General features: G+C 40.2%; 1 protein-coding gene across 1 annotated transcript; it reads right to left on the reverse strand.

Annotated features, from left to right (window-relative positions):
- Positions 1–26,785: 26,785 nt before the first annotated feature.
- Positions 26,786–95,631, reverse strand: SLC30A9 (solute carrier family 30 member 9). The gene is made up of 18 exons (XM_067531284.1): positions 95,512–95,631; positions 92,385–92,543; positions 83,664–83,726; positions 79,846–79,945; positions 72,079–72,171; positions 71,544–71,626; positions 70,910–70,968; positions 69,898–69,965; positions 64,173–64,275; positions 59,029–59,084; positions 57,335–57,470; positions 56,806–56,845; positions 55,920–55,991; positions 55,342–55,449; positions 53,158–53,323; positions 45,593–45,722; positions 42,374–42,487; positions 26,786–34,127 (listed from the first exon to the last, which is right to left on the reverse strand). The coding sequence occupies exons 1-18, from the start codon at positions 95,606–95,608 to the stop codon at positions 34,083–34,085; spliced, it is 1,692 nt and encodes a 563-aa protein (XP_067387385.1). The 5' UTR covers positions 95,609–95,631; the 3' UTR covers positions 26,786–34,082.
- Between the last annotated feature and the right edge of the window lie 12,615 nt (positions 95,632–108,246).

The following is a 108,246-nucleotide window of genomic DNA, read 5'->3' on the forward strand; positions in this document are numbered from 1 at the left end:
TGAGCAATGGCTGCAGAGCTGCAAAGCCACCTTCATGGAACACTGTGCGGCACTCACCCCTGCACAAAGACACCAGAATGAGAGCTGCCCTTGTGGTAGAGAAGCATGTGGCAATCACCGTGTGAAGCTGGCAAATCAAGACTGCTACAGGTCAGTCACTAATCAGTTTGGAGTCAGGAAGTCCACCGTTGGTAATATGCTATCGCAAATGTGCAGGGCCATTAATCATATTCTGCTACGAAGGACTGTGAGTCTTGCAAATGTGTGCGAAATAGTGACTGGCTTCACAGCGATGAGATTCCCTAACTATGGCAGGACGATAGATGGCACGTATCCCAATTTTGTACCTGGACCATCTTGCGACGGATTACATCAATAAAAAGGGGTACTGCTCTATAGTACTGCAGGCATTTGTGGATCACCATGAGCATTTCACTGACATCAGTGCGGGTTGGTCAGGGAAGGTGCATGACACACGCATCTTCAGGAACATTGGCCTGAAGCTGCAAGTAAAGACTTTCTTTCCAGACCAAAAGATTCCAGTGGGGGATGTTGAAATGCCCAAAGTGATCCTGGGATACCCAGCCTACCCTTTACTGCCATAGCTCATGACGCCTTATATGGGCAACCGGGATAGCAGCAAGAAATGCTTCAACAACAGATTGAGCAGGTGCCAAATGACCTTTGAATGTGCGTTTGGCAGATTACAGGCCTGTTAGTTTGACCTCAGCAGTATGCAAGGTCTTGGAAAAATTTTTGAAAGAGAAAGTAATTAAGGACATAATGGTAATTGGGACAAAATACACCACCGTTTTACAAAAGGTAGATTGTGCCAGACCAACCTGATCTTCTTTGAGACATCTGATTTCTTAGACAAAGAGAATGCAGTGGATATAATTTAACTAGATTTCCATAAGGCATTTGATACGGTTCCACATGGGGAATTATTAAATTTGTAAAGATAGAGATTAATATGAAAATTGAAAGGTGGATAAGGAACTGGTTAAAGGGGAGACTACAACGGGTTATACTGAAAGGTCAGGCTGGAGGGAGGTTACTAGTGGAGCTCCTCAGGGATCAGTAGTGGGACCAATCTTATTTAACCTTTTATTACTGACTGTGGCACAAAAAGTGGGAGTGTGCTAATAAAGTTTGCAGATGACATGAATTTGGGAGGTATTGCTAATATAGAGAAGGACCAGGATAGCATACAAGAAGATCTGGATGACCTTTTAAAGTGGAGTAATAGAAAGAAATGTAATAGGGGAAAGTGCCAGGTGATGCATTTAGGGACTAATAACAAAAAATTTTGCTATAAACTGGGGAGCATCAGTTGGAAATGACAGAGGAAGAGAAGGACCTGGGCGTATTGGTTGATCACAGGACGACTATGAGCTGACACTGTGATGCGGCCGTGAAAAAAAGCTAATGAAATCCTAGGATGCATCAGGCAAGCTATTTCCAGGAGCGATCGGTAGGTGTTAGTACCAGTATATAAGACGCTGGTGAGACCTCATCTGGAGTACTGTGTGCAGTTCTGGTCGCCCCTGTTTAAGAAAAATGAAATCAAACTGGAACAGGTACAGAGAAGGGCCACTAGGATGATCCAAGGAATGGAAAACATGTCTTAGGAGAGGTGCCTCAAAGAGTTTGGCTTGTTTAGCGTAACCAAAAGAAGGCTGGGAGGGAGATATGATTGCTCTCTATAAATACAGCAGAGGGATAAATACCTGGGAGGGAGAGGAATTATTTAAGTGCAGTGCCAATGTGAACACAAGAACTAATGATTATAAACTGGACATCAGGAAGTTTAGACTTGAAATTAGACAAAGGTTTCTAACCATCAGAGGAGTGAAGTTCTGGAACAGCCTTCCAAGGGGAGCAGTGGGGGCAAAAAACCTAGCTGGCTTTAAGACAGAGCTTGATAAGTTTATGGAAGGTATGGGATGATGGGACAGTGTAGTTTGGCAATTAACTGATCTTTGACTACTAGTGGTAAATATGCCCAGTGGCCTGTGACGGGATATTAGATGGGGTGGGTACAGAGAATTATTTCCAGGTGTCTGGCTGGTAAGTCTTGCCCAGATGCTCAGAGTTTAGCTGATTGCCATATTTGGGATTGGGCAGACTTGTCCCTCAGGGCAGATTGACATAGGCCCTGGGGGTGGGGTTTCGCCTTCCTCTACAGCATGGGGCAAGGGTCACTGGCTGGTGGATACTCTGGTAGATTCTCTGTACCTTGAAGTCTTTAAACCATTATTTGAGGACTTCAGTAACTCAGTCATGGGTTATGGGTCTATTTCAAGAGTGGGTGGGTGAGGCTCTGTGGCCTGTGTTGTGCAGGAGGTGAGACTAGATGATCAAAATGGTCCCTTCTGACCTTAAAATCTATGAGTCTAGATTAAAAGCTCACTGACAATGCCTTTATGGCAAGTTAGATCTAAATGAGGAAAATATTCCCATAGTTATAGCCGCCTGCTGTGTGCTCCATAGTATTTGTGAAGCCAAGGGTGAAAAGCTTACCACTGGGTGGAGCGCAGAGGTGGATCATCTTCTGGATGATAGTGAACAATCAGATGTCAGGGCCTATTACAGGAGCACCACGAGGAGGGAGGGGAGGAACCATTTTGATAATGAGCACCAATAAGGTGTCTTTGTGAACAGCACTGGGCCACGTCATGGCTGCTAGCCCGCTTGCACTGTGTATCAATGTAAGCTGCAGCCACCATGTGCAAGAGACAAAGATTGCTTATCCTTCAGAATATGTCTTTATTAAACAACAATTATTCACAACACACAAAAAGTGGGCTGGAGGGAAGAAAGCAATAAGAAGCAGTGTGGGGGCTATGACAGCTGGATATAAGTTCAACTATCATTCTGGAAGCTGTTTGAAAGGGTGCAATGAATGGGGTACTGAGACAGGCCTGCAGTTTGGTAAGAATGTGTAGGTGGAGTCTGAAGAGGGAATGGAAAGCAGTTCTGTATTGGCTGAAAGGAGGGGGTGAGCATGCATGAATTCAGTCTTCAGCTTTATGAGTGACTTTAGAAGCTCCCTTTGCTCCTCCATGGCTTTTATCATGCACTCATGACCTGCTATAACTTGCTCCTGGTTTTCCCTCCTCTCTTGCCTATCAATTTTTTGATTTTTCAGCCACACACTGTTTCCATGCCCATTTTTCTGGGTTTTTTTTCCACCTCAGAGGACTGGAAAAGTTCTTGGAACATCTCCTCTTTGATCATTTTCTTATCAGCCACAGGCGCTCGGCAGCTGTGGAGGGGTTTCCCCTCAAGGATACATTTGTAGAAGTAAACAGAAGCATGATTGTCAGTGCAGTAAGGGCATTGATTCATTACTGTAAAATACACCTCTTTCTTGCTGTCCCTTGGCAAGCACACAGCTCAGCGACTGCCCAGAGCATGGTGAGTTGTGCCCTGGGGGCGGGGGCACTCAAACTGTGGAAAAGGTTCTGGGTGGTTGTTTGGTGGTATTGATGCAGGTAGATAGGGACAAAATTTCAAATTGTGCCACCATTTTCCACAGGCAGGAGCCATAGAAGCCGATATCTCACTCCTGAGAATAAGCAAGGATGCTAGGGTGCCTCTCCTCCATTGGAGCAGCTTCAAACTGGGTCCCTATGCTGCTCGCCTGTGTGCTGCTTTGATCCCTGCACAAGTGATGGCGATTGGTACAGGAAAGTTTCCTACAATGGGGAAAGAAACAAAGGAACCCTGCTGAACAATCTCTAGCAGAAGCTTGGCAAGTGCATCCAGAAAAGTTTCCTAGAGATCTCTCTGGAGGATTCCCATGAAATCTTGGTGTGCATTAACACACTTTTCTGCCACACTGCCTAGCTGCACAGAGAAATGGGAAGCACATGTGAACACAGCTACTCTTGTGCATTTCTATTTGTTCAACCAGCAGTATAATGCAACAAAACAAAGGACAGCTGTACCTCATCTAACTGAGCAGCATTAGCTCAAAAAAATTATTTATCAGAGCTTTCCTTTCCTGCATCCTGCATGCTAGAGCTGGAGGGCTAGCATTGGCTCAAACCCTCATAAGTTGAGAAGAGTTCCTGGCTCCCCACGTCACCAAATGACCCAGTCCCCTGCTTCGCATCCACCTCCAATTTGACCTCCTCATCCACAACTTCTTCGTTAGGGTTAAGTCCAGTGCCTGTTGTCTCCGCGCCCTCAGATATCGCCAAGGGTCTCTTGGCAGCAGAGGTGGGGTCGCCACTGTCGATGGTTTCCAGTTTCTTATAGACGTGGCAGGTCTTTGGCTCTGCACCCAAGCAACTGTTTGCCTCCCTAGCCTTTGGAACCCCTGCCACAGCTCCTTGATTTTCACACAGCACTGCAGCGTGTCCCGTTCATAGCCCTTCTCTGCCATGCCACGAGAAATCTGACCGTACATATTCAAGTTCCTTCAGCTGGAGTGGAGCTGGGACTGCACAGCCTCCTCTCCCCAAACGCTGATCAGATCCAGAAGCTCTGGTGTGCTCCAAGCAGAAGAGCGGTGGGGCATGGAGCCACCATAGTCCGCTGGGAAGATGCGATGTGAGCTTTGCCCACCAACCAAGCAGGAAGTGGAATTTCAAAAATTTCCAAGATCTTAAAGGGGGAAGGGTGGATAGCTGCAGGACAATGGATTTCAAACTGATGGCTAGAGCGGTCAGGATGGGCATTGTGGGACACCTCCTGGAGGCCATTTACCATGACACAACCAACCACAGTGTCTACACTGATGCTTTTTTCGCTAAAAGTTTAGTGCAAAAAGCTCTATGCCTCTCCTCAAGGTCGTTTTATTTTGTCACAAAATCAGGGGAGTGGGGTCGGCTTGAGGGGCAATTGTAGTATCTACACCACCACTGTTTTGGTGCAAAAAGTTGACTTTGGTTAACAAAAGTCTGTGGTGTATACCAACCTTAAGTGATGCTTGGCACTGCATAATTTTGGACTGCCCCTGGGGTCATGGCAGGAAGTGAGAACTATTTATTTGTCTGCATCCAGAGTGACTGATTTCAGGGAGCCATTTCTAACCTCATTTATTGTCAGCACAATGGAAGATCTGTGAGGGCTAAGAAGAGTGCTTGAGGAATTGAAGGGTTTCCTTTTGATGGGGGTAAAGGAGTGATTATTCCTAAACAAAAGTGGTAGTATTCTGTAGCTATTACTTGTTTGTAATTCTTCCTTCACCAACCAAAAGAAAGATTTTAAGTCACTCTGGGCCCATAATTCTGTGGCACAGAGGACTGTAGCCTTCTGAAGTTAGATGTCACATCCTATATAGTCTCTTCTATAGATGTCCAGTGCAGCTGGTGCTTTTTGAAAGAAATTAATAATTTTGGGTGAAGGAAGTGGACATATCTGCTTGTAGCCCTAGTGAAATAGATTAACATTTTGAAGAGCAAGAATTGAAAAAAACATGTCCTTAAAAAGTTGTCCTTCCTATCAGTGACAACTACTGAAAACTTACATTAACATCTATAAAATTTTAAAATATTTATTTCGAACTATTGAAAGATCTCTGGAACCATGTTTAAGCTTTAAAACAGCCCAGCAGGCCTAAACTGTAGCACTGTTCCTACACACAGTAACCATTATCTCAAGCAACATCCCAGTTTATGAAACCTCATGCAAGCATAACTAGACAGCAGGAATAGTATTGCTTCCACAGATTTACAGGAAGAGAAATTTAAAACAGAAATAGGTACTATTTTTGAAGGCACATTGCTGTAGTAGATAAGCAAAAATCGTATGTCCTAATTTTCCAAAAGTTCAGATAGCTTGCAACTCCTGGTACCAGAATTCGCTGGTCACAGAATGTTGTGACAGAAGTTAACTTTTATACTGCCTGTTGTAACAATAGCTTGTCAGTGTTAAAAAGTGAAACAAAAATGTTTTTTGTGATATTACTGCATTGGGGAAGAACTAATTGTGGAAAAGTCTACTGAATAAGATGTAGTGCATCCAATACATAAAGTACTTCCACTTTTAAAATTATATTTTGTCATTTTAAAGTCTATGTACTTCTGGTTTTGAGGTGTGATTAGCATTAAGAATTAAAAACTGTCAAGGCCACTTCTATAAGTCTTAATCAAATACTTCACATCTATAAAGAAGTAGAAAAAGAATAGTGATTTGGACAATAAGAATGTGACACAAACAGCCATTCAACGTAAGCATTAGCCATTTAAATAGCCGACTTAAACATGGCACAACTTGAGCTTACTTGACTTCTCATGCATGGATAAACCCATTGCTAGGCTGAGAGAGGGCAAGTTAGCTAAAAGAGACAGAAGAGGCTATTTCAATGGCCAATATAGTTTCTAGAACACCAATGTCATATCCAGAAACACACAACATAAGTTTAGAACTTAAAAATGAAGACAACCCAAAAAGGAAAAGGGGGCCAAGCTGAAACAGTGTTTAAAACATAATAAATTGCTGAAATCTGCAGATATTAACGTAGGCAGCAGAGGAAGACCATAAACACCCATGAATGTATGCACAATAAAGTTAAAGTGTATAAGGATGACAGATTTCAGATAAAATACATTTCCTATTTCATACCAACCTTTACATGCATTGCACGCTCTATGTCATAAAAAAACCTCTTAAATTTGTTTTATTTCAGCAAGAAAAAAATTTCTCCATAACTACACACGCACACATTATCTTGCATATGGTGAAATAAGTGTGCATAGAAGTAAAATAGGTTCAACTGGCATTATCATGGCATTTCCCATAAGGTTTTATTCCTGTTTAAGTAGTCTCAATAATGCTCTATTTATTACATGCTACGAGCTCTTGCTAGTTGGGCAATAACAATGTGTGCTACAAAGACAAGCTGTTTCTTATCACTGTCTGTTTTCCACAGAATTCATTAGGATGCATTGTACTTCCAACCCTGATTGGTGGATGCCATCTGAAGAACAAATAAACAAGGTATTCAGTGATGCAGTAGGACATGCTCGTCAAGGACGTGCAGTGGGAACTTTCCTTCATAATGGTAACTCATATTATGAAGCGATAGACCATCAAGGTTCACAAGAAGAAGTCTTCAATAGGGGTATCCAAGATGGATCTGGAGATTGATGTCAATGGAGGAAACCCATACAATAGCAGCCAGTTAATTAGAAGATACTTTACTAGAAATATTTTCCTTGAAGTCATCTAAGAACCCAAAGCATGTTTGAACTCATACTGCAAACATTCCAGCTTTTCCATCCTATCATAGTGCTCCAGTTAAGAGTAATTCATTGTAGGCCTGTTTATAGGATTCCTTGGTACCTATAAATTTCAAGCCTTTCACAGACTCTTCAAAGAAAAATTGCAATTTCATTTCATCTAGTTCTAAAAAAAAGTTAATTTTTTAAAGAAATTGTCAAGTGATTAAAGAAAGGAAAAGTCACTGTCTTGTCTGCCTGCTGATACTGGGCCCAGTTCTGAATTCCTTGGCAGAATTCCTGACTAGTGTTAGTTTTGCCTGAGTAAGGGATTTAGAATCAAATCCATAGGCTTGTGACAAAGGAAGTAGTCTTCTATTCTTTACTAGAAAGTAGTATAGTAAAATTATAAAAGTTACCTTAAAATGTGGAAGATTCCATCTCATGTTATGTACTCAAGTGCTGAACAATACTTCCTTTGTCGAGCTATACCAGGAGACTAAACCTCCCTACTAAAATGGCAGTGCTCACTGGCAACAGAATCCTTCACAGTTAGGAGGTATCAAAATGGTAACAGGTATTTCTAAACTATTAAAAAAATTTCTCTGTATAACTGATAGATACTATGTTTATCTAAAGAATTGAGCTAATCTCTGCAGTTTTCCTAAAAATTAGATTGCTATACCACGAATTGCCATTTCAGGAGACAATTTCTTATTTTGCAGCAGTATTTTATAGCTTTAAAGATTTCAATTTGCATTTGTTTGTGCTATTGTTTGTGTTTTATGCTCATTGCCTGATCTGTTTCAAGGAATGTGCTGGTCCTAATACTCAGATACTCAATGGTGCATGGAGGGAAGAATTCTGTAATAAAAGTCCAATGTAGCCATTTGGTTATTGGGACATAAGTATGGGATCCAGGGCTGATTGAGAGTTGTAAACAGATATTTGTGCTAGAAATGAAGCTAATTCACAATGGAATACAATATTGGAAGCAGATACCAAGGTAAAAAAACTCAATTTGCTGGAGAATTTTAATATCAGGATTAGGTTACATTGTCACTATAGGAAAGTTTTGAAAAACTGATGCACTCTAGAAATATTTAACGCCAAAGAAACAAAACCCTCCCCCTCTCATTGTCAGTGTTTTTCCAATATTCCTGCCTCAGGTGAGTCAGACCTTCCCCATCATTGGATTCTTGAATGAGCTTTTCTTGAGACAGCACTTCCTGTTTGACAGACATGTTGAAATGTTTCTGGGTGGGTGAATCTCCTCCATCTCTGATTGCCTTTATCTCTACCTCATCTTTGCCTGTTTTCCTGATTATTTTCCACTTCATCCCTTACCAGGGGGTGTGGACCTACATGGGATCTACTAACTAATCTCTTCACTTCTCCCCACTATACGGGTGACTAGTGGATGGGGAAAGCTAGACACAATACTCTCCATAACAGCCATGGTGCTCCTATAACTCCTGTTGGACCAAGGGTGAAGTTCTGAGGCACCCTCTCAAATACTAATTTCCCACGCAATAATTTTCTCCTGTTGTCTGTCTCCTCTTTGCCTGCCATTGTGAATGGTTTCTGCTGTATGTGGTGCCCCTTCTGTCAGTCATTGAGAAGAAGCACATTATCAGCACGGTGCATCCATAGAGCAAGATCATGCTGTCCTTGCAGCTACTAACAAGCTGTACCTGGATGGTGTTACAGGAAACAATCTTCTGTACATACCTTTGTAGATACAGTCTAATACAATATAGGCTTTAGGCCCTTCAACATCCAATACCTCTTAATTTTATTTTTTCTAATGTTTTTAAACAGGTTTTTAAATCTTCATTTGACTTAGAATAACAAATTTAATTTCTAAAAATTAAGTAGTAATTGAATCACATTGGGCACTACCATGCCATCGTTTCGAAACAGAATCCTTACCCTAGTCAAAAGGAAGTTCTGCTCAAAGATCAATGGCACAAGATGGTCCCGTTGGGAAGAAGCTCAGCATGTATGTCCTTCCACAGTACAGATATTCTGTTGTAGCTTTTCACAACTGAACTTATACTTTTTGTTTTTTAAAGAAATTGAATAGAAGATAGCACGTTGGTCAGACAGTGCAAGTCTTGCAGGTAATGTCTTTAATGTGGTGACTTTTGCCAGAATTACTTGGTAAAACATGTCAGCGTTATATTGTAAATGAGTATTTACAGCATTATACTGTAAATTTGTCAACAGCACTATGTATCATGATGTATTTTTGTAAACATTGTGATGGCTTTTTTCAAATGTTTAATTGTATGAAATTAAAAATGAAAACATTTCACTTTGAACAACATAGAAGAATATCACTTAATTAACAGGCCTCTCTCAAATAATAATGTAGGGATTTTGTTAAAGCAACCAGTAAGCCTAGCTTTATTTTTGGTGTAAAGGGTAGTCAGTCTTCTACCCTAAAATGCTGGTATAATTCACAACAAAATAACCAAACTTGTGGCTTGATCTATTTATGTATGTAAAGACTATTTATCTATGTAAATGAGTTTTCAGGATCAGACCCATATATGCCAAAATTCTGCCCTCAGCTGCATGTCTGCACCTACTCCTGAAACAAACAGGAGTCTCAGATGTGCATCAGAGGACAGAATTTAATCATGTTTGTTTTAAGTATTAGATTACAAAAGCTGTCCTGGGTTTATTACGTGAACTATGGTCCCTTTGGCTCTTGACCAAACTCATTTCAGTTATAACCTTTCAAAGCTACTTATTCTAACTAGTCCAAGGAATATATTCTCATTGCAATATAAATCCATGTGTATTACTGGGAACACATCTGCAAGAAACTAGGAATAATTTCTAGGGAACACTAGGGACCAGAAGTAACAGAGATAGCATATAAGACATTGCACAACTAGATATCTGTGTTAAAGCACTGTGTTTTGTAAAGTATTGTTTTAATTTACGGTGCTATGTGTACATGGAAAATTTGGAACAGAAGGAAGGCATTATCTGTCACGTCATTCAGAAAATAGTCCTAAAATCCTTCTGAAAGATAGATCCTTGTCTTACATATTCTTTACTCTTGCTGTCATTTATGTATCTACTCTCTCTGAAACTTTGTGTAGCCTGTACTGCATACCCATTAGTGCCAACCTGCCTTTGCTCTATTTTCTATGACAAATAATTGTGGAGAAACTGTGATTAAAAACCCATTAATCCTAATATTTTTATTGTTAAGGTGTAGTTAATTCTATGAATACTTTCTATTGATGGTTGTACTGTGTAGAATAAATACACGTTAGGGATAGCCTATTACCAGATACTGTACAACAAAGTGCATAGTGTAATATAGATGAGTATGTTTTTTGTGACAATTTCTATAGGATGTGTGGATTGTTTTCTATGTGGTAACACACATTTCTTTTAAAAAACTTTAAAATGTTAGACAATTTTTAAAACAATCAATATTTTTAATTATTGAAAACATTTGTTACTAGAGTTTGCTATTTCAGGCGTTATCCCTAATTTGAATATTGGTTTTATTATTACATACCTTCAGTTCCATTTGTTCTGTTGCATAACAATGCACAATAAAAGTTAGTCTCTGATTAATGGTTTGCTCTGTTTTCTGAATATGTCATTGTGTCAAAATAACTATGTTCACTATTTTGTCTAAATATTAATTATATTAATATTTAATATTAATAGGCAAAGGGCTGTATTGCTGTCTTTTGATTAAATATTTTTATAGTTTGAAGGAGGGGGGAGCATGAAAACAATGAAATAGAAAGGGTAAATACAATATAAAGCCAACATTCACCATGACACAAAATGGTTTACATTTGTTCACTGCTGTACGTTGGAAGAAAATGCAGAGAGAATCTGGCTACAATCTGGTTTTTTGATTAAGGCTGCAATTTTCATAGGAAGGAGCCCAAATTCTATTTATATTTAGTGGAATTTGGGTGTCTCACTCCTTATGTGCATTTGAAAATCGCAGCCTAATTTACTTTATATAAGTGAGTTACAGCTTTGATGACGACAAATGGTCACATCTCCGAAACATTTCTATTGAACTTTGGGGGGAAAAAATTGACCTGTGCCATTTTTATAGATGAGGCTGGTAACACTGCTTATTATTAAGATTGCCCAACAACTTCCCATTGTAACACCATATTTTTAATTGCTTATAACTTTGCCAAGCTTTAACTGCTTGGGCTGAAATTTTCCATGCCAAGTGCCTACTTCAGGCTGAATTTGTTTGGCAAATTTAAGCTAAAACAGTTCAGCTATTTCAGAGAATGAGGTTAGGAGAAAATACATTTTGCCCACATTAAAAAAAATCTGGCAACCTTTTCTTTAAACAGCTGTAGCACCCCTATGCTTTGGAGTAAGTGCTTGAAACTTGGCAGGGGATGACCTTTGTATCAGAGATGTCCTTTTGGCTGTCCCCATGAAAATCTGCCCAAATCTGGCTAAACTATAACCATTTTGGCCAAACTATAAACCAGTTTATACATGCCCCATTGAGCCATCAATTTTTAGCAGCTAAAAATCTCCAGATTTTGCCCTTCCCTCCCTTGCTCAAGCTCCTCTGATCTCCTAATGCTGACCAGACTGTACATGCACACACCATCCCCACACAGTAACTGGCATACCATACCCACAATGACCATACCCACAGAGCTACAGGGGTGCAAAGACTTTCCCTGGAATGGCAGCTCCAGGCTAGCATGAGGCTGGCCCTGGAACAGGGAGCCTGTCCCTCCTGTGCACTCAGTGAAGCCCTGCTGGCACCTAGGCAGTATGTGGAGGAGGAAGCCATGTGAGTTGAATACTAAAAGGACAAAAGCTGAATGGGACAGAGAAAAGAGTAGATTGGGACAAGGCATCCGGTAAGAGTAGGACTGGGAGCAGGGGAGAGAAAATGGGACAGGAAGCTATTTGGCTGGTGGAGAGGAAACATCTTGGATGAGGAGCTTTGTGCTGGAGACTGAAACTGGTGGACAAGGAGACTGCACCACACTAATGCACACGAGGGAATTTTTAACATGCACTAGTAGGGTCTACATTGGCCAGTTAGTGCACAACACACTGATGCGCTTTAGAAACCATGCCACTCTCGAGCCCATTCCCACTCTATGCAGAGAAGTCCTGGGACTAGGAACCAGGGGAGAGGGGAGAAGGCAGAGAATTGACAAGGAGTTGGGGTGCTCGAAGAGAACTGGGACTGGCTGGGCAAAGAAGCCAGGGATGGGATTGAGGGGACTGAGATTGGATAAGGAACCCAGAGAGGGAGACGAGGGATTGATCAGAGGAGGAATTGTGAGTAGGGCACTAGTATTGGCTGGGCATTTGGGTAAGGAGACAGATTTGGTGTCGGGAGAAGGAGAAATGGCAGGGGGTGGGAAAGTGGGGTTCAGAGGGGGAGACTCGGACCGGCTAAACAAGGAGATTGGGACTGGGAAAAGATGCCTAAGAAGTGGAGACTGCAACCAGGTGAGCCAGGAGAATGGGATTGGTTGAGGAGCCAGGGATGAGGGAGCGACAGAACTGAGACAGTGATCGGTTGGAGATGATGGGGAAGGAGGGACAAAGGCTTAGGGAAAACCAGCAGAAAAGTCTGTGCCCACTAGAACAGACTGGACACACTACTCCACCTAAGGCCTAACCAGTGCTGAATAGACCTGTATTATCACTTCCCATGACTTGCAAGATATGCCTCTGTTAATTGCATTTGCTTTTTTGTGGGTTTTTTTTTGCAAAAGCATTGTATTGGTGACTGTTGGGCTTGGAAGCAGCACTGCTAAGAAGGATCTGGGAGTTGTGGTGGATCACAACCTCAACATGAGTCAGCAATGCAATGGTTGTATTTTTTACCATCTTTGTGGATCACGGATCCAAATTTTTGTATCCGCGTAGGACTCTAACAATGAGGTAGGGTGCTGGTGCGGTGCAGGTGCAGACACATACAAAAGGTGGACTGCGAATCGTGGGTTGGATACAAGTTAATTATCACGAATGCAGATCAGATGCAGATCCACACTTTGGATCCACGCAGGGTTCTAGTGATAATACCTCTCCACTCGGTGCTGGTTAGGCCTCAGCTGGAGTACTATGTCCAATTTTGGTCACCATTTCCTGTATGAAAAGTTCCAGAGGGGTAGCCGTGTTAGTCTGTATACAGCAAAAACAACAAGAGTCCTGTAGCACCTTAAAGACTAACAAATTTCTGATGAAGTGGGTTGCAGCCCATGAAAGTTTATGCCCGCAGAAATTTGTTAGGCTTTAAGGTGCTACAGGACTCTCGTTGTATTTGCTGTATTCATCCCTTTTGGTTTTTAGATAGCTAAAAAGCTACTTGTGCAGTCACAGGCCTCCTGTGACTCTTCTGATCTTTCCTCTGCATAGGAATAGCTTGATGTTGAGCCTTAAATATTACATCTTTTAGGAACTGCCAGCCCCCTTTGACTCCTTTTCTTTCTAATTGGTCTATCCATGGGATCTTGCCCAGTATTTTTATGAATTGGTTGAAAACTGCCTTTCTAAATTCCAGTGTCCTCCTTTTGCTGTTCTCATGTCTTTCTTTTCTTAGGAACTTGAATTATATCAGATCATGATCACTTCCTCCCATGTTCCCGACCACCTTCACATTCGCAACTAATTCATCCCTGTTGGTCAACACCAGATCTAAAATGGAAGATCCCCTAGTTCTTTCTGATTCAAAAAGCTGAGGAAACCTGTCCCCTACACACGCTAAGAACTTGCAGGACATATTATGTTATGTTGTAACAATCCTCCAATAGATATCCGGGAAGTTAAAATCCCCCATTAATAGTAGCTCATGTGTATTAGCTGATCTTGTCATCTGCTTGTAGAAAGCCTCATCCACTTCCACTTCTTGATTTGGTGGTCTATAATAGACCCCACCATAACATCACTACTACTTTCTTCCCTTTTTATCCTCACCCAGAAACACTAAGTAGGTCTCTGCTGCTCACTTCCTCTTGGACCTCAGAACAAGTGTATACACTCTTGATGTACAGCGCAATGCCTTCTTTTTTCCCATACCTATTCTTCCAGAACAAGATATATCCCTCAGTGCTCATACTCCCATCATGGGAGTTGTCCCACCAAGACTCTGTAATGCTAATGAAGTCATAATTTTCCTCATATACCATGACTTTTAGTTCATCCTGCTTGTTCTCCATACTCTTTGCATTGGTAGACAGGCATTCTTTTGCCTGTCTTCATCTAAACATTTGGGTTGTTTCTAGAAAGAAAAACAAAATATGGACTGAATCACAAATATTTCTATTTTCCGCAGATAGATATTATTTGTATTATAGTAGCACCTAAGATCCCATTGTAGAAGGCACTGTACAAACACTTATGGGAAAGACAGTCCATGCCACAAAGAGCAGACAATTTAGGTTATAATGGAACACAGTAGGTAGACAAAAACAAACGGGGAATGAGGTAATGGTAAAATGATCATTGACCCCCACTTGCCTAACCATGGTTAGCTGAAAGTGTAGACTGTTTCCTTTTGCCTCTCAGGATTTGAAATGGACAGGTGGGTCTTAAAATACTTTAATAAAATAGTGGTTTTGAAAAGCATGGTATGGTCAAAACATACTGTGAGAAGCAGGGGATTGAGGTATCTGGAAAACTGAACCAACAGGCAGATTTATCATTGGCCCTTGGTAAAATACGTAAGTGTAATTTTTATCCCACTTCCTTTATGTACATACCCCCTTTCTTTTCCCTGTTCATAGTCCTTACTTTAAAATGTAGAGCGTGGGTAAAATTTCCATGAGTCCATGACCTAGATGCCTTTGAAAATTTGATGCCTCGTGTCTAAAAATTTCTTGTGGAGGGGAAGTGAAGAAAGTTCATAGTTATAAAGAAACTATACCTGCCTATAGATGAGGGGAATTTCCGTTTCCCAATATTAGAATACAATGCAATGCCTTCCTCCCAGAACAACTCTGTCAGTGGTACCCAAACATATCTCAATGTGCTAACATAGTGCCATCTAAGATGGAAATATTCCCCTTTTGGTGTGAGGTACCACACCTTAGATATGGGGTAGTCAATTATTTTTTGTCCAGGTCCAAATTTCTTGGTCAAGGCACAGTCAAGGTCCAGACTCCAGAGAAGAAGAAAATAAAAAAAACCCAACAACAGCAATAACAAGATTTCAGGGTCTGTTCAAGAGCATCTGGCAGTCCAGATTTAGCCCTTGGGTCCGCCTATTGACTACCCGTGCCTTAGATATCCTCACACAAAAGCCTTTAGGATACCGTTAAGGTTGCAGATGTGTCAGTGTTTGTAGTGCACATTACCTTTCAAGAACTTTTTCCCAATTCTGCCCCTTATGCTTTGAAAGAATTCTCCCTCACAATTTGCAAAATCACCACCCTATTCTCTTCTAAATCTCTCATTAAAATCTACTCTTGCTGGGAGGCGTAGAAATCACCACTATCTGGCATTATTTAGGCTGGCAATCACTACTGAGACAACTGGGTCTCTATTTTTACCTGTCTCTTCTGTTATCTCATCATCCTAATTCCTTACCCTACAATCCTTTCATCTCTTTACTGCTCAATTTGTCAGTTTATTCATCTGTTATATGGTGCCTAATATGTAGAATGTGAGCTCTTGGAGGCAGGAACTAATTTGTGTTATTTGTTTATACATCACCTAGCACAAATTGGCTCTAAATTCCTGTTTGGAGTATGTAGGCAATAGAAATAATCATATTAATTAAAGCCAGGAACATCAAGTCAAATTTAAATTTACAAGAAACCCAAACCTTTAAAGTATGGAAGTGATCTATTAAGCAAGCCAGGCTACTTTAACTCTGTCCCTATAGTGATGCCCTAAGAAAATTAGAAACTTATTAACTTGTCTATTTCAAAACATGATCAATACCACCACAACACACCTTTCAAGTTCCCTGGATCTTACACATATCTATCACAACATGTGATATGCCTCATCCAGTGTTCTAAATGCTCCAACAACCATGTGGATGAAGCCAGACAATCACTATGCTCTTGAATGAACTCACACAGAAAAACGATAAAAGACAAAAACACCGCATCAATCATCATTGAACACTTTTCACAAAATCATCACTGCATGTCTGACCTCTCAGCCCCCATCCTCAAAGGAAACCTGCACAACACTGTAAAAAGATGAGCTTGGAATCTTAAATTCTTAATTTTGCCAACTTCATGGCCTTAACAAAGACATTGGATTTATGGCTTATTACAACAATCTGTAACTCCTAACTATCTGCTAAACTATGTGTTCCACCTTATAACACTGAGTACCTTTCCCAGATACGAAGAACAGCTCTCTGTAGCTCAAAAACTTGTCTCTTTCGCCAACAGAAGTTATCCAATAAAAGATATTACCTCACCCACTTTGTCCATTCAAAAGAGTTTTATTTAATCAAATTTTTAAATAAAAACTAGAATGTGTTAATACTCATCATATCAGAGTTGTGCTGTTTGACAGTCTTCTTCACAGTCACACAAGATCACCATGCTGGTGATGGCAATTGTTTTCTTGTCTAGCTTCCTTTATCTGGTGTGCCATTCAAATGACTAAGGAGGAAAGAACACAGGCACCTACTAAAATATGAAGATAAAACCATCAAATTGGCTAAAAGTGAAAGGACCATTTTAGCTGATTCCTTCACAACCAAGGCACAAAGAGCCCTGTTATGGTTGTGTGTTTTGGAGGGGTCTCAGCAGTGAATGTATTTGTACTAAAATATAAAGAATTTGAAAAAAAGCAATCTGGGATAGACTGTTCCTATTGAGAAGGGGAAGAGAGGGGTGTTAGGGACACACAGGGTAGAAGAGTTTCTTTCAAAGTAGGATGAAGTTATTTATTTTTCAAAAAACAGTCCAACAAAGCCCACTCACCTTGGACACAATGTTTTGGTGGGCAAACAAGGGCCCTAAACCTGCAAACGTGTACTCACATAATCTCAGATTTGTAGGATCATGCCTTAAATGTCTTTTTTCGGTACTTACACAAGTACGTTTTCATGATGATTTTGCAGGTTGGTTTAAAAGAAAAGCAAATAACTATAAGGATTACTCCTTTATCAACAACCGAAGTGTTCTAGGCATTTTGGAAATATGAGGCAGATACATGCATGCTTTTCTGGGCAGGGATTGTAATTTTTACACACACACATGCACGCACGCATACTTGTGTTTGGGTTTAAAACCCAATAGAATTAGTGTGCTTAAATCCCCTAGACTGCTTGGAAAAATCTCACTTCTGAATCCTTACTTAGGTATCTAAATAAACGCTCTGATTTAAGTCAATGGGAGCTGCTGTGTGCTGAGCATTTCTGAAAAAGGGCCCCTTTTTTATGTGCCTAAATATGGATTTAGCCTAACTTTAGGCTCCCATTTTTGAAACTCTTGGCCAACATATTCTCTTCCCTGCAGCTGGCCCCAATAAAAAGGACTTAAGGAAGATCTTGAGAATCAGAAGCCAGTGAGTGTCATCTCAGTACCTGTGAAACTGGTGGAGAGTCTAATTAAAAATAAATTACTACAATCCTCGTGTAAGTATAACTTGATAGGGGTCAAATCAGCATGAATTCTGTGAAGTAAAAAAACCATGCCTCTCTAATGCGTTTTTCGAAAAGTTAATTAAAAGTAGATTAAAAAAAGAGAGTTTACCTGGATTTTCAAAAAGCTTTTGCTAAGGTCCCTCAAAAAATATTAAGGAAAATCGAGGCAACTACTTATCCTGGAATAAAATTGTTAAGTAATAGGAAACAATCAGCAGCTCCTCAGGGTAGTTAAGGTTAAGTCAAGGGTGTTAAAGACCTATCCAGGGACCAGCACTGTTTAATTAAATGGTTTAGGAGTGGTCACCAAATGGAAGTTCACAGATGGCAGTTAAAAACCACAGAACATTTCAAGCCACTTCAGCTGCACTTACACATGCTGAATGAATGGACGCCAATAAATATAATTTGGATAAACTGTGTTGCAGATTGCGACACATGATGGCAAGAGAGGGTCTTAAATTCTCACTTATGCTGACAGCCTCTGAACTCATAGGATCATATGTGAGGGAAAATACTCTTGAATAGGATCTATGGATAGTTCAGAGGGGATCAAATAATATTAATAAAATAACAATGTTCATATTTTCCAAATAAATTATCTGATTTTTTTTTCCATTTGCTCTGCTTACAGAGCTGGGAAAATGTGCACACTGTCAAAGTTTGCAGATCAAATATTTGCTGAATGAACACTCTCTCTCCTATTGATATTACAAGCATGCACACACTGCAGAACCAGCAGACACGTCACTTTGTAAAATGTTCCTGTCCTCCTCTCCCTCCAAACATATAAAAAAACCAAATGGACTTGTTTGGGTGATGTTACTGTCTGGAATGATCTCAGACATCTGCATGGCGTTAGTACTATGTAGTTGATGACAGGGTGGGGAGAAGAACTGTTTAAAGCAGTAAATTTTGAAATTAAATATACTCCTTATTTTTTCCAGGATAGCAACTTAAGTACAGTTAACTAAAACAAGGATTCTTTTAACTTCCCCAACTGCAATTCTGATAATAGAGTTTAAGGACCTATTTCTTGGTTGCCCTGCACTTTGTGCAGTCAATTAAACCAGTGCAAAATGGATGTAAAATGCTATAAAACCGGAATGTTTTTTGTATTCTCATTGCACTGGTGTGACTACACAAGATGCAGGGAATCAGGCCCTAAGATTTAGGTCATGTCTAGGCTACAGGCGCTACATCTTTACAGCTATGCCACCCTACTACTGTAGTGTAGACATCTCCTATAGCAACAGAAGGGGTTTTTACATCACTGTAGGTAATTCACTTCTCTGAGCTGGAGCAGTTAGGATGATGGGGGTTATATCAGCATAGCTATGGCACTCAGGGGTGTGAATTTCACATTCCTGAGCACTGTAGCCATCAGCATAGCTTGTAAGTGTAGGCTAGGCCTGAGCTACAAAGTATCCCTTCTCCTTAGGTTTGTCTGCCAGAAGGTTCACTGTATGAAAGACCACCAAATTTAAACAGCTAGCTTCAAATTTTTGAGTGTTGAAACATACGAGCTCTGAGTTTAGATTAAAACAAATTTCAAGCATTTTTTTCAGGTACTTTGATTCCAGGAAGAGTGAAACAGAGACACACAAAATGGTAACTGTTGTATCAAACAGGGAGCAAGAGAAGGTTACTCACCTTGTGCAGTAACTGAGGTTCTTTGAGATGGGTGTCCCTGTGGGTGCTCCACTTCAAGTGAATGTACGTCCCTGCATCTTTGATCGGAGAATTTCAGTAGCAGTGCTCTTCTGGGTTGCGCATGCACTGTTCCTGTCTCACGTCATTGTCGGTGCCTATCTAGCATACGTGACCAGACTCCCCTCAGTTCTTTCTCTACCACAGAGTCTGGAAATTGAACTCTGAAGTAGAGGGGAGGAGGATGGGTAGTGGAGCACCCACAGGGACACCCATCTCAAAGAACCTCAGTTACTGCACAGGGTGAGTAACCCTCTTCTTCTTCGAGGAGTGTCCCTGTGGGTGTTCCACTTCAGATGACTGTCGAGCAGTGCCCCATGTTGGATGGAAAGGGCTTCAGAGCTGCCTGCTTAATTGATAACACTGGAAGACCTAGTAATGCATCCGACCTTGTACTCTGGTCGATTGGGTAATGTTTTGGGAATGTGTGCATGGAGCCCAAGTGGCTGCTCTACATAGGTCCGTGATTGGTATATTGTTTAGAAAGGCTACTGACGTTGGAAGGGATCTGGTAGAATGAGTTCCAATCCCCAACAGGGGTTGCAGATCCTTCCGTTGGTAGCAGAGGTGGATGCACCCAGAAATCCATTTAGATAGTCTCTGTTTGGAAATAGCGGAAACTTTAGTGTGTTCTGCAATGGAAGTAAAAAGCCTTGTTGATTTTATGAAGAGCTTAGTTCTGTCAAAGTTCTGGAGAACAGGTCGCTGTCCCAAGGCAAACACCCCTAGCAGGACCTCTAATACTTAATTTTCTAACTATTATCTATATACAAAAAATTAATTTACAATCATAAGGCAACTACAAAGCACTTACAACTGCAAAAGACAGAGGGAATTCCAATAACCATTATGGGCAGAAAGGAGGAACTGAAAGGGCAGAGCCGACAGCACCTCATATACTGGTGCATGAATGTAGGACTCCAGAGGGTGCCAGAACTAGCCCTACAGATACCAGTAAGGCAAAAACCTCAGGTAGCCATGTACATGGGTATGCACACAGCTAACATGGAATCGACATGAGCAAGCACTTGAAGAACCCCATATTCATCATTCATATATAGGATTGCAATATTTCAGACAAAGCATGCCATGTGAGATATCTTATGAAAGGTCATGATTTGCTGGAACCCTTTGTTCTGTCCAAATATGTATATTGTTAGTTTATATCAAGTTATGAGATTTTGTTGCATGGTTGTAGTGAAATATATTGTAAATTTGAGAATCTCTTCTACAAGGATGTTGATCCCCACCCAGAAGGATGTTAAATGACTATTATCCAGCAAGGGAGTTGTAATCTAGGGATTACAATTCAATGACAGTTGTGCAAGCACCACACAATGGTGATTGCTCAAATCTATGACTCAGTTACACAGGACCACAGCAGGAGGATTGCTCAATGCTGTGACTCAGCAAGGCTCACCAGGATATATCTGGGCTAGTGTTTTCCAGGCACACAAACTAAGGATATAAAATAGGGGACAGTGGCATTGTGCTTTGGCCTTTCTCCTCCTCCATCTACAATGGAAGCAACAAGGATGCTAAGAAAACAAAGAACTGAGGAGACTGGTCCCAGGCTCGAGCGGGAAGTCTGTGTATTAAGAATGATAACATCCAGTGGGGTGAGGAAACTGCTTGATCTAAATACTGTCTAGTATAATGTGGTTTAAGATTTAGATTGTACATTTATCTTTTATTTTCTTTGGTAACTACTCTGACCTTTTATACCTACCACTTATAACCACTTAAAATCTATCTATCTTTCTGTAGTTAAAAATGTTTTATATTTCACCTAAAACTGTGTTTTGGTTGAAGTGATTGGGAAATCTCAGCTCAGTTCACAAAGGCATGAGTGCGCCCTCTCCACATTGAGGGAGGGGCAGACTGGGTAATGAACTTACACTGGACAGGCTTTTGACCAGTGTAAGATGGTACAGTCTTGGGGTACAAAGCTGGAAGCTGGGGAGAATTGGTGGGTGCCTTTTCCTGTGTGACTTGTGAGTGGTTCAGGGATCATTCATACAATTTAGCGGGGTGTGGGGCTCCACATGCTGTTGTGATAGGTAATAGCGCCCAGAAGGGTTTGCTGCTTGTCACTAAAAGCATTGTGAGAGGCTGGAGAGTTAAGGGGGCACAGCAGTACCCCAGTTCCAGGTTGCACCCTAGGAATCCCGTCATTCTGCCCCTCACCCCAGGCTTATTCTTTTACATAGTATTGTCAGCATACTCGTACCTGTCAACATCAGTGAAAAACTGTCCAAGTTAAAAGAAACAAGGGAGCTAAGGTAATATCTTTTATTGGACCAACTTCTCTTCATGGAAGGTACAAGCTTTTGAGTTTCAAAGAGATGCTTTTCAGGTCTGAGAAGGTAACCAGAGTGTCTAAGCTAAATACAAATTGGGAGATTGTCAAACATAAGGAGTTAATATGCTGTAGGACCACTTAAAATGAAATGGGCAATGGAAGATTAGATTATTCAGCATAATAAATTCACACATACTGTAGGAGTTGGGAGATTAAGGGTTATCAGGTAGTGGGGTGGTGTTACAAATTGTTATAATGAGCCATAGAAGAGACGGTTACTTACCTTGTAACTGTTGCTCTTTGAGATGTATTGCTCATGCCCATTCCATTGTAGGTGTGTGCACGCCCTGTGCATGGTTACAGGAAAACTTTTCCCCTTAGCAGAGCCCGTAGGGCCGGCTTCAGTGACCCCTTGATGGCACGGTATATTAGGTGCTACCAGCCCTACACCCCCTCAGTTCCTTCTTGCCATCAAGTCCAACAGCGGGGACAGGAGGCAGGTCATGGAATGTACATGAGCCACACATCTCAAAGAACAGTTATAAGGTAAGTAACAGTATTTTCTTCAAGTACTTGCTCATGTCCATTCCATTGTAGGTGACTTGCAAGCAGTACCTTGGAGGCGGGTTCGGAGTTCATAGGTTGGTTGACTGCAACACCGCCCCACCAAATCTGGCGTTATCTCTAGCCTGTTGCACAATAGCATAGTGGGACTTAAAGGTATGGACCGATGATCACGTAGCAGCTTTGCATATGTCCTGCATAGGCACCCATGCCAAAAATGCTGCAGAAGACGCCTGTGCTCTGGTGGAATGAGCTGTGACATTGCCTGGTAGTGGAACTTTCGCCTGCTCATAGCAAAAGCATATGCAGGCGGTTATCCAGGAGGAGATTCGTTGTGACAAGACAGGTAAGCCTTTCATCCTTTTTTCGGCTGCCGCAATGAACAGCTGTGTGGACTTACGGAATGGCTTCGTCCTCTCGAAGTAGAAAGCCAAAGCTCTGCATACATCCAGCGTATGCCATCTCTATTCCTCTTCGGAAGTGTGCGGCTTTGGGAAAAACACTGGCAGGAAAATGTTCTGGTTGGTGTGGAATTATGATACCACCTTGGGCAGGAAGGCCGGGTGAGGCCTCAGCTGGACCTTATCCTTATAAAACATCATAAAGGGCAGCTCCGAGGTGAGTGCCCTGATTTCAGACACCCTCCTAGCCAATAAGATAGCTACTAGGAAGGCCACCTTACATGACAGTAGCAGAAGTGAGCAAGTTGCCATAGACTCAAATGGCTCCCCCGTGAGTCTAGCGAGGACCAATTTCAGGTCCCAGGGGGTACGGGATTCCTGACCTGTGGGTAAAGCTTTTCTATGCCCTTCAGAAATCTCACTGCCATGGTATGAGAAAAAACTGATCTCCCGTGAAATGGAGGACGGAAGGCAGAGATGGCAGCCAGATGCACATTTAGCGAGGCAGTAGCTTGACCATGAAGCTTGAGGTGCAATAGGTAGTCTAAAACCATCTGGATTGACATCTGGTGGGGCATAATCTGCTATGCTGCATTCCAGCAAGTGAACCTCTTCCACTTGGCCAAATATGATTACCTCATGGAGGGCTTCCTGCTACTCATCAGGACTTTGCCCTTGCCCCTCAGGTCAGGAAAGCTGGGTAGGGGGAGCCACTGGGTCTTTCCCCTCCCTCCCCCCGGAATTGCCAGACCCTCCTGCTGGTGACCAGTGTCGCCCGGAGCTTGACTGTCTCCCCGTCTCACGGTACCGAGAGGAGGGGAAGCAGTATCTGTGCCTCCTATCCCGGCGCTCCCTTGACCAACATCTTGGGGATGGGGAGTATGAGTCCAGTGACCGGCAGCATCACTGCTTGAACCGACTTGGTGAGGAGGACCGCCTGTGGTAAAAGAAGGAGTGAGAGCGGCGTCTAGGTGACCGGGAGCATCTCGGTATTGAAGCCCACGATCGGCAGGATTCGTCCCTGGGAGAGCGCCGTGATGCTGGCGACCAGGTTCTGTGTCACCCATGCGTGGGCGAACTCATCAGTGCCGGTGACTGAAAACAGTGCTGGGCTCCAGATAGGGAGCATCTGCTTGTTACCGAGTGGGACTTGCATCGACTCATCAAGATCGCTGTCCTCAGTGCCGGCGATCATGAATGATGCTTCAGGCTGTCTGGGCTCCTCCGATACTAGTGCTCCGTCCCCAGAGATCACCTCAGTGCCAGGGAATGCACCCCAGGGGATTGGCCTTTCAGTGGGATTGACCCATTTTGCAGAGAGTGTGTCAGGGGTCCGATGAGGTGTGCAGCCATTGGAGGAGACCCATTGGAAATTTTCCCCTCGATGCAGGCACCCTACCCCTCGCCCTTTCCATCCAGGTCGATGGGGTGCATGGGACAGGCAAGGCCAACAGGTCAGCTGCTGCTTTAAGTGCCTCCAGCATCGACAGCACCACAAGGTGTAGCGGTCCCCTTCCACACACCAGCCCGGGCGAAACCTGCCCCTGTGGGGTTTGCTCAGTGCACTGACTCTGAGCTGCCCTGGAGCTCAACCCCACGTCCTTAGCCTTCTTCTGCGCAGTGGAGCTGTTGTCTGCCAGGCACTGTTTTCTGGGCTTCTTCCTTTGTGGTGAAGAGGAAGCCCAGTGCTGCAATGGAGTCGGTGCCGGTGGACCATTCTGCACCGACCTGGTGCTCAGTGCTGAAAGAGAGCAGGATGGCTCCAATGCCGGTCTCAGGACCACCTCCATTAACAAGGTCTTCACACAGATATCTCAGTCCTTTTGTGTCCTCAGTCTGAACACTTTGCAGATGAAGCACTTGTCCTTTTAGTGAGACTCCACAAGGCACTTTAAACAGTCTTCGTGGGGGTCACTAATTCGGAAGTCCTTCCTGCAGGATTTACAAGGATTAAAGCCTGGAGATCGGGGCATACTCCGATGCCGGGTGGAGGTCCCTAACAAGACTACCTTATCTACTACAACAATAGTAACAAAGAACTATCTAAACAACTACTTAGCAAGTACTTATAAAAACAAATGGCTACAGCTTAGAGGCACTCGCCGAAGCAAGCAAGAATGCAGTTCCAGTAACCATCAGTGGTGGAAAGAAGGAACTGAGGGGGCGTAGGGCCGGTAGCACGTCATATACTGTGCCATGCGCGCAGGACTCCCGGGGGAACCGAAGCTGGCCCTACATTATCTGCTAAGGGGAAAAGCTTTCCGGTAACCATGCACGGGGCGCACACGCACCTACAATGGAATGGACATGAGCTAGCACTCGAAGAAAAACCAGTGTCTGTTGAATCCATGTTTTTTTAGTGTAGCAGTTATGAAAAGTTCCCAGGAAAGTCAGAGAAAAAATTCTAGATGTTGGTTATACTCCTCAATCTTTTTCCTGGTTTATTAATCTGTCCCTTGATCCAATCTCAGGGAGAATGACTAAGTGACTCAATTCCTTGTTCTCTCTAGATTCTCTGATTCAATTTCTAAAATCCAAGCTCTCCTTCCAATTGCAGGTCTAATTTTCCATTTTTTGCCAATTTAACCCTTAAAGACATCTTAATTAAGGAATTTTAGTGTTACGCACTTGCAAGTCCTTTTAAAACATTAAAGTTCTATGACAAAGCTTTTTTCACTAGTACCTCAGCTATTAAACAGATAATGGGGTTAAACACCTTCTTGACTCTTCTCAGCTTCAAGCTGGTCTGTTTACCAGTTTGCTTCGTGGCTTTTCACCAACTAACTCTCAATTGGTTTGTGCAAGTCAGTTAGGTCTCATAGTGACTTCCCTCCCCCAGTATGGCAAGTATTGAAATGAAATGTTAGGGTGGTAACTCTCTCCATGCTCCCAATGCACTGTAGGCCTCCTTCCTTGGATCTTCTGCAAGTCCCACTCTCCCTATGTGGCACTTCAATAATTGTTTTTCCAGCAGCTTGTTGCCCCTGCGGTCAGTCTCTTCATACATTACCATCACAAGGTATCAGAGAGAAAGGGATTAAACAAACAAAGAATGAAAACTTCTTCTTGCTTATCTTGTTACCTAGAGAGGAGAAAGCTATTAAATTCTGGGCTGCCCAAGACCCGTCTTTGCTCCTCAAAGGCAGAATTAAAGAAAAAAGCACTTTACGGAAAATTGATAAATGTCCCATGGCTGCCAACATAACAGATTGAAAGGAGATATTTGTCTGATGAACAGGTTTATTAATCCTTACTAAACTGGCTGATTTTCAGGTGGATAATACCTAGCTTTTTCTTAAGAGTCTGGGACAGCTGTGCTGGGGAATTAGTTTCCAGTCACACGTCAAATAAGGATTATTGTATAGAGACAATTGAGCCTAAACTCTAGGAACCCCCATTCACTTGCATGTATACTAAAGCACAACCTGTCTCCCCTACTAACTATTCTCGACTTAATCCTGAGATGCGGAACCAGGATGTGGATATGGTTCACACTGGAAGTTTATATCAAGGGGGAACCAGCATATATTTGGCCCATGCAGGGAGTCTGAATGCTCCGCTTTGTGGGAGGAACCTCATTGTGTTAGGAGAGGGAGAGGGCCAGGACTAGGGAGTGATCAGAATTGAAGAATTTACTATCTATGAGCTAAAAGCTGCCAAACTGCCATTTTTTTCAAACTACTTTTCAAATGACAACATATTAAATATTGATATTGAGACTCCAGTTATTTCTAGAAGTTGTGTCCAACCATTCATACATTGAGAAACCCAAAATTACTGTAATATGCAAAATGCTATTCTGTATTCATAATAGCTGCAAACCTGTCCAAACCTGCTCAGTCACTGCCTGAAGCCAGTGTTCTCAACTGTTTTATCTTTGAAAAGTAAACATAAATTGCTCTGCTCAAATTAAACCAGAACATAGCTTTTGTCACCTGCAATTTATTTAACATTTTTACTGACGAACAATTACTTTCTAGAGGTTTTTTTTACAAGATACAATATGTACCAATGTTATGCATAAAACATAAAAAACATATGCAGAGATAAATAGTTTATTAATATGCCTATGCCTCTTAGTCAGCATGATTCCCAGACTTAAAGTAACAAATACAGCAAAATGAAAAGCATCACAAAAGAGCATCAGAATAGTGGAGACATACATTTGTTTGAAAGACTGATGTGGTTACATGGAGAAACATCAGACACCAATTTTGAGGTTCTCAATAGAAAAATCTCTTCCAGATACTAAGTGAAGAGGTCCAAAATAATGGCTTTCAGACTTGTTGCAGTGTTGGTAATGATTAAACAGAAATGTATTTTCATATTCAATATAGCACATTTCCACTTCAATAAACCAAAATTTTTTTGCATAATCATCTTTCAAACTATAGTTATCACATTTATTTTCTACCAGACTATAAAAGGATGTTTTTTCTGCTCTAAGATTTGAAACAGTTGCTTTTATCCTAAAAAATAATAAATCCACTTTAAATTTGAGTTAGAAAATCAACCTGGTCTTAGGTCAGATGAGAGCATGGAACTATGTCTCACTATTTTAATCAAGTAGACTCTTTCCCCAACTCTACCTCATAATTTTGTTAATGAATACTAGAAATACAGTATTTTGTGCATACACTTTATCAGAACAATAATTTTAAAAGGGAATAAGAGCCTCTATTGGAATGGTTCTTGGTGGTTTTGAGCAGCGTTAGCGAAAGAAACTGCCCTCAAAAGTGCACAAAATACAGGCTGGAAAACTACTTCTGTACTTGCTACAAATGAAGTTTTTCTCCTCAGCTAGTTTTTTCCTCTCCATGTTATTTAAATAATTGAAGCATCCTTGAACATGATACTTAGTACAAATAAAGGTTTAAAGTGATTTGCAAAAAGTTATGTAACTGGGTACTTTACTTTGTCCACAAAAGTTTAGATAACCTGAAAAGGACTAGAATTTCTTCCAGTCATTCTGTTAAATATTGGTGTGTTCACAATATAATGCAGTAATCTTTGGAACATTATATATTTCTTGCTACCAGGAGATAACTGCTTTTTATGTGTCCACGAGATGGTGCTTCAGTTGTTTTGTTGCTATAAGGTGTACTTTTTTAAAAAAAAAAAAATATATATATATATATATATCCTTCAGTTAATTCCAAACTCCTTCTGCTGGACTGAGTTAGATGATTTAGGTGGCCAAATTACACAATACCAGTATTTTCTTTCAATTTTTGTATCCATAGTGGAGTACTTTTGAGTTTCCTCTCTGCAGTGCCAATACTAAAAGCCCTTCCTACACTTCAGTGTTCTCTCTGTCTTAAACAGCTTGCCAACAGCTTTGAGAGAGGTACATTTCCACACTGAGATTACTCCAACATACTTAGCAGTAGGACCCAGAATTTTCCTTCCCTCGCTGCTAAATAATTAAACATGTATGATAGACCACCTTAGACAATTTCTTGTCTTAGGCTACTCTACTTCAAACTTTTGAAGTAGTGATCTATGCCACCTTCATCTACTCACCTCAGTTCAGAAACAAATGGTTAGTCCTTTAGATTGGTCATCTAGAACAATTTTCACCATATAAAACTTTCCAGTTAGACTGAAAAAAGTATTTGTTTCACTGAACCATTATTTTAAAGAAATAAAAATGTTTCAAAAGTTTTTCTTTGAGCAGATATTAACTATAGTGCATTCTGTATCGTCAGCTTTCTTATCTATTTTTCCATTCAAACTGTAATATTTATCTTATTTCTTACCACATTCTCTATATGATTAACATTGTTCATTTTTTCCACTTCCCAAGTTCCACACATCCTATTTTTTCTTTTTCTTTCTTTTTTTTTTTTTTTTTTTTTGCATGTTACTGCTTACCTTGAAAAGTCTTCCATTCCTTTTCTTCAAACACTGCCTGTTTTACTGCAGTTTCTGCAGTCCAGTAACTGTCCAAAGCTAGAGGCAAACTTTTCTCCAATGGCATGTTTTTTTTAAAAACAAGATTGTTCTGCTTGCAAGTCAAAGCTCATAGTTAAATAATGCTCCTTTTATATTTATTTCAATATATAACAGCCTAAACTATTAAATATTTATTTGCCTCACTAAACAGTGGAAAAATAACCCATTTAAATGATGATGGTGCATTCCATCCTTTCTGGAGAATCTGTCGGTATGCCTCAACATGTCCAATTACATTAATTCTTTATCACTCCAATTCACCCATTGGTTTCTCAACACCCAGAGATTACACACATAGAAAACAGAAAAACATAGTACAGAGCACTAAAGTTACAGAAGGATGTTTTCATTTTATACTCACCTCAGCAATGTAAACTTTGGGGCAATTATAGACCATTTTTAGCTTTACCACAGAGATAAATACTCTCCAAAATTGATCATTCTAGTCTGCTAGGCCTGACTGCCGTAAGAATAAGCTATCACAACAAGAAAGACTTTTTTTTGGCCAAACCCCAAGTCATCCCAATAAGTTTTTGTGGATCATTCTATTGTAAAGTTGCCTCAATCCAAATTTTGAATGAACAAGATAATTTAAATGAGATTTCAAATAAATGGCAAACTTTCCACCATATGCAAAGATAATATCCTCTATTTTCAGAAATTATATGGATTTGATGCACCTATCACAGTATATCTGGGGGCATGTCAACAAGGTTAGATGCATCATATTCTCTCTCAATGACTAGAACAAAACTAGCTAATAGGATAAAATGTCAGGAGATTCAGTTAGCAGAAAGCCTAAATCACATTCCAAATGTGGTTGCAGTCCGGCTCATATTTTTCTGGCATGTGTAAGTAATAAATAAGAGGACACCTCTGAGAACTGCACCCTTGCAACAGAAAAAGCTGAAACGTTTATGCTGAGTATCAGACAACGGAAGCTTACCCTATTCAGGGCTTTTACAGATAGCAACCTGCATCTTGAATTAAATTCCACTGTGAATTTGGAGTCAGGAGTCAATCCAAAATCCAGAGCACAAGTATAACATACTCCTGCCAGTCTGCTCTACTCAAATATCAAGCAGCTGCACACAATCTACACCAGCTGAAGGTTAGCCTAAAGTAGACTTTGTTGGACTAGTCCTTAGCCTTGAGATTACAACCATAGCGAAGATCCCATCTGAGGGGGAAAGGATACAATCTTATGTTCAGTCTCAGAGGACAAAATATTCAGGGAGTCTGTTTAGGAGTCCAAGAAAGGAGGGGGGGGAAAAAAAGGATTCTAATGAGACCTTAAAACTGTGAGCCCTCAGATGGAGTGGTTAGACTTCACTCTTCCTTTAAAATGTATCTTTCCTGTCAATCAGCATTACCTTAGTCTTATCCAGATTGAAGCTAAATCAGGTTGGATTTTATCCAGGTCCCTATCTCTACTAGATTGGGAAGAACAGTCAACAGCTCCTTATCAATAATACTGTCATCCGCTGAAAGATTTATTAGTATCCCAGGTATAATATGCAAGGTGAATATAGTAAAACAAAACAAATATCTAGGTAACAGTGTAAGATGTTTTAAACAGTTATTTCTAGTTGCAATCTGTGGAACAAATGCAAGACAAATTAAATGATTGGGGTGGTGGTGGTGGGAAATATAACCATTAAGTGCTGAACTCCAACTTAGCAAACTCAATTAGTTATACTGGTAAATCATTTAGAGGATGTAGTGCAGATTGCGTGAGAAATTCAACAATTTGATCATTCATAGGAAAAAAGTGCTAATTAGGAAAATATGCTTCACTACTTTCCAACCAACTCTGATCTGAAATACAACATTAAGGGAAAAGCACCACAGTATCAATAAGATGACCAGGGTCCACTGATTTTTGCACTAGTGAAAGTTTACAGAATTATGAAATATCATGCAACTAATGAGAATTTATTACCTGCAAAATAAATTGATGTAGTTGTCTGAATCCAGTTTTGCAAAATAAAGAGAGCAACAGAATGTATAAAAATAAATATATTCTATGGCTTTAAGAGGCAATAAAGATTTATTGAAAATAATCCTAGAATAAACATTTTAATTTTAGTGGAATCCTTGCTCCATTGATTTAACCACTCTTTCAAATCAGAGATCACATTAAGAGAAATGTTAAGATGTCACATCTATGGTATATGACGAAAACACCCAATTCCTCAGATCTTTGCATTTACTTTAATCCAAAATATCTTACCACAGAAACTGATTACCCCAAAAAGTCTCCCTCATAAAAGCTGTAATGAGGCTAAATCAAATCCTGGACTCAGTTCAGCCAGTTCTTCGGACCCATGCAAAATACTGTAGCTTAAATTTGAATAATAGTTTTCACTAAAAAATTTAACTTCAATCTGAATATATTACTTTAAACTGCTACCACCTTGAAGTGTGATTCCCTTCAAAATGTGTCTAAAAATGGGGTACTAGGTTTATTATGCCAATTTCTGTTATCAGTTGTGTCAGTTTAGAAGATGTTTTAACCAAATGCAAGCCAGGAAAACCCATGCTGGGCTCTACGAATCAAGCTGGGGTCTTTCCTCATGCATCATCACCAGTGAAAGTGGCTTTGCAGATCAAATTAGGTTCTTAATAATGCCTGGGCAAACCTACAGCCTCAAATGGGTTTGCAAAACTGTAACCAACTGGAATTTAGTAAATCCCCTTGATGATAGAACCAAAAGAATCCAGGTTACAGCACTGCAAAAACAATAAAAGGCAGCAAAATCTTATTTTTGTCACTATAGTTGGCAGATATAATCAGAATATATGCAAGGAGCAGCTATGTCTGAGAAAATGCCATTTCTATACAAACACTTTTCAGAGGAGTATGCACTTTAAGATTATGTGCTTAAGTATCTCTTTAAACTAGATAAAGGAGCATTTTAGTACATTTCTAATATTTACTAGCCTTTGTGGATGTTTCAGGACCACAGAAAAACTCCCCATATGCATTACTAATGTCCATTCATGATAACCCAGTCTATATGTCATTTATGATGTCACATTCACCACTGAAGAGTAACAACCAGAGACAATGTTCACATTGTTGCTCCTCCCTTTTCAGGTTTTTAAAATTTTTGTTTTTCTTCAGTAATACTTTATAATGCTTTATACTTAAAAATCACATGCATTATAGGAAGAAGTGGGGGGGGGGAGAGGGGGGAAGAGAGAGAAGGGGAGATAAACAGTATTTGCATCACTCAGAGTCAAGTTCCAGTGCTCTTCCAGGATGAGTATGTCATTAGCAGAGTGCATGCTGGGATGTGGAGATGATGACTTGGGGAAAAGGCTCAAAAGTAAACCATTTAGAATGTGCTAAAATGTCCCTCATTAGTTATTTGGAACACCATGCACAAAGTTGTAACATTTTACAAATATGTGCAATTAACTTTAAAATATCACTTTTGATAAACACATTTCTAATTATCAGACTTAAGTACATACTACAGGTCTAATTAGCACAGCAATGGGAGAAAGCCACAAAATCCAACCTTCCCTTAGATTAAGTACGAATAGGCTATAAGCAAATGACTCATGAGGAGGGAAGGAATAGGAATTATGGGCAAGGGTACTAGCAGACCCTTCACTCCCAACTAAGTAACAAAATCATCCATTACACACACTGCAGTACATAAAGCCTCATCTCTAAAAACTAAAATTTGGAATGTCACTTTACTTAAAATTCACAGCATGCCGTGTTTTGCAATTGTCAAAAGGCATGCTATTTTAAATTCTCCTAATTCACTGGCAAATGACATTTTACATTTTAAAAAAAATACTATTACAAAGCATTTAATCAAATCCTGACATTTTGGTCTCCACCATTATTATTTGCTGCAATGCATATGATTTAATCTTAAGAAATTGATTTTGATGACTTGTGTTCCATATCAACATTTCTGCCCTCAGTATGTCAGTCACTAGACTACTCAGCAACAGAATCATCAGGATGCTCTCACCGCCACCTCTCTCCCATGAGCAATTTTCATGTTACTGAAACGTTTTAAAGTGCATAAAGGATTTTTCTTGGAGAAAGATTTATCTGTAATTATTCCATTAATATTTCAATTACTAGATTTGAATGATTTGTACTCACTTAGCCTTTATTAAAAGACTATTTCTTACAGAATCTGCCTATGACTTGGGATACCTATTGCAGAAAGCTTTATTCTAGAAACCCATTCTGTAAAACACCAGAATCCTGCATTTCAAACATGTAAATTCTATGCACTCAGTTTGGGGATTACTAACAGCCACTGACATACTTCAACACAATTGTTTTACCTCCCCCAAGCAAGGGGGTTATTCTGGAAAAAAAACCCAAAAGCAATCTACAATTCAGATTCATATAAGTAGTGCCTGTGTAAATAAATTAATGTATCATCTTCACATCTGTTTAATTATAAACATTTCTAGAGTATGTTAAAACTTCTACACATCTCTTGCTTTTGCTAGCAAAGACCATCTGTGGAATATTGCCTCTTAAAAGTGTAAAAAGCCAAATGAAAAATAACAGAATACTACTAAGTACTATAGTAAATCGTTTCCCATGTTATTTCGTCCATTAGCAAGTTAAAGCAACAAAAAGCTATATGGGTGGAAAAAGGGGAAAAATCTGAAGAGAGGAAACACAAGACACTGATCTAGTTTGCTGAGATTTCTGCATCATGTTCAGTAACTGAACATACACTAGGGTCAAGCACAAAGCCAACTGCATTCAAGAGACTGATCTGATCCTCTGAGATTATGTCAATAATTTGCTTCTGCCAGCATTGCAGTTTCCAAGTCATGAAATTTGAGAAAAGGGCAGTTCTTTTTGGAGGGACTGATCTCTGAGAGAAGAGACCATATAGCTAGAATATAACAACTGGTTCAAGACTGGCTGGTGGAACAAATGGAACAAAGCCTGTTTTAGTATTTAATATCTGTATCTTGCAAATACCTCTAATGGCTTCTAAGAAGGAAGCAGTTAAATGAGTGCAAACTGATCTGAAAGCTGACAAAAAATTGAAAAGGGGAAACTATAATCTGTGTATTTTCAGGTATTGACATTTGTCTTATGCAAAGTAAGGGATCTAGGTTCCAAGTCCCAAATAAATCCATCTCCAACAGTCTTGTGTAGAAATTATTATAAGTAACTTTTGTTGAACTGATCTTCTATGCAAAGTTGTTGACTCTGAGTCTAATGCTTTTCTGGAAACTGAATCAGTAACAACAGTTCAGGAAGCCTACAGCATAAAGTAAATGAGGTATGGTCTTGAGGTCACTGTAGTTTCAATAGCTGTTCCATCTCTGTGCAAACTTGTTTCCAAAAGAGAGTACTCCAAAGGATTCTTCTGTCAAGTCTACAATATCTCCAAATCTACATGTCGAACATCAGGATTGCGTTGCTGAAACAAAAAACAATACATTTTATTAATAAGCATAGTCAATCAAATGTACCACACTGATGCTGATGACAAGACCTGCCATGATGTTGGCAACAGGATAACAAATTCCTACTCATGGTAACACAGCAACTGTTGTAAAATTAAGACTAACTAATACATTTAACCTAACCCATAGACAGGTCTAAAGAATTTGTCCACTGAGAAACACATTTATCAGCATATATTAGGATGGTGACACTTCATAGCTAAATTAGTTCTAATGCTTTAAAAAGTATGAAGCAGCTGCCATGATTTTAAAAAGGTAATTGGTTAAGGGTAAAAATGTCCAAATAAAAAAAATTACATTCTACATCTAAGAGGCACTTTCCTGAATACCAAAAGTGCATGGAAAGAATTGGTCTACGCCATTAAAATGATTTGTAAGACTTAACATACTGACCAAGTTTCTATTAAAGAAATACACAAGTTCAGACACTGTGAAAATATTATGTGGTTTGCATAACAGATGATGTTTGCTTGAAGTAACTTGTTTCACAGACATTTCTACAGGTGACTAATTTAGATAAAGCTTTTTCAATAGCAACATATTTATTGAAATCCCTATATACACTGAAAATAGGATTCATGTTTTGAAAATTATTAGCTTTGAGCCTGCTGTTCAAAAATCACAAAGGGCTGGCCTGCTGATCCAACTACAGTCAAAAGACTGATTTTGATTTTCAATAGCACCTCTTTGGGGTGATAAAATTAAAACTACTTAGAATATTTCTCAAAAATCCCACACACACGAGGCAAGGACATGCTCTTGAATAGTGCCTTCCGATGAAGGGGAAAGGCAGTCACAAGGTACAACATTTATCTGCACACCATGCTTCTGATCATGGCTCTGTGCTCTCCTTGGAAAGTATCATGGAATTTACCTCTGCCTGTGGAAATATTTGTCTGCCCAAATGCCTCATCTTCAGACAACAGAAATGATTGACTACACCAAACGCAGGAAAATAAGTTCTTCAGCACAGACAGGAAAAACATTTAGAAAAAAATCAACTTCATGAGTACCCACCAAAGAAATAGATGGAATGGATATGTTCTGTATTAAAAAGTTTCCTTTGGAGCTTTTCATACGTTTGTAATATAAAAACAAACAGTTTTCCCATTTATTTCATAAAGATTAATATAATTTATTTGTCCATATTATTCCTTCTGCTGGTCAGTCACAGAGGGAATGATACCCTGTCCATCTTTTCACTCTAGAAGGAACAGACAACTGTTCTTCCAAGCATTCGCCCACATTGTGAGAAGTAAAAGAATATAAGTAAGAAAACCAGACTCTTAAGGATACAACAACAAAGCCCCTAATATAAGCAAAAATAGAACTGAATGTTGAACACCTGCTGCTTCCCTGACCTCACCAATCCATGTACACTTTCAGGAATTCTCAGCCTCTGCTCAAAACTAGGTGATCATGCATCAATACATGAAAAAAACAGTTATTCACCTTCTGTAACTGTTGTTCTTCAAGATATGTTGCTCGTGGTTCCAAGTAGGTGTATTTGTGTTATGTGCACAGTTGCCAGAAGGTTTTTCCCCTAGTGGATACGTAGGGTCAGCTCTGGAGCTCCCTGGAGTCATGCCCTCATGGCACCGTATATAGGGCTCTTCAGTTCCTTCTTGCTGGCTGGCTTTGACAGAGGAGTAGGCGGACACGTCTTTGAATGGTCATGAACAACACATCTCGAAGATGTAACAGTTACAGAAGGTTAGTAACCATTTTTTCTTCTTTGAATGGTTGCTCATGTCGATTCCAAGTAGATGACTCACAAAGCAGATCCATAGGAGGACGGGTCAAAGTTCAATGACCTGCAGATTGCAATACTGGTCTACCAAATGCAGCATTGTCTCTGGCTTGCTGTGTAATAGCATGGTGTGCCACAAAGGTATGAATAGATGACCACGTCATAGCTCTACAAATATCTTGGATCGGGATCGGAGTGAGGAACACTGCTGAAGACACCTGTGCCCTTGTGGAGTGAGCTGTCAGAGCTGGGGCTGGTATTTTTGCCAAGTCATAACATGTCCTGATATATGATGTGATCCATGAAGAGATTATTTGTGAAGATACCGGAAAGCCTTTCATCCTGTCTACTATTGCTACAAAGAGCTGGGTTGTTTTCCTACAGGGTTCAGTCCTCTCAGTATAAAAAGCCAAGTCCCATCTAACATCCAGAGAATGCAGCCTCTGCTCTCAGCTATTGGCATGTGGCTTTGGGTAGAACATCTGTAGGAATATGTACTGGTTTGAGTGGAATTGTGACACCACCTTCAGAAGGAAAGCCAGGTGAAGGCACAGCTGAACCTTGCTTAGAAGAAAACCGTATAACGAGGCTTTAGACATGAGGGCCCGGAGTTCTGAGACTCTCCTGGCCCAAATTATGGCCACTAGAAAGGCTACCTTCCAGGACAGATAGAGAAGCATGCATGTCGCTAGAGATCTGAACGGAGGACCCCATCAGTCCTGACAGTATAAGGCTGAGATCCCATTGGAGAGTCAGCTGATGTGTTTGAGGGTATAACCTCTCTAGACCTTTAAAGAAACGCCCCCCCATGTGGTTGGTGAAGACCAAATGGCCTGCAACCCAGGGATGAAATGCCAAGATTGCAGCCAGGTGGACCCAGTTTGACAATACCAACAGCCCTTGCTGTTTGAGATGTAACAGACAGTCCAAGATGAAAGGTATTGACAACAGCACAGGCAGAGTATCCTTCTGCATTGACCAGATGAGAACCTTTTCAACTTAGCTAGGTAAGTGGCCCTGGTGGAACATTTTCTGCTGCCTAGAAGGACATCTCTGACTGGTTCTGAGCAGTCTAGTTCCAGAGAATACAGCCATGAAGCTTCTACACCGTGAGGTGGAAAGACTCTAGACTGGGGTGACAAAGGCGGTGGTCCTGAGTGATCAAGTGCGCAACCAACGGCAGACTGATAGTTTCCACTGAGAGGTTGAGGAGCGTGGTGTACCAGTGTTGGCGTAGCCATGCTGGGGCTACCAGAATTACAGAGGACCTTTCCTTCCTGATTTTCAGCAGGACCTTGTGAATGAGCGGGATTGGCGGAGACATGTAGGACAGATGCCCTGTCCAAGGTATTAGGAATGCATCCGCAATTGATCTGAGAGTCTGGAAAGAGCAGAACTGCATGCACTTCCTGTTGCGTCTCATGGCAAACAAGTCTATGTGGGGAATTCCCCACCGTTGGAAGATGTTGTCCACCGCATCCGGGCGGAGAGACCACTCGCAGTTGGAGAAAGACTTGCTGAGGTGGTCCGCAACTCGGGCAGGTAGAATGCCTCGAGGTGAATCAAGTGGACTATGCAGAAGTCCCACAGTTTGATGGCTTCCTGGGCCAGGGTACAGGAGCGTGCTCCATCCTATCTGTTTTTATAAAACATTGCTGTTGTATTGTCCGTCATGACCAATACAAATTTGCCTTCCAGGTGGGCTTGGAAGGTCTGACAGGCCAAGTATACCGCCCCTCAGTTCTCTCTCATTGATGTGGAGCAAGAGCTCTACCTTGGACCAGAGGCTTTGGGTACTGAGTGCTCCCCAGTGAGGTCCCCAGCCCATCCCTGAGGTGTCGGTGACCAGGGACAGTGAGGGGGAAGGTGTGGAGAAGGGGATTCCTGCACAGACAAACTGTGAATTGAGCCACCAGTGAAGGATTTCTAACACAGAGGGGAGGGAGCGAGACTACCCTGTGTATGTAGTCTTGGGACGGATGATACACAGAGGCTAGCCAAATCTGGTGTGATCTGAGAAGTAGCCTGGCATGCTGAATGATGTAGGTGCATGCTGCTAAGTGCCCCAGGAGTTTCAGGCAGTTTTGAGCCGCGGTGGCGGGATACCGTTTAAACTTTTCTATGTTGGAGCATATAGTCCAGAATTGAGATTCCAGAAGAAAAGCCCTGGCCTGGTTTGAATCTAGCACTGCTCCTATGAACTCTATCCACTGAGTAGGAATCAAGGTCAGCTTCTGCACATTGACCAGGAGACAACTTGGCAAAGCTTGACCTTATCAATTTTACTTCTGCTTCCACCTGCTGCAACCTTTGATCAACCAGTTGTTGAGGTACAGATAGACTTGCACCTTCCACTTCCACAGGAATGCAGCAAAAACCACCATACACTTGGTAAACACTCGAGGTGCCGCAGAAAGGCCAAATGGAAGTACAGAGAACTGGTAGTGGGGCTGGTTGACTATGAATCAGAGAAATCTTTTGTGACTTGGAATGATCAACACACGAAAATACGCATCCTTCAAGTTGAGGGCGGCATACAAATCTCCCGGATCCAAGAAGGAACTAATTGAGGCCAAAGAGACCATGCAGAATCTCAACTTCTTCATGAATCTGTTGAGGCTTCATAAGTCCAGAATGGATCTGAGACCACTTTTGGCTTTCGGGATTAGGAAGTAGTGAGAGTAGAACCACTTGCCACTCAGCTTTTGAAGAACCTCTTCCACCCCGCCTATCTTTAGGAGCGCCTGCATCTCTTGTATTAGAAATTGCTTGTGAGAAGGGTACCTGAAGAGGAATGGTGAGGGCAGGGAGTGAGAGGGAGGGTGGGGAATTGAATTGAAGGGAGTTATCCCAGTTCTACCATGAGTAGCACCCAGCAATTTGATGTGATCTGGGCTCACACATGATAGAAGTGGGATAACTGATGTGAAAAGAATATGGGTAAAGGATCTGAGCCCTGAATTGGTACACCATCCTCTGGCACACCCTCAAAAGTTCTGTTTGGAGCCGTAGGATTGCCTTGCCGGTCCAGGGCATTGGCTGGTAGAAGGCTGAGAGGGTTTCCTCCTGTAATTCCTGCCCCTTTTACAATTATATTCCTGTCTGGGTTGGAATAGGTAGAACCGAGGTAGGAGTTGAGATTTGAAATGCCTCCTCTGCGGCACTGGAGTGTGGAGGCCTAAGAACTTTAAAGTAGCCAGAGAATCCATAAGGCTGTGCAGTTTTGAGACTGTCTGCTCAGAGAACAACAGTAGGCTTTCGAAGGGAAGGTCATGGATTATTTGCTGGACCTTATGGGGGAGGCCTGAGGCTTATAGCCACGAGCTCCAATGCATCGTTACCGCCAATGACATGGTGCAAGCTGAGGCATCCACCACATCCAGTGCCGCCTGAAGTAAGGCCCTTGCAACTGCCTGGCCTTCTTCTATCAGGGCTGTGAACTCCGCCCTGGAGTCTGATGGCATAGACTCAGAGAACTCTGACGCAGACCCCCCCACCCCCAAGAGTTAAATGGTATCTACTCAACAGTACCTGCTGATTTGCAATATGGACTTGGAGCCCGCCCAATTGAATACACCTTTCTCCCAAAGCAGTTCAATTTTTTCACATCTGTCACCTTTGACATGGGGCCTTGCTGACCTGGCCTCTTATGCTCATTGGCCACTGCTACTACAAGCGACCCTGGTGGGGGATGAGTATAGAAGTATTAATGGTCCTTGGAAGGTACAAAATATTTTCTCTCTACCCTCTTTGCAGTTGGAGGCAGGGAAACTGAGGATCTGCCACAGTATCGTTGTTGTGTCATGAATGGTCTTTATTAGTGGCAATGCTACCCTGGATGGGCCCTCAGGGGCTAAAATATCTACTATAGGGTCTGTATTATCGGAGACCTCAATTTGGAGTGCCAAATTCTGCGCCACCCTCCTCAAGAGTTCCTGATGGGCTCTGTTGTCATCTGCAACTGGTGCCATTGAGGACCCCACAACTGCTTCATCTAGGGACAAAGACAATGATGCTCTAATCGGGGAACTCTCTTAACCTTTTCTCCCAGATGGTCCCGCGGTATCAGTTCCTCAAACTTGGTGCCAGGGCCAACACAGAGCTCGATGCCAGGCATGGTGTTGTATTCGGTGCCAGTTTCAGTATCAAGTGGTAGCACGTCCTCCAATAAAGGTGGATGATATCTGCTCTTGGAGGAAAGTGATAGCAGCTGTCCTGATTGTGACCCTTGAGCCTGATGGAACGCCCAACAGTTCCAAAAAGGCCACCGAGCTGGCATTTGCCACTGCAGCAGCCAAGGCATGGAGAAGGGCTAACCAGTCTCAATCCTCCGGTGTCGCCTCGCTGACCAGTGTCGGCATCGCCTAGAGGTGTAGGACTCCGCTTCAGAGTTGAAGCTTGACAATTTACTCCTTGGGGACCAGGGTGGTGTGGCTCCCCATTGGTGCCAGAAAGTAGTGCCAGGGAGATCACGACCACAGCATCATAGCCGGCTTTCCCCTGGATGGCACCGGTGACCTGGTGTCTGGAGCACACTCGCACCTGGGAAGGGACAGCAGTGCTGTGATCCTTATCACCTCCCTGGCCACTTCAAACATCTCCGGTGTGGAGGGGAGCTGTAGGTCCACCTAGCGGGTCTCCCTGGGCAGGGAGTCCAAAGGCACTGGACTCAACAGACCCCTTCCCAGGGCCAGAGTTAACGGTACAGCAACTGAGGGTGCAGCACTTGAGTGGCTCGACATGGGTCGCACTCCGCTTGAGTCCTTACACCCCATTGTTTTGGATGTCAGCAAGCACCCTCATCTGTCTTCCTCTGCTTCTTACAAGGTACAAGGGAATGTGAGTGGTGTCGTGTCCATGAGGTGTCCCTCGGTGCCAGTCCTTCCTTGGCGCAGCCTCTCTTATGGACTCTGGTGCGTTCCGCATTGAAGCCAACTTACTACGTGTCAACTTAGCTATGCTCGGCAAGTGCAGCCAGAGAGCAGCCTCCATTAGGATGAACTTCAAATTCTGGTTCCTCTCCTTCTTTGTCTTAGGGCAGAATCCCTTGCAGATCTTATAACAATCCCTCTGACGGGTCTCCCAGAGACACTTTGGACAAGTAGTATGGGGATCGCTACTAGGCATGGGCTTTTTGCAAGCCACACAAGGTTTAAAGCTGGGGGATCGAGGCATGCCCCCTGCCCTGGGGAAGGGAAAATAGGACTCTGCTTATCGGGGTTATCTAACTAAATTAACTATAACTACAAACTAACTTTAACTATTTGCTTTAGTTTACCAAATAGTTTGATTTACTATTTACAGGTATCAGTTAAGACAACCACTAGGAAGACGCTTGCAAAGCAAAAGAATATGGATGTTCCAGCGACCATCATGGGTGATGAGAAGGAACTGAAGGAGCGGGGCGTTGGCAGGGCCCTAATACAGCACCACGAAGGTGCAACTCCAGGGGGCTCCAGAGCCAACCCTACAGATACCACTGGGGAAAAATCTTCCGGCAACTGTGCACACAGCGTGCAAACACCTACTTGGAATTGACATGAGCAAGCACTCGAAGAAGAACTATTGATACAAAACCAGAGTTACGCCACAACTGTCTGACTAGATCTCTATCTCAGCCCAATAATACCATTCTAGAATTTGAAATTCCAAAGACAAAGAGTGTTAAAGACTTGGGGAAACATTTAACTTACAGGCTCTTGTGATGAATCTATCAATTTATAAAGTTTCAGTTTGGTGTAATGGACAGACCACAAGCTAAATGAAAATAAAAGCACGCCACGCCTACCCACCACAACTTCTCAGGTGAGATTTTAATAGCCACAACGGAACAACAAGGATGACACTCCTTTGCTGTGCTAACTGAAAGATATTTAAATCTTGAATTGAAAAAAGGATGGATGCCTGTTTATGTGTCTATTAAAGTTGTGTCACACAGTAGAGCAATAGTGGCAATGTGGGATACTCTGTTTTGCCAGGCGCAAAACAAAACAAAAAAGGTGAAATAATTGGAGCCCTCTTCATATGCAGTGAAATCACTTTTGACACAATATTAAGTGTATAGTTAAAAAAAACATTTAAAAATTGCTTCTCCTTACAACTGATGTAGGAGTTCAGGGCCCTAATAATGACTTGACATTTGGAGACCACTGTGCCATTTTTCACAGAACACAAACAGGTAATATTCCATAGGAAATGGAATCAATAAGCAGTAATGATCTTAGAACGGTAAATGACTTGGACAGAAACAGAACAAAACACACCATGCAAACTACACATGTCAAACGGACCCAGGGCAAGATAAATGCTTGTTTTCAAGGTTCAATGAAACTTTTAACTAAAGTCTGAAATTTGTCCCTGCTTTTCTTAAGGATATAACAACAAAGCCCCTAATATCAGCAAATTAGGGGCATTCAGATTGACTACTTATTTTTACCAGCTGAATATTACCTTTAGCTCCTTTTCAAGCCGATCTACTTCAGCTCCCAGTGTGTCAATGATATTCTCTCCATGTTTAAGCATGAAGGCTTCTAATTCCTCAAGAGTCTTCACCTGCTGAATTTCCTGTCAAGAAATGCAATTTGAGAAATTGGAAGGGAAAGTAAAAACACAAAGCAAAAACAAGAAACACAAGCAACTGTCAACTGTGTGACTAAATATGAAAAATATCTTCATGTTTCCTAATGAACAGCCATTTTCCAAGGACCTGGGCTTATTTATTATTCATGATTTTTCAGGGCAGTGAAGATGAAGGACACGAGGAATGTAAAAACGTAGATGGGGTGGAAGACAGCTGCCAATAAACCTGCATTATGTACATACACGTTTTCACTTTTTCCTTTATTCACAAACTAGGTTTAGAGAATTGCACTTTGTCTTTCCAAAAAGTCATCTCTTCAAAAAGTTAGTAAATCTCTGTTTCCTCCTAGCAAGACAGAGCAGCTTCTCCTTTCCTATTCTCTCCTCTCATTCTCTCTCAAAAACATAAGGCCAGAATGAACCACCAGGACCATATAGTTTGACCTCTTGCATAACACAGGCTACAGAACTTCCTCAACATCATTCCTGTTTGAACAATAGAACATCGTGTAGAGAAACACCCATCTTGATTTTAAAATTGACACTGATGGAGAATCCACCACAACCCTTGGTAAATTGTTCCAATGATTAATTACCCTCACTGTTAAAAATGTACACCTTACTTCCAGTCTGAATTTGTCTAGCTTCAACTTCCAGCCACTGGATCTTGTGATACTCTTTTCTGCTAGACTGAAGAGGTTGTTATCTGTTCTCTATGTAGGAACTTATAAACTGTGATCAAGACACTGCTTAGCCTTTTTTTTGTTAAGCTAAAATTACTCTAGGAACGCCAACCCAGAAGGTATGTTTTCTAATCCTTTAATCATACTTGTGGCTCTTTTCTGAACCCTCTTCAATTTATCAATATCTCTTCTTGAATTATGCACACCAAAACTTGGCACACATTCCAGCAGTGGTCTCACCAGTGCCAAATATAGACGTAATATTATCTCCCGCCCCTTATTCTGTATTCCCCCGTTTATATATCCAAGGATTGCATTAGCCCTTTTTGGCCACAGCATTGCACTGGGATCTCACATTCAGATTATCCACCATGCCCCCAAGTCTTTTTCAGTCACTGCTTCCCAGAATAAAGTCCCCCATCCTGTAAGTATGGCCTACATTCTTTGTTTCTAGATATATAAGGGCATATTTGACTGTATTAAAATGCATACTTGGTTTGCCTGTTCCCAGTTTATCATGCAATCCAGATCATTCTATATCAGTGACCCATCCTCTTCATTATTTACTATTCCTCCAATCTAAATGTCATCTACAAACTTTAGCAGTGATGATTTTGTTTTCTTCCATATCATTGATAAAAATGTTAAACAGCACAGGGACAAGATCCAATCCACTAGAAATATACCCACTTGAAGATAGTTTTCCATTTACAAATACATTGAGACCTATCAGACAGTTTTTAAACCTTTTAATATATGCCATGTTAATTTTTTATCATTCTAGTTTTTTAATCAAAGTATCAGAGAGCCAACTCAACTGCTAACAGAAATCTAAATAAATTATATCAACACTTTTACCTTTATCAACCAAACTTGTAATCTTACCAAAGAAGTAACAAGTTAGTTTGACAGGATCTGTTTTCCATAAACCCATGTTGATTGGCATTAATTATATTAGCCTCCTTTCATTCTTGATTAATCAAGTCCCATATCAGCTGTTCCATATTTTTGCTTGGAATCGATGTCAGACTGACAGACCTATAATTAGCCAAGTTGTCCCGTTTACCCTTTTTAAATATTGGCACATTAGTTTACTTCGAATCTTCTGGAACTTCCACAGTGTTCCAAGACTTATTGAAAATCAACATTAATGGTCCAACAAATTCCTCGGCAAGCACTTTTAAAACTCTTGGATGCAAGTTATCCAGACCTGCTGATTTAAAAATGTGTAACTTTAGTGGTAGCTGTATACTGTGAGTTTCACAGGTGGCAAAGTAACGTTAGTAATACCTAAAGATGCAGCCTACCGGAAATACATATCCTTGGCCCCCAAAAGATCCAAGTAAAACAGCTGTGAACTGAGGCTAGGAGAAGCCAACAGCATACCAAACAGAAGGAAAGAGATTAAGGAAAACAGGATGTAATGCTCTCTGTAGAAATACTAGGCAGACCTCTTCTATAAAGAAAGGAATTTTCACCAAATAATAAAACCCAAGCTAAAAACACTACATAGGAACTACATATGGTATCCCAGGACTAATATGAGTTTTCCTTGGCTGTCTAACATCCAAGCAGAGCTGGCTAGATAATTTTTAACTTGTAATATCACATCCATAGGCAATAAGGCTGCAGTATATTTAAGACAGAAACATTGCATCACTAATATAGACATAGCACAGTACAAGATAAATTGTACTCCTTGGATATACAGCAAGAAAACTATTTAAATGAAACTAAACATTTCCTGAAACAACTCTAAAAACATTGGTTAGTGTCTAAATATCAAGGAGAGGAATAACGTGTTGTATGATCATAAACCAGACTTGAAACCATGCTACCTCTGGCTCTGATCTAAGCCTGCTTAGTTTGTCAGACCTACAATGATCAGTGTTTGAATGAGAGATCTCCAGAAAAAAATCTCAGGGAGTTGCAGAAGTGATGTGGTATTGTCACAGGGGGAACTGGCCCTACCTCCATCTGTCTGGTCTTCCTCTGATTCAGGGTAGTTCTTAGAAAAAGCACTTCAGAGTAAGGAGCTGGGAATTATACAGGCACATTTAGACAGAATAATAATTTGTGAATGTTGGGCAACATCCTACTTATTTCAAATTAGCCCTATAATTTGAACTTGATATAGCAATAGGAAGTAGAAAAAATAACTGGTTTTACTTCCTGTTATACACTACTGCTGCATTTGAGCCTAGAGGGGGAGGCTGATGGTATGATATCTATGTATACTTTGTATCAGTGTGTTAAATATATAAAGCCATCTGGGATCCTTCAGGATGAGGCACTATATAAATGCAAAGTAATATATCCCATCTACTTGCAAATTTTTCTTTTAATATGCTTGATAATGGGAAAGAAAAAAATGCTGGAAGTAACAATATTGCTTTATTAAACATACTTGTAGCAGCTGTTCAATGTCTTGCTTTTCCAGGTAAGAACGAGTCACAACCCGTCCATCAAAGTCTACTTCTGCCTTGAATCTCACTTTGCTCAATCCCATGTCTGTGGCTTTAACATCATGAATTGCTCTGAAATAGATAATTTTAAAAGCTGTGGAACAGTGTAAAGCAAAACCATTAGCTGATCTGAATTCCGGTGTTCACTACAAAGTGTTACAGTACAAAAGATTTTGTAATTACATAAAAGCGATGTTCCCCCTCTTCCCCCATTAGAGCCTTGGAATATTTTCAATTCAAACCCTCTCTTCATTACTACATATTTAGTACTGGTTTAAATATAGTTTTAATGTATCAAGTTTTACAAATATGACTGCTGAGCCTGCAACAATGCATCAAGTTATTTGTGAGACACACAAGATGGCTGAGAACTGATTACAGGAACATTAGTATCTGACACTGGGGCTAATTTGGGTTTCTCCTCTTTGCAGTTAACAGATAACTGTAGATACCAGAAACTTTCCTATTTGTAACTACTGTTCTCTGATAAGTTAATAGATAACCACTCCCACAACTACACTCAAACTCAAAGTTCTAAGTTATCTGCAGCAGGTGTGTGTTTGCTCCTGCCCTGGAACTTAAGTGAGCCTAGTGGCTCAATCACTAGTTCCTTTAGAGCAGTGCTCTTCATTGCAAGGCCTGGGAGCCAGTGGCGGCTCCCATAAACCCCAAGTGTGGTTCCCTGAGTAATTGTTTATATTCCAATTTATTTTATTTTTAACATTAGAATATGTACTGAGCCCAAGTCCGCCTTTTTTACACATCACATTGACCACATGGTACGATGTGCGCCAATAAGTACATCTAAGTATATCCCTAGTATAATAACTATAATATTACCATAGCAACCAATGTGTTAATTTAGTAGTTTATGTGGCTCTCACACTGAAGGTTTTTTGCCAAAGTGGCCCTCGCTTGAAAAATAGTGAAGATCACTGCTTTAGAGCAAGTTAGAAACTCATACATACAGGTATTTTAAAATTATGACTGGGGGAGGTGAAGGGGGCAGTTGTGATCTATGACAACTTAGGTCTTCAATGAACAGCAATTACAGGTAAGTCACTTCCTCTCCTTGACTGCTACCATTTGAAACATCTTCACTTTTGGAGAATAAGGGACAGATTCTCCCCTGTGCAAAGTTATATTTGATGCAGAGGTAAGGTGGGGGACACTATCGGGACCTGGTTACTACACCATGATTTTCAAGCTACCCCAGCCCTGACATGGCAGCTCTAATTTACCACAGGTAACTAGGATCCCTGTAAGACCATAAACCACCCGAAAGTTGCCATTAGGTGAGCTCTGTCCTGTCCCGTCACCAAGCAAACAGCTACACAGCAAGGGTGAGTGGGAAATTTGTGTAGGAGCAGGCACTATTGAGTTTGTGTGACAGATGAAAAGCCCCAGCTGGAGAAGTGCAACCATACTGCATTACCTTTGCTTCAAAACTAGAACCAAAAATCTGGCTCTAAAGCTCCAGGAACATGAGGATCCAAATATTTAAGGATTTTATTATGTGATATGCATGATTCCAGTGAAAGAAGTTTGTAGTTGAGCTTCCTAGGAATTGCCTAGGCTCTATTCAAGGCATTCTCAAAATTAATTTTAGAAAGTTCTCCTCTGCGCCTATGTTAGAATCATGACACTGACTTTTGTCTGCTTTCTTGATAGGAGCATTGATCCAGGTAGGGAGTATGTTACAACTGGTCACAAGCTTAAAAGTCCCTGGAAAAGTATCCAAAACAATGACTCTGGAATTTTAGAATGGTACAGACACATTGATGAACATGAGGTTTGGAACACACGTGCAGTTGTACTGACATATTAACAATGACCATAATGTACCTACAGTTATGCTACTCTTGTGATAGACCTTGCAACTCAAGTAGAAATCAGTGCCTTGCTGAATGAGAGACATAGTCCTCCCAGGAGCCCCCAGCACATAGGAGAAAATGAGGGCCAGAAATGAAATGAAATTCACACAGGTTGATTTATGTTTTGTTTGTTATGCTTTTTGTTTTTAAACTGATTTAAAATGTTTTGGGTCAGTTAAAAACAAAAATATTTCAAATAAGGTCAAACTGATCCAAAGGAAATATTTAATTTAGATTTTCCTCACAGAAAAATTGAACATTTTGGCAAATTCAAAAATTTCCCCAAGGAAAATAAAATACAGTTTTTGCACAATTGAAGTTATGTCAGAAAACCATTGACAGAAAGTTCCCAACCAGCTCTAAATATTTTACATTAATTATTTACATCTCTCTCATATGAAGTCATCAAGTTAATATCGCCTTTGAAATTACAGAAATCCTATTGGCAAAAGTGCTCAAGCACTTTATAAGCAATTATAAAAAAGTCTCCCTTCACACCTGAATGCTGCCTCACTAGAACTAACTTTATTTAATAGGAAAACTAATTTCAGAAGTAGCACACCTATGAGCCAAATGTGAAGGATGTGGGTGGGGGCTGATCTGTATTAATTTATTAATACTATATGTGACCGGGCATGGGAAATGTTTACTGTATAACTATATTGGAATGTTTATTGTGTGCTACTGGGGGTTTATTTAATAGCAAGCTTAACAGGAAAGCAACACAGTGATTCACCTCTTGGTAAATAGGTCAGGATTTACAAAACCATATCTGCACTATTAGCTGTGAAGATGCTAATTCCAAGATCTGGTCAAAGCTGCAGTTGTTTTGCTAAAGCTGGGAATTAATAAATAAAAAGGACGCCAACTAGAGCAGACAGGAGGATGTTAAATACCAGGGGATAAATGTGATACAAACTCAAACTTCATGTTTCATGAACAGATTGAATTGATGTGATGAATAATGTGAAGAGAAATTATTTTTCAGTTGCTTATATATACACACCAATACTAGGAATCTGGGTAACAAGCAAGAAGAATTGGAAAGTTTCACTGATGAGAAGGAATTTGATAAAACTGGCTTTACTGGAATCTGGTGGGGCAATTCATGACAGGAAGGTTAAAATCACTAGTTATAACTTGTTCAGACAAGATAGAGTAAAGAGGTGTTTTGGGGTGGTACTCTACATTAGACACACCATCACCTGTATTATAGTTACAGATAACTCAAAAGCACGGAATCTTGAATGCATATAGTCAATGTGCTAACTAACGAAGCCTTTGTTACAGAATCAAAATAAAGAACAGGATGTGCTATTCCTTAAACACCTGTTTAAAGTATGGAAAGAAAAACTGTGTTGTTATGGGGTACTTATTTGGAAAACATATGCTGGGCAACTCATGCCAGTAGTATTAGTTTCTAAAAATGCCAGATCTAACACAAAAGATATTGGGCCTAACATAAGGTAACTATTTTGGACCTCACTGTGATGGATAAAGATGAATTCATCACTGGACTGGAAGCTGGTGGTTGCCTAGGGACCAGCGATCATGACCTGATTACATTCAATATGGACAGAGAACAGTCCCAACCAGAAATATATATACTTGGTGTTTCACAAGGACTAATTTCCCAAAGATGAAGAAGATCATGAGCAAAATTGATTGGAACATCTTTAAGAAGTTTATTAGATGTTATATCCATGACTCCACAATCAAGAAGAAGGCCACCCTTTGCCCAACTCCATTTGGTTCAGTGGCAAAGTGAAGGAAGCCATTTGTCATATATTGGGGTTTTTATTTCTAACAGCAAAGGGGAGAAATTGATAGCAATCAATATAAATGAGAAGTTATGAAGTGCAGAAAATTCATAAGGAAAGCTGAAGATATCAGGAACAAACCCATGGCTCATGGGCCTAAGGACAATAAGGAGATTTTAAAGTATTAGGAACAAAAGCAATGGTATAGGCCCATTATTAGAGGGAGATGGTAAAATTGTTAATGATGGTACAGAAAAGGCAGAATTCAATAAATATTTCTGTTTTGTATCTAGAGGCATAGAAGGATATTGCACTCACACCATGAGGATGTGAAAGTACTTTCCAGGCAATTAGTAATGGAGAATTATGTTAGACAAATGTTAGACACTAGCATAAACATTTTTAAGTCAGCAGGCCCAAATGACTTGCACCCAAATTTCTTCAAAGAGTTGGCTGAAGAGCTCTCTGGGCTGCTGATGTTAATTTTTAATTGGCCTTGGAATATTGGGGAAATTCCAGAAGACCAAAAAAGTGATAGTGTTGCGCCAATATTCAAAAAGGCAAGTAGGGTACCACAGATAACTATAGGCTGGTTTGCCTCAAATCCCAGGCAACAGAATGAAAAACCTGATACAGGATTCAACTGATAAAGAATTAAAGGCTAAGAATATAATTAACACCAGTCAACCAGGTTTTATGAAAATTTAATCTTGTCACACCTGATTTCATTCTCTGAGGAGACAAAAGTTTGGGTGATAATGGTAACTGCACAGATGTAAAATGCTTAGACTTTTGTAAAATATTTGACTTAGTACCACATGATATTCTGATTAAATAAATAAGTGGCAAATAATTTTGAAGACAGGGCATTCATGCAGAGTGATCTGGATTGCTTGGTAACCTGAGCCCATTCAAACAAAACATATTTTGATACAGCCCACTGCAAAGCTATAAATCTAGGAACAAGGAACACAGGCCATAGCTACAGAATTTAAATTACCAAGGGAAATGGTAGACTGTTCAGCTCTTGATGTCTTCAAATAAAGACTGAATGCTTTTCTGGGATATAAATGTTAGTCAAACAAGTTATTTGGCTCACTATAGGAGTAACTGGGTAAAAGTTAGCAGCCTGTGATATATAGGCAGTCAGAATTGAGTCTAATGATCCCTTCTGGCACGGGCGGGGATCCGAAGGGGTGGGGGGGAGGAACAAGAGAGAGAGGGGAAAAAGGTGGGGTAGTTGCCAGTGAGCTGTTTGCAGAAGAACAGGCTCACAGACACACAGACTGGCCCTGTGAAGGGTGTCTGAAGCAGTTAAGCCTTCCTAACTTCCAGGGGACGGTAAGTCTTGGGGAAGAAATGTATGTGTATGGACTGTTTATTGTGTTAAAATCCTTTTACTCCTATGCTTTGTTGTGTTCTTACTGGTAAGATTAAACAATACTTTGTTTTAAGAAAGCTGTCTGTTCACCATATTCACCACTGGCTACAGCTTCCAAAGGTAAGACTTAGGAGCCCAGTGACACCTGCTGAGAAATCACAGTTAGCCCACAAAGACCCTTTCTAAGAGTGGGGAAAACTGCAGGATTCCATCTCAGCACAGGTAAAGCCAAAAAGCCTAACATTTAATGGGGGGGGGAGACCAGAAAGGAGTCAAAGGTGCTGCTAGTTCTGTAACTGCCACACAACCTATTTTTAACAGTGCTGTTAAAACATCCACCCCCACTCATATTATTGTGTGGCTAACAAAGATTTCATTGTGTTAGTACCTGACATTTGAATTTTCAGATAGGACCTTAAAGATGGGGAGATGTTTTATAAGCAGGGTTCCTAGAACTGACTGACGGTGGTTTTCAAACTGTGGTCAGCAGATCCTTGGGGGTCCACAAACTCTGACTAAGATTTCCAAAGGGGTCCACACCTCCATTTGAAATTTTTTAGGGGTCAACAAATGAAAAAGGGTTGAAAACCACAGCTCTATAACTATAGCAATCTTTACAGGGCATATTATTCAAATTTGTTGTTTGCAACCCAAATGATACAGCACTGTGCTACTACTACAGGAGTACTTGAAATTGAAACTGATTTTTTTGTTGACCAAAACTGACAGTAATATATAAAGATGAACATCAGCTACGAATACACAGACTATGAGAAAAAAATAGCCATGGTAAAGGCTATTGAAAGCAAGGGTCAGAGCTCATGTTTTATAAAAAAGCCTAAAGGGGTTAAAGTACTGGAATTTTAAAATAGATACTGAAAGAGCAAGGAAATATGACTTTGCAGTACATGACTATAATTTTATTCGATGTCCCTTTCCTTCAACATTGTTGTGCCAACTGCTGTAGTTAATAGTATAGTGCATCACAAAACATATTTGAACACTTTATTTCAGCTAAGCCTGAATTCTCCTGTTTGTCAATTCAGTCAGTAAAATTTTTAGCACAGGAAACCAAACCAAGTTTCTGTCAAAACCCTGATCCTACCAAATTAAGACTGCAAAATCAATGAAAGAGAGGTTTCTCTGCTCCCCCCCCCCCCCCATTACTTACTTTTGTTCTTAAACTATTTTTCTCAGTGTAACACTGACAGACTGGTCAACTGGTATGTCACCCATAACAACTTAACAGATATCACTGAAATGGTAAACAAGGCCATTCATAGATAATTATCAGTCATGTTAAGTAGACTAGAAATTTTAATATGTATGCCTGTATTGTTAGAGAATTAAAGGGTAGATGCTAATTGTATTTGTCTGTCTCTTCCTGTATCTTGTTAGAAGTTTAACAATGTGACCTAATTAGCTTGTAGATGCTAAAATTCTGTTCTCATCTCACAATGCCTCATTACTGTATTCTACTGATTCAGAAATCAAAAGCAGGTATCATTTAGAGGGAACTTGTGATGTAATATTATTGTCCTCATTTCTCTTTGAAACTTGTAAATTCCACATTGTAAATCGCCTGTGAACTGTTTGAATGGTTAATTGCCTTATATTAATGAATACCACTAGTTACCTGTGTATCATAGGAAACAGAGATTAGCTTCAAAGTAACAATGTACATTACCTATTTTTCATCCAAGGAAGGCCCTAATATGAGAATGACTTGCTTCAACTATAAAAGAAGCTTCAGGTCTGATCCTCTTTCATCTCAGATCTGCTTAAACTTTGACAGGGAAAATCTAAGTCAAAAGACTGAGTTCTCCAGGTTACTCTGGATTCACTCTGGAATTCTCATGAAAGAATTTGAACGAACTCTGCAAATGGACTGCCTATTGGACATATCACCTTTTAATCTGATTCCAGAAAGACTTTTACAAACCAGCAGCCTCACCGTCTATGCTGTGAAACTGATCCAAGAATTTTACTCATATCTGTCTGTATAATGATCTTTTAACCACAGTTATGCCCTTTTTTCTTTTATTAATAAATCTTAGTTTCAGTTATTTAGGATTGGGTGTAAGCATATATTTTGGTTGGGGCTGAAATATTCATTGACCTGGTGGGCAATGTGCCGGTCTCTTGGGATTGGTAGAACTTTATATATGGTGAGAAAAGGTTTTTAGTGATTATTACTATATTAGACTTGGCTGTCTGGGTGGGAGCCAAAGGCTGGATTGCTTAAAGGGGACTGTAGTTTGGCTTCTTGGTAACCAGTGTGATAATACAGAAACTATTTTGTTACTAGCTTGGTGAACTCTAATTACAGAATAGAATAAACCACCAGTTTTGGGAATTATCTGCCCTATTCCTTGCAGCATACTCACTGTGGCCCCCTCCAGGCACCACGGTCACATTCAGACAAACGCTAGTTTCCTGCTTTTTGATATGCTTGATAAGAGATTTGTATATCATCAAGTTCCTCATCTTACCTTACAGCCGGGTCACTCTCCAGTAACTCAGTAAGTCGCTGTAATTGCTCAGGATGAATGGATCGTCCCAGCAGTGCTTCCGTGTTGGTGTAGATAAGAAAAGCTGATACAGCTCCCAACAAAGTTCCCACACCTAGAGACCCCAGGCTATCATAGTAAGGGTTGCCTACACAAAACACAATTGAAGTTAATTTCAGAGAATATTTCTAAAAAAAGTGTCCAAATAGATAATGCCTTTGTAATATTGAAAAGCATACAGTATATTTTCTCTACACAGGAATTACTGTTTCTTAGAGTATGTACTGATAATTCTGTCCTTTATTTCTGGATGACAAAATAAAGATGAATAAAAAAAATTAAAAAAAACAGAAGATTTAAAGCAAAATCTCATGTTCCCAGATCTGGAAGCCCCACACATTCGCTCCCCAACTTATGAATCTGTAGACTATTTTATTAGGCAATCAAATTTCTGGGCCTGGCATCACGTAAGTAAAAATACCATCAGCATAACCGCTTTCTGTGCTATGTAATGAGTAAAGCCTTCAAAAGCACAAATACCAAGTTAGCAATAAGGTTCACCAATTTGATGGAGAAGAGGGACGAAAACATTACACAATCTTTTTATAAAAACAAGAATCTTTCTGATTTGCCTACAAAACAGGACAGAAGCAGAAATATATCCTGGAATGCATTACAGTACTTACATAATGGGCATTTTACACATTTATTTATATTCACTTTTCTGTCTGCAACACTACATATTTTTACATAGCGTCCTACATATAAAGTTTCACAAAACATTTTATATAGGAGTCAAAGATGTAGCAAAACAAAAAAAGCTGTGAGGCAAATAATTAGTGAAGACCTGTAAAGGAAGGTGCCATGTTTATTCAGTTCTTATTAGATCAATTCCAAAAAAAGCCAATACCCGTTAATGGGCAAATAACCCTCATCTCACAGCATCTGAGCCTCTCTGTTTCTTGCATGGTGGGGAAGGGAGAGCGACAATGCAGAGAATATACACATGCCTTCACACAGCTTCATTCTGCAGATTTTTGGGGGGAGGAGGGGGTTGATCACAATCTATTATACAGATAATTCTATTCTCCTCATGTACCTTGGCAGATGAGGAGTATTTGGGCTATCAAGTATCTTTGGATAACTCCAAAGCTACATCCTGGGGGAAGGGAATAAAATTTCTTCCCTAAACGCTCCCTTCAAGCATAGCCCAGTAACAAGGCTGTGCTGCTGCTGACCAGGATATGAATTTATGTAATCAGACTAGGCAGAAAGTAATTTACATGTTTGACTAGGATAGATTCTCTTTTTATAAAAGGATTCAACCATAACTTGGTTAACTCAAATCCAGTTAAAAGGAAATGACCCACATCATACAAACATTTAGGTTTCCAAGTAATCCCACTGACTTCAATGCAACTACTTGAGTAAGTAAGAGTTTGCATGACTGGGTCCTCAAGTCTTCAGAATAGTAAGGCCATATGATCCTTCAGTAGCAATATTAGAATTGTATAATCTCTCCAATAATAGGGGCTTGAAAAAAAGACATTCAAATATCTCCTAATTTCAAATATCTTCAACTCAATATACTTGAAATAAGATTAGAGAGTAATATACAACTGTGGAAGCTCACCACAGTAAAAGCTTCCTCCAAAAGATCTGCAAAGGGGCAGAGAGATTTTTATTAAAATACACTGTTAGAAAATCATTCAGATTAATCAGTTCTGACAAGAGATTTTAATGCAAGCTTTTTTAAAAGCAATATGAAATATAATTGAATGTCATCATAGAGACAGTATTATTGCAGGAACAGGTGAAAAGCAGAAGTATGTATAATCTTGGTGGCAGCACTTTGCATAAACTGAAGCCTATGTAGTGTGTAATCCACCAGTCATACATCATACAATTATTAGTTTACAAATGATTAATGAATAGATTAAAACAATTAAAATGGCTGACCTCAAATGTGAAAATTTTCTTTTCTTTTCTCACCATCTGACTATTTAGGGTTGGAAGATGGAGAGAGTTCCCATAATCCAAAGGGAAAAGGTGCATACATTTAAAGCAATTATCAAAAGGAGTCAAAAGGTATATTCATACCATGCTTACAAAACATGACTATGTTCTCTCAAATCCAGTCAGCCTCAATTTAAGATTGAATTTTACCTGTTAAAGAAGTCAGTCCCATGCAAGTAGCAGCTAACGTCACACCCAAAACTGCTGCAGCATCCTCCAACAACACCACATTTGTACTGGGATCACGACTCAGCCTGACTGAATATTTAATAAAAAAAATTACACTAATGCTGAAATCTTAGCTTTGTTATACCATTCATAATGTTTTGTACACAGTTCTAACTCTAGTAATATAAAAGATAATATATTTACATATATGTAAAACCCTATACTTTCCAGCTAAACTCTTCCTGTAAGTGTTAATAAATACATAAAATATGGTAAACACCAATTACAGAAGCTTGTCCAGAAGATTTGTAAAACCAATGGGGAATTTATCCTGCAAAATGCAACTACTTTAGTACTCAAATGTCTAAGAAGCATTAAATAAAGCAATAGGTTTTCATCTAATTTGTAAAATACACTTGTTACTAGATTTCATAATCATAAGACTCATGTAAAGCAAGTGAAAACAGGTAATTATACTATTCTTATTTGTATACAAATTCAGGTAATAAATCCTATTGTAAATAATGACACATACCATACTGATATAAAAAGAAACATACCATATTGATAAAATGACAGACCCTTGGCCCGGGCACTCCTTCGAATTTCATTTATAGCAACAAGAAGGGTAGCTGAAACAAAAGTAATATTGTTGCTGAAAATGGTTAGAGGCAAATTGACAGACAGACAGACACAGATGCTCATATCACAGCAAACTAATTATGGTGCTCCTACCAACCATACAATCAACAAATTTCTTTAGTAGATCATGCCCATAAAGTAAAGGGATAAACAAGTTTTGCACACACACAGAGTACAATAACATCTACTTATAAATATAATGTAAATTGTAGTATTATGAATAATTTATAAATTATTTTTTCATGTCTCAAATTTCAGAAAGTACAAATATTTCAAGAATTCTAATCTACACAGTATATAATACCCTAAACCAAAAGTTCTATAAACAAATATCGGTACACAATTACATGTGATTGTCACCAGGAAAGCTTTCTGTCCATCAGTATTGTGAGCAGTGGCAATCCATAAAAAGCAGCCCTTACCCGCATATTCTTCTCTACGTACAAGCCACTGATAAATACTATTGTCACATAACGGTAAAAGGCTCGCTACACACTTTCAGATTACATGCCAGACATTCTTATATGTATTGTTCACGTTCTAGAAAATGAATGAAGACCTAGAATACATGACACTATATTAGTTTCCTTCCTTTGCCTGACAATAAGCAGAAGATCAAACAAGTAAATTAAAAACAACACAAAAGTTTTCCTGAATGTCAATCATCAATGCAATTGTGGATAATAGAGCTCAAACCTTTGCAGTTCTGTAAACAAAAGCTTAATAAACTATCACCACAGACTGCTCAGCCTGCATTATCAGCTTACGAATACAGCAACACAAATATTTCATGACACTGCATACCTCCTTCAGACACCAGTGATCCTGCTAAGATACAATAAGCCTGCAAGTATAAAAAACCACAAGTATTTTGTCATTTTGAATGTATATAGTTTCACATTTATACAGAACCTTTCATCCCAAAATATCACAAGAACTTTACAAACAAGAATCACTTCACCCACAAATGAAACACACCCATCTCTAGAAGACAGAAGATTGAACGACCAAACAGATTATGTAACACACTACACAGTATAAGGAATGGGAGAGAAATTTTTGGCTAAGGACACCAGGACAACCCTATATTCTTAAAAATTGGACTAAAGTATCAGTGTCGATGCAAAGCAGAGAGGAACTTGGTTTAAAAAACCTCGCACAGATGCACTAAGTTCCATGGAACATACTACCTCAGATGGCTTGGTTAACCCTACCTACTAGGATTCAAACTTGATTTCAGGGTGACTAGGTATTTCAGATTGTGAGATTTCATTACATTAAACCATCCCCACCACCCATAGTTTTAAAACACAAGAAAAAAAGATTGACTTACCCAAAGAAGAGATTCTATGGGCTGAGGATGAAGTAAACCTATGATTCCATGATACCAGGAAAGTCCTGCACCCATCATGAAAATGCCAACCCCACTAATTAGAGAGGCAATATAACGCATGTTTGTGAATCCATACCTGGGTGAAAACAAATAAAGTGCTTTAGGAAAAAATGTCTGCACAACTTTAAAAAAATATTCAGATGCTTGATGACAAACTGGAGCTCCTGATAGTTGACCATCACATATCTTGATAGCCAATTAAAATATAGTTGCTAAAATCAAATCTACTGAAATACTGATGGAAAAGGACATCCAGGTTCCTTAAAAATATATAAAATAATGTGAATGTAATTTAGATATTTTTCTAATCTATTCTCCACACACAGGCTATTTAGATTTAGTTTTATTACTTTAATATTATGTTCCCTAACTGTTGATTAAATTAATTTAATCTTTTTTTAAAATTCATTCAGGTGTTTAATGAATGGGCTAACATTTACACTGCCTTGCAGTGCTGCTTCTAATTGAAATCTTTATGTGCAGTCAGTCTACAAATTTCATTTCCTTTAAATTAATACTGTAAAACTCACCATGTGCTTTTTTAATAGTTCAGCTGACTGCAAATCCCCAACACTTAATTATTTTTTGGTAAAATTAAAATGGCATCTTAACAATACATCATTGTGTGAAATGACACTCCTGATTAGCAGCATTGCAAAAGAGATGATGATGCAGGTGAGGGGCATAATTTGAGGGAAAGGGGAAGATTGAAAGAAAGGATGGACATCCTATTCTGAGAAGGCTGAGTCTGGCAAACTTAAATGTAAATCAGCAGCCTTAGTTGAAGCTACCTTAGATTCTTAGTTGAGGAAAAGCTTGCCTGACTTTCTGAACCCAAACAAGACAGAACATTTTAATTACTATTCAGGAGGTACCTAAATGGCAGCCCTCAGAAGTGAAAAAAACTGAAATTTAGGTTGGAACCATACTATATCAGTAAGACTACCACTTTAAAATTTACAAAGCCGTAAGAACATAACATTAAATCCCTTATTAGTATAAAATTAAAGCTAGTGTGTTTATGCCAAGAACTTCTTGTTACCATCTCAACTGGAACCAAGAGTTCCCTTGCTGAAAATTGTGGAAGGGGGAAAGGGCAGTCTCATTACCATTGCCCAAATCCTGCCATTCATGTAGGAAAAAAAAGGAAAAATATGGATGACATACTGTACTGCTATCTAGTGGAAAAGGTGCTAGGGCCCACAAAAACACATCCTCCTGAATAAAGGTATAACTGCAATGAAAATGCAATAAAAGTTACATAGCTTACAATGTCAAAACAACATACCAAGTCATGAGAGTTTAGAACTCTTGAAGTTTGGTAGGAACCCATATTTTTCTTATTATTTCTATTGTAGAACTGGAAGTTATTCATTTCAGTTTAGAAAAAATTAAAACCTTGGATATTCATATAAGTACCACTATTTTACTTCAAAATAATTCAAGTTGCCTGGATTAATATAGTGGAACAAAAAGGAAAAACTATGGTACAGCTCCTATTCAGAAACAACAGATCCTTTACATAAAAATAAGATTGCACCCAAGCAATACAATATTATTTTAAACCCATATATAATTACTGAAACTTAATTATTTATTCCACAAGCTCAAGTGAATAAAGACAATGCCCTTACGGATGAGTAGGGTCTGGTATCCTTGCAGACTGACTGATGCCCAGTGCTAGCAAAGCCTGCATAGTGCAAAGGAAAAACATATCAGTTGGAAGTATTAAAAACACTGAGATGAGTTCTAACTTGAAAGAATATAGTTAAATAAAATCTGATCCAACTTGCTGATTTTTTTATATGTAGCTTTAGAAACAAAATACATTAGCTCAAATTACAGTCATTTCACAAGAAACATCCACTTTCAGACAGGACAATGTCGTCCAAATCTAACTCACCTAAATCTTGTTAGTTCTAGCTGAAAGTAGTTTAAAGCAACAATTTAAATAGAAGTTAAGAACATGTTTAATATAACAGTATGAATAGTTTTGTAGCATTCTCCATTTGGGTGTAATCAGGAAACAAAGGCTGGTTAATTTAAAAAAAAAAAAACTGTCCTAAATAAAAATTTATGCACAAACTATAGCAATAAGCATACTAATCTCCATTAGGTTTAATGCAATCTGAAATTAAAATAACCTATATTTACATTTGAACTTCCTAGGTGTACGTTTAGTCCTAACAAGTCACCAAATTGGAAAAAATGAAAATATATTGTCTGTGCCTACATCTTGAAAACCTGATGTATAAGAGTTGATACACTTCTGATATTTAGGGCAAGTCTACACTTGAAGCGCTACATTTGTGCAGCTGCACCAATGCAGCTGTGCCACTGTAGCGTGTCTGATGAAGATGCTGTATGCCGATGGGAGAGTGCACTCCTGTCAGCATATTTACTCCACCTCTGCGAGAGGCAGAAGCTATGTTGGTGGGACAGCATCTCCCGCCAATGTAGCACTGGTATGGACATTGCTTAGGTCTCTGTAACTCGCATTGCTGAGGGGGGGGGTCTTTTTCACATCTCTGAATGATTAAATAAGGTAGACTTACGCTGTAGTGTAGACCCGCCCTTAGTTCAGAATGGATTCAATCCAATGGTGCAGTCTTTAATAAATCCAGGCCCCGTTCCTGCAAAGATTTAGCCCTATGCTTAACCTTAAACACGAGTAGTCTTAATCACATTAATGTGTGTTTAAGCACACGCTAAATCTTTGCAGGATTTAAGCTAGTGTGCTTTGTCCATATATATAACTCTCATATAAATACTTGAACAAAAAAGACTCATCTCCAGTGGGTTAAATACTTAATTTTTCTTAATAATTTCCAAATTAAAATTAGAAGTGCTTTTCTGCATATACACTGGTAGATAATACCATTTAAGGCAAACTGTCAAAGTTGGCTGGCCCTAAAACTCACCTATTTTGACAAATTCATCTGTAAGGTCTTGTCTTTAAGGCTGTTTCCATACATTTCTTTAAATATTAGGCAGCAGAGCTGGTAGTATCATTCCCATTTTAGAGAAGCAGTACATGAAATGCTGCACAAGGTCACTTCTGGCAGAACTGGAAAAACAACCTAGGGGGAAGATTCTGTGCTGCACCTCTCCACAGAAATGCTGCACACAGGGCACAACCTGGGCAGACAGAATGGCAAGGATGATTTTAAGACACTTTTTGAATCACTAATTTTTGGCTGGTCTCAGAGCCTTTATGGCTCTCAGAGTAAATTAGAGAAGACCCTCTAGGCTGCTCTAATTTATCGCAACCTCATGTTATAAGTTACCCTTGGACTTCTTCGCAGTGTAGACCAGAATTGTCAGAGGGATCCAGTCACTCCTCCCATAATACACACTATCATATCTCCGACACATCCGTACAGGTAGGGCTGCAAGGGGGACAATGTAGAGGAACCATACACACCAGTGCTATACTGCTTCTACAATGAAAGAATTCTCCCTGGAGCTACTCTGCCCCTTTCATGGCCCTTGCACATCAGTGGAGTAGCATAAAATGACCATTAATCTACATCCAGTTCTCTAATATGGCAGACCCAGCTCTCATTCACTTTGCCACACAGACTTTCAGAATAAATGCACCAAATCTATGTGCTTAGCTGTGCTGTGCATAGCCACTAGCCACACTTCCATCCAGAGCCAGAAATAGAATCCAAACACCAGATTCCCAACACTCTTCTACTACCTAGCAAACAGCTGGATAAGAAAGAGGCAAATTTGTCACACCCCCCTCTGGTAGCCTTCTATTGCTATCAGTTACTCTTTTAGCTAGAGTGGTAGAGGTCTATGCTGTGGATCTAAGCATCTTGAGTTCACAAATCCTGTTGATGACCCATGAAGGAGGTCAGTATGGTTCCACATGATACAATTATTTTGTTTCTATTTGCTTTTAAAAAACCTAGCAAATTACATTTGAAAAATTACATTAAAAAGCATTAATATTGCAAAGATCAGACAAAGATAGAAAATGCCAGAATAATGGTTACCTAGGCAACCTTGGCTTGCCCTCTTAATATACATGCATTATGACTGGGACCGTACCAAATTCACGGCCATGAATGAAATCTAGCTATTGAAGGGGAGGAAGATGGACAGGGTTAGGGGCATCCCAGCCAGGGACTCCTACTATGCATTAGGCTCCAGCTGCTAGTCCCAGCCAGGCTGGGGAGGGACAGGACTTCTCCCCATGCACGGCCACTCGCAGGGAAGATCAGACCCACCTTTGGGTACCTCCCCTGGCTGAAGGAAGCTCCGCAGCTGTAAGGGTGGCAATCCCACAACCCACCCCAACAGCTTTGTGACCCCTCACCAGCCCTCTTTTGGGACGGGACCCCCACGGTCACACCACCATGAAATTTCAGAGGTAAACATCTGAAAATGTGAAACTGATTAATTTTAAAACTAGATGACCATGAAATTGACCAAAATGGACTGTGAATTTGGTAGGGCCCTAATTGTGATACAGCATGATCACATCCTATTTGTTTTTCAGGACTAATGCCTCATTCATTGGACATGATGGACAATGAGTGAGGTAGGAGGTTGCCTCTCTTGGATTTAAGACAGACTGAGACTCTAGAAAACTGGGTTCTATTCCTGGCTCTTCCTATGTGATTCTGGACAAAACCTTCATAACACATACACACAAGGTGGTCAAATTAAGGTTGCATGGGCATCATTAACCCTGGTATTTCCTAACTTTTGAGTGCTTAACTTTGCATTCTTAACATTCTTTTAATTTTTCTCTAAAATAAAATTTTACTTTATTACTTAGACAACTAGAGAGAAAATGAACTTGAAACTCTCAGTGATATATCAGCAGAACACAAGTTTCAGGTAGGCTGGGCAAGGGAGAAAAATGACCAGCAAAGAAAGCATGGGAAGACGACGACAGCAACAAAGGACATGGAAGACTGATGATATGATGGAAAGACTCTGTCAAGAGAAGTTTGAAGAGAAAAGGAAAGATTCACAAACCCGTGCCATAGACCAGAAGGAGTGGTGAAGAACCATGGGCACCTTTTACCCCATGTAAATGGGAAAAGGAGTCGAGAAGTGAAAAGTGATGACACTTAGAGGAAAAAAATAGGCTAAGGTTTGAGTATGAAACATGGTCAATAATCTTCTTTACTTTGCCCCATTAGTCAGTGTCAGCAGTGCTGACCTATAAAGCATGTGTGACTGGCACAACAACACTTTTACAAACTGGCTGGCCAGGCCTGATGACTTTGGTTTGAAATCGGAGGTTTCTTTCTCTTAGGAGAACTGCTTGCCACAGCTGATGAGCCTTCCCTGACCCGACAGAGGCAAGGGACATCCCCATGGTCACCCAGAAGGTCAGTGGCAGAGCCAGGAATAAAACCTAGGTCTCCCGAGTCCCATCCTGTATCTTCTCCACTGAGTCACACCACCTCCCTTGAAGCATGGTCAACGGTATAGGAAATTATTAATTTAGAAAGGAAGAGTAATATTTCTAAATATCTGAAATATATTTAGACAAACACTAGCAGAAGTATTAGTCCAAACTTCACAAATCAGAAACAAAAGATAGCTACAGAATCTCCAGTTTCTCTCCATTTCAAGGTTTTAAGTTAGCATGTCAGTATGAATTCATTAATTAATAGTTCTGCTAATAGTTCACAAATTGTCTATCAAATTACTCACATTAAAACACAATATAATTAAGAGACAAGTTGGCTACAGCAATACATGGAGAGACCATCAGGTTCTGAGTAAAAGTGTTAAGTAAAGTAATGTTAATGTTGTACTCAGAACTTACATTATTCCTGGGAGGATCACCGTCCTAGGGCTGCTTGCATACCCCCATCATTTTCTGACAAGGGTATGCTAAATCACCATTGACAGAATATGACAGAAACTAATTAGTTACCCTTTCTTCTTTGAATGAATTCACTTCTATATTGCAGGCAAAAAATATATTCACATACTACAAAAATCGCATGCCCATACTACAAACAAATGCACCATTATCATAGATTATGCTATCATAATCATTATCATAGCATGTTATGGTCTCTAATATGAATGCCTCCATTTGCAAGGCAGGAATTATTTAATAATAAGTTAACTGAAACATGAAGGCACGTTCTCCCATATGTGACAATAATCTAGGCAAGTTAAATTCTTAGACTGATCAGTCTTGACACTGTTAAAATGGCTTCTGAACTTGTTGAAATCCAAAGCTATTCTTACTGACGTGCTACCTGCTATTTTACTTACAAAAGAAAAGCATGCAAAGCCACAGAAATGAATACAATAATGCCCACCGAACATTAAAAGAGGCAAAACCACTGCAATATGCAACAGTTTAGAGCCAGTCTGTGGCTATGCTAATTCTAAAAATGGAAATTATAAATTAACAACATTGATGTAAACTAAAAGCCATAGAGAACTTGAAGGCTCAACTTTTGATCTGCAACCTCTCTCCCCCTCCAACTTCATATTGTTATTTTACAAAACATACTCAAAGAAAGCTTCTCAAAGCAATACACTGACACCCCAACTCTTGTGTCAAAAGTAAATGCAAAAAGTGCTACTTTCTCTCTACTTACAATATGCCCTGTAGTTTTTCATGCTAATGATTCCTAATCAACCATCACCAGGCGTCGGACACTTGATTTCTGAATTGAGAGCAATCCTCCTATCTACTCCCAACACATCTGTTTCAAAGGTCTACATTCCTTCTTGGAAGCTAACTATAATCACTAACTTAAACTAGTGCAATGGAAGCACTACTCACCTGGTTGCAAGTGTCTGCTAAAGAATGTATAGCTTCTGAAAACATGCTTGCAGAACCCGTGTAAACCCAAGCAAGTAGTTTAAAGAAAAAATTCAACCCATTTCTAAGATTGGAGAGAAAAGAAAGCTGAGTTAGCAATTTTATATGAAAATTAACATTCAGTATTTAAAATAATCACAGATAAATCACAGACTTTTTGTATAACCTGATGTTATGATCAGCAAATAAGGAAACTAAATTTCACAAAAAGTCAATTTATCAATTAGTACATACAGTGAATTTACTAGATTAAAAACATTTCCAGTTAAGTGGAGTATATAGAGATATAAAGTTAGGATTTTTGAGAAATCTAATTTTTTTTAAAGACATATATCATAAGCCATACTTTTGAAAGCTGCAATCATTTTGCCCTCACCTTCAAGACACGGCACAACTACTTCCCAATTTATAAACATCAGATCTTTTAGTCCATCCATGCCCCCTTAGCACAATAGAACAATCCTTAGCAATCTTTCTTTTTTCCACTTAGATCTTTGTGCCTTCTTGTATAAAGCCCCCCTTCAATCTCAGTGTGCCGGCTGCAACCTCCCATTTTACAAACTCTCGAGGACAAGCACCAGGTTGATATTTGTATCTTCTATGGACCAGATCATAGCTCTTAATAATAAATAGTAGTATATGCATTGGCAAGTGTATTTCTAAAATATAAGCTTCTTTCTAAAAGATACGCTCTAGTTCAATCACTAGTGGTTGGAGTCACTGGGTGAAATTCTATGCCCAATCACACTAGAAGATCCATAATTGTCACTTCTAGTGTTACAACCTCATAAATTACTTTACTGGTAACGAAGAATGTTCAAAAGGACACTGCCAGGTGGGCTTTTTAATACTTCATAAACAAAAAAGTTAATGGAATGCTATAGTTGTGCTTTTTAACAAACAAAAACCAAGAAACTGAATATTACATTTCCTTCTGCAACCATAAATCTGCCTCTTGGGAACATATAGGATTGTGCATATTACTGAATATGATGATCATTTTAAGGCCTTATCTAAGGAATTCCTAAGGTGCCTATCATCTTGTTATTTAAGTGCTAAGTAAATTTTCTTTTCATTCAAGCATTTCAATACGCTTTACAAACATTAATTTAGTCTCAACAGCCCATATATACGGAAATAGTATTCCACATTTAACAAATGGGAAAACAGACACACAGTCACAGAGGAAGCCTATAGCAACAGTGAAAAGAATTCACTCCTCCTGGCTCTCAGTCCTGTGTTTAATTACCAGGCTATTCTTCCTATCCATAGTGCAACGCAGCTTTCCCACTAATGAGCAATGCAAACAAATTGCTGTAGGAATCATGACCACATTTTTCTGACTTCTTGTAGCAATGTAGCTTCTTGCATTTAAAGAAAAAAAAGGTGCCAGTCTGATTATCTGAAGGTGTAGTAAAGCTGTGGGATCTCTGCCTTCTAAGATGACACAGGAGTGTCCCAGCAGGTTTGATACCATTTTACTGCACTCCTCCAAATGCCAGCTTTGGGTCTTCTGTGGGGACACAAAACATTTGAGGGCTGTGTAAAAATCTGCGTGCAAAACTTGAAGTGTCAGAACCCAACAGAATGGCTAAACCTTTTCCTCACGGAAATGGAGATAATGACATAACTTTCTTTGTAAAATGTTTTGAGTTCTACAGGTAAAAAGAGCTATATAAGAGTTAGGTATTATTATTGTGCCCTCTGGGTTAGAGACAGTCAACAGGGAGTAGGCATATTCAGGCATATTCCTACTCATGAAGGAACTGCATGACAAAGCACAGAGACACTAAGGAGCCATTGTGACCCTAAGAGTATCCTTATGCCAGAAGAAAAGGGGCTCCCTGGTATCCAACAGTGAGTTTCACTGACCTGACCAGCTCAGGGTGCCCCAATTCACCATCACTATAATCTGTATCTAACAGATGTCATGAAATACATCATTGGAAAACTAATAACTCATTGATCATTAATATTCTTGTGTAATGTGTATATGATCCACCCACAAAGGATTATACATATATGCTGGAATGATGACTAAAATGTGTTTAAAACAGGAATGTTAGAGGAAATTGATCCACAGGCTTTTTCCAGACAAAGGAATGTGGTTTCACCTGCCTGAATGGGTCCCCAACGTAAATTGAGTAAGCTGTGACAAAGGAAAGAACATTTCCATGCCAGGCAAACAAAGCCATCAGGAGAGCAAGTGGAGAAAAAGTGATCATTTAACAATTGTAATGGGTGGATGGAGACTGCACCAACAGGAAGCCTTTCTGCCTCTTGAAGCAGTGTCAATGAACTTTGAGAGAGATACTTTTCAAAGATTTACTGGATTATAAAGACGGGGATAACCCCTAAGTTATCCTTCAACTGAAGAAACCAGACAAATCAACACCGTGGGCCCTGTGAGGATCCTGAGTAAGAGCTAGTCAACCATTGGTGGAAAAGGAAGACTGGTGAAGAAACTACCTTAAACAAAGACTGTAGCTGTTAAGTTAGGTCTTAACCATCAGAAAGCGTATTTTTACTTTTGTTTCTTTGTAACCCTTTGTGTCTTTATCTCTTATACTTGAACTGTCTTAAAATCTATTTTGATTGAATAAATTTGTTTTACTTTTAATCTAAACCATCTCAGTGCTTTGATTGAATTAAAGTGATTGTTATCTTCAGCAGTGGCATACGGAGGGCTTCCAGGGGCCAAGTCTACATTTACGCCCCCCCCCCGCCTCATGTCCCATCCTCCCATAGGGCAGGAGGGGTCCTGGTACCACCCCCCAGGTGCCCCAGAGATGGGGGTCTGTACATGCAGGGGGGCATGAGGCGGGGGGGGGGAGGGGCTCAAATACAAGCTTGGTTCTGCCGCCCCCGACTCCCTGCACTTACCATGCGTGTGGCGTCCGCTTCTCCCGCTGCAGCCTGGTGCCAGCTTGGACGGGGGCAGCCTCACCCCCGCCCCCAGCTTGGGAAAGGGAGCTGGGCTGCCCTTCAAAATGCGCGAGGGGGAAAGACGCTGAGGGACTCCCCTCAGAGCCTCCTGCGCCCCCCGCCTATTGCAAATGGTCCAGCAGCCCTGCAGTCCAGCGCCAGCTCAGATGGTGGGGCAGCCTCAGCCCCTGGTCTGGGGTTGGCTGGGCTGGCCCTTCATGATGCGCGGAGGAGAGGTGCGGAAGCAGGAGCAGCTGCCCCTCAGCCTCCTGCACCCTCTGCCTGGCACAAAGGGCTAGCCCAGCGCACCTCCGCCCCCACCCCCCTGCACTTACCCACCGCTGCAGCCCAGCCTGGCAGCAGCTTAGACCGGAGGGCGCTGGGTCAGCCCGTCATGATGGGTGGAGGGCATAGGAGGCTAAGAGGTGGCTGCTCCCGCTTCCGCTCCCTCCCCCACCCCTGGTGAGCGCATATTGTGAAGGGCCTGCCCCGCTCCCCCCCCCATCTGAGCCGGCACCAGGCTGCGGGGCTAGAGCAGCGGGTGAGTGCGGCTCCAGGCTGGCCATTCACGGAGGGCAGGGGGCGCAGGAGGCTCTGCGCCGCTCAGAGCTTCCTGTGCCCCCCGCCCCCTGTGCGACATGAAGTACCGGCCCGGCATCCCCCCACAGGCCAGGGCCCGGAGACCTGGCCCCCTCCACTACCCCCTCGGCACGTCACTGATCTTCAGTAAAAATAACAAGCTACTGTTTCTGTCTCTTTAAAGGAGCAGCGAGCTCAACTTCTGTGAGTGCTCCAGGAAGGGGCTGGACACTACAGAAACACAGTGCGGGGGAAATTCAGGACTGCAGAGATGTTGGAGTCACTCTGCAAACAGTAATTGGGCGGCGAAAGCCTGTGTGTGACCTGTTAGTGTCCGGGCTCAGAGCTGAAGCAGGATCGTATTTAAGGCACTCAGGTTGAAGTGCAGGCAGTGACACAACCCCTTACTGGTCTGGGTTGAACCCCAAAATGTCACAGCCATCAAGAACTGTCTAGTGTTTGTATGGCTATCAAGGCCCATGTGCACTGAGCTAGAAAGCCACCCAAACTATAAGGAAAACAAGGTGCAACAACACTAGCTTTCACTTGTTCATGATTTGTTTCTCAATCTTTTTAAACCTTCATAGAGTACTATAACAAGTACATGGCGCAAACAGTCTTAAACACAAGCTGCAATGTAGATAAATAATGCATCTGAACATTTTTTAAATGAAAAATTGTGTTTTTCAGTGCTGTGATAACTTGAAAATGGTTGAAGACAATTTCTTCAATCTTTCCAATATTAACTTCCAAAATACTAATACACATGATACATTTCATCCCAATTGGGAAGATTTTGGAAAAGATAGTATAAACCACTGCAAATATTATCTTAGAAAGTGCTATCTCAAACATGACAGTGTTAGTATGACAGTATAATAACCTCTACGAAGCCTGATAATGAAAAATTTATTTCCCTAATATTTGTTCTTTTCTATTTGGCAAATACTGATTTTTTTCCATCTATTGTTAGAGGCCATGAATGTAATTGCACTGTGGCCTCTCAGCTGGTTCTCCCACAAAGTACGATATTACACTGGGCCAGAGAACCCCACCTCATGGTAAAAACCTACGAGAAGGGGCTCAGAGGAAGTAAATCCAACACATCACTCCATTGGAGATAGGTGGGGACAGGGTTTGCTCTTGTTCAGTAAGAGACAGGGCTTGCCCCCGAATATTGTTGAGTCTCAGAGATTCATGCTGATCACATGCAGGAGGACAGAGTCATTACACAGAGGCCCTGTGCCTCTGCACTGACTCTGGTTCCTGGCACCCCACCATCTAGATTCCTGACAAACTACCAGGCTTTCTCCTAGCCTCTGCAGCACCACATAAGAGATAAGAACCAAGTATCTTCTCAAGGATTCTCTGCAGAGCTGGAGAAAGGACTACATGCATCCTCCCATCACCTGCCTCCACCTGGCAGGTATCCATTCCCCCCACCTCCAGTGCAGAGGGGTCCCCATGAGGTCAGAAGTGCTGGGAAGCAACAGTGCCATGATCATGGCTGTGCCGAATTCCAAAGAAGGTGGCCAATATTTGTACATGAATTTCTGGTGTAGGAAAGAAAGGAAGGGAGCATGATACAGGCTGCTTTTTTTCTCCCTGTACACGCATACAATGGTGGTTATTGTTAATTTATTTAAGAGAGCAAACTGGAGACTCAGAGTGGTTAATAGTAGAAGCTCTTGAATGATAGGACAGGGCAATTTTCAGTCAAGTTACTTTCCCAATTCTTTTTTCTGAACAGAAAGCAAAAGTAGCTGTAAGAAAATTCAGAGATATTTCCCATCAAATTGCAGCCTTTTCTTCTGGAGTTATAAATTACTATTTTCTTAATACTTCCAGCTATTTTGCTCATGTATTACCTTCCACTGGATCTGAAGAAATATTCACACATTTTAGAAAAATTAAGTGAATCTGTTTAAAAGATTCATTGTGCTCTTCTAAGAAGTTTTACTCTTCTGCGTGTTTTTGTTTGTTTTTTTTTATTAGAAATATTCAGTCTTGACTTTCTTTTCTTGTGGGTAAACTCTGTGGAAAACTAGTGATATTTTGAATCAGGTTTATTATTTAAAGGTGGGGTTGAAATCATCTGGAAAAAATTCAACACTACTTCCATTTCTAGGTTATACAGTTTTTTACTCTTGCATTTAGAAAACATTTACTTTTTCAAACTTACATGCAAATAGCAACCATCACCACCTTTCCTGGTCCCTTGAGAAACATAGCTGCTGTGCTGGAGCGTGGCTATATAAAGAAATGAGATAATGCTAAAATAAATTGCTAAACTGAAACAATTAAGTAGTAATACAACTAAATCCTGGTTTTATGAAAGGATTACCAATAGTCTACTGTACACCATATACAACACCTACATATCATGTATTACTAGAATTCCTGTGAGGTATAGCGCTGCATAATCCAGTAATTTAGGACGGACAGTTCATTAGATTTACAATTTGGTTTCATGCGTAGCTAAGATACATAGTTTTAGTACAGAAGTTCTCAAACTGTGGTCTGCAGAGCTCTTGGTTATCCACATGATGCTGACATTTCAGCTCAATAAACAGTGTAGGATTAGATGTAAAGGAGGTTAAGCAAGCATAGCAGCCTCCACCAGGGGTCACTGCAACCATAAAAAGAGTAAGTAGAGGAACTAGAGCCCAATAGAAAGAAGTATCAGGAATCACTCAGCAGGACTGGAGTTAGGAGCTTGCTTAGGAAGAGGGACGCGAAAAAAGCCAAAAAAGGCTGAGGAGACTGGTTTAAACAGATGAAAGGAAAATGAAAGACAAAAAAACTCGACCAATATGATTTCATGTAATTAATTGTATGTGTATTGTACACATTCAGCATATACAGAAGTTGCCACAAGCCCAGAGAGAATCACAATGGGATTGTGATTATAAATCTGGGAGAAGAGGAGATCCACAAATCCAACTCTTACAAATGGGCCACACTATGATCATTTCATAATCCATTTAAATAGTATTTTAAAAGTTTAAGGTTCTATTACAATCAGAGTGATATAAAACAGATATATTACAGGGCATTTATAAGTTGCAACAAAATCTTGAAAGGCCACTTACACATTTTTCCCCACATTCTTTTTCTTAGAAATATGCTTTTAGCAATCACACACATATCATTCTTAATAGTGATTTCACCCAAGGAATTAAATGATCTCTTACCTTAGTGTTCCCGAGAAAATCTCTGTACTCCTTTAACAGCTTTTGGTTTCTAAACAGATCTGCAATATGACAATTCTAGTTACATATACAGTACTTGGCAGCTGAAAATTTCAGAATTACAAGATTTCTTTTCTTTACACAAATCAGGTAAATTTGCTACTGCATACTAATGAATGTATATTAAACAAGCAGATCTGATTCAATTAAGATTTCTTAAAGGATCTCTGTTTCTTAACAGAATCCACGAATAACATGGTAAATACTTAGCAGTGGAACAGAAACTGAATTTTCATCTTAATCGAAATCTTTTCATCTTAATCGAATGCTCAAAACCCATTCAAGTTGTTTAACAACATCCACCAATTAATCCACAAAAAAAAGGATATGCTCAGTTAATCTTAACTCATTTAAGTTTAACACATTTAACACATCACATACACCTCCTACGTGTACAGTAACAATACAGACATTTCTCATAATTACACTATACCACAAAACGTTAACAAAAACATGTATATTAGACACCCATACCAGGATGAAGTGAAGATGTGTTATTTTCCCAGGGGGAAGTATGAGGTTGGAATTAACAGTGATTTTGTAGCATTTTGTAGACATTTGAAAACTCTACACTTACTTTCTCTATATTCTATCTCTGCTTCCTTACGCCGTTTTCTCTCTCTAGCAAGGGCCTCTGGGCTCCCCCAAACTTCTAGAGACCTGCACAAAATACAAACAACTTTGAAATCCTTTTGATTGTCACACACTATACTTTATAAAACAAAATGCTTGGAATTTCAAGTTTTTGACTACATTAATCAAGCCTTCATTAATACCACAGTAGCATAATGGCTTACTAATATTTCTTCTGGAGGAAATCCATCCAAATTAATCACACATGATAAGCTAGAAATCTAACTCTCCCTCTCTCCCCCTAAACTCTTTGAATATATACAATGTGCCCCTTCAATTTTGTATACTGTACTGAGTTACAACAATGGGCACATACAAATGCATTTAAACAGAAAAGGAAAGAAGTACTACCCTTTCCATTATAAAGCTACTTTTTAAAATTGTAGCTTATAATATTTCCTACCATTCTCTCATATAACCCAAATTAAATAACTCAAATTACCAAATAATTTCCTTTTTTTAAAAAAATTCTCTCTTACTTTGCCTCTACATCTGATCTCAAAAACACAGTGAAAGCCTCAGTGTCATCATGGGGGCTTCGTCTTCTGATTTTCCTCAGCTGTTCTAGATCACTGTTAAAGGATGGAAACAAACAGTTCATAGCAACAAAAAACATATTCATACTATATATAAAGGAATCAATATGAAGATCAAATATACTGATCCTTAAAAGGATATCATGATTAAAAATCTATCCTAAATTTTTCCTTAACTAGACATGTTTAAAGGAAATGACAGGAACCTGAGGTTTTCTATTTAAACACAGTCCAGTGGCAATGCAAGCAGCATGAAGTGTTCTTTAAATTGCTCTTGAAGATCATAATGTGATTTGCCTGAGCTCAAAACCCAAACTCTGGGCCCATATTAACAACATGGGAATGTTATACCTTAACTGAAAGGAGAAAATTCTCTGGATGATAAATTAATTCATACTCCCTTTTGTTCTTCTCTGATGGCTGCCTACATGGAAATTAGAGGTCATATGGCATTTTAAGAAAGCCTAAAGGATAACTCCCAATACCTAGATAATCTCCCCCTTTCAGTAACACAGGTCTATGTAAAACCTGTTGCTGAGCATGTATTTGCTATGCTTGGCTATCAGTTTAATTTTACAGTAATGCACTTTATAGAATCATAGAAATATAGGGCTGGAAAGGACCTCAAGAGGTCATTTAAGTCCATCCCTGCACGCTGAGGCAAAACCAAGTATACCTAGACCATCCCTGACAGCTAATCTGTTCTTAAAAGCTTCCAATGACAGAAATGCCAACTCTCCCTCGCTTGCTAATCTAGTCCAGTGCTTAACTACCTTTATAGCTAGAAAGTTTTTCCTAATAGCTAACCTAAATCTCCTCTGCTGCAGATTAAGCCCATCACTCCTTGTCCTACTTTCAGTAGACATGGAGAACTGATCACCATCCTCCTTATAACAGCCCTAAACATATCAGAACAATTATCAGGTGTCCCCTCAGTCATCTTTCGTCAAGACAAAACATGCCCAGTTTTATTAATCTTTCCTTATAGATGAGGTTTTCTAAACCTTTTATCATTTGTGTTGCTCTCCTCTGGACTCTCTCCAATTTGTCAATATCTTTCTTAAAGTGTGGCACCCAAAACTGGACAATACTCCAGGTGAGACCTCACTAGTACCAAGTACATCAGAACAATTACCTCCTGTGCCTTACTTATGACACTCTTGTTAATACATCTTAGAATATTTGCCTTTTTTGTAACTGCATCACATTGCTTGATCCCATGTAATTTGTGATCCACTATAACCCCCCTCCCCCCCGTAATCCTTTTCTGCAGTAGTACTACCTAGCCAGTTATTCCCCATTTTGCATTTGTGCATTTGATTTTTCCTTCCAAAGTATAGTATTTTGCATTTATCTTTATTGACTTTTGTCTTGTTAATTTCAGACCAACTCTCCAATTTGCATAGGTCCTTTTGAATTCTAATCCTGTCCTCCAAAGTGCTTACAACTCCTCCCAATGTGGTGTCTTCCACAAATATGGTAAGCATACACTCCACAATATTATCCAAGTCATTAATGAAAATACTGAATAGTACAAGACCCACCACAGAGCCCTGTAGGACCCAAACAGATACATCCTCCCAGTTGGACAGCAAATCTTTGATAATTGCTCTTTGAGAATGGCTTTTCAACCACTTATCCACTCTATAGTAATTCAGTTTGCTTATGAGAATGTCATGGGGGACAGTGTCAAAAGCATTATTAAAAATCAGGATATATCGCATCTGCTGCTATCCCCCTATCCACTAGGCCAGTAACCCTATCAAAGAAGGAAATTAGGTTGGTCTGGCATGATTTGTTCTTGACATGCCCCGATTGGCTACTACTTATCCTATTCTCCCCTAGGTGCTTACAAACTGATTGTTTAATAATTTGTTCCAGTATCTTTCTAGGTACCAAATTTAGGATGACTGATCTATAATTCCACAGGTCCTCTTTGTTCCCTTTTAAAGGTAGGTTCTACGTTTTTCCCTTCTCCAATCGTTTGGGACCTCATCCATCCTCTCTGAGTTCTCAAAGATAATTGCTAACAGTTCCAAGATTGCTTCAGGTAGTTCTCAAAGTACTCTGAGGTACATTTCATCCAGCTCTAATAACCTGAATATATCTAACTTGTCTAAGTATTAACTAATCTGTTCATTCCCTGTTCTGGCTTGTGTTCCTTCCCCCTTTTTGTTAATATAAACTGTGTTAAGATTGTGGTCACAATTAACTTTTTTGAAGACTGAAGCAAAACAAGCATTCAATACTGCCTTCTTGGTGTAGTCCATTATTAGCTCTTTGTTCACCAAGTAGTAGACCTGTGCTTTCCTTTGTCTTTCTTTTGCTCCTAATGTATTTATGGAACCTCTCCTTATGTCTTTTGTGTCCCTTGCTAGGTGTAACTCATTTTGTGCCCTTGCCTTTCTGATTTTGCTCTTATTTCTATATGCTTGTGCTATTCTTTTGTACTCATGGCTAGAAATTTGTCCATGTTTCCACTTTTTATAAGATTCATTTTTGATTATCAGGTCATTAAGAGCCCCTCATGCCATGATATTGGCCTCTTACTATTCTTCCTATCTTTCCTTCACTTTGGGATAGTTTTCTTTTGTGACTTTAATATCGTCTCTTCTAGAAACTGACAGCTCTTCTAGACTGCTTATTCCCCTTACATTTTCTTCCTGTGGGACCTTATTTACTACTTCTCTGAGTTTGTTAAAGTCTGTTTTTTAAAAGTCAATTGTCCTTATTCCTTTGCTCTCACTCCTTCCTTTTCTCAGAATCAGGAAAACTATCATTTTCATGATCCATTTCATCCAAATTGCCTCCCACCTTCAGAGTCGCAACTAATTCCTTCCTGTTGGTCAGAATCCAGTCTAAAATGGCTGTCCCTTTAGTTACTTCCTCCACCATCTGAGTCGAGACATTCATCTTTGAAAGATGTTTATATATAAAATAGGAAATAATTTTGTTTTACCACAGTAATAAACCTATAGTCCTATTATTTCTGTCCACAACTTTTTGTGTAAAAGCCAACAAATACATTTTCAAATTTTTCTGCCTATAAAGAAAATAAGTTATGATAAGCTGATTTCACTTAAAACCTTTGCCTGGACTCAGATACTATGGTGATAAGTAAAACCCAGAGCAGAAACAGAATTTTAAAAATTGTAATTGCTATAAAAGTCACCAAACTTTCAAGAGAAAGACAAGGTAGGTACAGTAATATCCTTTATTGGACTGACTTTTGTTGGTGGAAGGGACAAGATTTCAAGCATCACAGAACTCTACATCAGGTCTGGAGGAGGTACCCTGAGTGTCCGAACTAAATACAAGGTGGGACATATTGTTAAGCAGAAGTGTTTCACACATTCTGTAGGAGACCACCCTTCTGATAACAATATGTCCCATCTTGTATTTAGCTCATAGACTCTAAGGTCAGAAGGGACCAATATGATCATCTAGTCTGACCTCCTGCACAATGCAGGCCACCGAACCTCATTCATCCTCTCCTGTAATAGACCCCAGACCTATGATTGAGTTACTGAAGTCCTCAAATAATGGTTTAAAGACTATAAGGTACAAATAATCCACCAGCAAGTAAACCGCGCTACAGGGGAAGGCGAAAAACCCCCAGAGCCTTTGCCAATCTGCCCTGGGGGAAAATTCCTTCCCAACCCCAAATATGGCGATCAGTTAAATCCTGAGCACGTGGACAAGACTCACCAGCCAGACACCCAAGAAAAAATTCTCTGTAATAACTCAGAACCCACCCCATCTAACATCCCTTCACAGGCCATTGGCATATCTACCACCAGTAGTCAAAGATCAGTCAATTGCAAAACTAGGCTGTCCCATCATACTATACCCTCCATAAATGTATTAAGCTCAGTTTTGAAGCCAGCTAGGTTTTTTGCCCCCAGTGCTTCCCTTAGAAGGCTATTCCAGAACTTCACTCCTCTGATGGTTAGAAACCTTTGTCTAATTTCAAGTCTAAACTTCCTGATGGCCAGTTTATATCCATTAGTTCTTGTGTCCACATTGGCGCTGAACTTAAATAATTCCTCTCCCTCCCTGGTATATATCCCTCTGATGTATTTATAGAGAGCAACCTTATCTCCCCTCAACCTTCTTTTGGTTAGGCTAAACAAGCCAAGCTCTTTGAGTCTCCTCTCATAAGGCAGGTTTTATATTCCATGGATTATCCTAGTAGCCCTTTCTCTGCATGTGTTCCAGTTTGAATTCATCTTTCTTAAACATGGGGGACCAGAACTGTACACAGTATTCCAGATGAGGTCTCATCTGTATAACTGTATTAACACCTCCCTATCTCTACTGGAAATACCTTGTCTGATGCATCCAAGGACCACATTAGCTTTTTTCACAGCCACATCACATTTGTGGCTCATAGTCATCCTGTGATCAACCAATATGCCCAGGTCCTTCTCCTTCTCTGTCATTTCCAACTGATGCGTCCCCAGCTTATAGGAGAAATTCTTTTTTTAGTCCCTAAATGCATGACCTTGCACTTTCCACTATTAAATTTCATCCTATTTCCATTACTCCAGTTTACAAGGTCATCCGGATCTTCCTGTATGAAATCCTGATCCTTCTCTGTATTGGCAATACCTCCCAACTTCTTGTGTCATCCGCAAACTTTATTAGCACATTCCCACTTTTTGTGCCAAGGTCAGTAATAAAAAGGTTAAATAAGATTGGTCCCAAGGCCGATCCCTGAGGAACTCCATTAGTAACCTCTCTCCAGCTTGACAGTTCACCTTTCAGTATGACCTGTTGTAGTCTCCCCTTTAACCAGTTCCTTATCCACCTTTCAATTTTCATATTCATCCCCATCTTTTCCAATTTAACTAATAATTCCCCATGTGGAACTGTATCAAATGCCTTACTGAAATCTAAGTAAATTAGATCCACTGAATTCCCTTTGTTTAAAATATCTATCATCTTCTCAAAAAGGAGATCAGGTTGGTCTGGCACTTTTGTAAAGCCATGTTGTATTTTACCCCAATTACCGTTAACCTCAATGTCCTTAACTACTTTCTCTTTCAAATTTTTTTCCAAGACCTTACATACTACTGAGGTCAAACTAACAGGCCTGTAGTGACCCGGATCACTTTTTTCCCCTTTCTTAAAATAGGAACTATGTTAGCAATTCTCCAGTCATACAGTACAGCCCCTGAGTTTACAGATTCATTAAAAATCCTTGCTAATGGGCTTGCAATTTCATGTGCCAGTTCCTTTAATATTCTTGGATGGAGATTATCTGGCCTCCCCGATTTAGTCCCATTAAGCTGTTTGAGTTTGGCTTCTACCTCGGACGTGCTAATTTCTACCTCCATATCCTCATTCCCATTAGCGACCCTACTGCTATCCCCAAGCTCATCATTAGCCTCATTAAAAATGAAGGCAAAGTATTTGTTTAGATATTCAGCCATGCCTAGATTATCCTTAACCTCCACCCCATCCTCAGTGCTTAGCAGTCCCACTTCTTTCTTTGTTTTCTTCCTATTTATATGGCTATAGAACCTTTTACTGTTGGTTTTAATTCCCTTTGCAAGGTCCACCTCTACTTGGCTTTTGGCCTTTCTCACTTTATCTCTATACGTTCTGACCTCCATGAAGCAGTTTCCTTGCTGATCCCTCCCATCTTCCACTCCTTGTAGGCTTTCTGCTTTCTCTTAATCGCCTGTCTGAGATGCTTACTCATCCAGCTTGGTCTACAACTCTTGCCTATGAATTTTTTCCCCTTCCTTGGGATGCAAGCTTCAGATAGTTCCTGAAACTTTGACTTGAAGCAATTCCAAGCCTCCGCCTTTAGATCCATGAATTCTTCAGTCCAGTTCCTTTACCCAACTAATTCCCTTAATTTTTTAAAGTTAGTTCTTCAAGGCCCTAGTCACAGATCTATTTTTGTTTATCCTTCCATTTAGTTTGAACTGAATTAATTCGTGGTCACTCGAACCAAGGTTGTCCCCTAAAACCAGTTCTTCTATGAGGTCCTCACTACTCACCAATACCAAATCTTAAATAGCATCCCTCTTGTTGGTTCAGCAACTGTTTGGTGAAGGAACCTGTCATCTACTATCTCCTTTGCAATCCTCTGCAACCATTCCTGTATCCTCCTGGGTTCTTATTTGGTGGTATCTCCGTTGGCTCATCCACTCTTTGCATAGGACTAACTGCTTTTCTCTTCTTTCTTGACCTCCCACCTTCAGCAACCACCTGCTGCACCCCTTCTTCATTTTCCAACTCCACAAACCTGTTTCTGAATTCTATTTCTCCTTCACTAGCCCGTCTTTTCCTCTGCCAGGTTCTCGCAGTCACATGCTTCCAGTGTGGCCACTTTCCTCACCCAGCATTTTCCCCTCAGAGTTCGTTGGTCCTGCTTCCATCTGCAGGTCCAGGTTTTTCCCTTCAGCCTTCTCATTCCTTTGCTCCATCATCTGCTCGAACCCCCTTCTAAACTCAACCAGAGTTTCCACCTGCATCTCCAACCCTCGAATCTTCTTTTCCATAAGCTCTATGAAGAGGCACTTCATACAAATAAAGCTCTTTTAAGGTATCCCCCTCCAGGATCTTGTACATCCCGCAGCTTTCACATCCAGTCATCTTCATTGACTCTTCCACTGCTTGAGTGACTACCATTACCGCCTCTGTATCTGTCATAGCCTTTCCCCCTAGTTCCTGTCAGTGAGACACACTAAAACAAAAAAATCCACCAAAACAATCCCTAAGGAGCACTCCAACAATACCAGAATACCACATGCTCCCTCCCCAAACTCCCACTCAAACTCCTCAAGACACTCAGGTTACATTCTCCAGACATGAGGAAGAGTTCTGTGATGATCGAAACCTTGTCCCTTCCACCAATAGAAGTTGGTCCAATAAAAGATATTCTCTCTCTTACCTTGTCTCTTGTATCCTGGCAATACCACCATGACTGCAAACAACTTATTTAATAAAAGTCAAACAGATTTTGTAAATGAGATCAGACATTTGAGTTGTGTTGTTTAAGTGGAAGACATGGCAGCGATGGATGACAGATACTAAAGAGAGTTAAGTATGCATTTAAGTAACAATAACCATGGGCCAGAATGATACATTTGATTAAGTCTGAATATTAGTGAGCGTTAAGTCTTAATTTGGCAAAATATAGTAAGCATTTGTAAACAGATATAATACTAAAGTTTAAGATGAAGCTTCCTGTGGCTTCTAAGTGGGCTTTCATATTTCAGAGATTCACATGATCTCTGTCTATTACTACAAGGTTGCCTGTGCCCCCTGTGAAACACTGGCTGTTCCAGAGACAGCATTTTTTCTTCAGTGACTAACAGAATTTGCAACTTCTTGGCATGCAAAGTCAGTACTGTGGAGAACAGGAAGATTAGAGGTGTTGGAAAGAGAACTTAAATTAAGTTCATTTTGTTTTAATAGTATATACATTAAACTGTTACAATGCCCCTTTAAAAAGTATAGGAAAGAGTTTGAATCTATTAGCCACCATGATGCAGTGAGCTTGAAGTTTAGTTATTTGCAAATGAAGTCTCAACTCAGTCAGTCTACGATTTATTGTGTGTATTGGAGTGGTGCCTAGACACTTCAGTCAGGATTTATGTCCCGCTGTGCTAAATTATTCTACACTTCTGAAACACACATGAACAAGTCAAAAATATACAGACAATTATACTTTAAACTCACAAACTACTGTACCTGGATTTAAGACAGAACTCATTTATTGCTCTGACACCAGTGATGAAATTATTCTGCATGTATTTTGGTCCATACTCTCTCTTTTTAAGTACTGCTTTAACTAAAAAAACAAAAACAAAACAAAAACAAATACCAAAAGATAAGTATTATCAAGTTCAATTAAAAGTCATATGGAGCATGCTACAGTAGAGGCCCTGAAAGATAATATAGCTCTACATGAAATCATGGGAAATCATTATTTTAGCCCATTAACTTAAGTGGAGACTTGCAAATTCTTCCTTCCTGCCAGGGATTCTGGGATAAAGAAGTTTAATGAGAGACGTAAAAGAGGAAGGTACTCTGCAGATCATAATGGACAGAAAAATGTAAATTTTCTGGAAAGAATGAAAATAAACATTGTTTAAAACAGAGTAGTTTAACTTTGTGTCATTTAATAAAATAAAAATTGCTATTCTGGCAACAAAAAAAAAAAAATAAACATATGTTCTAGTCAGTCACTGGTGGCCAAAGACTTAGCAAATTATTTTCTAATTTCACTAGTTAATTATTTTACAGATCTTTTCAGAATTAAACCAGAATTGAAACAGATGATACCTCCACTTTTTTTAAAAATATCCCATGTAGTAGTTTCCAGAGCTCTCTCTCTTCAAATAGCCAGACTGTACTTTATGGATTGTGTAACAGTTAAAAGTATATATTCCTTACATGTATGTAGTATCTATTTAGAAGATTCTACTCTAACTTTTTCAGAATTTGATGTACAAGCAGGAGACCATGAAAATACACACAATTTTAAATGCAATTTTATCTTACTTCTAGTTATGCATTCTTGGCTGCTTGTCACCACAAATATAACATCCTTACATTGATTTTTAATTTTAAAATCACTATAAGCTTACTTTTGTTAATATGTTAGGCAGGTTACCATTGAAAAACAATTACAGTTGCTGAAGGATATTAGGTGTATTAAAGGAGAACACACATCTTTGAAAATTTACAATTCATAGATTAAAATCAGAAGAGACCTCTAGGATAATCTAGTCTGACCTTCTCCATAACAGAGGCCTAAGACTTCACCCAGTAATTTCTGAATCAAGCCCATAACTTCTGTTGGCGCTACAGTATATACTTTAGAAAGATATCTAGTCCTGATTTAGAGACATCTATCCACGGTATTTCTTGATAAATTGTTCCAATGGTTAACTATCCTCAGTGTTAAAGTTTGTGCCTTATTTCTGGTCTGAATTCTGGAAGCTCTGAAGCAAAATGTTTACGCTGACAGTGCATTACAGACATTACAGATTTCAGCATTTATTTACAAAAATAATCTGGTGTATTTATGGCACTCAGTGAGGTTTTTAATCTACAAGACAGTTTTAAAGTAAATTTGGAGCATCTAATAGTATGTGCTGCATCACGATCTTTGAGCACCATGCTCTTTGGATCTAATGGATATTAACACAGAGTTGCTTGGGCAGTGGAATGGAAGAGAATAATAGTCAGATAGAGAAAATGGCTCTCACATGCTTTAATATTTTTCTTTAAAGAAACCCTTAAATAAGTTTAGCAACTTTCATATCTTGGGATATACACTTACAACATTTATCAAAACACTTCTCTTAGAGGAACACAGGTAGGTTTCCAGAACAGCAAATGAACATGGTATCATCATGCTGACACACGACTCAGCGTAGGTTTACACTACAAACTTGAAGTGGTGCAGCTGCACTGTCATCTTAATAACCCCACCTCCACAAAAGGCTGTAGTTATGTCAGCAGGAGCGTTGTCTACACTGGCACTTAGGTTGGTATAACTACATCACTCAGCGGCGTGCTAGGATGTCAACAATGCTACTTCCATGTTCACGAAGTATCCACTCAATATTTCAAAATAGAAGACAAATTGAAAAATAATTTCAGTTTTAAGTTTCCAAGGTAGTGTAATTAAAAAAAAAAAAGTTAAAATTTAAAAAATAACCCACCAAAGATCTCTCAGATTTTAATGCGAAGAAGGTCCCCTTTAAGAGTCTTTAGCGCTTTATTACTATTTGTAACAGTAAATATTTAGGATACAATTGTGCCTAAAGGCCTATACAACCCCACTGAGCTGAGCATCATACAAAAATCCTTGCCCTGAAGGGCTCATAATTTAAAGACAGAAAGGCTGTGCCTTCACTAAGAAAAAGGTGTGTGTTTATTTTACAGTGAATTAGCTATCTCATTATACAAAACACACCTTTCCTTAGGACATGTCTACATTAGCACTTATATTTGCAAAGCTTTTGTGCCACTGTAAGCTTGTGAGTGTAGACATGGCCTTAGCAACAACTGGCCCAAAACTGTTGAAGATTAGGGGATGTGAACACAACATACAAACAAATGAGTAGGATGAAGTACTGACTCTGCTTTATTAATTACATATACTGTAGTTTGGAGGAAGGAGAGGAGAAAAGAAGTTAATTGGGCTTGGAGGAAGGAAGTAGAAAAAGAGAGAAGGAAGAATTAGCACAGATTGTCACCTGTCTAGCCACAATCAGCAGGCAGTGTTTTTTATGCATTGGAGCAGAGGCAAGTCTTAAAAAAGGATTTAAAGGAAGGAGCTACAGTTCAGATTTTATCAGGGAGTTTTTGCAGCGTGGAGAAAAGTGAAGAGGTGGTTAAGGAAGAAGCTTACCAGTGGGCAGTATAAGTTAGTAGTACTGGTGGAGATAAGGCAGCAATCAAAGTCACAATAGATTAGATCAGGTAGGTAGGCTGGGGTTGTTATGGCAGTTCTTAAAAGTAAAGAAAGAAAGATTGTATGTATTGAAGATGTGAAAAGAGAACCCCTGGAAGGAAGGGGCTAACATGGCCAATGACAAGCCAAGAAGGTGTTTTAGCAGCAGCATTCTTAATAGACTTGGTGCTGTTTTCCACCATGATAAGATAAAAAGGAGAGAGGAGGACGTGAGGCTGGGAATGGGGGAAAAGATCAAAAATCTCAGTTTTGGCCACATTGAGTTTAAGATGTTGACTGGATATCCATGAAGAGATGAAAGACAGGCTGAGATACTAGACTGGATGAAGGCAGATGAATCACAAATCTATTTCTCAACTGATGAACTATTAGTTTAATGTGGTAGTTAAAGCCATGCTTACAGCAACACTATTTCTAATTATTCACTATTTCTGAGTAGCACTATTTTCAGAAGACATTCTCTAAAATAAACAGACAAATGGAAAGTTGATATGTGAGCATTTTTCACAAACTCTATATACATACATACAGTAGAACCTCAGTTATGAACACCTCAGAAATGGAGGCTGTTCATAACTGAAATATTCATAATGCTGAACAAACTGTTATGGCTGTTCTTTCAAAAGTTTACAACTGAACATTGACTCAATACAGCTTTGAAACTTACCTATGCAGAAAAAAAAAGACTGCTTTCCCTTAATTTTTTTTAGTAGTTTACGTGTAACACAGTACTGTATTTGCTCTTTTTTTTCTTTTTTTTTGGGGGGGGGCGGGGGGGTTGGGGGGGGGAAGGGGGTCATCTCTGCTGCTGCATGATTGCATATTACCAGTTCCAGTTGAGGTGTGTGGTTGACCGTCAGTTTGTAACTCTGGTGTTCATAACTCTGAAGCTCTATTGCATGTGTAAGTAAGCCCAAGACAAGAACTACCATACACATTTCCTACTTACTCATGGACCCCTCCTAACGTTCAAAGAAGATTTTCCTCCAAGTCTTATAACTTCTAACGTTGGAAAGATACCTCAAAAGGAAACAACATACCCTAAACAACTGTAACATTGAAACAGAACATACATGTTTACCTTTTACTTGGATTGGCTCTTGCAATAAAAGTGGTTTTTGGCCTGCACTGCTGGCATCCCGTGCTGTAAGAAATAAAAAACCCTCACTGCTGATATATGTAAACAATTATAATTAAATAAAATAAAATACTATTGTTAGCAAGGTCAATAGAAAACTGCATAAAGTTATATTACTGTCACATGAATTAAAAACTGACCACTTAGTTTGTTGTACAGTATTTGTGAATACTCTCAGATAATGAGAATTAGATAATGTATAAATAATAATACACATTAATTTACCACTGAAAGTTGCAATTTAATATTCAACAAAGTTGTTAGGGGTTTTACTGTATTGTAGGTTACTCGAAAATGGTCATGAATCAAAAATGTTTTCAGATACATCTTTATAGTTCTGGACAAACAATGCAAAATTTTACCATCTAAGTAGTAAGAATTGAGGTTTGTAGATACTACCCCATTAAGATAACGAAGTCTGAAACTGTATTTTCTGTCTGCAGAAAATATCACAAATGTTTTGATTTACAGATTAAAAGCCATCTGAAGACCTGGAAACATTTTAAACGAAAAAGAGTTAAGATTCTAAAGAGCACAGTTTGTGAAAATCAAAATCCACAGATTTTCTTGTGTCATGAATTTCTGTTGAAACTGGACAAGAGAAGAATTTTAGCTTGTATTTGGAATTTGAAGATATACTTACTCCTCATCAAAACACAGCCAATCAAAAATCGTTTTACTAAGAGAATGGGATACCAACTAGCAAAAGGGAAAAATATGTATTTCCAGATATTAGTCTCATTGCAAAATATCATCTTATAGTAATCTGATTGTGTGTTCTAATCACAAATCAGAAATGTTATCAGATAAGTTCAAATGCACATCTGAATACTAATTCTGCAAATCACCATCTTAACTCACTGTATTATCAGAATAAAATCCTTATGATTCCAATAAACAGATCTAAAATTGTGTTTAATACTCTAGCACTGGATGTTTGCCACACATCTGCCGTCATTAGCAAAATTAAAACTAATTTTATTAAAACTGAAGCAACTTGGAATACTCAGAAGACTTTGAGGATTCTTCAAGTAGGTCCATGTTACTTAATGAGACGCTCCTGATTTAACATCTGATTTGAATTATTCAAAAATCAAATATTCTTAAAAGCTTGGCCTTCATAACTATTCTTTTAACCAAAGAAGTAGCCATTAGATCCGACAGGAACTACCAAGTCTAACATGGTCTGAGTGTATTTTCTTGTAAAGACTGAGGTAACAGTAAGAAAAAAAACACACAAAACAGTTTCTAATGTATTGGCACTCATCTTGCAGTTTATAGTGAGTGAGTTTGGAAAAGCTTAAAAATAACTAAGCTTTTCTCTTCCTATTGAAAAGTGTCACCTGCTCTCTGGACAGCTTGAAAAACAGTAATGTTTAAAAAAAATTGTTCAAAATAAATAAGAAACTCTTTGCTGTTCATTTCTCATGATATTTAAAACAATGGGCATTGACAAACTATCATTCTTCATATGCACAGCCAAGATGGTCTGGCACATTTTCTTTCAATTTTTGCCAAAAGTCACCCTGTGTTGTACACACATACGTTTTTTAACAAGAAAAAAGTTAATCTCAGTGACATTATTTAATAAAAGGTTACGCCATAAACTTTCTAAGGAAAAACAAATTACACATCAAATGTCAAGATTTATATTTGACTGTTCAGACAGCATTAAGTACCCTTTTAAAATGTATTACCCTGCTCTGGAGGCTTGATAAGAAACACAATGAACCAATGAGAAATGAACGGCATACTAGAATTCAGAACTGCTGCTCTTTGGGCAGGCAGAAGTTGAAGATGAGAGTGCTTTAAACATTAATAAATTAATCTTCAGAATGCCCCATCGTAGGAAAATATTACCCCATTTTTACTTATAGGGAAACGAAAGCTCAGAAAGGCTGAGAGAATTACCTAAGGATATAATCACTGAAAATTGAGATTACTTACCTGTAACTGGAGGTTTCTGGAGATGTGTGGCCCCTATCTGTATTCCACATGTGGATACACATGTGCTTCACATGCCCAAGACAGGAGATTTGTACAAGTAATGTCTGTTGGTCCACACATGAGCAGTTGCTCTCCCCGGGCTCCAAACCAAAAGCATAAAGGGCAGAGTGGACTGATGCCTCTCCAGTTCCTTCTCTTACTATGAATCAGACAGGATACAAAGCAGAAGGAAGGAGGGCAGGTAGTGGAATACAAACAGGGACTACACATCTCGAAGGACCTCCAGTTACAGGTAAATAACTGTTACCCCAGAATTTAACATTCCTGCATATACCCCAGAACTTTACAATACTGCAGTCAGCCATTTTGTATGTTGAACTACTGCCAGCTGAAAGTCAAATACCACATAGCAAGGAATAATTTCAGGCCTTTGTGAGGCAAGGTCAGACAGCTGCATACTTGCAGTTTGTTAATCAGAATGGAAGGATGTGACAAAGTTACAGAAGAGAGTGAGCGAATAGCGATCTTGGTTTTAAGTAACCCTGACATATTGTTATGACTAGAAATACTAGAAATGTTTTGAGATGAGAAGCTTGTTGAAATCAGGAGAATTGGTAATCCAAAAAAGGTTACTATGCTGACCCACTAGGAATCACTATAGATTATGTGCTTTGTTAGAGTTAGCTATAAAAGATTAGGTAAAAATAAATACCTTGGTCCTAATGAGACCTTTCAAGAATAAAATTGTGGTGAAGTGAATAAAGATGGAGTGGCCTTCCACTGGAAGATGAAAGGCACTGATAGCTGAAAGCCCACCTGACAAACTCAAAGCTATGACCTACTGAGGGAGGAGAGAGAGTCTAAAATGACAGGGACACCTGCAGATTCTCGTGATTACAGATTCCGTTGTGACCAGGTAGAGAGACACCTTCATTTAGCCAAACAGCACTTTCAAGTGGAGACATTTTTTGCTGTAATTAGGGATAGTTCAGATGGCCTCAGACCATGAATGCTCCAGAACTGATGCCTATCCAACTACCAGGTCATGAGATTAAGAGGGTCTGGGTTGGAATGTCTGATCCTGCCCTTGTCCGGAGTTAAATGAACCAGAAAGGATTGAATACAGATGGAAGGATAGGGTGATATTTGCAGAAGGTCCAGAACCAAAACTGCCTGGGCCAACTGGAGGACAACCCTGTCCCTGTCATGGCGAATTTTGCAAAGAACCTTAGGTAGGAGGAGGATGGAAGGAAAAGCATACCTCAGATGGTCTGTCCACGATAACAGAAGGGCATCACCCTTGGAGTCTCTGTATAATGATGCTCTGCAGCAATAGAGATTGAATTTCTTGCTTGTTTGGGAAGAGGACAGATCCCAAGAGGGTGTTACGCATTGGGTGAAGATTTCAGTTTAAACAGAATTGTGAATTTCCCACGCATGATCTATGGAGAAGTGCCTGCTGAGATTATCTGTCAGAATATTCTGCACATATCAGGTAAATCGCTGACTGTGTGATGAGGTTCTTGATGCACCAAATCCATAAATTCACAGCCTCTATAATCAGAGGAAGAGATCTTGCTCCACTCTGTTTCTTTACATAAAAAACACCTGTCATGGATGCGGGAGGATCACATGAGGGGGAAGAACGCATTGCAGGCTAAACGAACTGCCCTCATCTGCAGCAGATTGATATGCAGTCTGGCCTCCCATGGGGACCATGTACCTCATATAGTGTGACTGCCCATATGTGCTCCTAATATTAAGACGGATGCACCCATGATTATGGTTGTAACGGGGAAGAGGGGCGTAAAGAAAGAGAACTCACACCTGGTCTGGTTTCGTCCACTATGGAAGAGGCTCTAACTTTTGGTGAGATTATTACCCTGGTATTCAGGTTGTTCTTGTCCGGCAAGTAAACAAACTGAAACCAGGCCTACAGGCAGCAAATGCAGAGTCTGACAAACAGTGATATGTATGTACACGCAGCCGTGTAGCTTAGTAGGAAAAGGTAAACCCTGATTGTGGTGCGAGATCTGAGGAGGACATGATTTATCAGGCTATTCATAATCTGAAATTTGTCTGTAGAGAGGTAGGCTTTTCCTGAGGATGAATCAAGGGTCACTCCTATAAAATCTATAGTCCCTATTAGAGTCAAAGTGGAATTTTCTCTGTTTACACAGACCCCCGGGGATGTCAGAAGGTGCAGTAAGAACAGAGTCCCCAACTGGCTTGATCTGCTCACCAGTAGCCAGTTGTCCATATACAGGAAGACAGTGCGGTCATCTGGGCTGCCGTCACAGAGAAGACTTTCATGAAGACCCTGGGTGCCATCACCAGTTCAAATGGAAATACTTATAATTGGTAGTGCTCTTCTCCTACCAGGAATGAGAGACATCTTCTGTGGGACTGGTGACTATCCATATAAAAGTAAGCATTGTTCATGCTGAAGGCTGCAAACCATGTGTTCTCCTCCAGGAAGGGAATTATTGATGCCAGTGTTACCATGTGAAATTTTGATTAGCAAATAAAGATATTTAGTTGGAATAGAATGAGAATTGGTCTCCATTTTCCACTTTTCTTTGAAACTATGAAATAAGGGGAGTAGAACCCCTCCTTTGATGTTGGGGTGGCCCCTGCTCTATGGCCCTTCTATGGAGGAGAGAGATCACCTCCTGATGAAGAATGATCTCCTCGTCAGAGTGATCCCTGAGAAGGGACCAGGAAGAGGGCTTGTGGTGGGGAGGAGAGATAAACTTGACTGTGTAGCTGGAGTGGATCATCTCCAGTACCCACTTATTGGGGAGGGCCTATAATACAGCATGGCATCAAGATCAGTACACAGTCCTTGAGCATGCCGTCAAAAGAAACCCTTGAACAGTAAGTAGGGCTTGACAGCAGTCGTAGAAATGGAGGAAGCTCCATACTGGGTCTTTGAACTCTGTCGTGTGTGTGGTGGTTCGTAAGGACGCTAGTAATAAAATGCCTGGGAGGAAGGTGTGGTCTTATAGGTTTGCTTGTGGTGTTAACTCTTCAGAGCTGGGATATAAATGCCAAGGGAGCAGGAGGTTGTCCTAGAGTCCTTAAGAGAGTATAGTGACTCGGCCATCTTCTCACTAAAGAGATTAGACTCAAAGGGCAAGTCCACAATGGTTTTCTGGACCTCCCTGGGGAACTTCAAAGAGTACATCCATGATTCACGCCTCATGACTACAGCTGTGGCAATGGCTCTAGATGCAGTGCCAGCTGCATCACCTGCTGCTTGAAGTGATGTCTTAACCACCAACCTGCCTTCATCAATGAGGGCTTGGAACTGAGCCCTGTCTTCCTGGGGAAGTTTGTCTCTAAGTTCCACAATTTTGGAATAATTTAGAAAAACGTATTTGGCTAACAGTGTCTGGTAGTCAGCAACTCTGAACTGGAGACTAACTGATGTAAATACTTTCCTTCCCAAGAGGCCAAGGTGTTTGCATCCTTGTCAATTGGGGTAAACTTGGGGTGCTGCAACCTGAACCCCTCTGTAATCATCCAACCATTAAAAACTCTGACACTGGGTGGGTAAATAAAAACCCTGTCCTTTCAGCCAACACAAAATATTGTTTTTCAGCCCTCTTAAAGGTAGGGGCACTGGAGGCAGGGAACACCACATAGATCTGGCAGGTCCAAAATGGCCTTGTTGACTGGGAGGGTCAGACTCCTAGAGCCAGAGGGTTGAAGGATGTTCAACTGACCATACTGTGTGTTCTGAGATCTCTTCAAGAAGTATCTGGAACTCAGATGCTACCCTCTGGTACTGCCTTTGGTCATCAGGTGGGGATGTGGATGCTGAAGCAGTCACCTCGGGTAAAAGGAGGATGACAACAGTCAGGACTGGCAAATCCAGCTCAACTTCTTCCTCAGCAAACTCTGACAGAGCCAGTTGGTACTGACTGGGAGAGAAAGGTCAGTGTAATTCTTGCATTAGTCTGGGATGTCTGTTCTATGGATCCCATGGGGCCCAGTAAGGCCATAGGAAGGTTGACCAACCAGGGTGTAGGGGGAGTGGCAAGAAATAGGGTATCAACTATCACCTGGTTAGGCATATCCTGGAGGAGGAAGGAGGCTCCAGGACTTCCTATGGGTTCTGCCCAGAGTTGTTTACCTCGGGTGTGGGGGTGGGGGGAGGAGGGAGATGAGGCTTGTCTGAAGCATCGGATTCACTCGAAGAAAAGGTAGACTCCTGCTCTACCAGCAGTGCTGTCAGTACCAGTGGAAGGATGCTCCAACTTGTGAACACAACAGAAGAGGATCATCTTCTCCTCAAGGTAGTTTTTTCGGGCACAGAAATGTCTCTAAGGAGGACCTGTCCCAACAGAAGAGGAGACTGTGGTCAGGACAGAGTGAAAATATCCTTCAGAGAGGTAAATGTTTCAGTCCTTCCTAGAGTTCAGGGAGTCACTGAGGTGGGAACTGAGTTAGTGTTCGTCACAGATGCAGAAAGAACAGGGATAGGAGACACAGCTCTTAAACCCCAGGACTCTTATAACAGTCCTTCCCTGCGGGAGTAGAGGAAGATCGTAGCAGGCACAAAGAATTCCAACTCAGGCCATGCAGCAGTAAGAAGGAAGTGGAAGGGGTCAGTCTGCACCTTCTTTATACTTTCAATTCGAGGAATGAGGAGAGCAACTGCATGTGTGGACCAATGGCTGCTACTTGCTACAAATCTCCAGCCTCAGGTGCATGGAGCACATTCATACCAATATGTCGAATACACACAGGGATCAGCACTCAAAAAAGAGCATGTTCCATGCCATTACCCTGGGATGAAGGAACTGTCTTGCTTTTTCATAATTCTGCCATGTTTTGTTATGAAAATAAATTGCAACAGGGTTAAATGTAATATCTACTGAAACCCAGTATATCTTGCATCTTGTGAGCTACTGAAGCAAACGTCAGTGGAAATGTAAGTGAAGGTGAAGAGGTCTGTTTCACACAAACACCAACAAGAAACGTCTTTAGATCATGTACTTACGCTAATTATAAAAATGTACAATGGTCAGTTTTTTAAAATCTTTACAAGTTTTAGTTAAGACCCCACAGCATGAAAACACCAACAATTTCAAGTGGCTGAAAGTAGACTAGTATTTAGCTGTCTTACATAAAAGTTTTCTCTTATGGCAGCCTTCTTTGATTCCAGTTTTTCTAAGCAATGCAATAATTTTAACCAAATAATTAGTGTCCTCTCACTCTAAAGTCCAATTACAGCCTCTTAGACCCTAGCAACATTTTCAGACACCAGTTCTAGTAATTTCAAAAAGACTCAGAAAAGTAACAATCTTAGCTGACTAAAGTTGCCAATATTCAAAAGCTGCTGCAAACTTTGGAAATGTACAAGATACTAAAGTAGGGCTTGAAAAATCCACTCACCCCCTTGCCAATAACAAATGGGAAACTTTCCTTACTAGAGGATGGAGATTAAGTCATCAATTTATGTGGAATCTAAATTCTTATTTTAAAATTCATAATGTGAAGGTAGCCTTCCCAGTGTGAATATATGCAGTGCTGTTTTTCTAAGCTGGAAAACGGAGGGCCCCAGTAGCTCTGCTGGTGTTCACTGCTTACCCCAGTAGCCAGAGTGAAATTAATAAGATTAGTCAGTTTTGTGGCAATTGGTAACCCTTTGAGGAAAAAAAAGACATCTCATTCACTTTGCTTGGAAAAACTGTGAGCACAGCTGGGTAATATATATAGGTATATAACTAGGTGATAGCTAGTCTATTTATGGCAAGAAGAATTCAAAAAGCAGAGAACTGGAAAAGAGTAGAGTAGCAGACACACCACACACCTACCCACACCTTGCTGCAGCCAAATAATAGCCTAGGAATAGGGGGGATACACAAACATAACAATAAGATGACTTGGGTGAGGGAGTAAAAACAGTCAGACAAAGGGGAAGAGGGCTCAGAATTTCTCACACACCCCTAACTGGCTTAAGACTGATAAGAAAAATAAGAGCCTTCAAGCAGCTGTAGGGAGAGTACTCCAGTATGAATTTCAGTGCCATCCAGTTTCACAACAGCAAAAGTTGCCCATGGGCTTCTCTACATCTATAATGTGTTATGTAATTTAGTACCTGTGGGTATTGCCAGATTAACAGTTCTAGAGGGTGAAATCTTCTATATACAACACATACAGCTTAAACAGCAGTTTAAGCTTTCCCACCATTTTGCCTCAAACATGAGCAGAATCAGCATGTTCAGTATTTATGCCCATTCAATCTTTAGTACCAATTAATTTTATACAAGTAATCAAAGAGTAATCACATAACTCTGAGAATCTAGTGCAGGTTGGAAGGGATAGACCACTAAACTGTGGAGGCATCCCACTACCTATCCCTTGAGCCACCCAATCCCCCTCCACCATTTATCATTGAACATTTATTTAAATTTAGCTACAAAAAGAAAATGTATCTACATTTTTACCCCTGCTCATTCACTGGAAATCTTTACATACAGAATCTTTACATACTATTTCCAAATTCTGCAGCTTTAGTATAATAATACATGCAGTTCTGCTCTGTGATCAGTTTTTAATTGCATAAGGCAAACTAACAGAATCATTTGCTGAATAAGTGCTCTACTTATTATCTGCTCCTTTTAAACACAAAATAGGTAAGAATCCTATCCCATACATTCACATGACAGTACTGCAAAGAGGGAAACAAATGTAAAGCATGCAAACCTGTTCCAGCTTTCTGCACAGTTCCTTCAGGGCCTGATACAGGGCCTTTTTTCTGACCATCGGAGGTGTAAACTCTCACTTGACTCAGTGATTGGACTGGTAGACGAATGCATGGCAGTATGTGAGAATGACTTCCACATTTCATCAAGCCTTGCCATCCTGAGAGGGGGGAAAAAAGTTTTACACACACCAGTTTGAAAAAAAAAGAGAGAAAGTGTGTCAACAAGAATTGCTGATATTAGTTGTGGAAATCAGCTTTTAATAAATATTTTTGTCCATTTTACCTGTGTGCTAATTTAATAAACTCTACTGAAAATTAGTCCTTTCATCATTTTCCCAAGCTTCTCCCTTCTTCCCCTAAAGCATTCATTTTTAACACACAAATGCGTGTTATAATACACTGTCATATTTTTGCTGAGTTTCTCACATAGCTTAGTTCTTTGAAACTGCACATGAGATTCTCTTATAAAGTTCTCTAACAAAAAGCTACTTTAAGATTATTTTACTGCTAGATTAAACCCTATTCTAATCATCCTCTGTACAAACCTCTTTATAGTGGGCTTACACTACAAAACTATTAGCAAGATAATCCTAATAGTTTTGTCCTTTCGTTCCACTTGCCAAATCAAAAAACAAACATTCTAATGGATTAAATAAGTAACAGATGTTGGTCTGCAATTCAGGTGTAACGTCTCAACCCACTACATATACGCCACAATTAAAGTGTGATTTACAGTATGATTCATAAATATTACACACAAACAGTTTCTCTGTGTTTGAAAAGAGGCCACCCTTATTAGGCAATTGCTAGTGTTAAAAGATTGGCCCAAAGTATATAAAATTTACTGAACACAGTTCTGGTCCACCAGCATTAGTAGCCAACTTCTGTTATGCAACGTAAGCAACCACCAAAGCATCAACAAAGTTAACAGACTTTCTCACACATAAAATGCATACATTTTCTCTGCAGATATAACTTCATCCACCACAGAAATGCAAACATCTACTTAAAAAAAAAGCTGTGGTGGTGTCTTTGGAAAATATTTATAAAATCAAGTATTGCTAATCTTATTTGGATGTTAAATAGAGGACATTATTATTAGACAAGTCATCTCACAACACAATCATAGAGATATGCTTGGTAAAAGCATGTGCTCCATAAAAACTCCGTACAGTCTTTTACATATATTTTGTAATAATCGCTACAGCTAGAACAGGAATATCTGAATATAAAGGTACTGTAAACAAAATAAGTTATATTCATATATCAAAGTGATTCAGATCATAAAAGGCTTTTAAATACTATGCCAAAATTCAATATGCTCTGCTAAACATGTATCATAAATTAAGAAAGTACAGAAATATCACTGTATGTTACATTCAAATACAGTTGGATTTAAAAGTATGTGTTTGTCAAGTATTTGCATTTTAGGGGCATTTATTATTTAATTTAGGAACAGCATCCTCTCTCCAAATTGGTTGACCATCATATTTACAGATTAGTTAAGCACTGTTGAGAGAGTTTTTAAAACCATTATCCAGAGTTTATATTTTAATGCAAGACAGCCACAAGCTTATTTATATCTACATTTACATGTGCTTTAAAGACCATTAATGTATTTTAGACATCAAGATTCATATTCATTAATGAAATTAAGTAAATACATCTGTCATGTCCTCCATTTTAAGGGATAGAGGAAAGATGACTGCAACTATTTTAAAACAAAACTAAATCTTTTTAGTGTCCATGCTTTCATGTGTAATACAATTTAAGGCTCTCTTTCTGGAACAAGCTCCATGTGGGCAGACCTTGCCAATTGCTCTGCATGGACAGTTAATAGGGCCTGCAGCCCAGCCTAAATTTCCACATTCAGTCAAAGAAACCTCTTGATAATAGACTAAAATAATTCAGCCATACATACTTGTTTCAAACTATTATCTGTTTATTTTCAGAAATTGTTAAATACACTGGAAAGTTTACTCAAGAGTACTAAACAGCTTTTTATATATAACACTAATACAGCATTTGTTTTGGAGAAAACAGCTATATGGAAAGAACTACATGGACTCAACAAACACAAAAAACTAACTACTTCAAAGTGCTCTGTTCAGAGCATTAGCAGGAGCCCTGCTACCCCACATCTGTTGACTAGGGTTGGAAGGATCACCCTAAAATGCTATGTAAACATACCGGAACACTCTTCTCCCACTAACTACCACAAGGTCATAAAACTGACCACCTGCAGGTTTTTATTGCTAGTGAACTCAAGAGACAAGCAATTATGAGCCTTCTGCACCTGAAGTCATACATACAAAAATATATATAAATGAATTTATATGAACAAGATTGGGTTCCTGCAAGCTGCAACCTGACCCTAGACATCACAAAGATTAAATACCTGATCTACAGGAAGTCATGAAATGTACTCAACTACTTGTTTCACAGAAGTTCAGATACAAAAAAGATCTCTTAAGTCACACTATAGTTCACCCCTTTAGCATTCAGTGCAGGATTGTTTCCTCCACTTTATTATCCAATACTTTTATGCAGCACTTTTCACCACTGTCAGTTTCAAGAGAGAATAGGTGGGAGAGGCTGTTGGCAACACTCCACAGGAGACAGGCAATTTTAAAATGACAAGATCAAGATGAGGAAACAGGGAGGGAGGAGGGTGCTCAGGAGACAGACAAAAGTGAGGCAAAGGGCTATGATTTATGGGGGGACCGTAGGGAGGCGACGAGTTGGTTAGGGGGAGCATTAGAGATGTGAGGATATGGAACAAACGGGAATATGGGAGTGTAATTAAGGATTACTGGTGTTTGGCAAATTGTGAGAATAAGGAGGATCATAGAGAGGAGAGACTGAAAGGTTTTAAAAAGGTCTTGGAAATATAAGACTACGGGACAGCCTAGGTGGGATAATCACTAGCGGTGATGGGGCCTTTGGCTCAGCGCTGAATGGGAAAGCGTGCGGGGAGCCCAGAGCGGGGGGGGGGGGAGGCTCTGGGGGCAGGGCCGTGTCGGGGGAGGTAACTGCACAATGTGGGGGCAGGCGGGCGAGCCACGTAACCAGTGGGTCCGGGCAGGGGGCTGGAGGGCCCGGCTTGCCCCGCAGGCCCCCACTCACCATGGCAGACCCGACTGAGCTGCGCCGCCTGGCACCGCAGGTACAGCCGGCAGAGGCAGCACCATCCCCGCCTCTGGGCGGCCAGAGCCGGCATCATCCTCTTCTGCGGGCCGGGGCCGGGGCCGGGGCTCGGACTCCGGCCAGCGGCGGCAGCGCCGCCTGGCTTCGCGAGGGAGGGAGGGAGAAGCAGTCGCTCTCATTAGCGAGCAGCCGGCGCCGGCCAGCCGGCTAGGGAGGGCGGACGGCCCGCCCCTCCGGAGCCCAGAGCGGCGGTGAGAGGGGGCGGAGCTGCGGGACCCGGATGTAAAACCGTGCGTACTAAGGCCGCGCTGGAGGGAGCCCCGGCCGGCCGGGCACCCGCCGCCTCCCTCGCGAACGCGCAAGCGCTAAGAGAGGGGGGCGGGCGCGCGCGCGCCCTCGAATGCCCGCGGCGGGGCTCTGGGAGGCTGACGGTGACTGGGTGGCGCCGTCGCTGGGCGGGCGCCGGGAGAAGTGGCGGGTTGCTGGCCGCTGGCCGCCTGTGTGCGGGACAGTCGTTCTCCGGGGTCACCTCCTGTGCCGAGACGCGAACAGTGACTTGGCGGGGCCGGGCATTTTGCTCGTAGGGTAGAAACGTGCCCGGCTGTGTAACATGCGGCCCCGCTTCCCACTTCGTGCGGAACAAAAGCTGCTTCATTCATTCGGGGTTCGAAAGCGCCAGTAAAAATCCACCCCCAGGCTGCTCCTTCCATCTGTCATCAGTAACAGGGCATCCTGGAGCGGCCTGGCAAATGAAATCTGTCAAGGGCAGACCCCACTGATGGCAATGGAACCATCACTTAAGCAGAGGCAGAGGTGAGCTCAGGCTCGGGGCCCCTGTCAGCAATGGCCAATGAACAGCTGGGACTGGCTGCTTCCTGCCTTGTCATTAGAAACGCAATTCTATAATAGTACTAAGACAATGAGGGGACTGCACTTTTCTCATGATTAAGATGACCCAAATATTTTTTCAGTAGTATAGCGTTGCTTGTGTTGTACTGCCCTCCACTATTTCTTCCTGTATTACAATCACCATAGGGCTGAAATTGTTTTTGTCAATGTCATGCAGGTTTTTCGTATTTTTGTGTTCAAACAGTAATACAGAGCTATACACAACCTTAAATAATCTGCTGAATTGGAAGGTAAGTATAAATATTACAATTTTACAGTCCAGGAACCTGAAGCAGTGAGTTTGTCAATGCCTACAATCACAGAGTAAATCCCTGCCAGAGACTGAATTCAAAGTCCTGTTTCTCAGACCAATCTGTCTGTCAAACCATGCTGCTGCAAATAATAACAACAATTAAAGTATTTTGTAATGTTTAGAATCTGCTTCAATTATCATACGAAATACCAAAAATAAGTACATAGCTTTATTGATCTTTTCTGCCACAGTTTCACCTTCTCATGCTTGAAATTCCGCTCAAAACTTACTGTCTTAAGGTTACAGCTTTAATAAATTAATAACTTTAATAAAATGAACAAATGAATACAAACAAAATTCTCTCTCAAGATAAATGCACTAACCTCCCCACTGACTGCATAATCATGTTGTCCTCACCCTCATCTATATCCCTTTCCCTCTCTGTGTTGGTGATGCCTCATTCTGTTGGTCATCTTAAAATAAGACCCATTCCTGCAAAATGTATACTTAATTTGAACATTTCAGTAGTTCTACTGAAGTCAACATGAAGACAGATTATATGCTTTCATGGAAGCCTTTTGGCAACTTTGACCATGGGAAGTTCCAAAATTTCTTATTTATTTATTTATATAACTGTGCCAAATATTCTTTGGTTTACTTCTCTTGGTCTGCATCATTGTGGGGAACATACCCCGTGGATCTAATCAGAAGATAAAGCAATTTTCCAAGTTCATTGCCAAGTTTATCTGATAATCCACCACACAGTTGAACACTTAAGAGAATTACTATGCATACCCAATTTGATTTTGAACAAGGGCATGTTTACTGGCATAAAGCTTTCACTGTTTGCCAGTGGGTAGTGTTGCCAATTTAAGTATTCCTGTAAGCATGGTGGAGGCTGACTGAATTAAGATACTTAAAGAAATAATTATATTAACACCCAGCTTCCCAATAGCCCAATCACTGCTGTACCAGGTGTATCACTAGTACTGCAACAGATGCTGTATCATTAAGTACCAGATGTACTGCAGTGGAGTTAAATACTAAATTAGCTGAGAGTAAGATGCAAAGCAGTAAAGGTGGAGTAGGGTTTCTCCACTCTAATTTAGAGTGTAAACCGGTGCATGCTCAGCTGGCTTCTTATTATGCTGCTAGGGGTCTAGTAATAAAAATTAAAAAGGAGAAAGCAAGGTTGACAAGAAAAAGTTCCCTATATTGTGGGAAAGCATTCTCCTAAGTGATAAGATATCTGAAATAATGTGATTGGCCAGGAATTGTTCAAATATTTGTAATCTCTGAAGGGTCTCATTCAAATTCCAAAAGAGATGGAGGTAGCTTTTAAAACATTTTTTTCCTGATGTGCCATTTCCTGCAATGCAAAAGATACCTCTGGACAGTCCCACTTTTATTTTCCTACTGTCTCTACTACTTCTGTATTTGAACTTATAATTATGGAGCAGGAAGGAAGCAGAAAAAAAAGATGAAGCAGCACAGACAAGTAAGTGCCTATTGCAAAAATGGAGATCAGCCAAGTTTTGCAGGATCATGGAGAAATACTCCTTTCTGCTAATGAACTCTGAGTCCGGGTGGTGGTGCAGGGTAGATAATAGGCACTTGAGTCCCATCAGTGGCCCCCATACAATTTGGAAACCCCAGGTGTTCAAAGCCATCAATAACCTCCTGCGTATTGCCAAGCTTTATAACCCAAGACAACAGCACCCTCTCAATAGCAACACATGACAACAGCCTTTATTTACCAGCACCAAACTGGTTAGCTACTTATAAGCTTACACAGGAGATATCTGCACACTTCTGTATGCTGAGAGGAACTCTCATATTGATGCTTTGCTGCTACGGCTCCAGTGGGAGCTCTGCACAGATATAGCTATAATCCTAGGGTGAAATCCCAATCCCACCAAAGTCCGTGGCAAAATTCCTGTTTAATTTAACAGGGCCAGGATTTCACCCATGATGCTCAACATAAATAATGGTTCTTGAATAGTTATTTTAAGCTTGTATCTTGTGAAATGAAGAAGGCTTTAGATACCAAAAATGTATTTTATGTTCAAGTCATATCCCGACCAGAGGGTAACCTGATTATTGTAAAAGATCACTGCAAATGTCCTCTCCATTATGTGATGAGAAAGTGAAAGTTGGACCATCAGAGGTCTTCAGGTGTTTGACTGATGCTGCTAGAGTTACAATATTCTAGGTCAGTGGCTCTCACACTGTGGGTCAGGATTCCAAAGTGGGTCCCATCCCCATTTTAATGGGGTCAACAGAGCTGATGTTAGACTTGCTGGGGCCCAGGGCTAAAGCTGAATCCCAAGTCCCACCACCTGGGGGCTGAAACCGAAGACTGAGAACTTCAGCCCCAGGACGGCAGGACTCAGTGACAGCCTCCTTACCCTCGGTTATAGACCTCTGACTTCAGCTTTGGGTCCCCTGCCCGGGGCAACAGGGCTTGGACTCAGGCTCAGGCTTCGGTTCCCCTTCCTAGGTTCATGTAGTAATTTTTGTCATCAGAAGGGGGTCAGGGTGAAATGAAGTTTGAGAATGGCTGTTGTAGGTCATTACTTCAAACCACCTTTAGGGTAAAATGTTAAAAACATGGGTTGTATGTTAAGGAACACATGTTTCTGTTACATTGAGAATTTTGCTTGAGAAAGGATTGCAAAGGACAGCAAGGCATGGCTCCATGTTAAAACTGAAAACTAAGGACTAGATCCACTAAAGGACTTACGTGTTGCAACGCTGAGTGTTGCAGAGCTTAACTTTTAGATTTTAGAAAAATCACAGAAAGAACATGGCCACTCACAAAATCTGAATTAGGCATCTAGGATTCCTATACAATGAAAGTAGAGAGAGATAGATGCCTCAGAATGCAATCAACAAAAGCCAACATACCAGGTGGGGAGTCACCTCAACTAGCCAATGGGCGATGTTCACAACAGTAGTGTGTGCTAAACCCTGCTAAATCATAGAAACAGGTGCCAAAGTCTGGGCTGTCAGGAGGCACCTTTTTCAGCATGCCAATCCATGAACGAGGAACCCGTCTCCTGAAGTCAGGTGGCTCACACACCAAGGTAGTTTCTTGCAGGAATGAGTTAAGTGCCTTCCTCACTCCACATAGAATAGCCAGAAGAGGAGTTGATGGTGCCCATCTTATAACTTTTAGTCCAATGGTCAGAGCTCTCACTTGGGATGTCTGGGGTTTAAGTAGCTTTGTGGATTTGGGCCAAAGATCTGTAGTTACAGAAATCTTGTCCACTGAAGGCCTGATCCAAATATATTTGAGTCAGTGGAAAGACTTCCCTTGGTTTCAGTGTGCAGCAGATTAGGCCTTAATTGAACTGCCTCTTGGACCATAACAGCAACAGGAGGGAGTGTAGTACAATGGATGTTTTCTTCATGCTGTCTATCAAGGTCTTAGCTGCCACAATGGATTTTATCAAGAGTTTATCAAAGGAGCCCCGCCCCCCTTTATTTCTTCTCTCTATGCTTTGGAGACTTTTATGAGAAGTGTGCCCTTTTTTAAGATAACAGAATAAAGTAAAAAGATTTTCAAGACAGAAAAACAATTAAATACAAACCCAAGACAGGCTGTTAAACTGCTGGGTTAGGTAGCATAAAAATGAATACCAGCATAAAACACGCATGCAGACAGATATGGAGATAGGCTCACACACATATCCAAATAAGGTATTTTCCCTAATTTGCTAATCAGCCAAAGTAACAGACAGAAATGAGAAAGGTAAAGACTTTAAAAGTCAGTCAAGTGGCCCAGCAGCAATTGAACTAGAACTCTGTACTCACACACTGCAGCATCCTTCAACATGGTAGGCTGGGTCAAGTAACCCCCACAGAAGCAATCTGATTTCAACAGACCAAGATTAGTCTCTCTGTTTTGTACAAAGTGAAAGCCCCCCAAAATATTATTCCAATGGCACTTGAATATAGAATACATTATAAGTAAGTTTCAGCTAGACAACTTTAAGGCTATCCAGAGGATTCAGATAATGTCATAAACGAGTGGAGTTTGTGTGGGTTGTGTAATCCCCAGAAAGCCCAAGAAGGAATTCCTTAGCTCTGATTATTAATATTATATAGATTTTTTTTTAAAGTTGTTGCTTCTCCTTCCACCTTTTCCTTCTTGCTCTTCCCCCGCCTTCATTCTTTTGTCTCCTATTCCTCCTTTCATCTTTCTCTCCATCTCTTTTTGCAGACTGATACAGATTACTTTAATTGCAGTGCAATTGGAGCAGCTGAAGTTAATGCAGCTATGCCAATTTATACCAGTTAATGATCTGGCCCTATGTCTTTATTATCATTTATGATTTTAAACTTAATTCCTTAGTGGAGTGGTCTCACAATCTGCTACTGTGAGCTTTGCCTATACACTTATGTAGAATGTGTTGCATAAAGAAGCAATGTGCTAAAATTCACCAGAATGCACACTATGTTCTCCAGTGGCTGGGCACTAGTTAACCCCAGTTTATTTCAAATTAGTCCTTTGCAAAACTTTTCTTAATAATGCTGACAACTAGGCCCCAAACCCCACACAACCTAATAAAGTAACCTGTTATCCCCCACACTCTCAGGCTGTATGTAAACATAAAGTTGTTACGTTTGGGTTTTATCCCAAATAATTACCTTGCTATCTCTTCCCCAGATCCTTTGATCATATTAGCTATGTGATCATAAGTCAGTTATGAGAGAAAAAAATCAACTTGACTGGGACTGCGTGGCAGCCAAAAACTGTTTAATAGCCTACCACAAATCTGCTCAGGCTGGCATCCCAGCCCAGGGCCTTGGTCTATTTCCATGAGTAAAATAAGCAGGACTGGATCCATAGTCCCATTATTTAACATCAGATTTGATTGATATATTTGTTATGGGTCAGATTTTGATCTCACACTAGTGTAAATTCAAAGCAACTTTACTAATTTCAGCACTGTTGCCCCAGATTTAAACCCATGGAAATGATTATCGGTATTAGGCCTTATTTCACTACTGTGCAATGATCCCCAACAAGAAGCAACCTTTTTACAGATTTACAAAACGGGACCTTGATCCAGCAAACACTTATACACATGCTTAACTTGAAGTCAATAGGGCTACTCATGGTAATAAGGTTAAACGTACATAAATGTGTGCAGGATCGGGGCCTAAATCTGTAGCTGGGATAAATCAGCGTAGCTTCATGCTGATGATCCAGCCCTACATCTTTACTGACATTTGAGATTTTGAGCTTAATTCTTCACTTCCACCATTTAAAAAAAAACAATAAATTACAACAGTTCCAAGTATTTTGCACTGTTTTGTAAACAACAAGAGAACATTTTATATGTAAATTTCCAACTAGTAACTCAACTACACTCAAAAGAAAGCTGAGTGCTTTCTTTTGAAGCAAGTGTTCCTTTACAACAAAACATTGTCAGACTGCTTTGAATCCAGGAAAAAAATTATTAGACAATTTGAGTTTGACAACATCAAATAATACCACAGATGTGACAATACAGAAGGAGAGAGCAATTTAATTTGTGCTGAAATAATATTAGACATACAAAGCACATACAGCGAAAAAGGGTCACAATAAATTACAAGTAGAGGCATTTTGCTCATTCATTGAAGAAAGCCCTTGATATTTCCAATTTCATACCATCAAATCTATCATTCTTGCTGATTTAAGCAGAACACAAAACAAATATGGATCCCAGTGCTTACTTTCACAGGTACTGGCATGGATAATTTACTACAGTGATCCAATTTCAAAATCAGTAGGGACCAGTAAATCGCTGCATAAAAGAAAGAGCGAATGAGGTCCTTTTTCCTTAGTGTCAGCAGGCTGTGATTATTATGTTTATTAGATTTTCTTGAAAGGGCTTCACATTTTCTCAAATATGCAGGAGAACTGTATTTCCCCTCTGAGCCTTACATTAGAATGTTTGTGCCTCAGTCCTTGAATATAGGAAAACAATTTTTCAATTTATTTTAGAAATTTATACAGAGTGGATAGCATAGATGGGAGCAATGAAATTCTCTTACCAGTACAAGATTTATAATTAAAAATGGATTTGGCTTTTGCAGAAAAGTTACTACAGAATGCTGACATATTCTACAAAATAAGCTTTTGAATCTTTATTTCATTACATTGATAATGTATTTAAGAAATAGCAAATGATTGCTCAAGGTCCTGTTCTTAAAAAGATAACTTTTTTGATTGTATGCTTTTCGGAATAAGGGTCGTGTCTTCCTGTGTTTTTAGGAAGCGTCTTGTAGTTAGGATACTATTGCAATATAATAGTTCCATGATGGTTGCACTCTCTCCACAAATATTGTACACCCTTGTGTTCAAAATGAGCCAGTATAAGTGATTACAGTAAAACAGCCTGTCTGGTGACATCTCATACTCTCACATACCAGTATTCAAGGTGTGATGCCCTGCACCCCCATGTTCACCCTTATAGTATAATTGTGTATTATCTAATGCAAAGTATAACATGTTAAGATGTCTTTGGAATGCTCATGATGTATTGATCATTATTGTTATAGTAGTATGTTGTTTGCAATTTCATATGTAGAGTTATGAGGCTGTACTATGTAGTATTCCCAAAAAAGTGTCCTCATGGTGTAAAATATGTCCAGGCAAAACTCTCCAGGAGCAGAGGGGCAGTTCATACCTCATCAAGGCATGTATAGGACAAACCCAGCTCAGCTTTCCAGGAACAAAGGACTGGCCTGGGCATCAATAGAGGAACAATTGGACACTCGAGTAAGTTACCTCCCTTCACTTGCTCAGTTTGGAAGCATGATGAGGTAATGCTCCCTGACCCAGGGAGGAGGCAAAATCTAAAAGGAGAGAAGGAACATTATGAAAAGGGGAGACATTTGCCATGTTATGCTTTCTTCCACCTCCATCTACAACCACCACCAAGCAACTGAAGTACTGACCAAAGAGGAGAGAGCCTGGCTGAAGGGAAACCAGCCAGCCTGTGGTGAGAATCGCCTAAGTTTGTAAGGTTGCTGAAAGTGTTAAGCTTAGCTTAGAATACGTTCTGCTTTTATTTCTTTTGACTAAATCTGACTTGTTATGCCTTGATTTATAATCACTTAAAATCCTTCCTTAGTTAATAAAGTTGTTTGTTTTCTCTACCTACAGCAGTGTCTTTGAAGTGTGTTGGAGACTCCACTTGGAGTAACAAGGCTGGTGCATATCAGTTTCTTTGTTAAACTGACAAACTTATAGGTGTTTACACTGTTTGGTGGGCATAACTGAATATTGTAAAATGGAAGTTCCTAGGCTTGTAGCTGGGATTGGGGGTATAGTGTCATTCTGTTGTATAATCCAAGGAGTGGCTGGCTAGAAACACTCACTCAGTTGGGAATAGTTTACATGCTGGAGGTTGTGCATGAACTACCCAGGAGTGGGGATTCTCACAGCAGAACAGAGTGAGAAGGGCTCCAGTAGTGGGGGATTGGGGTGACACAGATATTCACCAGTCCAGATTTCACCAGGGGAACATCACACATGGGATCAGATTCTTTGCTACACTTTGATTCTCCTGGACATAACAGAGGGAGAGATGTCATTTCTAGCCAGCTCTATGCCAACCACAGCTCCTGGAGAATTTAGAACAAGCTACTCTAAATTCCACCAGCTTGCATATGGTCTCAAAGTCTCTCTACGGCCACCCCCCCCTTACTTTCTACATCAGCACTGTTGGCATAATGGAGTCATAGCGGCTGGCTACCCTTACTTGCTGACTGCTGAAGAATTGCAGTTTCTGCTTCCTTTGTGCTGCTTTCAATCAGAATTAAGATAATGTGAACTAGGCACCTTTTAGATCAAGCCAGCAGAATCAACATAGGGTGGGAGAGGGGGGTTTCAGCACAGCATGCTAATAAGTGCTGCCAATCACACCCCTGTGATCCAAACTGGAGGGTTGCACAGACAAGCTCTAAATCTTGGGTTTAGGCACCTAAACCCCTGTTTTAGGCTCCACTGTGATCCATGAAACTCCCACTGAATGCTGTAGGTGCCTAAACTCACTCAGCACATACATTTTTAGGATAAACGTTCCCTAGGTTCTTATGTTTCAGTTTCTGAGCATACACACTGCTCCCTCACTCTAGGCATTTGGATGCCTATCTCCTGCCTGAATAGCAGAGCGATCCACAAATGAAAAGAGACAGATGAACGGCTAATTCACATGCAGAGCCCAAACCATTAGGCATGCTCAAAGGCTGCCTACCAGATTGGGTCCCATTCAAAATAAGGAGGACTACCTACTTTTAACCCAGTACTTAAAGCACTCACTTGGGAGTGGGACACCAGGTTCAATTCCCTCCTCTGCCCGAGAAGGAGACAGAATTTTAAGAGAGGTCTCACACCACTCAGATGAGCGTCGTATCCCCTGGGCTAAAAAGTTATAAGGTGACCACCACCTCCTTCTCCAGCCATTTTGTGTGGACTATTGTGCCTGGCCATGGCTGAAAACCCCTCCCCCAGTGTAAGGGGCAGAGCTACTGAACCCAGGACTCAACTGCAGGCAGGGACAACAAATGAAAAAAAAAGAGACAGGCATGAAGGTCAAAGGGTTCCATTATGTGTAGAGGAAGGCAGGCCTCTAATTCATTCCCACAGGAAACTATTTAGGTGTCTAAGCCAGATGAACGCAGGAGACATGTTCCCATTCATGGATTACTAAACAGAGATAGGCCTTCTCTGCCACCTGAACGTAGGCAACCTATTTACATGAGGGGGCAAGGCTTAGCACCCCCCACACCCTCACTGTCAGCATACCCCATTGACTAGCTTAGGTGGCTTCTCACCTAGCCTACCGGCTTTTGTGGATCACAGTCAAAGGTGACTCTCTCCTCATTCATTGCACAGAGAACTTAGGCCTGGGGGAGTGTAGTGTTGTAGCTGTGATTTTCTACACATCTAAAAGTTAGGTATTGTGATGCAATGCCTAAGTCAATTTGTGGATCCAGGCCTTAATATCTTTTTTTGAAACAGGAAGAGAGCTATCATTTCTGTTAAGAGAGGAAACATGATCCAGTGCATAGGCTACAAGCCTGGGACTCAGACTTGGCTTCAATTCCCTGTTCTATCATGGACTTCACGTGAGAATTTGGGCAAGTCACTTACTTACTTCCCGACCTCACAGAATATTATGCATTAAAGATTGTAAAGCACTCAGACACTCCAATAAGGAGGGCCATATAAGTACCTAATAAGCAATTATATATATATGCATTATCACATAATACCTTTAGCATCTCAAAAACAATATGAAGTACTGCTTTAGGACAGAAATTGAAAATAGATTATTCTTAATAAATGGAATTTAAAGTATCTTAATTTATAGTGCTCCCCTTTATAGCCAGCAGGGAATATTTTTCATTTCTAGTGGGATGACAATACATATACAGATGAAAGTACAAAGAGGGATACACAGAAGAAATCTGAATCCAGAAGAATAGACATCTATTATTTTGTTTAAAAAAATCTGACATTGCTTATTTCCCAAATCTACTTCAGAAACTTCTCCAAATTGGTTGTGTAGCTTCAGTTTATGTTTATCTAAAGATGAAAACTGAAAGAAAGGTAAACTTATGTTCCTTAGTCAGTCTTCTCCTCTATATAGAGCCCTCTTAATTTTTTATTGTGAAAAACTAAACCATACAAAACTCATCTGGTTTGGGTTTTCAGAAGAAACAGAGTTACTTAGATAAGCACAATTTATTTTGGCTGCTTAAGAACCTTTCATTGGAATTAGATCTGAAATTTGTTATGGGTAGTTATGATTGGAACTGGAGTTTTGTAAGTTAATTGCAAAACTTCATACAAAGTCATGTGTGAGTGAGATAGCTATCACATAACTGAGTAGTTGAGCCTATACCCCATGTGTTCAGTAAGCAAACTATGATAGCCCTGGCACATGATGTGTATAACTTAGTTATAATTTAGAGGAAAAAAGTTCATACATACAGATGGTAGGAAACAGACAGGGCTGATTAACTCTTCTATGGGCCCAGGGCTATTAGATTTTGTGGGGTCCTTGTATACAAGTCTTTTTCCTAATTTAAAACAAAATTATCACAATTATGGCATTGAGGCTATTAATGCTATACTAAACTTGCCTTTTAATTAATATAAAGCCAGTATGCGGTTACATTTCAGTCTTAAAAACATGTAGAACAGGGGTCATCAACCTGTGGCATGGGAGATGATTTTGAGTGGCACTGACGCTGGAGGTGGGACCGGGAGCGGAGCAGCCGCTGCGCGATGCTGCTTGGGGCCAGGAGCAGCTCCTGGCCAGGGTGCTAGGCCTATGTCACAGGGGAGAGGGGCAGGGATTTATTTTTGCAGGGCCCCCCTTAGCCCGAGGCTGCAGCCCCAAAGCCCCTTTGTTAATCCAGCCCCAGTAAACAGAAGAATTTGTTTGGTTTTTTTAAAACTTCAACAAAAGTTTCCAATCTTATTTCCTTAGTGGTGGGAAAACACTGCGTTTGTCAGATAACAAGTATTATGAGAATGGACAAAGAATCAAGAACACTTGTAATTGCAAGCAAAATGAGGGGTCAAAACTACTTCTACTAGTTGGTTGTCCTATGAGCACTGTGGAACACAGAGTAGCTAAGGGCAGAACTATGCCTGCACTTTTGTCCAGCCAGGTCTCTGTGCTACAAGCTAAATCTGGGTAATACTGAGAGAGAGTAATATGGAAACCTTCTACAAAGCATAGGGGCATTAATCAAGCTAAATCCAAGGCATGGAAAGTTTATTTACTCAATTTTTTTTTTTTTTAAGAAATTGAGTAACTTTTAAATTAGAACCAAGCCAACACTGTTAATAAATCTTTGAAAGAAAGAAAAGAATCATAGAAGAAATCAATTTGCCTTCCTGAGCCCTGCTAGCTCTGCTCTTTCTAGTCAGTTCACCTGCTTCAAGTTCTCTATGCACAGCAGACTTAATCACTTATCCACCCATCTGCCCTCCCCTATGTTCATCCATACATACAGATAGATTCAAAGTGTGTTACAGGTGTTGTAATAAATGGAGTAATACAGTGGTAAATTGTGCTTGTTTTACACCGGCATAACTCCACTGAAATCAAGTGAGTCACACCCATGTAAAAATGGAGTAAGTGGTGAGTCAGGCCCACAATGTGACTAGCTGGTTGAGAATCTGACTACAGAAAACAGTATGTGATGGTTTCAATGAACTTACGCAAATTAAATACCAAGGACCTGAAAAAGAGCTGTGTCTCACTAGAAAGCTTATACCTTTCACCAACAGAAGTTGGTCCCATAAAAGATATTACCTCAGCTACCTTGTGTCTCATGTCCTGGGACCAACACAACACAACACTGCAAAGGACTTCATTCACTTTTCACTTACTCAAGTGTACTCAAGAGTAACTCCTCTTAAGTCTGTGGTGTTACAGCAGTGTAAATGAGAGGGGAATCAAGCCCAAAGCATGTGCATGGCATTTAAGAATGATATACATGGTAACTTATCAACAACGACATTCAACAATGTCCTAGACACAGGGTGCTGCTGT

Source organism: Emydura macquarii, unplaced genomic scaffold, assembly GCF_026122565.2.
Source record: "Emydura macquarii macquarii isolate MOO-44397 ecotype Brisbane River unplaced genomic scaffold, CSIRO-AGI_Emac_v2 contig_3128, whole genome shotgun sequence".
Taxonomy (NCBI): Eukaryota; Metazoa; Chordata; order Testudines; family Chelidae; genus Emydura; species Emydura macquarii.

Excerpts from the sequence above, each read along its gene's own strand:
- SLC30A9 (XM_067531284.1), bottom strand. The coding sequence starts at position 95,608 with ATGATGCCGGCTCTGGCCGCCCAGAGGCGGGGATGGTGCTGCCTCTGC. Across the intron at positions 71,627-72,078 it reads AGATCAGATGTAGAGGCAAA|GTCTCTAGAAGTTTGGGGGA; the intron begins GTAAGAGAGAAT and ends TATTTTGTGCAG. Across the intron at positions 42,488-45,592 it reads ACATTGAACAGCTGCTACAA|GAAATTCAGCAGGTGAAGAC; the intron begins GTATGTTTAATA and ends ATTTCTTGACAG.